The sequence below is a fragment of the Chlamydotis macqueenii genome, chromosome 2 (assembly GCF_036417535.1).
Source record: "Chlamydotis macqueenii isolate bChlMac1 chromosome 2, bChlMac1.mat, whole genome shotgun sequence".
In the NCBI taxonomy this organism is placed as follows: domain Eukaryota; kingdom Metazoa; phylum Chordata; class Aves; order Otidiformes; family Otididae; genus Chlamydotis; species Chlamydotis macqueenii.
Window position 1 is genome coordinate 22,507,878 of NC_141557.1, and position 129,377 is coordinate 22,637,254.

The following is a 129,377-nucleotide window of genomic DNA, read 5'->3' on the forward strand; positions in this document are numbered from 1 at the left end:
CAGCAGGAGGGCTATCAAACTGTTGAACTCAGGTGCTTCTTGCTTCCTTTTTTCCCCAGTCAGTGGCATATGCTTGGAAAGTGGTTTGGATTGCCAAGTTGATGTTGATATCTCTCTAACGACTTGTTCCAAAGGTAATGGGGCAAGAGGCACAAGAAATGTGTGAAAAACACTGCTAGATTACCTTCCTCCAGAAAGGTAAGTTCTGCTGGAAACTGTTGCATGGTCTCAACAAGAAGACAGAGTTTAAAAGGCCAGTTACTTCAGAATAACAACACATATAGATCTTCAAGTGTTTAGGGTGCTTATGGTCAAAGATGAGTGCTGACTATTCCAATGAGGAGGACCTGATCTAGTTGGGGATGTCCCTGCTCCTTGCAGGGGGGTTGGACTAGATGATCTTTCAAGGTCCCTTCCAACTCTAACCATTCTATGATTCTATGACTTGGAGCTCAGATATGCTGATATCTTATGATATCAAGGTGACTGAAAAACATCTCAGAACCTAACTGAAAAGGCACAGCTAGGACGTAAGATCTCTTATGCCCTGTAGAAAGACATGGTAGAATAATGGTCCCCAAAACAGAATTGTCCTAGGTCAGTCAACACTTCCTTTAGATCAAGCATTATAATGTAGAAGTGTATGAATAGAATATGGTGAAGAACACATTTTTGGAGGTGTCCCTGTCTGTCCTTTTTGCTTTGTGACTACAAATTACATGATGAGACATCTGGTGATAGCACAATAGTAGTAATATGATTTTTGTAGTCTTCTGAAAGGAAATTATGAAAGAAAATTATGAAAGGAAAGCAATTGTGAGCAGCAGGATGGTTATTTAAGCATTTACAGTGGATTTGGAAACAAAGATCCATTATCCTTAAAGGAAAGTGCTTGCTTTCCTTATAGCCCCTCTCAACAAAAAGTAAGATGTTTAGCAATTATTATGCAAACTTTTGCATAAATCTCAACAGAAGGGAACTATTTCTTTAGAAATGTGGACAAAAAGGATAGGAAAATAGATTGTTTTGGAAAGTTTCTACATTTGACATAAATTTCTGAAATAGATCTTAAACTATATGGCCAAAATTTTCAAAACTGATTTTCAGATGTCTGTGGTAAAACATTTACAGTGCTTGCCTGATTTTCTGAAAGAGCTAAATTTGTCTAGTAAATCAAGCATTTTTGAAAAGATACAAGTTGGGGAAACAACCCAACCATTACTAATTGAATCATTAGAAATTGTATAATAAAAAATTAAAAAGCCTAGTTTTAAAAATAAAATACTAAAATCCAGAATTTAGTGAAAACATCAACCTAAATATATTCTCACTTGAATCTTCAGACTATAATGTTAAAGAATATCAATTCCATTCTTGCAATTGCGCGTATAAATTATTTGTACTATGGGGCAGGTGAATAGCCTTACTAATGGACAAGAACCTTATTGTATCAAGTAATACATAAACAGGAAACAGACAAATTTGCTACTCAAACTTGTTTTCCATCTAAGACAGAAAGAGAAGAAAACCGGTAAGTGATTCGAGAGGAATACCATGAGATTGTATCAATCAATATTCTGGAGAGTGTTATTAGTACACTGATGAGCCTAACTGCTGTCAGTCAGGCTGTGTGTGTATAAATATCTACATGTATATATGACAGATCATATGTATAAACCTTAGGGAATCAGAAATTGCTATAATAGAAATGTGGAAGACTGATTAATCAGGCCAGTTTTAAACTTAAAAAAAAAAACAACTTTACTGCATATTCATTAACAATATACATTACTAATGGTTAGTTCCTAATAATTATTAATCACTATTACTGCATATTCAAAGCAGTTAGTCCTTAATAGTCATCCTAAATTAGCAACTAATAAAATACCACAGAGCTGATGCCACATAATTAGCACCAATGGTTACAGTCCTTGAGAGTCTGTCATGAGCGTGATCAAGTTAAGAGCTCTTCAATGAAGGAAGTTAACACTGAAAAGAGTGTGCTTCCTTCCCCCTCCTCCAAGCCCAAATTCAAGATTTTCACACTTAATTAAAAATTGCTGTCTTTATAGAGTTCTTAGCCCTTGACCTCTGACCTGTAGGAGTTTGGGAGACTACGTTCCCAGGCTGCAGCAAGTGCCTTGCCTTATCCGTGAGTTGTTGGTTTTTTCTTATCCGCTGCTTCTTTTCTCTGTTATACTTAAGGCAGTCTTTTCCCAGCTCTTAAGGTTGCATCTCTTCATGATCAGTAACTGACTGTCAGTGAGGTACTTATAGTTCTGGGACCCTTCTTTTCATCCTGTGCCATATTTTCAAGACCTTTGCTGTCATCCCAGGCTAAAACTCCACATCATAACCAGAGACATCTAGCATCAAGCTCCAGCTGACCTGCAAGTTCTCATAACAAGTTGATAACAAGCTTAATAGGCCAGGACTGACTGCGCCTTACACAGGCACAGTGAGGATAAGGCTTGAGGTTTGTTTCCAGCAATAGTAAAACTGTTTTTACTGAACATGAAAGTGTTTACAGATTGTTTACCAGACACGTATGATTAGTCTGATTTTGACAGAGTTCAAAGCAAGTTAATATTAATTACATTTGGCTTAGCATGCTTCTACTTTTATGAGTGCAACAGGCACCTGCTTTGGCCACAAAGTAGTTTGGATAACGAAAATGAGTAGTGAGAAACCGGTACATGTTTACTTAGTATTTCTCGGGTTTGTAGGACTTACAAAAGAAAGGAGGAAAAACAAAACATCAAGACTGACTATCGATATTGAAATAATTACAGTGACAAAAATAGCAATATAGAAATAATTACAGTCACAGTTCAGAGAGAAGTACTGCCTTTAATTTACATGTTGCTTGTCCCACTTTGAACATTGACCAAAGAATAGTAGATGCCTTTTTCAGCCAGAAGCTGCTGATGGGTCCCTTGCTCTACAACTGTGCCGTTCTGGATCACGGCAATCTTGTCAGCATTCTGAATGGTGGAGAGGCGGTGAGCTATCACAATGCAGGTGCGACCTTCTCTGGCTTTATCCAGCGCTTCCTGGACAATCTGCACAGCAAACAAACCAAAAGTTGAACTATTCTGGCAGCTGTCAAGACATATACCTCAGTTTCCATCTGTGAGGTAAACTGCAATATGACAGTGAAGGAAAGGGAATATCTGTGGCTTTAGCTTCCTGTTTTAGAATTAGCCTGTGTTGGCAAGTAGTCAAAACTGTTGTAGTGCATGATGCCATGATAACATGGAGCTAGGTCCATGACTGAGATTCATGCTAGGAGAATAAGAGAAAACAGTCATAAATTGTACCAGGGAAGGTTCTGACTGGACATAAGAAAAATGTTCACTGCAAGAATAATTAAGCATAGGAACAGGGACAAAAGAGAGCTTGTTGAATCTCCTTGGAGATTTTAAAAGACCCGACTGGATATGGCACTAAGCAACCTAGTTTGAATTCAATATTGGCCCTTGTTTGAAGAGGCGGTTTGATTAGAGACCTCCAGGGGTCCCTTCCACGACTGATTAATTCTCTATGGGAGTTAAGTCAGTAATGTTGGGTCAACTACTATCATACTAGTTCTCACGAGTCATGAGACTCCCTGAGAAATTATGTTTTTCTTAAAGCTAGCACTGGCAGAAAAATACTAACAGGAATCTGTGCTTTCTTTTCTTTATTCAGTGTGTTTATTAAAGAAAAATAAAATAAGAGATTAAATTTCTGTACCTAACTGGAACATAATTAAGAAAACGCAGAATCCTGGAGTTATTTAATGGCATCTTCCCTTCAAACCTTGTATTTTTATGCCTAGAATTGATCAAAACTTGGTCCATGAGGCTAGAGCTTTTCATTTGTTACAATATTTGCCTCATTACTAGTAAGTTCTTTTGTAGAAACTGAGTTGATTTTCAACAGCTAGATTGTACTTCTGTTATACCAAGATTGCAGCTTTGGGCTTAGAAAAGAAATAAGTAATTTTTTCACTGGAATTCTGGATATTAGCCATGACCTTATAGCAAGGACTGGAGAGCAATGGGAAAAACAAGACAAATTATAAAAGCAAGATTTGGCCATTTCTTGGGAAAAAAAAAAAGTTATCTGACAGCATCCTCAATCTTTTCAGCTTCTGAAGGTTGCGCCTCCTGATTCAATTTTGATAGCACTTTTCCAATTGAAGCCTGAAGAATTCCAGGCAAAGAAATGCCTTCTTCATTGCTACTTCAATCTGCCTACTGCCATACAGATGTAAAAAAATTATGGTTTTTTGGCAAGGAGGAGTAAGACTTTTATATTTGTCTGTTATTAGCATAAATATACAATTTGCATAAAACAACATATTTCCAGCTTTGTGGTCTAATCTGTGGGAGTGAAAACAACAATCATAATACAAACAAACACAGATTTAGATTCTAGACTCCTGGCTCACAATCAAGTTACCTTTTCACTTTCTGTATCCAAGGCAGATGTAGCTTCATCCAGTAGCAGAATTTTGGGCTGACGTACAAGAGCTCGGGCAATAGCAATACGTTGTTTCTGACCTCCAGAAAGCTGAGTTCCCTTGTCTCCTACGCTGGTATTGTATTTCTAGAAACAATACATTAATTTCAGATTATGAATGCAAATTGATTCTGAAGTATATTTAAGCACATTGACCCCGACACCACCCGTTCACAAACTGCATATTCCATAGCAACAGCTCTCTGAAAACAGAGGACCAGAATTGCTATCTGCCACAGATCTACAGATCTTTCACTAGAAGACTTCTTTGCAGCATCAAGCATTTAATAAATTCAAAGCAACAACCCCTCTAAGGTTGGAAGGCAACATTATTCTCAATCAGGAGATAGAATATCAAAGCTTAGTGAAAGTCTATGACAATATTGGGGATCAAACCCTGACCTTGAACGCTCCAAGCTGGCGTCCTAACCAATCTGTTATTCTAACTCACATTTATTCATCCTGAAGAAAAGAAATAGCAATGTATAAGATATATCCTTTTCAGGCCAGATGATATACTATATCTACATATAGACATAGATATTTATGCACTTTATCTACATCTACGCTACAGTTTTGGACAGTTATGCTTTCAATTTAGTTATGTCAGTTAAGGTGAGCCAGTCAGATTTCCAGGCAAACTCATGTCTAGGTCACAGTAGTCTGAGGAATTGTATATTTGGTTGCAAAAAGCACCAAAGTTTTATGAGACATCATTACACATCACAAGATTTCGCTACAAAGTTTTGGAAAGAGCAGTTCTTGTTAAGGCATTAGAAACTAAATATGATCTGCAAAAATCACAGGCTTTAGCCTTTGTATTTTTTCAAGAAATGCAAAAAGCAGCTTAACAGCCTGAAATTAAGCTGAATATATAAAATGTACAACTAAGCTTGGCAACCTCTTTGCTTCAGGAAGTTTTGGATACAAGTTAGGTTAGAAACTGATTTGTCAACCTGCAGAAAAAGAATCCATCCAGAATATTAAATAATAAAACATGATTTGTACCTTAGGAAGTTCCCAACTCACAAATTACGTAAGTTAGATAAGAATCCAGGGGAAATGTGATTAAATGTTTAGTCTTTTTGAATACTTATTTACAAGCAGTGTTGCTGGTCACTGCCTGGGACAAGGTTTTGTGCAAGGCAGACCTTTCATTGACCCAAGATGTTCATTCTTATATTATGATGTATTTGTCAGATATATGTATCTGACAGACTTTCTTAGTAATTTTTGAACTGTAGGAATACTAGAAATGTTCATTTCTGACTACATATAACTGGAAGAAATGCATAAGAAACTTGGGTGTCTAGCAGAGTTTTCTACATATGCTTGAGATAAATACGAGCTTAAAATCAAATGTTTAACTCACCAGTTTTTTTTAAAAAAAAACCCACCCCACACTTCCAGCTCTCAATTACACAGAGCTGTGTATTTTCTTCCCCGATTTTCTTCCCTCATATCTAAAATGTTCAGCTTTCCATCTGACTATGGAGCATCCCAGAGCAAAATAAGTATGGCAAACACAATTAAGAAAGGATAAGATTTAAAAATCAGTTTCAGATCTATTTGCATTCTCAGGGAATTATCGTACCCCAGGGAACCATAAATGGACACAATTTTTCCCTGCCACAGTAGGTCACCTCCAGTTCTGAGGATAGAAAAGGAATAACTTACGTCTGGCAAAGACTCAATGAAGGAATGAATGTTGGCTTCTTTTGCTGCACTAACTATTTCCTCATGTGACACTTGCCGACTGTTATCTCCATATGCGATGTTTTCAGCAATAGTGCAGTCAAACAGGATTGGTTCTTGTGAGACGATACCAATCTGAGCTCTCAGCCACTGGATATTTAGCGTCTTTGCATTTTTGCCATCAAAAAGCTGAGAAACCAAACATTGTAAATTTCAGTCGCATAGCTGTATGTGTATTTGAGACTTATTGTAAATTCATACACAAAAGTTGTAGAATGGCAGCTCTTTCCTTAGAGATACCATATTGGAAGCTCACATAATTCCTTCCCCTCCTTCTCTTCTATGTTCCAAAATTTTCTAAGGGCTATTAGATAAAAGTGAGGATAGACTTCTGCTGCCTCAGTGCTTTTCTTTGCTTCAAGACTTAACCAGGTTTTTGGAGACAGTGGAAGATAAGATATCCTGAGGTAACTTCAAAGAAATTTGGGTAATATTTCCTTTGTTCTTTGGTGGGAAAACCTTCCTCTGTTTTACATACACATTCCCACTGAAGGAACAGATTGGCAGTAGTATTCCATTAAAATAAAGGAAGAGTTGGGTTCATTCATTCGCACACTTCTAAGCCAAGCATCCAATCTTAAATTTAATAGTGATGTAATGCCTGACAATGAACAAATTTACTTCTAGGTTCCTTAAGACATCATTCACAACCATTTTTCTTTATTGGCAACTCTGTCACACTTCTGCTAAATTTGGTTACTGAATTGCTATAATTGTCTAGTAGATAAAAGATAACAGATTTTTTTTTTTTTTCTGGATAGATCTGATTCATAGTTATACAAGTCATATCAACTTGGACACAAATATACCAGGACATTAAGAGGGCTGTTGCATCTCCATGAGAATCACCCACTGCAGTGCTCAGGCTCTATATTGAGTGACATGACCAGCCGGGAATTGAAGAATTGCCCCCTTCGTAGCATGGCTGCTGCCCATGATTAATCTACTAATCCCATAGTTTGTGCTAGAACAGCCAATTTGCGGCCAATATAATTGTTTTTCAAAGGAAAGATATTGTAATGAACCTGATGCAAAATGCATGTAAAACAGTCGCAGCACTTCTACATCTGCAGATATAAAGGGGGAAAAAAAAAAAAAAAAAAGAAATTGCTTTTGACTACATAGGTATTTGCCATCTCTTTTCCTTAGAATTCTAATGGATTTGTAGGCTACTAAAGCTTGCTTCCTGTTCCTTATTTGATGTGAAAAATTACTGATGAAGCTAGAGAGCTCAGTTATTATGCATTTTGGATCCACAACACCAAATAGCACAGCTTTTAGGCATAGTTACTAGCATAGTGCTGTTGTGAATAGCTATTCTTTGGACAGTGCTTTTAAGCATACACTCCTTTCACTCAGTTCACAGTGTAACTGAGTGAGTATCCCTGCAGGGACAAGTTCTGAAATCCATCCTATTCTCACCTCATCCAACCCAAAGCGTGTGGGTTCTTTTTCAAACAAAATCTCTGAGCACATTTACATCAAAGAGAAAATGGCAATAAATACTACTGTTATGTAAAAAAAAAATAAAATAAAAAAAAAATTGTAAACTTGCAAAATAAGTGGGAAACCCTAGACGTCTTTTAAACCAAAATTACTGTGAGTATTTACAGTCTATCAGTTGGTAAGTGGGCATGCTCTGAAAGGTGTTTCTGACAAGTAAAAATTATGATAAAAATTATTTTTTTCAATGTTCACTATTTTAGGAAAGAGCATAGACGGCAAATTCTATTACTATATTATAAAGAAGTAGATACATATATTTAATAACTTTTAAAGTGTTCTTAACACAAGAACCTTAGGAAATTTGCTCTGAATTCAAAGCCACCATTAGGCTGTGGATCAGGCATATTTTCATTAATTCTTGTTTCATTAATTCATTATAATGTGGGAAACCCGGATTTTTTCTATTATATTATTCCATTGCATTTAAGCAAGGAACCCTGATGAGCCACTGCTTGTCTTGAACATTAAAAATATTTAAAAAATAAAACTAGAAATATCTATTTCACTTTATCACATAAAACCAAATAAGCACATCCTCACTTAACATGTTGATAGGTTCTCACAAAAATACTTACCATTACTCCACCAAGTGGATCATAAAATCTCTCAAGCAGCTGAACAACAGTGCTCTTTCCACAGCCACTGCTACCAACAAGAGCCAGAGTTTGTCCCTTTTCTACTTTTAGATTCAAACCTTGGAGGATTTTGACTTCTGGTCGGTTTGGGTAGTTAAATATCACATCTTTGACGGCTATGCTTCCCCCAAATGTTTCCTGAAATTGAAATAGTATCACTGTTACATCTTTAAGGCAATTTGACAGATGATTCAAATAGAATTGCAGAAGTCTGTTTTTCTTCCCCCTAACTGAAATCAATAGAGTTTTGCATTTGCTGGAATGCTGACTTTAACTCCATGGTGTGAATCTTTGTAAAGCTATAAAATCAGAATATAGCACTGAACTATTTTGAATAGTTCAGGTTTTTTTAAATAGTTTTGCTCATAATTCTGCTGGTTGAATTCCACACAAGTTGTACCTTAATCAGATCTTCAAAACAAATAATCTTAGACAGTGTTGGCAAAAGTTAGACTCACAATAGAGAACTTAGACCATGCTGTGTTTGGATAAAGTGTTGAGAATACATTGAGATAAGGAAGTAATCAGGAGAGGAAAAATCTGTTTGAAGGAAGTGACAAGAGTACTGTCGATATTGTCAATAAATAATATCACTCATTACACATGGCTTACTTACAGGCTTCTCTCCTTCCTCACTGTAATTATCTATTAAGGGTACTTTTTCAAACAGCAGAAACAAGTGGGCTGCTGATATCTTGGCTTTGGCATAGTCTGGAGCAAAAGAGCTGGTTTGTCCTAATGCCATTGCACCAAATACAACAGCTGAAAACACTCTATTAAAAAAAAATAAAAATCAATAAATAGACAATAAAGAAAAGGACAATGGAAATAGGGCTGCAGTCAACTTTTTCTTCTACTCAGAGAAATAAATTTATAAAGAATAAAGAAGTGACCAACTATTATTGCTTTAATTACTCATTTAGCTCCAGAAATTTGTTTTCATCCTCTTTTAATGAGGTGAGACAAACAAGGTTCCATTCCAAATTCAATGATTTTGTTACTTATTAGCACTAATTTCTTTAATTATTAATACTAGTTAACTATAATAAATCTCAACCGGGGCTAAGATGAAAGCGGTCAATGGATGATAAAATCCTTACTCTAATCCTGTTCTGCTATTGCAGGTTTCCTCTCTATGGTTCAATGACATCTGGAAGTTAGTGATTCATTTTTAAGACATCAGTGAAAATAAGAAACCAAGCCTGTAATAAAGTGACAATAAAGATTTAATCTGCTATCACAGCTCTGCTGGAAAAATTTCCAGAATTCACAACACCAAAACCAGGTTGAAAACTACACTATTACTGTTTTATGGTGAACGTAGATGTATCTTTACAGGCTACATTAGAATGGTTGAAGAACCTGCTGTCCTCAGCTGCCACACAACATAGAAGTACTCATCACTGAGAAATGGTAACTGACATATGAGATCTCTTAGCCTCTTTTAAGGCAAAGTAAGCTAAATTCATTTATATGAATATTTATCTTTTTTCTTCAGAGCTATATAAACTAATCTGCTTTATTCTGCATTTGAACAGCCTAGAAGGGCTCACATAGTTTTAGGTCAGAGAATCTCTTCCAAGTTTCACTGAGCCACTGGAAGTTCACTTGCCTACCTGGCTAGAGATGTTCAGCTAGCAGATGGGATGCAGACACTTCCCAACATCTTCCAATCAAAATTAGCTGTGTTAACTCTCTTTAATCAAGTTGCCAACAAAAAATTGGTATGATTTGCCTTTCTTAAGTATTGAGGTCACTGATATCCATACTGGTAGAATCTCATTCTTTTCATACTTGTTTCCATAGACCTGTATTAAGCTATTGCTGCTTAAATTAGAAATTATATTTATTCTGAGTTTATATATGGCCTAGAAGAATGGAGCTTTTGTTACGATAGGGGCTCTTATGTATTATGCTAAATAATTGGATAAGCAGTGATTATAAACCCAAAATATAAAGGTAAGAACATTCAAAAACATTCCTTTAATTTTCCTACAGTTTCTCCCCTTAAAAGTCTAAAAAGTGCCCTTAGAGACAAATAATTGTTCTATTCCTTGTATAATTTCAGATTGCAATGGATACACCTTCTAAGAATACTGCAAATTAGAATCATATTTCATTTGCAGTACCTGTCTAAATTAAAAATAAAATGGTCCACCTGACTATGGGTAGGTACAATATTCTACATACTGTTCTTACATTCATGGTCCATACTTTCATTTCCCAGACAAAACTGGTTCACTTAAGTGAAAAAGCTTCTTATCAGAATGTCATCTAAAATAATCTAGTTATCCTTCCCTTACAGTGAACAGCATCTACCTAATGGAAGCCTGTTCTCCAATTATTTAACATGTATTTTAGATAAAATTTCAAATTTCAATTAATAAACCTGACATACAAATAACAAAGATGATGCCGACCTATTCTTAAGATTTTTACAGTATTATTATGCTTCAATAAACAGGTACAAGTATGTTTTTTGTAGAATATACAGAGGACCTCACAGCTACACAAAAAAATAAGACTGGTGAGAATAAACAAAGTGATGTAAGAAGGATACTGTTTCTACCTCTGGAAAACATAGTAGTCCCAAATAAATACAGAAGAGGAAATAAAAAATTAGGCCTACTTGCACAGCTTACATACTGTAATCACCTAGAGTATCCACTTTGTAACATGCTTTCATTATTTTTAAGAACAGAAGAAGAATTTGCCTGCTTTTTCAGAGCTTACCCAATGGATTCATGATCTCTCTAGAAGTAAATAAAGACCTGTGTCTGGACTGACAGAAAAAAAAAGATTGCAAAAGAGATACTTACAAAAACACACTTTTATACTGCATGTGGCCATTTGCCACTAGATAGGCACCAAACCGGAAACAGCCAGCATAGGTAAAGAACATCATTGCTTGTGAAAGGGCAAAACAAAATCCAAATATATGTGCCTTCTTCACAGAATTTCTGTAAGAAAGGATCCGTGTTTTCATTAAAATGTGCGCTCATACTTACATCCTAGTACGCAAAAACCAATTAATTGACTTCAGATGATACCGAGTAAGAAGTGTACTCATGCTTAAACAACACAATGCCTTGTCTCCTATTGGACTGTGTCCAAGAGAAAGTTAGTTTTGTTTACAGAATTTTATTTACTTCCAAGAACAGCTTGGAATATAGGTGCAGAAAAAGATGACACCTTAGTTGCTCTGTATAATTATTGTCTTACCATCTCATAGTTTGAGTGTTAAAACACTCTAGAGTTCAGTCCACGATTACCACTTTGAGATGTAAATAACACATTTGAAATTGTACTACTGCATCACGTAGGATGGAAAAAAAAAATAAATAAAAGAGCAGAGCTGTTAGCTCACCTTCAGCCAAAGCCAAACTTTTTGGTCATTTTTTTTCTTTACTTTGCAATTTTACTTGCAGTAAGTTCTTATCTATACTAGAACAACAACATGAAAGTCTTGGAGCAACTCCATCAGTGTCCACCCTGAGAACAGTTAGGCACTGTCCTGCACTTTGTGAGATACAGATGCAAAACATAGCACCCTAGAAAAAAGCTAAAGTAATATCTTTTACATCCTGCACTGTGCTCTAACCACTTAATTACTATGGTGGATGTATTAGCAGCACTCCCACTTGTCTCCCATCATCTCTTTGTACATATGCTGCCATTTCCTTTACTTTTCTCATGGGGGTCTGAAAATGAAACATTTCCTTCTAGAACAAATAAAAATTTAATTGACAGTATCTTTTTAGTTTTTTACTTTAAGACTTTTAAATTTTGATTTAATGGAGGTAGATTTATATTCCTTTTATTTCAGTCACAAACCAACAAGTAAATATTCAAATGTTTTCAACCATATTCATGCTTTCAAAAATGGCTTAATGCAATATTCAATTTACATTTAAATGTTTTTAATTAAACATCTTAAACACTTCAAGAGGACAGATTAGACGACTTCTAAAGCTCACTTAAAATTAACATTTTTTCCAAACCAAGTGACTTTGCAATAAAGATACCCATATTATCACAGAAAATTAATTAAACTAAAGAACAAAAACGTTGTCTGGTGGTTGCATTTTTAAATAAAAAATATGCAAAATATTTACATGAATTCTGAGGTAACTAAAATATATATTAACTCATACACACTAACAAAACAAATCAGTGTTAGTCTGAGGAAATTTTTGTAATTTATTCTATAATTTAAATACAGAATTTTTTTTTAGCTTAGTGATTTTTATTATACCTGTATGGTACACGCAAATGTTCTCCATACATCAACTCAAATTTTCTTTCTCGGGTTAAACTAACAACAGTTCTAATATTTTCTATGGCTTCTGTGGCAATCTGCAATAGAAACACAAATGTTTTAATCAAAAGTTAAGATTATGTTGCAATTCCTTATTCTAAACTAATAAAAAGTCTGCTGAAATATAATTTTATATTTTTATAATTGTTATTAAAATCATGGACCTTTGATATCAAAATTAACCATTTTACATTTTTCTTTTTATGACAGTGAGGTTTTCTGATGACGTTCAGAATTTTCTGATAAGATCTCTTTAATGTCCTCCAAATAAGCAGTGAAAAACCACTAGACAGCAGTGACAATTATGGATAAAATCTTCTATAAGAAAAATGTTGATTTAGCATTCAACTTCCAGTCCACTGAGTCTGGGCTATACTGAGAATGTCCAGGTTACTTATGTGCCTAAAGCCTAGCTTTGGTCTCAGCAGTAAATATTTCATCTGATCAATACTACTTCTTTAAGCTTGCAGATTCTCTAGCCTTGAGTCATTTGCATACACAAAGGTACCTAGTAACATCCGAAGGCAGCAGATGCATGCCTACATGGGAGCAACCAATTCAAGGCTTTTATGTAGTCAGTGTAAGCGCCCATAACGTCTTCCTCAACACAGTGAGGCTAGGAGCTTTTATGGTTAATTCAGTCCATATGCATGTAGAAGAGGATGGTACTTAGAAATGGCCAACAGAAAACACCTGGAACAATCACATCTCTTCAGACACCAGAACCAGTGCTGGATCCTTCTGTTCACCTCTGGTTGAAACACTGAGCTTGAGTCCATGACCTACACATTGCCTGCAGTGCAATAGGTGGTATGTTGGGTATTCCAGCTGGCCTCAACTGCTGTTGCTCTGGGAGGACAGAGATTCCCACATGTACCGTATTACTCCTGACAATCTCATAGGGAGGGATGTTTTCAGTTTCCTAATGCACCTCAAACAGTATTAAACACCTATATCTAGGCTCTATTCAGTTGCGAATCAGTCTCACTTCTAAGGATGGGTCATTTAGCAGGAGAGGTCACTCACAAGCATAGATATTGTACAAATCCACAGTAATATGTCTGTTTACAACTCGGAGAACTGTATGTACAAGAAAGTATACATTAGCAGGAAATTAACAGACAATGCCAAGAGTAAGGTAGCTAGACTTCTGCAGACCTTGTCTAAGATATTTTGCTGACATATACATTTCATGCTTTAAGCTTTTAGTCTAAAAAAGACCATAAAAGTAAAGTCAAGAGAGAATATAACAAAAGGAAAGTATATCTAGAAAAAAGACTCAAGAATGAGTGAACTTTTCATCTTAATAACCAGAACTGGCCATGGGGTACAAGATCACAGGGGTGTCCCTGCTCCTTGCATGGGGGTTGGACTAGATGACCTTTGAAGGTCCCTTCCAACCCTAACCATTCTATCATTCTAAATAACTCAAAGGTATAAATCTGAAGCTAACCATTAGATGGCATCTGCCCAGAAAAAGGTCAGAAATTAGGTACATCTGCTTGCATATTTATATTCATGCAAATTTAGATTATAAAAGAAGGGCTTTACATAGCGATGGTGTTTTTTCAGCACCAAATTCCTATTAATGCTTGGGTTTCCCCAGAGGTGTGGGGAGTCCCCTGATTCTTTGCATCTAAACATTTGAAGCTAGGAAGAGTTTTTTCCCCCAAGAGACTGGTAATGTTTTTTAACATCCTAAAACTTCATTTTATATTTTAATTTTAGAAAGTATAGAATAGATATGCATTTCTTTTTCATACTATTGTTACTGCATTTGGTGTATTACATGGCTCATATTTTCCATAAAGCTCTTGTGAACTAGTGCTTTGGAACACTCTGGACCTAGTTCCTTGAATGCCCTCTGTTTCCAGCTCCTGCCTAGAAGTCAGCAAAGACCCTGTTTTGCATAAAGCTTTCTGAACTGAGCACTTACACAAAAAGCAGGAGAGAAGCTTCACAGAGAAGCATGAGCATTTTCAGTAAGTTATTGTACTACAACAGGCCTGTCAGTCTCACTTCAGTGCCTGGTAAAATTATGGAGAAAGTTACTCAAAAACACTTTAGAGACAATACAGTTATTGGTCATAGCCAGTACAGGTTCATGAGGGCAAAGTCTTGTTTAACTAACTTGACTCCCATCTATTTAACCAAGGGAAGCCAGTAGATGTGGGGTTTTTATTTTAGCAAAGCTTTTGGTACTCTCTCTCGCAATATCCTTCTGGATAAAATGTCCAACACACATTGAGTAAACAATCAGCTGATGAATCGGTCTCAGAGAGTTATAGCAAATGGGGTTACATCAGCCTGGTGGCCAGTCACTAGTGGGATTTTGCAGGACTCAATTTTAGGGCCAGTGCTCTTTAACATTGTTATAAATGATCTGGATACAGGGGTCAAATGTACAGTAAGTTTGTAAGTTTGGTGTAGATACTAAATTAGGAGAAGTTGTGGACTCCATTGAGGGTAGAGAGGCCTTACAGAAAGATCTGGATAGACTAGAGAGCTGGACAATTACAAACTATACAAAATTAAACAAGAGCATGTGCCAGATTCTGCACCTGGGACAGGGTAATCCTGTTTATACATACAAATTAGGGGGTGAGAGACTGGAGAGCAGTCCCACAGAAAGAGATCTGGAGGTTTGGGTTGATGGCAAGTTGAATATGAGTCGACAGTGTGCCCCAGCAGCCAAAAGGGCCAACCATGTCCTGGGGTGCATGAAGTACAGTATAGCTATGCGGTCAAGGGAGATGACTGTCCCTCTCTACGCTGCAATGGTGAGGCGCCACCTTGAGTACAAGCTCCTCAGGGAAGTGGTCATTGCACCAGGGCTGTCAGAGTTCAAGGAGTATCTGTCTGACACTCTTACTCATATGGTTTATTTTTAGGTAGTCCTGCAAGGAGCAGGGAGTTGAAATTCAATGATCCTCATGGATCCCTTCAAATGTGAGATAGTCTATGATTATGATTCTACAAACAGAATGAAATTCTATTCAGAAAAATGATCCTGTATGTCATGTCTTACAGGACACCAGAGTTATGGAAATTCACCATACGGTTCAAATACCTACAGTTTAAAAGAGAAAAACAAATAACCTCCATACCCTGCTACTTTAATCTAAGTTAAACCACAGACCTGAAAGCATTTTTATTCATGAACTGTTACCAAAGATTTTTAAACTGTGGTACTGTTATCTTTGTTCTAAAATATAGGAATATAATTATCTTATAGCCTCAGTAATGCTTGTGCCACTGTCTGAAAATTTGCACATAATTGACTCATTGATCTGAATGTAATACACAATGTTAATGATAACAAGGAAATGAAATAGACTTTATTCTTCTTAGTTGTATTGTCTCACCAATACTCAAAGGAGCAGTCTTTTTTTTTCCTCATTAGTAATGTAAGTTCAGCAACGCTTTGCAGAAAGCAAATTTTCCAGGTAGAACCCCATTTTCACTGAAGAAAACTGATTTTTAAAAAATTGGTAATTGAATAAAATGCCTGTAGTCTACTGCTTGCTTAGGTGATCTTGAGAGGGGAAACTCGCACATGGCTAAGAACAGAAAATATTTTCTCAAGCTTTGCAAAAACCCATACATTTTTGTAACACTTGTGCTAATTCTTCACAATCCACTGCATTAAGAAAGTCTCTAGTGCCTATACTAAGAATTGTCAACTTTTTTCTGTCTTAACTTGCAGCAAAGCAATATGAAGCAAATGTTCAGCCATTGGAAAGAAGAAGCAGAAGAAATGTAGTCAGTTGAAAGGAAAGGAAATGCATTTTTTGGCTTTTATGAAAAAGCCCATTGAAAGATCATTACGCAGAATTTCCTGTGGACTTGTAGGGACAAAAATGTTTTTCCAGCAACTTTATCTACAGACATGATGGAAAGAAAACCCATTTAGTAAATAGGAGTTACTGAGGGGGAGTTCAAATCCAGATTAAGACACCTGAATGTAAGTGTCTAAGCTACCAGTGCAGTCAATGGATACTTATTCAACAGAACTAGAAAGCAATTCAGCTGCCTAGGCGCTATGTGCCTACCTAGTCTCTTTCTCCAGGATGACTGACTGGAGTGGGAAGGACTCTAATTCAGTTGCCCACAGGCAGGTGGCTTGTGCCGTTGGAGATCCTCTAGGACACTCAAAACATTTGAGTAAGGCACAGTAGATACAACGTAGAACATAAAATAGATCCATTCCCTTCTGAAATGGCAGCTGGAGGCCACCCAGACACTATGACATTGCCAGTAACTGTAAGGTGACTTTAGACTGCTAGCACATATGCAGAAATATGCATTTAAACACCAAATATGAAGATTAATACCATTCCTTATGTGCATGGCCTTAGATAAATGATTTTATTCACAGTAAGTTTTAAAAACAGTAGGATATAGGAAGGGATTTTAGAGTTTTACCTTGAAGAAAGTAATACCTGGGACATGATGAAATAGTTGTTCTGTCCCAAAAGGATTTTTGGAATGAAGTGACATTAAATGCCTTCATCTAGTTTCTTAAACAAGAGTCTAACCTTCTCACTTTTCAGTTCTCATCTTTCTTTTCCACTCAAGAAATAAAGGAATAGCAGACTTGGAAACCAGTGGATATATACATATTATCTCTGCAAACATTAATAAGATTGAAGGAGGGAAAAAAGAGCAGTATAATACATGTAAGATAGATAACATGCCAAAAAGGGATTACAGAAAAGAAAAAAAGGAATGTCAAAATGAAGATGGTTGCAAAATAAGGAAAATAGAGATGATCAGAATAGGAAGGAGAAAAGAACGTGCCTGAATACTGTTTAGCACATTTTGGCATTTACCAATCACAAAAAAAAATCAGTTAATAACATAAGTCTTCAATTATTATTATTAAAGAGGTGTTATGGTCTGTAGGTCTTCTAGTGTAACTACATAGAGTCTAGCTGTCTCTGGAAATTAAATATTGTGATATGTACTGTATTTAGAAGTAATACATCTATCAACAAAGCTTTGATAAACATGACTTTATACATTACACAAAACCAGATAAACTTATCTAGACCTACCTTTCCTGCAGCTTCCAGCTGTTCTTTGTCTTTTTTAGCATGCCCAGCCAGCATCTTCATTTCAATCATTCCTGCCACTGCAATGATTGGCACAACAGCTAAAAGTAGCAGGGTCAGCTGCCAGCCATAAACTAATGATATAATGATTCCAGTCCCCAGGTTAGCTATGTTTTGGGCAATTAATGCCAGTCTGACACCAGTTGCCTGGAGGAAGAAAAAACACATTTGTTGCTAAAGTAACTGCATCTTAAATAAACAAAGCATTTTCACCTATTACATTCCTGATTCTCAAAACACTATTTAGAAAATCTTAACTCAGTTTTGCTATTTTTCAAAATGGGAGTTTCTTAAATGACTTTATAGAAAATCATCTAGACCACATTTAATTCTTTTCTCCCCGTATTCTGGTTACTTAAATTGCACTGCAATTTCTAAATTGTGATCTTGAAACTGAGCAGACTTTAAACATATTCCATATTTACATTTACAGCTAAACATTAAAATCTGTCACATTTTGTAGATCATGCAGCTAGCTTTATAAGTCGTCACACAGAGCCCGGTGAAGAAGAAAATTAAGTATTTAACTTATAAAGCCAAAGATACTACAGAATTCCTCATTTCCGAAAAAAAAACCCTACGTAACTTGATGCAGCAATAAAGATTTACTTAAGCGTACATGAATAATTACATTCAGTGCTGTTTAGCCTAATATTACAGACCCTTGAAATTCCACAAATGACTTCTACAGAATCTCCAAAAAGTTAACAAGGAAAAAGAAGTCTATTGCTACTATGTCCATTTTTTTTTTTCATATAAGGAATCTGTATGATCAAAAAAATAGTAGGAGCTCATAAACTGAGCAAATTGAGATGCATATCTTTAGGTAAATAAGATCTCTTTAAACAGATTTCTTATATAAAGAGATTATCAATAAACTTGTTTAATAACAAAGAGCACAATACAGCAAAGTAGTAAACTTTAAAAAAAGTTATGTTGGGTTTGTGTAGCAGTGGGGCTATGGTGGCAGCTTCTCCGAGAAGCTGCTAGAAGTTTCCCCTTAGTCTGGAGGACCCGGCTGGCTCCAGGGCAGATCTGCTGCTGGCCAGGGCCGAGACAACTGGTGACAGTGATAACACCTCTGTGATAACGTATTTAAGAAAGGTAAAACAAAGCAGAAGTGTAGGCAGAGAGGAGGAGGCACAAGACTTGTGGGCCTCACTGTCTGGACTCCTGCTGGGCAGCTGTCTGGGCCTGGCCTGGCCTGGCCAAGAGAAGAGAAAAGAGGATATGTGAGAAAACATGAGAGGCGTCTGCCTTCCTGTGGTGAAGAATTTCTTGTGAGAGGAATGGCTGCAGACGCCAAGGTCAGTGAAAGAGGGGGAGAAGTAAAGTTGCTCCTGGCCAAGATTCCCCTGCAGCCTGTGGTGCAGCCTGTGGTGAAGCAGGTTGTCCCCCTGCAGCCCATGGAGGTCCATGGAGGAGCAGAGATCCACCTGCAGCCCGTGGGGGACCCCACGCTGGGGCAGGTGGATGCCTGAAGGAGGCTGTGGCCTGTGGAGGGCCCACGCTGGGGCAGCCATTCTGGAGGGACTGCACCCCGTGGAAGAAATGACCCACGCAGAAGCAGTTTCACAAAGGACTGTAGCCCATGGGAGGGACCTCATGCTGGAGCACGGGAAGAATGTGAGGAGTTCTTCCTCTGAGAGGAAAGAGCAGCAGAAACAACCTGTGATGAACTGACCGCAACCCCCATTCCCTATTCCCCATCTGCCACTGGGAGCAGAGGAGAATGTGTTTTAATTGGGAATGAAATTAAGCTCAGGAAGAGGGGAGGGGTAGGGGGAAGGTATTCTTAAGATCTGGTTTTCTCTCTCATTGTCCTACTTTGGTTTTATTGTTAATGAATTGAATTAATTTTTCCTAAGTTGAGTCTGTTTTGCCGGTAATGGTAACTTGAATGATCTCTCCCTGTCCTTACTTCAAACCTCAAGCCTTTTGTTATATTATCTCTCCCCTATTTCCTCGGAGGGTGGAGGGAGTGAGTGAGAGACTGCGTAGGGCATAGTCCTGAGTGGAACTAAACTGCAACAGAGGTTTGCTTGGAAATAATTTTGTAAACATGTATTATCATCATTGTTTTAAAACACATCAGTACATTCTATACCAGCTATCATTTTATAGTAAATTTTCATTGTCAAAGTCAAGACTGTTACCCAACCAGTCAAATCCAGGCTGCAACTTTACTACATACTAAATCAAATATGAAAAATTCCAAAACAAAATTTTACTTACGCCTTTCACTTGTGAGGCATCATTAGCAAGTCTTGTAGTTAATGCTCCAGTGCTATTTTTAGAATTATCAAACCAGCTCATGTCCTACAATAAGAAACATTTTTCTTAGGACCAGTTTTTGGACATTTCAAATGATCCACAAAGTAAAACTGAGGTCTACTTAATATAACTGAGTTCAGTGTCAGAAAACTATGTATGTGGTGCATCAGTTCTGCATATTTAATGAAGTCTAATTCATTGCACAATGAATATTTTTGGAAAAAAGCGTATGCTTGTGGATGATCTGATGTGTACTCTGTCACTGCTGAGAAGGAAGGAGGGCAGCCTGGGGGATTCCCAAAACCAAAATCTACCCACCTCCCCTGCTGCTGCATCTACATCTCCTTGGAGGAGATGACTCTTCAGTCACACTCCTTCACAACTGCAAAGCTGTTAGGGGATGAATTAAGTGTAAAGCATTTTCAAGCTAAAAACTCACAATTCATTGCTTTGTTTCTCTCCAGACTGAAGAGGTTTATTTGGAAGTTATGAGACAAAAAACCCCAAACCAAACTGGTTTATCTGATGAAAGTTAATTGTTAGTCAGGTGTGAAGTTTATAATTTATTCACCATGTGGCCAGATATCTGATTTAAACTTTAATGTGTAAGATGCATTGAATGAAAACCTGGTGATGCAGTATAGGCATTTGTGACTTTAAGACTCAACTGTAAGATTGCTCTTTCATTAGATTTTCAGTGAGGCTGATCTATAAATCATAGTTTCTCTAACTACAACAGCTTTCTGTCTGCATTGTAAATAGTCACATTCACAGGACTCAAATTCTGTGTCTATATGTAGCTTTATGTGCGAGATATAAAACTCCAGAAATATATCGTATATTTGAAAATCTAAAATACTGGTTCTGAAATAATGCAAAATTAAGGCCAATTTAGATAACTGCATGAATTACTTAAAAACACTATGAAATATTTATATTTTAAGTCTCTGAAAGTGGCTTTAGATTTAACTATACAATCTCACTATTGTATTACTGAACAACAATTATAGATTTGGGAAATCTTTGAAAGATACCTTAAATAAATAAATAAAAACATATCTGTACCTATTGCAATTTCAATCAGACATTTGAAGTAAGAGTTACAATGTAAGCTGCATTGCATTGCGTTTCTTTAGGGGAGAAAGGGCACCAAGAAAGCAAAGTAGGCAAATGAACACGTAATGGGATACTGCCAGTGCACATCAACTTGCCAGGTGATAGTAACTTGGCTGTAAATCTAAGTCCTTGCAAGGAGTACATAAAAATCTCTTGTATTTGTATGGATTTAAGTCTCTCACTCTAAGAATATTTTGCTTAACCACACATAACTAACCAAATTGGTTTCTTGACTGACTTAAAGAATCTTCCTTGTAGACAAGTCATAATGTGATAGAATAATATAGAATACATTTATTTTATGATATCATAGAATCATAGAATGGTTAGGGTTGGAAGGGACCTTCAAAGGTCATCTAGTCCAACCCCCTGTGCAAGGAGCAGGGACATCTCCAACCAGATCAGGTTGCTCAGAGCTCCGTCCAACCTGGCCTTGAATGTTTCCAGGGATGGGGCATCCACCATTCCAATGTTTCACAAGCCCCATCTATACAATCTATATCTATATAATTAATTATTTTTAAGACCTTGGAAATAAAAATATTTATTATCTTTACCTGTCTAAGCATTGCTTTAAATGCCATGAATCGAAGCCTCATTGTAAGAATTTCTCCAGCTTTGCCAAATGTGAAACCCTATTTGAGAAAAGGTACAATGCTTAGCATACTATTACATTTTTTGTGTTTATTCAAAAAATATTTTAGATACATTGTCTCTGATTGCTCCAAGCAAATGTAAAAACAGGCTTACTAGTAATAAATTCTAGTAAGTTTGCAGTACAGACATTCAAATATTATTTCTCAAAAAAATAGAGAGAGCATAGCAGTATTTCCCAGCACTGCTTCACCAGCATGCTTCGAAGAAAAGACTACTAATCAACCCTTTGCCTTCATTTTTTTATGAGTTGACCTAAGTCAGATTTAAACAAGTGGCATCTAGGCCACTTGTTTTAGGTTAAAGACTTCATAAGGCAGTCTGGGTTGATTGAAGTCAAATGCAAATTTCCCATTGACTAAAATGGAATTAAGACTTCTTCCCGAGATCCTAACACAAACTGACATAGGTATCAGCAGTAATACATAAGTGATGTTTTATAATGAGCATATTTTTAGCCAGACATATGAATCAATTTAACAAGATACAAAAAGGAATATGCTGGTTAAATTTTGGGAAGATACATTCTTCCTACATTTTAGTACGACATCAGTGTTTATAATGAGCTTTGTTTAGCTCACTACCACCTTTATGTGACTACAAACATCAGTTGTTGAAATCAACATTTGTGAAATTGAATACTCTTAAAATACAAACCACAGATGCAACTATACTATGTGATACTAAGAAAAATTATGGCATATTCCAATCAGCAAATATTTCTCAGTTAAATTTGATCATTATCTTTGCTGTGCTCCTGTACCATCAGTAAATTTGCACAAGTATGTGACTTAGAAAAAAATCACAAAAGAACATCAGTGAATAGGTGCTACATAAAGAGATTGTAAGAATGTTTTTTTTTTTTTTTATTCTCACTAATTTAGGGGTGTTACATCTCAGTTAACTCTTCCCACTTATATTAAAAACTCTATCTGAACATTTATAAATTAAACAAACCTGTCATAGCCATCTACAACTCAGTCTTCTCTACTCAAGGCCTTCTTGCATGCATGTACAAAAAGACAATTCCATAAATAAACAAGGAGGTTTTTGCAAGAGATGCTGCTGTCCTAAGTGCACTTTATTATTTCACTGTGTAGGGTTATTTAATGGATAAAACTATACAAACATATTCAGAAATTATAAACAAGGCTATATATTAAAATATTGAAATGCCAAGGTTTGTATCTGTATGATTACTAGCTGTTTTTTTTTTTAATTTTTCACTGTTGCACTGTTGTAGCAGTTAGATACATATAATAATTACAGTAAAGTTAAAATGCTTTTCTTGAAAACGTTGAGATGGCTATAGAGATCAGTGAGAGCAGCAGATTGGTTATAACTGTTCAATTAGTATTTAAGCAGAAGGAGCTGAATATCAGCATGATGGGTGTTATTTGAGGAACTGGGCTTGGGAATCTTTGAAGGGGAGGTCACATAAGAATGAAATGGAGAGGGGATTTTGGGGAATAAGAAATTGGAAAGCTAAGGCAAGAGATGGGTAGATTTGCAATTACTAACAGATTTAAATAGGAAGGCTTGAGGGTGAGAAGGGAGTGGTATAGTGTAAAGGCTGGAAGGGTGGGCTGTTAGGTGGCAATGGAAAAAAGAGTGATAGAATCCAGAGTTTCATGCTGAGATGTGTTTGACTGCTGAATAAGAGAGGAAGTTCTGAAGTTAAGAGATCAGAATAGGTTGGAATGTCTCCAACACATGAGAAGCTCTAGGTCAACAAAGATTCAGTTCAGCACAGGGCACATCTAGAACCATAAACGTGGGTTCTGGTTTGAGCTGGAGACATCTATTAAGAAGATACAAATTTTTAGTATATTTCAGATCTGGTTTCTAAAACATGATGAACAATTATAATAAAGCTAAAATAATAAAACATACCTGAAAAAAGAAAGTAAAAAATGAAATGATCCCAAGTACTAGAAACAGCACTGAATATAAGTTGCTCTTTTCTCTTAAAACGGTCTTGTCAGTTTCTGCAAAAATCTATAAAATAATATTTAAAATAACATTTTTAAAAATCAGCTAATTATCTAAAATACTCCCATGTTTCCCAATAACTATGTTTGGTAGATATTTGCATTCATATAAAATTTGAGCATATGTTACATTTCATTATAGGTATAACAAGCAAATTTCAGGTTGTAGCAAGATTTTCCGGTTTTTGAAAATCTCGTAATTCTTCAGATTTTTGTAATAGTGCTTCATCCACCCCTTAGCTTCATTATGAAGTGATTGCTTAAGAGCTGGTTTTATTAGAAATAATTTTTGTGGACTTTGTAGGTTTTTTTGCATATTTTATTCAAACTTACCCCTATAATTTCTGAAAATATGACTGCAAATGCAGGTTGTAAAGCTCCATTGATAATTGCACATAAAGTTCCAGCTACAAAGTATGGCCATTCAGTTTTGTTCAACTTCATAATTTTTATAAATGAAGCTGGAGGTAACTCTTCATCCTAAAAAAAAGGGAATTCTGTTAGGATAAACATGTATGTATCCAATAATCTACTCAAGAGAAGTCAAAATGTAGACGTTTTAATAACATGAATAATTAACTGATTGTATATTTTCTGCTCCTTGCAGAGGAGTCGGACTAGATGACCTTTAAAGGTCCCTTTGAACCCAATCTATTCTATGATTCTAAGAAAGAGCTGTTAGAATATATCTACAGACCTTGTAATCATATTTTAGTTTATCTATATCATTTTCATTGATCAGTACTCTTGATATTGTTGACTGAACTATTCATTCTGGGCATATTGTTGAGTGTAACCCATGACTAAATTAATTCAAGTAATTGTTCATTATGCAATTTATAACAGCAAAGTATTTGCTGCAAATGTAAATGTAATAGTATTTGTTGTATGGGTTTTTTGTAAGGTTTGTAAGTTGTGTGTTGGGCCAAATGTTCTGTTTCTGATCCAAAAATGAATGTTTAACCCGTATAGACTATGTCAGTATGGTATGCAAATACATGTAAGTATATTTTTTAATAGCAAATTCATTTTCAATAATAAACTCATCCTTGTTATAGATTTTTTAAGTCCCATTTTATTCATGTAATCATTCATTATGAGAATAAGAAGACAACTTATGAATATTATCAGTCAAAGGCTATTTAGAATTAGAAAATTCTCATGGGTTTTTTTGCCCCTATCAAATGCCTCCTTCATCTTGTACTTTTCTAGAGCAGGAGAATTAATTTAATTTTAACATACTTTGTTGAAAGGAGTCAAAGTTCACTAACAGCTCTGCATAGATACTTACAGGTGAACTTGTTTTGTCATCAGCATCATCATTTTGTGCTCCTGGCTTTTTCATGCTTCTCCGAGTTGATCGTCTTCTCAATCCTTTTGTGAAAGATTCTTCAAATTCTGGTTCAGATTCACTTTTTTTGACACTAAGTGTGTTCTCATCTTCTTCTGATGATGTAACTTCAGCTTCTATTGCCTAAAAGAGGGGAAAAAACGATGCTAAGATTAATTATACATACATTACTTTGAACTTTCAAAATTATGAGGTAACCAAAGTAAAAGTAACTTTGATTGTTTCAGTGGAAGGAGATACGGGGAAAACAGTACATAATGCTATAAAGCAGATAGGAAAATCTGTTTTATATTTGAGTAGATCTCTATCTTCAGAGCTTGATTCATATATAAGAGTACCCTGCCTCTCAAGAAAGTACTTATACTAAGTGGAGGGCATGGGAGTGGAAGTAGCAGCTCTTTTTTTATGATTTAACTCCTAACAGAGTTTTAAATTGAGTGTAAACCATTTGTACTCATCTTGGGATCTTTTTGAATGATTTCTCAGTGGATACACTGTTTATTTATTAAGTGAGAAAAAATTACCCCTCTTTAGGGCACAATACTCTTTACAATTCCTGAGCTTAAATCTAATGAGGAAGTTCAGAACGAAACACGTCAAAAAATATTTTGACTGAAAAATCTGAAGAGTCTGGAAAAGAGCCCTTCTTTTGGTGGTAGTTTTGGCAGCCTTTTTGATAGAATAAATAAATGTCTATCCACCACTGAGGTATTTAATAGTAACTGGATTCAAAGTTGCCTTCAACTTGTATTTCTTTTTTTTCCAGTAAGTTTTTATTTCTTGCTGCTTTTTGTACTATTAATAAAAATAACCTTTTTTTGCTTTCTTTCATTTTTTTTTGTTATTTTCCATTATTTTTTATTTTCTTTCCATTTTATATTTCCTAATTTTTCTCATTATCATATTTGCTTGAACACAAAGGTACTTTGAATCTAAAGTGACCAAATGCATTCTCATAGTTATTTTATGAAGAAAAGTTTCAATTGGCCTAGTTTACTCTTATCAGTCTGACACACTGAGATAGAAGTTTCAGTTTTTTCAATGGGCATGGTGGTTATGCAGTAAAACACCAGTGACACAGAAGGGTAAAGTGAAGCTCAGCTATAACCTAACTATTGCATGGGACATTGGAATGTACTGAAGTATTTTGTTCTTCAGTTAATTCCAATCACTTTGTTTCTGGCTACACAACTTTAAAAGCGTACATATTTTTGCACTCAGCATAGCTGGATTATTTTTCTTTTTCTCCTACTCCTCCACTTTTTTTTTTTCTTTAGAAAGAAATTCAGTATGAGGGATTATAACTAAACAGCTTAAGATACGCATACTCTATTCCTCCAGTATCAGCTACTGTATTTTACCTTTTATCATAGGCTGAGAACAAGCAATGGCATAGCAAACTACTGTAGTCAGCTGCTCTACATTAACTGCATAAAAGGAAAACATAAAATGATCTTTTAAGTTTAAATCCCTAGCAGATTAAAAGTGTACTATCCTGGGTTTAAATAGGTCTGGTATAAAAAAAAAACTCTCTCAGATTACTGCTCTCCTTTCAAAGTATGTATTTTTTTTGCTGTTAACAAAATATGCTACAGAATTCCTCATACTTCCAATAGCATACAATTAACTACGGGCATGGAATATAAAAAAGAAAATGAGGCAACAGATAGTGAGAAAAAAGGTACCTGCATGTTAACAAGCTTGTAGTAGATTCCTTTTTTCTCAAGCAATTTAAAATGATTCCCTTGTTCTGTGATAACTCCGCCTTCGAAGACAGCTATAAGGTCCGCATTTCGAACTGTTGACAGTCGATGAGCTACTACAATCGTGGTGCGTCCTTCCCTTGCCTAGAAATAACAATATTTAATATGAGTATTTCTAAGTATATTCAAAAATTGTTCACCTTCATATTAGAGTTGAATAAGACCTAAAGGAAACATTAAAATGGTTCACAGGAAAATATAACTTTCAAAAAAACTTTAAAAACATATTTCAATGAGTACCTTAAAATAGAAATATAATATTTAGCTTGAAAATTAGTATTAGAGACAATCTTTCACTGTGGCACATAAAACCATCACATTTTGATCACAAATATCTAAGAAAAATTCTCAATATTTAAAATTCTAGAATGTTACAATGTTACAAACATTAAAATTTTTTAAATGCTAAAAATATTTTAAATGCTGAAAGTTTTTATATTTAAACCCATAGTTGTTAATTTAAACTTTGAAAGGTTTAAACTTATGAAGGATAGTTGATACTTAGAAGCATTTAAAAATATTTCACAGTGTCATTTTAAAAAAGTCATTGTTTTAAGCTCTAAGTCATTGCCAACTCAATTAGCTTCACTGAAAATAAAATTCTCTACAATTTCATGTGAAATACATTTAAGCTACCCAGCTTTGGATACTTATAAGCCTATCATACATAATGTATCAAATGTCACAGCTTGCCATTTTAATTACCAGGCTGTATTAAAATGATCAAGTAACTTTTAGTTTAAATAATAAAAGTAATGATCCCAAGCAGTGGAATTTTGTTGGAATCTGGATGGAGTTCATCTTCAGTGACGTCCCTCAAGGGACCATACTGGGATTCATACTATTTAATGTCTTAATCATTGGTATAGATAAATGGGATTGAGCGCACACTCAGCAAGTTTGCAGATGATACAAAGATGTGTGGTGCAGGGAAGGGATGGCATCTAGAGGGGCATTGACAGGCTTGAGGAGTGGGGGCCTGAGCAAACCTCATGGTGTTCCACAAGGCCAAGTGCAAGGCCCTGCACCTGAGTCAGGGCAATTCTCAATATCAATACAGGCTGGGGGATGAATGGATTGAGATCAGCCCTGCAGAGAAGCTGGTGGATCAAAAATTGGACATGAACCAAATATGTGCTCTTGCATTCCAGACAGCCAATTTTATCCTAGGCTGCATAAAAAGAAGTGTGGCTAGCAGGTCGAAGGAGGTGATCCTGCCCTTGTAAGACCCCATCTGCAGTACTGCATCCAGGTCTGGAATCGACAGTACAGGAAAGATACGGGCCTCTTAGACCGGATTCAAAGGAGCGCCACAAATATGATCAAAGGGCTGAAAGAGCTCTCCTATGAAGAAAGGCTGAAAGAGTTGGGGTTGTTCAGCCTGGAGAAGAGGAGGCTCCAGGGAGATCTTATAGTGGCTTTTCAACACAAGTTAATTAAGTAGGTGACTGACAACAATATGCATGTCAGTAAGACAGATAATTGCGGGTGATGGTATTTACAGCAAGAGAAGAATTGATTTAAGCTTAATAATGCAGAAAATATAATTCCATATTCTCACTTGAAACAAGATTCCTCTCCGTAATATCTGCAGGATCTCAAAAATTCTATGTACAGAGAATACTTGATGAATCCAAGTTTACCTTTCATGTTTTAAGGGTCTCTATTGCTTGCAGCACTTTCAACAAATGTCCAGGAAAAAAAAAGTAAATATTAGGCTCCTGCTTACCTGCTTCATTTTAGAACACTACTGACCTTGTCCAGGGCTGCCTGCACAACTGATTCACTCTCCGTATCCAAAGCTGACGTTGCCTCATCAAGCAGAAGAATTTTAGGATTGCGAACAAGAGCTCGGGCAATTGCTATTCTTTGCTTCTGGCCTCCACTCAGCTGTGCCCCTCTTTCTCCAACCACAGTTTCAAACTTCTACAAGACAACCACACACATTTCCAAAACACTCAGTGGCACAGTCCTTTCTCCAAGAAAAGGCACATCAGTGCTAGTGAATCCAGCAGCATCTTCTCCTTCCTCTAAAATACTACAGGATAAACACTCACTTGGCTATACCTGCCTAATCCTTTGTGTCCCTGGAATTCTAATAATTCTTCAAATGCCCACCAAGTCATGACTTAAAGATTTAAAATTAACATTATTCTCAAAAGGTGTGAGGAAGCTCTGCACAGTTCTGCTTATTCGCAGCTCCAGTGATAGCTTCCTCTGTTTACAAGAATCTCTTCTAAGGAACAATTTGGCATAAGAAGGTTTAGGAGAAATTATTTCAGCAGGACAGCTGGTTGCTTACATTGGGTAGCTTCATGATGAAGTCGTAAGCATTAGCCTCTTTGGTAGCTTTTTCAATCTCTTCCATGGTGACGTCCTCACGGCCATAACGAATATTTTCTGCAATAGTAGTAGCAAAGAGCACAGGCTCCTGATTCACCACACCAATAATCTCACGCAGATATCTTAAGTTTAAGGTCTTAATATCCTGCCCATCAATGGTAACCTAAACAAAAGGAAGCAGCAGATAAAAATTGTTTACTAGGTGTTTTGGTCAAGGAACCTCTCTCCCCAGGTTGGCATGTGGCTTTTTAGGGGAGACTTTGCCATGTCATTGGAACAAGTGCAGTGAGGCCAGAACTAGACTTCCAATAATTGTGACACACAACGCAGTCATCCCACTTGAGGTATCTTACCCTGCCTTCCTTCGGATCGTAAAATCTCTGAATGAGCTGAACAGTTGTACTTTTCCCACAGCCACTGCCACCAACCAGGGCCACTGTCTGGCCACAGGGAATCTTGAGATTCAAGCCCTTCAGTATCTGCGCATATAAGAAAGGTAACCAAAATCACAATAGTATGTAAAAATGTTACTATAAATTTGAAGAAACTGTAAAGAATACAATGAAATATCTTTCATATTGACAGCAGAATCTGGTACAAAATAAAATTTATAAACGTGTGAGTTTATATGATGCAATCTTTCTATATTATGTTGCCTCACCTCTTTCTTTAATGAACCATGCAAACTACAGGAAAACTATTGTACAGTATGTCATAGGTCATAGTTAAAAGTGACAGAATATACTCTACAGTATTTTTTTTGAGGGGAAGTAATTTTAGTAACCTTGAAGTATCATTAATTTTTCCTCTTTCAATTGGAATTGCTGGTGGGGCTTCTGTCCAATGGTGACATTTCATTGTACAATACGTAACATTTTTGTACAGGTCAGTATAAAATACAGCATTTCACAACCACGGAGGTATAAAGTTTTGTCTTCCTTGGACTCTTACAAAGGATAAATATAGCTCATTGGTGCCATGGAATTGCTGTTTAATTTTATTTTCAAGAATATAACCTGTATTTGGCTGTGTAGTGGGGCTGGAGAACAGACATGCAGTTAACATGTCCATGCCATGTATATTTGATTTTACCCACCTTTCTGCTTAACCTGCTCTCCTGAGTAGTGAGAAGATACAACAATAGGAATAAAGGAATAAAGTGGTTTCGTTTCTACTTTATGCAACAAAAGTCTGTACAGGAGTCTGTACAGCTTTCATTACTTTGTACAACTTCCGTGGTTGGAAATACGTATAAAATTGGAGAAAAGCATATGTTTTGCTGATTAGTCTTATAGAAGGACTAGGCTACAATGAACTATGCATACCTGAATGTCAGCATCTGGATCACGGCTAAGTGCATTTTTCCATTCTAAATGTACAGCCATGCATCGATACGTTCCAATACTCTCCCAATGTACTTCCCAGTGCTTCACAGCCCTGTGTCCTTGTCACCATCTCTTTCTTCCTAAATTTCTACCCTCAGCACTACCACTGCCTCTTCACCTTTAGTACCAATATCTGTGTGCTTTACAAGCGAAATATACGTCACTGTTTAGGAACAAGAGGCATAGACAAATCATAACTTTAAGTATGTCTTATTTTGCTGTAATGTTTTCAGACCAAACAAGAAGGCCAACATAACAGCTGAAAATTTATTAAGCAGTCTTATTTAATCTTCTGGTCATAATGCTATATATCATTTAGTCTATAGACATTGTATAGAACAACTCAAACAAATCTAATGTAAATAAAGTAGCAAATAGAAGTTGATCTAAAACCTGTGGAATACCACTGATTTCAGTGGACTGTTGATCAGAGCCTTTTTCCTATACCAAAATAAAATCCATAAATAAACTCATTTAGGCTGTTTGTAACAACTTAAATCAAACAAAGGAGAGAGAGTAAGGACAGCAAATAAATCAGTCTAGTGAGATAGGAAGTAACTTTCAGTCTTCATCGTGCCTGTCGGTTAGTTTGCTGCACTTAATCATGTTGAAAAGAAGAGTTAACTCAAAAGTCAGGTCGATTAAACTTAGGCAGAAATAAACTACCCTGAGTTATTTGACCTCCTCATTTTTCTCTTTATTAGAATTTATGAAATATCTACTAAGTGTTTGGTGTAGCCTTAACTTCCTATAATTATTATCTCTGAAACCATGGAGGAGAAATATCTATTTGTATTGCACCTGTATAAACTTATAAAATAATGCACTGAGATCATAGTTGTTTTTTTCATTTGTATCTCTATTTGAAGAAAAATCAAGCACATTCACTTTATTCACTTTCTTCATAGAAGAAAAAGCCAAAATATGTAACGTATTTATGAGTAAAAATGGCTTAAAAAGAAAGCTCTATGTCTTTCCTTTCTGCCTATCAAAAGTAAGAAAGACTCTTTTATCAAGATCAGTGATTTTTCTTCAAGGTAGGGAAGGAAATAGTTACATAGTGCAAAGACACTCTTCATGAAAATATTTTCAGAAATCATTCAAATGTCTTCCACCTCCACTGCATTAAGACTCTGGATTTATGACAGTGCTTTAAAAAGCAAACTTTTTCTCTGTCTAGACAGACAAATACAGATTCTGATCTCTATTCCATATATAACAAGCCCTTGATGGATCTGCTTTCTTTAACTGGTGAGATATAGTCTTAACAGAGCTGCATCACAGGTACTTTTGAAACCCACTATCTCATTATTATTACTATACACAAACACTTGGGTTAGATGCATAAATTTAGATCCTGACAGCAATAAATCTTTAAGTTTTACTGCATAGCCACATTGACTATAGCTTTAGACAGAAAATTATTCATAAAACTTAACATGTTTAGCTAATGTGTAAACAATTCTAGCTAAAAACACTGTGATGGCAAAGTAGTTTTATATACATGAGAGAATGAACTCGGAATTGTTATATTTTCAACAAAATTTTATTAATGTGACATTTTTTTCCTAACAAACGATCCATGTATTTAACTGTAAAATGGATAAAGTTTCATTTACAGTACCTCAACATCTGGTCTGGATGGATAATTGAAGTAAACATTTTGTAATTCCAAGTTCCCTTTAATGTGGTCTGGTTTGTAACCTGCCTCTGAATAACTGTCAATTTGAGGTTCCTGTGCAAAATAAAATACAAAATAAAGAAAAAAAAAAAAAAGAAAAAAACCCAACTTATTTCCTAATAATTTTTTTCATAAAAAGCCCTAGTGTGCACCATTATTCTGCAGAGATATTAAATGTAATTTTAAAGTAATCTAAGTGAGATTTCTGAAACATGCAAATTGCATGATGTTTTGCTGCCTTCTTACTAGATTGATGATCCGCTCGTGCAAGAAAACGTTTGTAATTTCTCCACTTAAGTTTTTGTGTGAATTTAGTACATTGTCTTCAAGACTGTACCCACAGCTAACTGCAATTTGAGATTCATTTCACTGCCTGAGGATTAACCTGAATAGATCATCTGCAATGAGCTGTTCATACTCTGTTCATTTATAGCTTTGCCCTTTCTGCTGAAACAATTTGTTACCATTAAGTAGAAATGGAGTTCTTAATTATCACTGGTTTTGCTTCTGTCCAGGGCCGGTCTAGAACTTGAAGCATGTCTTAACAATAATCCAAAACATGCAATTGCATTTCATAGAGCTCCATTAGCTAGTAAAATCACAGCGTCCCTGATTTCAGACTCTCTTGGCAATTGAAGTACATATCCAGGTTAGCAGGTTGTGTTTTACTGATTTGCCAACATTCACGCTACTGGTGGTGTCACTGATACCTTGAAACCTATGCTCATATACCTACATCAGCTGTAATCACGTATCTATGTTGCACCATAGATGTGCTCTTCCTGATAAAACATTAAAGGATACCTCCAACACCAAGTGATTCAGAGATCCCATACTTTTACCTCTGAAGCAAGAACTAATAACTCTAGAAGACAAAGAGGAACTGACTAATACTAATTATACATTATATCTGCTTTTATGTTTATATTTATGCTTATTTTACGCACTGTTGTTTACTCTCACTAACTTCATACCCATAAATAGTTCCTGCACTTTAAAAAGAAGGATCTCTCAGTTTTGAAATGAGAGTGAAGGCAAAGATACTCACATTGTCTATGATATTAAAGACTGTATAAGCAGCTCCTCTTGCACTAGCAAATGCCTCTATGCTTGGAGCAGTCTGTCCAATACTGAAAGCTCCGATCAATACAGAAAAAAAGACCTGAAAGAAATGTTTATGGTGACATATATAAATTCTTATTTAAGCAACAAATTACATTCATTTATTTACATTACATATCTTTGGGTCAGGAGACTCCATGTTGGTTAATGGAAGTTTAAGGAACCTAAAATTATAGGAAAAAAAATGAAAGGGTCCCTCTGAAACAGAGAAAAATATTAAGAAAAGGGCTTTTTAAGATTCAGCTGAGAACTGAGTTCCTGCACAATGTGAATGTTACAAACACATTGATAAGAAGTGAATCAATGCAAAATCTATGCCAAAAATGAATAATTACACTTAATGTCTCAGGACTTATTGTACTAATTCATTCTTTGGCAAAAGATGTTCCAAAGAACAGCAGGTATATTGCATATCTTCCAATGGAACAAAGACAAATATGCAAAGGACTGTCATTCAGCTTTCAAAGTGACAGTGAAATAGAAGTATGCAAATCTAACTTCCCCATCACAAAGTGATAAAGGGTCCCTCTGCGAGTGTGAGCAAACAAGGAAAAATAGAAAAAGAAAAAATGTATTATTTTCTCAGAGAAGAGTACTTTATTGCTTTCAGCAATATAATAATAAAAATACATTGCTCAGAGATCGTAATAACAGCTATAGTATGTCAGAGCAAAGGTTCATCACACCCATCATCTTCTCTCCAGCAGTGGTTATTCTCAGATGTGATACCCAATAAGGTAACATCCTCCAGTCCATGTTATAAAAACATGATTCCATTTAACTACAGCATAGACAACAGAAACTGAGAATAATTTGAACTGAAAAAATTACACACAAGGGTATGAACCTCACTGAGATGTTCTGTATGCCAGCCTGCCTGCCTTTAAAAATATAGGCAGGTTCAAAAGAGCAAATAGCACATATCAGAGCCATTTTTTTTGCAAAGTTCAGTGATTCATAAATTAAAAAAAAAAGCAGGTTGTTTAAAAAAGATATAAGTATATACATATGGTTGCCTGGCAGGATTTCATCATGGTTAACAAAGTTATTCTTCTGCCATGGTTTAACCCCAGCTAGCAACTAGCTACCACACAGCTGCTTGCTCACTCCTTCCCCCTCCACTGGAGTGAGAGAGGAGAACTGGAAATAAAAATGGTAAAACTTGTGGGTTGAGATAAAGACAGTTTAATAGGACAGCAAAGGAAGAAATAATAATAATAATAATAGAATATACAAAACAAGTGATGGACAAGGCAATTGCCCACCACCCAGTGGCTGATGCCCAGGACATCCCCAAGCAGCAATTCACGCCCTGCCTGGCCAACTCTCCAGTTTATATAATGAGCATGGTGTTATGTAGTATGAACTTCCCTTTGGCCAGCTGGGGTCAGCTGTCCTGGCTATATTCCTTCCCAGCTTCTCGTCCACCTCTCTGCTGGCAGAGCATGGGAACCTGAAAAGTCCTTGACTTGGTATAAACACTACTTAGCAGCAACTAAAAATTTCAGTGTGTTATCAATATTAATCTCCTACTAAATCCATAACATAGCACTATACCAGCTACTAAGAAGAAAAATTAACTCTAGCCCAGCCCAAATCAGGACATCTTCTTACCATATTTGTTTGATATCTCATCCCAAATTCAAATGGAAAGAGAAGAATTTAAGTTATAACTTATAGTTTTCTTCCTTTGGTTAGATAGTGATATATTTCCTAGGCACGAGTATGTGTTTCTCCCCCTCGATTTCTAAAAATACTGAGAAGTGATTCCAGGCTCTTATGGTGCAAAATATAAGAAAAGTATCAATAAAATGACAACAGCTAAAAAAAAAACTATTTGCTTCTGCACTCTGAATATATATTTAGTCATACAAACCTGAAAACAAATAGCAACTAGGAAGGGTACTGTACTTCAGATTTTCATTTAACTGTTTCTGTATCAGTCTGATCTTATGGAAGTGAGAAAAGATGTAGAAGAAGTTGAAAATAATCTATGTTTTATTTGACTTGATGTAGGTTTTGAGATACTATAGAACCAACATGTGGAGTTATGTGGTGAGAATCTTTTTGTGAAGAAGAAGGGATGCTATTTTGCCGATTTTGGCACATAATTGTTATTAAACTCAAATAAGTTCCAAATATATACTTTAATGTATTTTCTTTAGTATTTCTCATTATTATTTGGAATTTACTCATTAATACTTACTGTAAGAACCTTGCCAATGGTGTAATCATCACTTAAGACCAAGGTAGTTCCATACCAGAAGGCCAGTGCATATGATGCATATATCAGTAAGAAAGCAGCACCCATAGAAATATTTGCTGTAATTGCCTTTTTTATTCCAATCTTTTTAGCATCTTCTAAATTTTTATGGTATCTGGAAGAAAGATAGAAGTCCAAAATAGACTCAGACTTGTACCATGGCATACAGCACCAAAAACTCTGTGGATGAATTAGAAAAAAGAATGCTGACAAAGTACAACAAGATATGTATAAAAAATATAACCCTAAGACTGTATAAAGGTAAGCTTAGTAGTCAGGCACAGAGACTTTAAGGTAACTCCAAAAAAGGCCAACATCAGGTCAACCTGGTGCATAGAAAAAAAAAAAAGGGCATTGCAGTTCAGGGACTTGTGTTCAAGTTCCTTAAATAACCTGCAGGTCAGTGAACTTTGACCGTGAACTATTCATTATAAGTTCTGAGATTATAATTGTTAGCTTAAGATAAAAGGTTAAAATATATCACAAGAACGATGTTTTACAGTATAGTGGAAATAGAAACATTGTTTATTAGTACCTTCACAACAACTACTGAGTAATCAGATTGCCAAGGATACCATCATCTCTTCTCATGGCAGGGCCTTTTTTTTTGTCTAAAGCTCTCACTGTGATGTTTGAAGTAGTTTGTACACTTTCAAAAGTAGATACAGTTTATCAACTTCTTTTGTCATTTTCTAGAAAAAATAACTAATTGTCTTTCAACATGTAGTGGAACTCATAAGAGCCTGTAACAATTTCCCACTACCTAAAAAAGCAGGAATCACAAGACTTACTTGCTTTGACAGATTTTGAACAGCAAAGATACAAGAAAATTTCAAACCATCTGAAGTGAGTACTTTTAAAATCAGCTGATGAAAGCAAACATTGCTCTTACCTTTTAATTTCTTTTTCCTGTCCTCCAAAAGCTATTACAGTACGGACTGCTGCCAGAACTTCCTCTGCAACAGCACCTGCTTTTGCATATGCAGCTTGTTCTTTGTCAGTGAAAGCAGAGAGAACCTAATGCAGGATCAATTATTTTTACTTCAGAAAAACAGAATGAGCTCAAGCACCTCATAATGGCTTTTATCACAGTTACTTTCTTCCAGTATGAAGCCTTTTGTTTATATTATGTATATATTCAGTATCAAAATCCTTAAGTCCACTATGAATTCAACATTATCCATTCTCAGCAACTAAGGCATGAATTTTCCACTCTGCTTTCACTCAGTGCAGGAGATTAGATGACTACTCATACTGAGCTGGTGTGGCTCTCCTCAGGCAGATCTCCTCAGGTCATTCTCATCTCTGGCAATGTTAGCTAGAGGGCTCCATAGCTTACATTAATTGGCCACAGTCCATCAAGACTCTTAGCTAGCAGATATGTAGCACATGCTTCTCCACTCCTACCATTTCCACAATACACTCACTGAAGACAGAGAAGGCTTACATGATCTTTGAAATATAAGGGAAATAAAATACTATAAAATCTGAAGGCTTCCAAACTACAAATATAAGTCACTCCAATTTCATGGTAATTTAGTACTTCTCTTACCTAAGTCTGTCTAAAATTTCTTACCAAAGCTGTTAACAACTCTGAAAACAAACTCTGTGTCTGAGATCAAGGCTTGGTCTAATTTATTCACTTGTTTTTCAGGAGGTGCAATTATTCCTGTCAACTGAAAAAGTACTCATGTGGATGAAGTTTCAGAGTTACAGATGTAGATTCTACTCGTACATCTTGCTTCCTTCGCTATACAAAAATATTCTATATTGCCAGAAACAGCTTCAAATCAGACAATTCTGTCCAATCTACGGGAATTATAATAAACTACATGAGGGTACTTACATACAGTTCATCTAAGAGCTTATGTGCATAGACGTTGTCTAAAGCTAGAACTGTTCTAAGCAATACATTCTAAAAGTAAGAATTACAGATATGTAGATTTATTTCATTATGTCTCATTAATATAAAACCTGATACTGGATGTATGTTAACCTACCTTTGCCCAGAGGGCTGCTGAAAGTCCCAGGACAGGACTGACTGCTAGTATTACAAGGGTTAATTTCCATCCTCTTATGAGACCAACAATAAATCCTGTTGCAAATGTTGCTACTGCTTGCACAAGCAATCCAATTTTATCACCTATTCCTTCATTAATCTTGGAGACATCACTGAAAAACAAATTACATCCAGACAGAAAGGAAAACATAGAAAGCACAGGAAAGCTTTTCAGTTTTGTTACATGGGCAACTGTATAGAGGACAATCTTTATTATTCAATGACTTCCAAACACCAGTTTGCTTCAAGATAAAGCACTACATGGCGTAGTCGAGGAAAATGTCATATTTCTTGTGAAAATGTAAACCTGGTTTGTCTGAAAAGGCTGAAATTCTGACTACAGTGCAAAGTTACTCTCACTTTCTTAATTCCAAAGTTTTGATCTGTTTGGAAACTGTGGGATATCTGGAAAAAAAAAAAGATAGAGCCTTTCGTGTACGCAAAGAGAAAGGAATAGCCTGTTATGCAGTTAAAGCTGTTCACAATGCTGCAGTCAGTTAGCACTCTATTCAGTCCTCAGTGTGCCCAGAAATTAACTATGTATTCTCTTCATGGGGGTAATTTCATAGGCTGGGCTTTACTCATCCTCAGAGTTCAAGGGAACTTATCAAAATGCTTTTTGGATATCCTTATGACAGTCCAGTATCAGAAGTATTAGAAGTACAGTCTCTGAGACTCTCCATGAGAAAACTTGAGAACTTCATTTGACAATGAAATAATTAAATTTAATTTCACAGTGAAATTTAATTTAACAATTAAATAATTAAATTTAAAAACAAAAAATAAAAAAATTGTCTCTCATACATGCTTAATAAGATGAAATAACATTGGGAAAAGAACAGTATACTTACTCTAGAAGACGTGTGGTAAGTTCTCCTGCGTCATTTACATCAAACCATCCAATTTCCTGTCTCATAATTGCATGAAAAAATTTTTCTCTAATTTTTTTTATTTGCCGCCCTGCTGCTAGGGTCCAAAATGAAGTCTGGATATAAGCAGCAAGAAGAACACCAGCTGCTATTGCAGAATAGTAGTATGCATATCTGAAAGAAAAAAAACAAGCAAGATCCTCTGAAACTAGTTTTAATTACCTTGCTAGTCAGTATTTAGCTTGATGCTTACTTCTTCTGTTTCAGACCTGAATTAGAGTTTATATGTTTATACTAGAGTTGACACTTCTCTGTAAAACTTGCAAAGTTTTATATGAGTAGTATTTAATCTCAGTTTTCAGATATGTAATAAACAAAACAAAGCTATTGTTAGACAGGAATTACTTTTTGTTAATATAGAATCATAGAATCATAGAATGGTTAGGGTTGGAAGGGACCTTCAAAGGTCATCTAGTCCAACCCCCCTGCAAGGAGCAGGGACATCCCCAACTAGATCAGGTTATTCAGAGCCTCATCCAACCTGGCCTTGAACGTTTCCAGGGATGGGGCCTCCACCTTTCTGGGCAACCCGTTCCAGTGTTCTATAACTCGCATCGTAAAAAATTTTTTCCTAATTTCTAATCTAAATCTACCCCACTCTATTTTAAAACCATTACCTCTCGTCCTATCGCAACAGGCCCTACTAAGCAGCCTTTCCCCATCTTTCTTGTAGGCCCCCTTGAGGTACTGGAAGACCGCTATCAGGTCTCCCCGGAGCCTCCTCTTCTCCAGGCTGAACAGCCCCAACTCTCTCAGCCTGTCCTCATAAGAGAGGTGCTCCAGCCCTTTTATCATCTTCATGGCCCTCCTCTGGACCTTCTCCAACTGGTCCATGTCCTTCTTGTGTTGGGGGCTCCAGAACTGGACACAGTACTCCAGGTGGGGTCTCACCAGGGCAGAGTAGAGGGGGAGAATCACCTCCCTCGACCTGCTGGCCACACTTCTCTTGATGCAGCCCAGGATGCGGTTGGCCTTCTGGGCCGCAAGGGCGCATTGCCTGCTCATGTTAAGCTTCTCATCCACCAGCACACCCAAGTCCTTCTCCTCAGGGCTGCTCTCAATCCATTCCCCGCTAGCCTGTATTTGTGCCTGGGATTGCCATGACCCAGGTGCAGGACCTTGCACTTGGCCTGGTTGAACTTCATGAGGCTGGCACGGGCCCACCTCTCCAGCCAGTCAAGGTCCCTCTGGATAGCATCCCTCCCTTCCAGCGTGTCGATGGCACGACACAACTTGGTGTCGTCGGCGAACTTGCTGAGGGTGCACTCTATCCCACTGTCCATGTCGCCGACAAAGATGTTGAACAGGGCTGGGCCCAGCACGGACCCCTGAGGGACGCCACTCGTGACTGGTCTCCACATGGACATTGAGCCGTTGACCACCACTCTCTGAGTGGAGTGCGGCCATCCAGCCAACTCCTTATCCACTGAGTGGTCCGTCCATCAAACCCATGTCTCTCTAGTTTAGAGAGAAGGATGTCGTGCGGGACAGTGTCAAAAGCTTTGCACAAGTCCAGGTAGATGATGTCAGTTGCTCGTCCCTTGTCCACCGATGCCGTCACCCCGTCATAGAAGGCCACCAAATTGGTCAGTCACGATCTGCCCTTGGTGAAGCCATGTTGGCTGTCACCAACCACCTCCTTGCTCTCCATGTGCCTTAGCATGGTTTCCAGGAGAATCTGCTCCATGACCTTGCCAGGCACAGAGGTGAGGCTGACCGGCCTGTAGTAGTATATATTTTCTCATAAGATTGTTTTAGAACTATATTTTAGAGATAATATCCTTTTCACTTAAATGTATCATTTCCAAAAACTCTGTAACATTTTTGTTTTAACACATATAGACAGATCTAATGATATTTACCCATATTCACACACATATTTACATCATACAACATGCCTATCTATATAAGTATATATATGCCTTGATGCTTTAAATATTTCCCGGTTTGAGAATACTATATATAGTATTACTATATATACATTGACATCAGAATCAGTTACAGGTGAACTTAAACCAGAAAAATGTAACTGAACTGATGCCCTGTTTGTAAAACATGGCTAAATATTTGTGGTGCAGATTACATGTGATTGTAAGAGTGCATGTATATAAAAGGAAATAATTAGCCAAAGCAAAAAGCTTTAGAACTCTTAGGACACTCACTCACATGTAGTAAGTTAAGCATACTGATTCATTAGAACTGTAGCATGAAACTTGGCAGGAGCAAACTGCAGGAATCTGTGTGCAAATGCTCTGCTCAAAAAAGGAGAGAACGGCTTTAAAAATGAAACTTTTCAAATTTTAATGCAGTCTTTTTTTGTGGCTAGGATACCATATAGTTTAATCACGAACTTTGGAACTATAGTCATTATGAAATGAGCTTTATCTAAGCTGTTTAATAAAAATGGGTTAATGCCTAACTGAGTGCCGGTTAGTTGAATATTGACTTCAATCATACTCGGGTCCGTTAAGACTCTCCACACCAAACTAAAACCAAGAACACGGCTTCAAAATTCAGCAGTAATTACTTTAGGCAATTACTTTATGATGTTACATCACTTCAAAGAATTGGTTTATGCTTGGATTTTGTTTCATGACAAATTGTATCAAAAGGGATCGATATCTTTGACAGATTCCATGCTGATAAAACATATTCTGTAAATTCACTGCTGAAACTTAACAGAGAGTAAATGCTCACTGCATTGTAAAATAATGATTCTTTTTCTCTTGAGAAATAGTTAGGGTTTAGGCAAACTGTTGTTTCAGTAATAAACATAACCAAGTCCACGGGTATAGTTCAGTACTTGAACACATCTGTGTGAGAACTTTGCCCTTGTAAACAATTTTTGTTATTATTTGACCTGCTGGTAGGTGTTCTTAGAGAGACAAGGCGTGGGTACAAATAGCTGCTTCTTCAAACCAGTGAAAACACTAACTCAAGGCTCTATCTGGAAACTTTAGAAAAGATAACTTATTCCTGTGCTACTAATAAGTAATACATTCCTCATTCAACAGTTTGTTTCTAAAGAGAAACTCAGGCTGCTTTTTGTTCATACTTGTACTTTGAGTTAATGTCTAAACGACAAGGTGGCATGCATGATGTTAAACACAAGATCTCCCTCAAACATCTCTTAGGGTCATAAGAACAGGCAGTTCTGAACATTTAGATGTTGATGTAGATCTATATTCACATTTACATTTTCTTTGTGTCAGCATGTCTGTTTTCTTGTACTCTTTGTTCTTTCAGCAGTCGTGACTCGTAGACAACAGCCCACTGAGGACAGTGGGAGGATTCCTATTGTTTTTAGATAAGATTATGTGGTATCAGTCTAGAGATTAAAAGAATCCCAAACCATTAATCAAAAATAGTTCTGATTGATCGTTGGTCTAAAAGACTTATAAATGACACACTGATTTACACACTACTCCTGTGCTATAAGGGCCAGTAATACCCTGTGTAATTCTAGTACATCCTGCTCTGAAAAAACAGGTTAGATATGCTTGAGTAGAAAAAAAAAAAATAAAATATGTAGATTTTAAAGCTGTGTCATTACTTTCATTTAAAAATAGAAAACACTAACACAAATATCTTTAAAATTAAGATAAATTAATAAGAGCAAGTGATACAGTTTTAAAGGCAATCCAACCATAAGACCAGTTACCAGAATGAGATAATTAAATAGGTAGAAATATAGAGAATCATTAACTGCAACAGAGAAAATAAATCAGGTATTTTTTTTACATTTGCAAGAATAACAGAACACTCAATTAAATTCAAATTACCTAATTTTACATTTTAACAGGAATTGCTGTTTAAATTACACTTTATAAAACTACTGGAGTTGTCAAAATATATGCTGGAGTTTGAGATCTCAGTGAGTTTCAGAAAAGGAATTCTATAATTGCATATGTAGTAAGAACAACTATTTTTAAAGTTCCTTTAGAATAAACATAAGACAAACTTCTAAAATGTTGTGCAATGAGGCATCAGGTATTTACTAAACACAGGACAGTTACCGTAACTTTTTTTTGGTGTAAACAGATTTTTTCTTTTAAATTAGAAACTTAACTACTTAAGCTAAATGATCTATAAGTTTACAGTCCAGTATTACCAGAAATTACAATGCACTTCAATACAAAACAGCAAAAGTTACTAGAGTGAATGCCTTATCCCCTTCTCTTCAGAAAAGACAATTGCCTTGAAGGCCTCGTCAACATTCCTGAAATCTCAGAAGTTTTTCAATACCTAATGAAGAACAGACTTCAACCTGGAGAACAGAAGCTGAAGTGGTACAAGAAAATGCACATGATGATAGACATTCTGCATAAACCAAATCCATGAACAGTGGTTAATAAAACCCCTTACCAAAACATTATCCATTGGCAGCTGATGTTTCTGTTTATTTGCCCTTCTCTTTATGAAGCTTTGTAGCAGAAGCACCTACTGACAATTGTCTTCTGCTACTGCCAGCTCTAGAATGCTAGATTTCAGGTTGTGTATAACCTAACCCCCTATTTCTGTAGTCCAAGTAATTTAGTTGAACTTGATGCTTTGGTATCAAAGTAGATACTATCTAGCAATTTTGATTCTGCTTTTTATCAGTGAATCACCCAAGCTCAGGGTATTGATGGGTGATAATATAATTTTTTATCATAACAATCACTGTTCATAAATTCACAGGAAGGAAGAAGGAAGGAAATGCAGATGGCATTGGGACACAGAGCTCCCCTGAAAAGGGAGTGGGATGGCTGAGACCGAGAGATTACAGGGAAACTTGTGAATAGCTTGGCACGTTCAAGAATACTCCCAGTGCCTCAAAAAATCTCATATGCAAATCTTTAGTTACATACATTATTCAATCAACCATTGCTTTTATGTTGTTCAAAGTATGCAAAACATCTGTGGGAGAAGAATGGCTTGACTAGAAATGTGTGTCTACATTAAAAAAAAAGAAGAGGAAATATCAATTTGTAATTACCTTGTCATATCTTCTTCCAGCTTGCCAAGAATATTGAAAGAGGAATTCAATAAGGGAAGGTTTCCTTAGAAAGGAAGAAAACAGTGAATACTTTTAATAGAGGAAGTTTTAACAATTTTGTTTTCCTGCATGTTGTTCATAAAAGTTTGAGTTGCTACATCTCCTTTTGAATCAAGCTGATTTTAATAAAATTCAGGCTTCTATCTATTAAAAAACAATTATTATACTAATATAAAGTTAGTAATAAATCCACTGACTACAAAAATACATTGGTATAACTAGAGATTAAAAGATCTTCCTGAACATTCATTAAATGCTGTTTGGTTTTCTTCTTTCTGAAAACACAAGGCATTTGTCTGACACCAAAACCCATTAAAAATACAGGCCTAGACATTGGCATCAAATCAGTAACTGTAGATAACTTAAGGCATTATGAAAATACCGGCTATAATGTTGGTGTTGGCCCTAAAATTTTACTCCCTCACATGAGCACTTAGTGACAAATGTTTTGAAAAGACTGCAGTTGCTGTATTTTTGCATTTGCACCATAAAAATTGGATCCATTTATTGTACTTGAGAAGGAATAAAACAGAAATTGCTTGTTCTGATAAAAGCAGTATGCCCATGTTTCTGTCTTATAGCAGCATAATAAGAGCAAAAATGGATGGAGGACAGAAAATAGTCACATCCTTTATTTTTCCTGTATCACCATAGATATTTATTACAATGTTTAATAAAATTTTATTGGATAATATTTCAGGCAACAAACCTGCTCATAAGTTCAACACCTAATGTGTGGGTTCAGAGGAAAATGTAATCTGGTCTAACCATGAGTTGATATCAAAGTGACACTATCACCGCTTCCCCTTGTATCCAGCGGTGCATGCCTTCCCTCCTTTGTGTTTGATTTCTGTGAGGGGTTGACCCTGGCTGACACCAGGTCCCTACCAAAGCCGCTCTATCACTCCCCTCCTCAAATAAACGGGGGAGAGAAAATACAACAAAAGGCTCGTGGGTCAAAATAACGACAGGGAGACATTATTCACCAATTAACCATCATGGCAAAACAGACTCAACTTGGGGAAGTGAGTTTAATTTTTTACCAATCAAATCAGAGTAGGATAATGAGAAGTAAAATCAAATCTCAAAAATACCTTTACCACACCCCTCTCTTCTTCCTGGGCTTAACTTTATTTCTGAGTTCTCTGCCTCTTCCCCCTCAGCAGCACAGGGGGATAAGGAATGGGGGTTGCAGTCAGTTCATCACACGTTTCTGCTGCTCCTTCCTCTTCAGGGGGAGGACAAGAACGAGGAGAGGTATTATGCTGGACCTTGTTCTAACTAACAGGGAGGGGCTGGTGGGGAATGTGAAGCTCAAGGGCAGCCTTGGCTGCAGTGACCATGAAATGGTGGAATTGAAGATCCTTAGGGCAGCAAGGAGGGCGCGCAGCAAGCTAACTACCCTGCACTTCAGCAGAGCAGAATTTGGCCTCTTCAGGGATCTGCTTGGTAGAGTACCATGGGATAAAGCCCTGGAGGGAAGAGGGGCCCAAGAAAGCTGGCTAATATTCAAGGATCACCTTCTGCAAGCTCAGGAGTGATGCATCCCCACAAAGAGGAAGTCAGGCAAAAACATCAGGAGGCCTGCATGGATGAACAAGGAGCTACCAGACAAACTCAAATACAAAAAAAGAAGCCTACAGAGGGTGGAAGACATGGATTTGTCAGCTAGATCACTCAGTGGATAAAGAATTGGCTGGATATTCACACTCAAAGAGTTGCGGTCAATGGATTGATGTCCAAGTGGAGACCAGTGACAGGTGGCGTTCCTCAGGGATTGGTATTGAGATCGGTGCTGTTTAACATCTTTGTCGGTGACATGGACAGTGGGCTAGAGTGCACCTTCAGCAGGTTTGCTGACGACATCAAGCTGTGTAGTGCAGTTGACATGCTGGAGGGAAGAAATGCCATCCAGAAGGACCTTGACAGGCTGGAGAGGTGGGCCCATGCAAATCTCACAAAGTTCAACCAGGCCAAGTGCAAGGTCCTGTATGTGGGTTGGGGCAATCCCAAGCACAAATCCAGGCTGGGCAGAGAATGGACTGCAGGCAGCCCTGAAGAGAAGGACTTGGAGGTGCTAGTGGATGAGAAGCTCAACATGAGCTGGCAATGTGTGCTAGTGGCCCAGAAAGCTAACCGCATCCTCAGCTGCATCAAAAAAAGTGTGGCCAGCAGGTCAAGGGAGGTGATTCTGCCCGTCTACTCTGCTCTCATGGGACCCCACCTGGAGTACTGCATCCAGCTCTGGAGCCCCCAACATAAGAAGGACATAGATTTGTTGGAGTAAGTCCAGAGTTGTGCCACAAAGATGATCAGAGGGCTGGAGCACCTCTCCTATGAGGACAGGCTGAGAGAGTTGGGGCTGTTCAGCGTGGATAAAAGAAGGCTCTGGGAGTGGTCTTCCAGTACCTAAAGGGGGCTTATAGGAAAGATGGGGAGAGGGACTTTTGACAAGGACATGCAGTGATAAGACAAGGGGTAATGGCTTTAAACTGGAAGAGAGTATATTTAGATTAGATTTAAGGAAGAAATCCTTCACTGTGAGGGTGGTGAGGCACTGGAATAGGTTGCCCAGAGCAGTTGTGGATGCCCCATCCCTGGAAGTGTTCAAGGCCAGGTTGGATGGGGCTTTGAGTAACTTGGTCTAGTGGAAGGTGTCCCACCTTCTTGCAGGGGGGTTGGAACTCAATGACCTTTAAAAGTCCCTTCCAAGCCAAACCATTCTATGATTCTATGACTCCTCACACTCTTCCCCTGCTCCATCATGGGGTCTCTCCCACAGAAGACAGTCCTCCATTAACTTCTCCAACATGAGTCCTCCAACATGTGCTGCAGTTCTTCACAAACTGCTCCAGCCTTGGTCCCTTCCATGAGGTGTAGTCCTTCAAGAACAGACTTCTCCAATGTGGGTCCACTACAGGGTCACAAATCCTGCCAGCAAACCTGCTCCAGTGTGTGCTCTTCTCTCCACGGGTCCACAGGTCCTGTCAGAAATCCTGCTCCAGCATGGGCTCTCTACAGGGTCACAGCCTACTTCAGGGAAATCTACCTGCTCCAGTGGGGGGTCTTTCAGGGGCTGCAGGTGGATCTCTGCTCCTCCATGGGCCTCCATGGGCTGCAGAGGGACAGCCTGCCTCATCATGGTCTTCACCATGTGCTGCAGGGGAATCTCTGCTTTGGCGCCTGGAGCACCTCCTCTCCCTCCTTCTTCACTGACCTTGCTGTCTGTAGAGTTATTTCTCGCACATACTCTCACTCCTTTCTCTCGCTGCAGTTGCTGGGGTTTTTTTTCCTCCCTTCTTAACTATGTTATCCCAGATATGCTATCACTGTCGCTGATGGGCTCAGCTTTAGTCAGTGGTGGGTCAGTCTTGGAGCCGGCTGGCATTGGCTCTATCAGACATAGGGGAAGCTTCTAGCAACTTCTTACAGAAGCCACACCTGTAGCCCCTCTGCTACCAAAACCTTGCCATGCAAACACAATACAATTTTGTACTTCTGATTTAGCAAATAAGGCTATTAGACAAATTGATCCAAGGGAAAATTAGTGCTTTTTTACCGATCTGATTCACCTCATGGACTATAATTGTCAGACTTGATGCAAGGGAATCAACAGGAACTCATGTTCAGGAGATGGAAAACCGGCCTCTTTCTGTTTATCACAGACACAGCTAAGCATCATTTGTTGAATGTGCACTGTAGTGGATAATTTGAAAAATTTAAAAATAAAATCTACTAACACTGAAACTAAGAATTAGGAGCAAAAAAAATTTCCAGGGTGTATCTCTACTACAGCAAACACAAGAATTACTAATTTGTATCATAGTATAGTAGCAAGTTCGGGTTTCTGACATCACTATCTCCTGTCAAGCTGCTTGACTCTCCCTGGCTATTTTCCTAATATGAGTTATTGTTCCCTTCATAGCAGATCTATTCTTACCTGTAAAATTTGGATTTCCAGAAGCAACAAAGCTGTCAGTCATATCACCAAAAATTAACATCGCAATAGGGAGACTGCTTCCATGGGCTATTGCCAGGAGAGTGCCTAGTATCATCAGTAATTTATCTGACCAGTTGGAGTATCGAAACTGTGAGTGAGAAGAGAAATTAATTGCCACTGTGGCATTAGAAAGCTAACACAATATTACATCTATGAAGTCAAGAAAAAGCTATTAATTGTACACATAGTGTCACAAAACTACAACTTTATCTGATTACAAATTAAGTTTACAAAACAATTTAAATATACAGAAAACACTCAAAACTATTTTAATGTATCAATGTCTGCACCTAGGTAATAAAGGCCAAAGCATAAGAAATTTGCCTTTTTTAAGTTTGCCATTTAAAGTTCAAATTATAAGAAATTTTAATGGCATTGTGATAATTAAAGCAATAATTACTTTTACTGTAAATTTATTTTTATGCCATCAGAAAGACTGTTCCTAATGTACCATAGACATTATCAAAACTTATAGAAATCCTAAATACCTCTTGCCATTGAACTTAAAGTTTGAGGTCATCTGTTACAAAATCATTGGCTTTGTTCTGTACTGTAAAATATTAAGTTTACTATTGTAAATTATAGTGCTGTAATGTGACTGTACAAGTGCAAGCTGGTATAGCAAAGTAGAGAAATTAGGCACCGGCCAGCATCACGGGGTATTGTTTTATTTCTGTTATTTGCCATATCATTGCTGCATGCTCACTAAATCTACAAAATACAAAACATTTCAGTATTACTAAAAGAGGAGCTAGGATTTACTTTAATTAAATATTAACAGATTGCCTTTTAAAAAATATATAGAAAATGAAACATTTCTGGAATTTAAAGTACTTTTTAGTACACAATTTTTAATTGTAAGTTTCATCAGTGCCAGGGAGTTGCCCATTACTGCTGAATCAGGTGACTAAATCATGATTAATGGAGCTAATTACTGTGATTAGTACCTGACTTAGGTAATGTAGAGGACAAGACCACACACAATCTTAGGTATAAGGACGCTCTTTTCATTATGTTGTAAAAAATGACCAAAGATGGAAGTCTCTACCTTTCACAAACAACAATCTAGTACAGGTGTCTTCAGCATGATCACTTAGTAAGGGAAGCCTCCTAAGAATCCATATCAGTAAGAAGACAGCTTCTTTAATGAAACTATATCCACAAAAAAACCTGTTTGATTGCTATCCTATAGCAAATATTCTGTAGTATCAAAAGATTTGGTAGAGCCAAGACCATATATGCAGTACTCTAACACAATTTTAATAACTTTTTGCTTACACTTTAAAATGTGTGTGCATTTATATATATGTACACATACATAGAGAAAATAAATCTTACCAGTGCAAATGGGCTGACCACCTTAGCCTTTTCTACTTTCTTCTTCTTCTTTTTCTTGCTTAAAAGTTATGATAGTTTTAGTGCATTTAAAAAGCAACGTTTCACAGAAATACTAATGCCATATATTAGTGAAGTTGAAATAAAATATAATTATGAAATAATTTTACAGGAAACAATCGTGTGTAAAATGAATATGATTTATTGGGTATTCTTGAGATGTTTATATTTAAACCTCCAGGTATATAAATAGTGTCAGCTCCTGACTGCTATAAATTTAAGTGAAGCTCTTCCCAATTCACCCCTCTCAAGGGTGCAACAACGTCAACGAGGGCTGGTGGTTCCACGATCTGATCAGTGAAGTTGTACAGAAGCAGTATATAAGCTTTCAAAATGGGAAAGAGTAAGATAGCTTATAAAATAAAATTTTTGCACATGGGGATAGGGAATAAATAAAATGTTCAAGGTATGTAAAATATTGATTCCCTGCCATACTAAAAATTTTAACATAATTTTTAGTCGATGACATAATTGTATCCAAGATACAATTCTGTCATATTTTAGAATTGTTTTTCAATAAACTGTAGTCAATACTGTGGACACTTAGGCCTTAAAAGACAAAAGGTCCCTTTGCACCAAATGCATGTGTCAATCAATGCTACTTTCAAGTTGATACAAAGCTTTCTCTTATTAGGCTTTCCTGGTAAAATAAAATAAAAAATGAGATTAAATAAAATCTAAAATAAAATCTAAAATAAGATAATGTAATCTTACAAGCTTAAATACAGAAGATGTTTATAATGTTTAAGAATACTTACTCTTTGTCTTCAGATTCATGACCCTGGCGGGATGCAGTGATCTCATATCTATTTCCATCTGCAGGACGCTTCTGCTTCTTTTCGTCTTCAGAATGCATTTTAAATTTATTTAAGATAGTTCCCTGTAAACTAATATTTGACTGAGAAATACACAACCATTAAGCCAAGGACAGTAATCTCAATGACCATTTGTTTGAAAAAAAAATATATACTTATTAAAATCAATAAATTCATTCATGTCATACATTGCAAGTGAATCCTCATAATGGGCATGTATAAACATATTGAAAACAAGTCCAGACGTTTGGAGTTTGCTTACAAACATCTACATTTTGTATTTGTACCGATTTGGTAACTGTGAGCCCTTAATTTAATCTTATTTGAGTGATATAAGCACTATATTTTCTGCAATTCAGCACAGATATACAAAATAAATGAGAAAGCAGATGTTTATTTAAAAGAATATGCCATTATTTGGAATTTTCCCAATTTTAGTTAACAGTGAATTTTATAAAATCTATGATTTTTAAAAAAATATATTTACTTACTGTGAAGGTTGCTCTTTGCTTGCGTCCAGTTCTCTGAAAGATTATTCAAAAATCAGCAGAATTAATACAGTTAAGGACATGCAGTATGATTAGACTTTGCTCTTCTTATGCAAAACAGAGACGATGAACAGCTTTCTCTTGCTTTTTTTTTTTTTTCTTTCCCCACTCCCATTGCCTCACCTACTTTGGAGAGTAAAGTGTATGCACTTTGGACTCTGCCTCTCTTTTCCTAAAGGGAATAGTTAGCAAACAAAGTCCTTAAATAAACTCTTCTTTCATTGTCACCCGGGAAAACAAGCCTGAATAGTCTATTATTCCACCAGGAAAAGCTCCCCTTATCTAGTGTTGGCTCAATTCTGGCCCTTAAAACTCCCAGGAATTCCTCTTTACTGTACTGGAGATGGTGCTGAATGCTCCAAGTAACCGCTGCACTTAAGGATGAATCCATTCTTGAACACACGGTGAGAATGAAACCAAATAACACAAAAGGAGTGTTTTACCCTTTTGCTTCTTTTCCCTTCTTCTGAGTCAAATCCAGAAAAATATGACCCATCTACGCAGAAAGAAAACGGGATTTTTCTACAGTGCATATAATTTCTCATTCGAGTAACTGCAGAATAGCAGGATGAGTTTCAGACTCAGTTTAGAAATAGTTACGATCAGGAAAACTCTCCTCAGTTAGCATCCTTCTGATTTTTGATTGTATATTCAGATTCTAAACTGTTTGAAATGGACCATTTATTTTACTGTGAAATGTATTGTTTTTACCAGTCTCTGTAGGCATTACTTAAATGAAAACAATAACAAATATTTAAAACATTTAAAAGAAATTAATTGCACTTTTAAACTGTTATTTTAATAATAATGTGTATAGTAAACTAGGTATGTTCAATTCCTTATGGAAGTAACATTTATGAAAATTTAAATAAAAATCCTTGTCCCAGAAGACAGGTAGATTTATATGAATTTCTCTGTAAGTCTTCTATCACTTTACTCAGAGAAAACTGACTAAATCTGATAATTAACCAGAAGATATATTTTTTGTTCCTTTTAGTCATGCTTATCTGTAATACCAAAATTTTGATTAAACTGAGTACTTTTACAATATTTTGGAATACAGAGTCTTATCAGAGTGAGGATTACTTTAGAAAGCATAGTTTACCATTGTCAGTCAAGCCAAATACAAAGGATTAGTAAATATAAGTACTATCTGTTTACGAAAAGTCATCCTGAGATATTTGTATAGACTTCCATCCACAGCAGTTAATGGGAATACTTCTGGATTTTAACATGCGTGCCTAAGTGCTTCACTGGACTTGATCTTAATGAACTGCTCCAATTTCAGGTAAAGTCTGTTTGTCAGTGTATTTCAGTGGGAACCGAATAAAGTTGAATGAGAGACCCTAGAGAAATAGTATATGCAGGTCTTTCACAACGGTTAAACTTAAAGGGAAAATGGCCAAAACTACAAGATCTGTCACAATGTTCTGTTATGTTATTGTAATGCCTCAATGCTATTGCAGTTAAATTGCGATAAGAAAGTGAAAAAATAATAAATTAGAATAGCAATTTGTACCAGTTTCTATTGCCTGCATATAGTAATGCAAAGAAAGTGACTATTTTACAGACAGTCTTCTCGTACTAGGAGCTGAACCAACTAAACTTATATTTAAAAAATGGGAAAATTGGGACAGTACAGTATTTTACATCTACTTAGTAAGCTACAAAATTCTGTTATTTCTCTATAGGTTCTGTACTGCATTGCAATCTCTCCAGAATACTTCAAGAGACCTAATAGTCATGTTTCAAAAATGCAAGAAGTTCTTATGCTCAAAATTCTAAAAAAAAATGTGTGAATATAATCTAGGAGTGTAAAACTATGTCAGGAAACTGGCTACTACCTTAATAAAGAGAGGGTTGAGTAAACCTTATGAATATTTATGAGTATATTCACATAGAAAAGATATCTGACAATGAAGGTCCTCATAGAAGGACCTCATAGAGGTAATAATATGCAAGAAGTATTGTTTTGTCTTGAACTAAACAATTTCCATGAAGGGAAATAGATCATAGAAGAAGTAGCCAATAGGTGTAATGAACTTGTGAGCAATTGCAATTTTTTAAGTGAAACTACATGTTTTCCTTTAATTTAGACAAGATCAATTCTCCTGATCCTATAAGTCATTTTCCAAAATTTTCAACTGGCTTAAGTCTCTTAAAACATTTTCACATAATTCAACAGAGGTAGCTCTTCGAGCTGCAGTTGTCATTATCTTCATGGTGATGATCAGAGGGCTGGAGCACCTCTCCTATGAGGACAGGCTGAGAGAGTTGGGGCTGTTCAGCCTGGAGAAGAGGAGACTCTGGGGAGACCTTATAGCAGTCTTCCAGTACCTCAAGGGGGCCTACAGGAAAGACGGGGAGAGGCTGTTCAGTAGGGCCCGTTGTGACAGGACTAGGAGTAATAGTTTCAAAATAGAGGGAGATAGATTTAGATTAGATATTAGGGAAAAAAAATTTACAATGAGGGTTGTAGAACACTGGAACAGGTTGCCCAGAGAGGTGGTGGAGGCCCCATCCCTGGAAACATTCAAGGCCAGGTTGGACAAGGCTCTGAGCAACCTGATCTAGATGAAAATGTCCCTGCTCTTTGCAGGGGGATTGGACTAGATGACCTTTGAAGGTTCCTTCCAACCCTAACCATTCTATGATTCTATGATTCATACAGTTCCACTGATCCGCTGAAATGGACGTGTAGCAGAGTTTTGGACAATCCAAGTGCGTGAACCTTAGCAGCCATTTTTTACTTGCCTGTACAATCAAAGATTTGAATTGTCCACAGTTCCCATATCAGCAGATCCCTACTTCAGCTGACCATAAGATAACAAACTCGTTTGGGAATTAATTTTGAATAGTTTATGAGCCTTAAATAGCTCAAAGGTCATAGATTGGTCATCTCTGTTTAAATCTATCTTCTGTGGGAAATTTTGTGACTAGTAAGTACAAGCAGAAAAATAAAGGTTTTCCTTCTTCTTGGACTTTTGAGTTAATAGGACACACTGCTTTCAAGATGTTCAGAACATCTTTACTTTGCATTAAGTCAACGTCCATTTCATACAGATAGTGTCTATATGAGATTTCATGCTTCAGGGCTTCAGCCTACAGAATTAAAAGTAAATCCCCCTTGATGACATCAAGGATTGGTTAAAGCTGGGAGTAAGCTACTGATTTAACCAACTCATGTTGAGAGAATATCATGCCACAAACCACACACTGGTTCCATGTATTTTTTTTTATCTGAAACAGGCCAACAGAGGGGATGACCAATTGACACATGATATCAGAATAAATAACTGACACAGAAACTTTAACTTTGACATCAGAGTCAAAACATTGCAAAATTATGGCATGATACCTTCAAAATTTTTTTAACAACATCAATAAAAACTAACAATTTTTCTAGCTTATCAATAAAAATAGCAAACAAGACAAGAAACCAAAGCAAATACTTAAAAGCTTCAGATTATTATAACCAGAGAAAAGGACACAAACTATTTTTTAATTTTCTTTCCTTTAAAGATGGAGAGTTGGATTTTCCAATACGCTTCAGGTAGGCGAAATGGTGGAAAGGGTCCCAGGAATCTTGTAGCAATTCTTCAATGACTTTCAGCCCTAGCATAGGTTAGAACAACTGTGAACAAGCTCCGATTTATGATACTCGGAGAACTCCTGTTCCATTTTAGCAGCCTGTTTCCTGTTAATCAGTGCTCGAAAAGAATATTACTTTGTACAGGAATTTTGCCAACTTGGCCACCATTCTATCAATGAGAATTGTTCTATATAAAAAGAATTATCATACAATTAGAAAATTACAATTTTGTGTTCCTTGAACTATGCTGTATGCTCAGCCTCAAGATACCACCTATAGGAACAGCTAGACGTCTTATGTGTCCTGGACTAAGCATGAGACCGAATTAAAGTTATTGTAAACATCCAGCTTCTATTGTGTTTAAAAAGAAAATCTACTCAAAGAGAATGTCTTCATGATATTACAAAGCTCCACTTTTATTGTCTGGTGATTTTATTTGGAGTTAACTGGTTATTCTAGTAAGGGGGACTGCCACAAACTAAAGTAAGCTCACTAGCTGCCTATTAGTAATGTGTCAGTTTTCAGCTTTACAAACTCAGGCTTGTTTCTGAAAGCTTCAATTTTTTTTTATTATTATTATTATACTTAACCAATAACAGAAAATCCAGACAAATCCACAGCTCACTTCCTATATATGAAAAACAACTTTATTGGTGTTTATTCATCACTGAAGTTATTAAATATTACTTGATGATGCACAGTAAGGAGGTAATATTTTTCATAATCATTGCTTGCAGTATAGCTGTATTTAAAATGAGATTCTTACTACAGTTATAACAGAAAAATTTGTTTAATTGGTGTGGTATTTACATTTGTCTTAGATATAGTAAGATCTCAAACTATTTAAAGCAGGATTTAAAAGTTCCATCTTTCCAGAGCATGAGCAGATGTTTTCACTCTCAGCAGATCTAGAAAAACAGATGCCCTTTGAATGTGGAAAAACAAGATATATTCATTCATTGGGATTTTCACTCACGTATTCATTCATTAGGGATTTAAAAGTGCTCAGAACTTTATTTCACACTTTACTGTATTTAATACGCTACATTAAAAACTATGGAAAAACAATAATAAAAGTGACTTTTTCTGCAGGTGGAAAATATTTTTCCATATTAAAGTTGAAAAAAGTATGTATTATTACAGATACATCTTTTTTTTTTTTTCCTGATAATTTTTCCTCGCCAATGGTATTCTTGGTAACATTTTAACAGTACAAGTAACCAAGGAACTTGAATGAACTTTTATCCTTCCCCCACTGAAGCACTTCGACTGGATACCTCTTGCCATGCACAAAGAGCCTTTGTAAGCTTCATATACACAACTTGAAAGTATTCAGCAGTTACTGATTAGTTACTGTACATGAACAATAATTTGAATTAATGAAATACTAAACTGAGTGTTAGTATGCTCAGTGCCCTAGATAAGAAACAGAAAAAGTCTTTGCTGGCCAGGAAGTTCTCAGGGAGGTGGGGCAGGGCTGGTTTCTACTGCCCTTGGAATGGATCCTCAGCATTATTGAATTGCTATCTTCCAAATCCCTGCTTTTCCCTTAGGATTTTATTCCTTTTCCTGATGTTTTTTTTTTTCCTCCTGAATCCTTGAATTGCTGCCTAGCTCCACCTCAAGAGTCTCACCTCTGCAATTTTACTTCTCTTAACTTGCAGAAGTCCACTCTGTTGACTTTTTTGGCAGTCCTTGCTCAGAATTTAGCAATTTCCTCACAAGTCTGACAGAGGGTTACACAACTATTCCTTGGATCACAGACAGCTGAACTCCTGGGGAGGAGGAGTTTACAAACTCAAGTAATTACAGCCCAATATAACAGTATTAATATTATATACTATACAGAAATCAAAGCTATTCACATTGACTTATTCCCTTCTACAGTACTATTTTAAATTGTAGTTTATAAATACTTGCATTCTATTCCATACAATTTGTGAAACCTCTAGATTATCCAGGAAATAATAGGAATAAAAATCTGTTGTTCACCTTCCACCTATTAATACTGAATTTCAAAGTATCATTTATTTCTCTATTCTACAGTTACACTTACAAACCACAAAAATTAGGAGTGGAAGAGACCTCAGACTGACATCTCATCCATCCTCCTTCCTCCAGATCAGATCAGCTATTCCATCTGTCATTCTTGACAGATCTCTGAGTTCCATCACTCCATTGGTAGTTCCCAAAAACAAAGATGGAGACTTTCAGACTATCTGAACTATTAGAAGATTTTCTGATATGTAACCTGAATTGCTCTTGAGATACGTTAGACCTGTTACCCCTTTCCTATCCACAGCAAACAGGAAGAACAACTTCTTCCATTCCACTTTGCATTACTTTTTAAATTTTGATACTGCTTTCGCAAGTGTTGTCTGTCCTCTCTAAACAAAAAAAACCCCTCAGTTCCTATAACCTTTCTGGATAGAGTTTGTGCTACTGATATTTGACATTGCTATACTCTGGACTCAAACTGTTTCACCACTTATTTTTGAGAAAAGTAGCCCCAAAGTGGAGTTTATTTAAAAAAAAAAAAAGCAAATATTTTTAATTTCTATAACTAATTTGACATCCTTGTGCTGTAGCAGTATGGAAGTGTACTTACGTATGTTACTTAATCTTGATTTTGTTACTGTAGTGAAATGAGTAAAAATAATAACTTAATTCAATTCATCTCATAAGAGACTGATTATGGCACCATGACAATGTTCTGCATGTTAGTCTTTGACCAGAGTCAAATTGCTTTGTTTATTTTTTGTTTACTGTAAAACAAATTATTGTGTACTGTAAGGTAAATGTGGTTCTGCAGGCAATTGTATTCAGTGCAGATACACACTTGTTCACAAGCTCCAAATCTTTTAAATAATCATACCCATAGACAATCATACCCAACCACTTCTGCTTCCAGACACATACTGCCACATGCCACAGCTCCGTCTGCTTCACATGCCACAATGCCAGCACGTCCCTGATAACAATCCAGGTAGATCCATCAGGAAGATTCCAGTTAGGTTATCAAGATGTGCCTGCATGTGATCACTTTCCAAGACATAGTTCTAAAGAGGCCAGGCTGGATGAGGCTCAGAGCAACCTGATCTAGTCGAAGATGTCCCTGCTCCTTACAGGGGGGTTGGACTAGATGACTTTTGAAGGTCCCTTCCAACCTTAACCATTCTATGATTCTATTACTGGAGGAATCAACTCTCTCAGCATGCAGGACTTCAGTGATTAGAACATCAGATTTCTGGATGTTGTGAGCAACGACGTTATGGCTACAGTTCCTGAAGAGGCAATTACCTGTAGTCGTTCTATTGACCCAGAGTAATTCTCTACTGTCTCGTTAACTGTATCTTCTCTTAACTTCCAATTTCCCTCATTCCATATGGGTTCATTACTCTTAATTTCCACAAATTCATTTCCTAAAGTCCTGTGCAATGGCTAATTAGAGCTCTTTATTTTTACCAACACTTCTAGGTACAAGCTCCTGGTTTGCTTGCAGTTCTGAGCCATCTTTAGTCCAGGGGCTGTCAACAGCTGAAGCTGGCAGCAGAAAGGATGGAAAAAGAGATCAGGAGAAGCAAGTGCATTTATATTGATCCCAAGCAAGATATGTCTAAGCTTACTCACTACAACTGTTATTCTCCCTGTGGACTGGTTGTTTACCAGGTATCATTTCCATTTTATGCTTCCAGTTCCTGGGTACAAGATATGTTTTTACAAAGTGTTCATCAGCCACTGATAAATATACAATAGCTAATGTTTCTTAAGAACAAAGGAATTTTCCGTCTGATAGAATACTTTGTTTGATTTCTTTTAGAAAAAAAAATATGGAGTGTGGCTTATATTTGATATAGAAAAAAAAAAATTATTCAGAGGACCCAGAAATGCCCAAGACTCATAATTTATTCTGGTTTCTACTCTGCAAGAAAAACGATAAATCTATTCTCACACTACCAAACATATAAACTCTTTTACAAGCCACAGGCTCCAAGTCAGTAGTGGGCACAATTAAAGTTGCCTCATCACTGGCCAAACATCACTCAGAGAGGGACAGCTGCATAGCATTCAGATGTCAGTTTTTGATAGCTGATCTGCTTTATCCTATACGTTTCACGCTTTTTAAAGAATAGAAAAGTTGTCTTCCCAAGGCAGTACAACATTCTATCTCATTGACAACTCTGCTATGTAAAAATGCAAGTGAGTGTCAGTCCTAGAAAAACTCCCAGAACCCATTTAACTGTCTTATCTTCACAGCAACTACTTAATATATTTATTATGCAGACACTGTAGGGTACAGTGTTATAGTGTTTGATATAATTTTGTTAATATTTATAGTAAAATAATATTGTTATTTTACTTAAATTTATACAAATATTCTAAACTAAAACTAATTTCTCACCTATTCAAAATATCATTTTTCTTTGTTCTTTCTTTTCAGTCGAAACTCACTCCAGTTCTGACAAGCTGGCACATCACAAGATCATTGAAATGTATTCTGATTCCAACAAGGTTTGTTGCTCATCTCCCAAGCATTATCCATATCAAGGGCAAAACAACCTTTTCCCATACATTTCCCACTGAAACTTGAATTTATTAGACTTCTGCCTTGCAAATCCAAATTTCACCTTTTTTCTTATTTATTTCTTATTCATTTCTAAGCATAAGCTTTGTGTAAAAGTGACATACCATATTAAACAGCAACATGATCAATGAAATTTAAGAAGTGCTAAGAATGGTGAAACTCAGAGTAATATTAGTAAAACTTTGCCCATTAAACAGCAGAAAGAACCAATACAAAGTATTTAACTAATCAGCAGGCCTCAGGCATCTTACTCAATGCTTTTTCTCCTTCCCTGCGTGGACTGTGAAATCACAACATGATTTCTTGTCTACTTCCCAGACAGAATGGGAGATGAAGGTTATAGGCCAGTCAGAAGGACTTGGGGGTCGCTTCACAAAAAAACTGATGCTCATGGGGACCCTTGAACCATGAGACTTAGGACAGTGTTCCAGCACCATCAGAGATAATTGAAGGAACACAGTGATCTCTGTTTATATTCAAATTTCCTCACCCTTTGCACTCTAGATTTCCTCCTTTCTGACTCAGTCCTGAGTCACTACCTCCACCTAGTTTACACTCTGCTTGCGCACAATAACATGACCCTGTGCGAGGGTCACGACACTAAACGTAGCTCTGCGATTTCTTTTTATATTCAGCAATAAATAATGAAACAGCTCATCCTGACTGAATAAAGTGTTCAGAGCAGCCCTGTTTTCCATGTCACCATTCACTGAGAGCAAGTGATTTTGTCAGTATAGAACAACACTCAAGGAAGCAACTCTGGTAAGCTCATTTGAGCACTTAGTCAAACTGAGATAACTGCTATTATAAAAAAAAGGTCTATATCCCTTGTATTCAGTGTCTGCACCTGGCACACTAGGAATGCTGTTCCAGCAGAAATTAAAGATCCTAAGGCCCACATCCTAAGGATTCAGAGATTCACTCTATAGGCAATGTATGCTTATTAAATATTAGAGGGATTCCTCGACAGGACCATCCTCTGGCATCCTCTGGGGTTTCTTGTATAGTCAATACCATGAAGCAGAACTGAATTTAGAAAATGGATCTGTTTAAACTACCTCTGGTGAGTATCCTGGGACTTGTGGCATGCAAACAAAGCCTTTTAGCTAATGACTAGAGGAAATTATCTGGTAGTGATTTCATGTTATGAGCCATTTGCAGAAGACATTATAGCATCTTCCATGGTGTCTGGGGACAGATATATTCCTAGGTTATCCCACATCCTAAAGAAGACAGATGATTTCTCCAGTGATCACTCTTGGCTGGCAATCAGTTCATGAAGACGTCCACTGAGTTGGCAGTTACAAGCAGGTATGACCAGAAAAAGGACAAGTTCTATAACCAGAACTGATTCCATGGTATGATGTGCATGAGAGAGAAGAACATATTTGCCTAGGTTATTTATGGAACATCTTGGCACTACATTAGCAAAGAAAGATGCCTATTACTGTATGTGACAGGACCAGAAAGAATTTCTCACACACCAACTGGAGAGTCCAAATCTAATGTGTATATGAAACTGTATGTTTACAAGAAAAAAAAAAAAAATGAAATGTGGGACTTCATCTTGTTCCAAATATATCTATGACAAATACTCTTTTTGAATACTGGTGTGATGGGCCACTTCACAGGACAGATTTACAACCTACTTTCCCAATGGATTTCCACCTACATTCATATTTCAAGTAGACGGAACTATTTAAGAGTGGTAGGTCTTTCAGGGAAAGTATATGTACTTGTTTCTGTAAGGCCTAAAAATGAAGATAAGTCTATAGCATCATGACTGTATGTATGGTCTTTTCATACACTGGGGGTTAGACTGAGCGATCACACTTAATTTGTTACAGAGTTCACCTTGTTCCAGTGATTTCTGACAATTTCCTCCAGTTCACAAGAGGGTGAAGACAGGCAGAATAATGCTTACTCCGAGATTTCACAGTAAGATGTTCCCCATAAACATTTTAACCCCAAGAATGGGTAGAAATTATTATTATCTGCTTCTTTTTATGTGCCACCACTACAGCAGTGACCAAAACTTCCTTTGTGCTAGCACAATGTCAATAGTAGTGGCTTATTCTGATAATGGTAAACTGAGTAAACTGATCTCCTCCCAACAGGTCACATGGATATAGATAAGGACGCGATGGTCATGCCATATCAGATGAGTCACACATTAGTGTTAAACCGTGAAAGGAAACAGAGGAAAGCAATAATGACATTGCTTATATATAAAAATCCCCTTTCTTCTTCATGTGTATTTATATGACTATATATGGAAAAAGAAAAGAGGTGAACAACAGAAATAAAGAAATATGTATATATATCTTCTATGTTAGCAAAATACGAGTAAAAATAATGGCAAATGTTAACAAAACTCTCTGCTGTGCATCAACTTTGATCTAGATGATGATAAAAAGTCAGACTTCTGTCTTTCTCTTGATCTGGGTATATAATACTAGTCTAATGGTGCTTAAGAGTAGGTCCTCAGTTTCTGATTGCTAGGTTTACCTTACAGTTTTTGCAGTGAACCATTTACTAACTTGAAGACATATTCTGAAAGCTATTATGTATGGATGGATTTCTGCACACTTAGAGAGCCCTTTTACTTCAATAGCAGTCACCTAGGACACAACCGTCAACCCTACATAATGAATTTGATAACATTTCTCTATCCAGAATAAAACAGGGATACATGGGAAACTCAGTCCTCCACTATCTCGAAAATTCATGTTAATGTGAGAGCAAAAGAGGCTTCTATGATCCAGTTACACAGTTACAACCAAAACAATGTTAAAATTGGAACTCATGGCTCTGGTTACTCCTGCTTAGTTGCGTTGCTTCTAAAACTTGGAAGATTATAACAAAAGCAACTGACCTGACTGCAGAGCAAGCAACTAATTGCTTAAACCTTGGGGCCACTGAATTCAGAAACTTGTAAAATGGGGCTTGTAGGCCTTGAGGATTAGCTTTCCTTAACTGGTAAAGATTGCACAGCCCTTAAAAACACAGCCTCTGATTGGAGTATGATTATCAGCTACATTGCTGGAAGAACCTCCCATAAGAAATTTAGTAGGTAGATGTCTCAGAAGAGTTATCTAAGCACTGAAAGGAGATTGGGCTAGCAGGTTATTCCACCTAGAAGAATGCTATGAGAATGTAAAACCATATGAATCCTGGGAAAATTGTTGGGATTGGCATCTGAGGAAGTATCTGTTTGAGTTAACAGAATCACAGTGACTTTAAAGTCACAGTGGTACAAGGGTTAAGTCAGCAAGAGTAATTCTGGGAGCTGTGAATCAAGCCGAAATACAGTGCGAGGAGCTGCAAATCCAGCTTCAACAAATGGGCAAGGTAATGAAGATAAGAAGGAATGCAAGGAAATCTCAGTCCTGTGGGTCTGACAGAAGGTATGCACATACGGTAATTTTCAGAAATATGGTCATAAAGGCCCACAGTCTCCATTTAAAAATAAAGATTGAAAGGAACAGAAAAAGGAAAACAGTCCCCAGAGTGGGTTTAGCCCATTATGTAAACAGAGGTGGTAACAGTAACTGCAAAAGATCCTTGGAGAACACGATAAAAACTTCCTTTAGGGAACACCAATGGGACTGCAGGAAAGTAACATGCTAAAATTTGAGAAAAAGAGACAAAGATATGGAAAAATGGGACAGAATCCATAAATTTCCTACTGGCTTCTTTTGCCAAGTTAATGAAAGAAGATGACGAGCAACAAAAACTACAGAACGTAACAGGTCCGTCTCAGTCAAGCCCTTGGGCATCATCTCTCCCTCTCAGTAACAAAGACTAGGGACACTGCTGTCTACCCGCACCTGGTCTAGTGGTGAAATTACAATATAGCCAATGCAAGTGGCCAACAACAATATTAGCGCTGGGTGGTCAGAGAAAGAACATTACCACTAGTGCCATGATGTTAATTGATATTGTAATGTCAATAAACACCTTTCAATGAATATTTGTTGCAGTTTGAACTCAAGAAAGTGGAAAAATTATAAAACTTGTATTATATGCATCAAAGGATGTTCAAGCACCTCTATTAAGATCTCTGCCTGTGGTTAAATAGCTGCCAAGTTCAGGAGTTCCTTCTGAGTGCAGGAATGGGAGGATCCCTCTTACAAACAGTAGGGACTTACTGGCACAGCCTAGCTGAAACAAAATGGATTAGCTGCAGATTTTGCTACAGATATTTGTGGAATTGGGGCTGAGCAGTAGGAGGTGAGGGTGGAGTGATTCCTGCAAGTCACTGATGCTTTGTTATTAAGAATCCGGAGGAAGTAAAAACAGTGGATATTTGGGTAACAGAATTTCCTCAAGTTTTGTGTGTCTGTAAGTTAAAATGTGGAAAAATACAAGTTGTGTATTAATTGCAGGTCCAGATCCTCCTTCCCCAAAGCCAGTATCAACACCCGCAAGAAGGAGAGGAAGGACTCCAACCCATTATCAACAAGTTTACCGGAAAGCAAGGTCCTAGTACAGAGACTTGTAATTTTAACATCCCATTTTGCCCAGGGCTAAAAGCAGAGGAAAAAGCCTAAAAGTGGATTTTTACACTTAAATAAGGCAACCACCTCTCAGGTTGTTTGTGGTGGAAAGATGCCTGAAATTCTTGTAGCACTAACAGACTATCTCACTGATTTTTTGTTACTGACTACGAGAGTCCATGCCCCCACAGTAATAATTGTATTAGATTCACTTTTGGAATTGCTTACATTTTTGTTGTAATATCTCTAGATTTGCAGAAATCAGTAAACCATTAATCAAATTAGTGAAGAAATCTCACAAAAAAAAAAAAAAAAAAAAAGAAGGGAAAGAACAGAAAGAAGCAAAACTGTACTAGTTCAAACCCTGTTTGATGTTCAGCTGGCCACTACTGATCTAGACCTTGGGACTGTGCTATTTCAAGAACCTAGAAATAAGATGCAAGTTATAGTCTTTGCTTTGAGAGTCGTAAGATCAGTGGGAAAGAACTGTATTCCATTTTAAAAACCAGGTTTAGCATTGGCTTAGGCAACGAGCTTTGGCAATACATCACTAGAGGCTGTTTTGCAGTATTACATATCACACGTACTCCACTGAAGTACACAATCCGTGGAAAAGTACAAACCAGATATGTCTCAAACTCGAGGTTAGCTGGATGGACATTTGTTTTTATAAACTAAGAGCTTTCTTTAGAATACAAGATTTTGCCATCAGCCCGATATGGTTTTTAATCACTGGAACAGAATGTAAGTGCCCTTTACCTGTTTATGTGTCTCTCACCAGATAAAAGCTCCGTCGCTGACTTCGTGCCACAGGATATTCAGCGTGGTTCACAGGTGGGTCCAGTTTTTATCAAAAGGATGGAAAATCCTCTATTAGATATGCTGCAAGCGTTGTGAAAAATAATAAAAAAAAAGAGTTGCCTGCCTTTGCTCCGCACAGACAGCAGAGCTACAAGCTCTGCTAACAATGTTAAAAGAGGAACCTGAAGGAAATGATCTGGTTTTGTACATAGTTTCAGACCGGATATATCAAGCTTTAACTATTTGGGTGCCAACACAGAATAAAGATGACCTACAAACACAGAATGGAAATTTGGCAGCCGATCAATCATGGAAAGGAAATTCTGAACATATTTTTTAAAAAGGTAGAGAAGAAAAAAATATGCAGGTCATGTAAAATCATACCAAAAGGAAAATTACAGAAACAGCAGTATCAGAAGAGTCAAGAAAGGTTGTGGTGGTCCCAGTAGACTTAACATTTGAAGAAACACTCATTTTGAAAACAAACCAAAGAACATCATTGTACAAAGCAAGGCATCAAAGACATAGCCACTTTACAACATGGAAATGAGGAAATTGAGGGGCCATTACTATAGAAGCTAGCAGATAGGTGAAGCATAGAGAGCGTAATGCAGCCAGATAACAAACACTTGTAGATGAAGAGCACTGTATATCCTCCAAGTAGATTTGTTTCAATAGGTACATGAACAAGATCATGCAGGGGTTGCTTGAATGCAAAGGGAGTGAGTGAGGGATTTCAGTGATGGTCTGTGTAGGGCTACTGTGGGAAACTACAAGCTGCACACAGCTGTGAGAACGTGACCTTGGAGAGGGGAGCTAGGAGGGTTGTTATCTCGGAGAGGGGAGCTAGGAGGGTTGTTATTGAGCAGGATGTTGCTGCTATCTGGGAACCGCTGTTAGCCAGCAGGGCACGTACTTGGCAGGCCTTGCTGCATGCGCTGGCCACGCGTGCATCAACGCCTGGTCAGTACTCTGCCACTGAATCTGCTGAGGGTATAAACAGAGGCGGCTCGGAGCGGAGGGGGAGAGAAAGAACCCAGAGCACACTCTACGAACAACAGGGGACACCCTGAAGGTGCTGCACCAACATTCCTTCTCTGCTCTGACCCCGCTGACCATCATCCTCCTGCTTGGCGGTGTCTCCAGCTTAGTCAGGGTGGTAGGACTCTCGCAAAGGGAAAACAATACCTGGTAACTGCTTATGCTAGGAACTGTAACTGCTTATGCTGGTAACTGCTTATGCAAGGTTATAATAGAGCAATAAATACTGTTGTGCTTTCAAATATCCTATGCTGGGTGAACTTTGTGCATAGGAATCCTACAAACCAGCAACAGGGAGTATCAGAAGATAGTTTGTTGTCTGAACATGAAGACAGATGGGTACATAATTGCTTAACTTGTGCTGTGGTGAATACCCCCACTAAGAGAAATATAACGTTAAAACATTAGAGAATTCATGAACCATAGGCTAGGATGCAAATAGACTACATTAGACTACCTGTAGTCCCACCTTAATCCCACCTACCATGCAAAGTGGGATTAAGTATTGTTTGCTAATACTAGATCCACTGACAAAATGGGTTGAAGTAGTTCCAGTAGAGAAAGCTACAGCCAAATCTACCAGAATGCAGGCATTTAATGTTGTATTTTTCCAGATGGGATTTAAACCAATAAATTGATTTGGAACAAGGAACATATTTTCCAGGGCAAATCATCAAGGAATTATGCAGAGACTTGGGAAGAAAAGAAAGGTTCCACATTTCTGGGAACTCCCAGTTCAAGGTAAATTGGGTGACCCAATGGACCTCTGGGCTGCATCAAGAGGAGCGTGGCCAGCAGGTCAAGGGAGGTGATTATCCCCCTCTATTCTGCCCTGGTGAGACCCCACCTGGAGTACTGTGTCCAGTTCTGGAGCCCCCAACATAAGAAGGACACGGACCAGTTGGAGAAGGTGCAGAGGAGGGCCACAAAGACGATAAAAGAGCCGGAGCACCTTTCCTATGAGGACAGGCTGAGAGAGTTGGGGCTGTTCAGCCTGGAGAAGAGGAGGCTCTGGGGAGACCTGATAGCAGTCTTCCAGTACCTCAAGGGGGCCTACAAGAAAGATGGGGAGAGGCTGTTCAGTAGGGCCTGTTGTGATAGGACAAGGGGTAATGGTTTTAAAATAGAGGGAGGTAGACTTAGACTAGATATTAGGAAATTTTTTTTTTACAGTGAGGGTTGTAAAACACTGGAACAGGTTGCCCAGAGAGGTGGTGGATGCTCCATCCCTGGAAACATTCAAGGCCAGGCTGGATGAGGCTCTGAGCAACCTGATCTAGTTGGGGATGTCCCTGCTCCTTGCAGGGGGGTTGGACTAGATGACCTTTAAAGGCCCCTTCCAACCCTAACCATTCTATGATTCTGTGATTCTAAAACTAGCAGTAGGCAAAATGGCAAAAAATTACAGAAAAGTTTGGGATATCGCATCATCTTGTAATTTTAATGACTTGTGAGCCACAACAGCTTCTCACAAGTTCACATGATTTAGAGTTATGCCTGGGAGATAAAAGATTGCCTAATGTTTTAACTGAAGAATGGATACAGATCTTATCTAAACACTGGAAAGAGATTAATGTTGTTATAGCAACTCAACTAAGAAGGAATGCTCAATGCATAGATAAACAAACAAGAACAAACCACTACTCCACAGAACGGCAAGGAGGATGGGAAGTAATGTTCCATGTTTTCCACACAAGTATACAGTCTAAACTGTAAATGGGATAGACTAGCTCTTTATTTATTATAAATAAAGCAGGACCTTATGCATATCAGGTAAAACTCCAGAATGGAAAAATGCCTAAGTAGTTCCAGTTTCAGTTTTAATGATGGGAAGGTAACTAAGTCAACCAAAAGCAAGAATGTCCTGTTATACATGTTGCTATTAACATTTAACAGTAAGGCATATGGGAAGTCTCACCAGAATCACCACCAGCAGAAAGGCTACTAAAAGAAGAAGCATAAATTAATTGGTAGGCTTTGTCTGAGTTAAATTTGCATGTTTTTATTTTTATTAGTAATTGTATATTAATAATTACATCAGGTTCAAAATTGTGAATATTTGTTTGTGTTACAAGGGACTAGCAAGGTCCTTGCTTTTTTTTAGTAATAGACCCTACCTCTAGTGGCAATGGAAAATTCTTTTGTACCAAAGATCATGAAAACATTGGATATATGTCCCCACTACTTTAAAATGATGGTAGACAAGTGTGAAGGCTAAACAATAACATCTATGTTCCACGATGCCAGAAATAACCTTATGATTTTAACAAATGTCTCTGAACTTAAGGGAATGTATTACATGGGCTAGAAGCAGCATACAAACTTAAGTTAGATATTTTATTTCTACTTACTTGGCTAAAAATCAACATAACCTACAGCAATTGTGATGGAACCTGAACAACCACACCAACTGAAATAAGAGTGGAAAACACCAGAGATGGTTAAACCAACAGTGAAAGCCAGAAGCAAAGTAGAAACTGAAACAAAAAAATAAAAGGTCAAACATGTTTAGTTCACAGAGTTTTGTTGTTGCTTTTGTTGTTTAATTTCTTAAACCAAAGATTCCCGTTGAGAGACAATTCACAATTTTGGAAATACAAGATATTGCTCAGTGGCAGCAAATAGGGTGCATATTACTGTGAACAAAGTATTTACTTTGACTTTTCCAAGGCAGAACTCCTTTTACTAAAAAGACATTTGTAGTATTAACCAAGAGATGGATTCCATATGATTGAGTGCAACATACCAAGAGGATTTAGGGATACCATTTTAGAGGGAGCACAAGTTGCAACAGGAATTTTGAACATAATTAATGTAGAAACTTTGAACAGGAAGTTATCAAAATTGGGACATACTACGTGCAATGTTCAAAATTGATGAAGTAAGTATATATATAAATACATCTTTGAATGTTATTTACCTAAGATTTGACAATGTCATATGGGAATCAAAATGTAGATAGAAGTAGTAAAAATACTAGTTTATAGAAAGAAAAGTACTGGAACTGGAACGTGTATTAACATTGTTAAACTACTAGTAGCATAGTAGATTCTGTGAGCAATAATCAGCAACATACAAGTTATGGGACAGTCAGTGTATAGGATGGCCTTAGTTTCAACCATTGAAATGGGACAGAATGGTGATTTTAGGAGAAATGAAGGCCAAGGTACCATACAGGAGGCACAGAGATGATTGTAAAACAGCACATGCACAACCTGCTATTGCCTGAAGAGATCTTTCAGTCACTGCACAGAAGCTAAGTGGCACGACTGATGATGCATTAACAGATTTGGAAAGGCACTGTAAGAAATGGGGTTATAGCCACTGGGGCTTGTCCTACTGGAATGGAGTCTGAAGAAGCCTCCACAATGGAAACAGAATATTGCTCCCACGATAGCAGTAACTATTTGTATGTAGGCCAGTTCAACCAGGCAAAGTGCAAGGTCCTGCACCTGGGTCATGGCAATCCCAGGCACAAATACAGGCTGGGCAGAGAATGGATTGAGAGCAGCCCTGAGGAGAAGGACTTGGGAGTGTTGGTGGACGAGAAGCTCAACATGAGCAGGCAATGCGCCCTTGCGGCCCAGAAGGCCAACCGCATCCTGGGCTGCATCAAGAGGAGCGTGGCCAGCAAGTCGAGGGAGGTGATTATCCCCCTCTATTCTGCCCTGGTGAGACCCCACCTGGAGTACTGTGTCCAGTTCTGGAGCCCCCAACACAAGAAGGACATGGACCAGCTGGAGAAGGTGCAGAGGAGGGCCACAAAGATGATAAAAGGGCTGGAGCACCTTTCCTATGAGGACAGGCTGAGAGAGTTGGGGCTGTTCAGCCTGGAGAAGAGGAGGCTCCGGGGAGACCTGATAGCGGTCTTCCAGTACCTCAAGGGGGCCTACAAGAAAGATGGGGAAAGGCTGTTCAGTAGGGCCTGTTGCAATAGGACAAGGAGTAATAGTTTTAAAAATAGAGGGGGGTAGATTTAGATTAGATATTAGGAAATTTTTTTTTACAGTGAGGGTTGTAAAACACTGGAACAGGTTGCCCAGAGAGGTGGTGGATGCTCCATCCCTGGAAACATTCAAGGCCAGGCTGGATGAGGCTCTGAGCAACCTGATCTAGTTGGGGATGTCCCTGCTCCTTGCAGGGGGGTTGGACTAGATGACCTTTGAAGGTCCCTTCCAACCCTAACCATTCTATGATTCTATGATTCTATGATTCTATGATATAGTTTCACACAAGGGATACAGAAAACCATCTGCAAATAATAAAATCTGCAAAATAAGAACTAAGGATGCAGAACAAGCAAGAATCAGAACAAATTCTAGTCCGAAAAAAAAGTTCAACTATCTTGGTAGCAGATGAGATTCTCTGCTCATTTTGATTGGGAAGGGGCAAGGAACATTAAAATATCAAGGATGAGCAAAGAAGAAGGGGGAGAAAAGTCATCCACTTCAGTTCTATTGTTACTGAAGAGCTCTCAGGTCTGATCACCTCAACATCAGTGATTCAGGTCCTCAAGAACCACAGCAATCAACACAGCATATACATATTCAGTTGTAAAAAGGGATATACTGTTCCTGAACACATAGGAAGATGATATGTCAAGGTCTGAATTGCAAACCTGTGAAGAAAAAGGATCTTAACTTTTATTTTTATCATCTATTACATGATCAAATGAGGCCACCAAGTGGCAATGTAAATACTTGAAGTCACAAAGGAAACGTGTAATAGCTTTTAATAACATAACAACTTTAGAATAGGCAAAAAGAATATTCAAGAGAAATGAATACGGATTAAACTTTATTTTATATGCACTGACCTTAAGCAGTAATCCCTATGGTTTGCAAGCACAGCTTTCAAAAGCTGTCTTCCAGTGTTTAAGTCATGATACCTTCAAATATTGCTTTCCTACTCATTTCCAGCAAGCAACTTCACACGGAGTGCAACAAGTTTTAAAATTAATAGATTGATATTTACATCCTTCCTGTCCTAAATCACAAACATGCTTCATATTTCAGGGTCTACTTTTTCTTGGCCAGTTTTACTATGATAATGTCATTTTGTAGAATTCTGGTCTTGTTCTTACTCTCCTTCTTTTCATGACTGTCACCCAAGTATGCTCTAAAAAGGTATATGGTACTCTGCTTTCCTCAATTCCTTTCACTCCTTCTACAGAATCAAGTATCAGCAGGATGTCAAAAAAAGAAGGTGACTAGAATTCCATCTTTTAAAGCATCCTTAAACCTTTCTTTTAAAGGATCTTGTATGAACACTTGTAAGACATAAGGATAAACTATAATGCTGAAGTGCAAGATCTATAAATAATCTGACAAATTTACTGATTCTGAGAATTCATGTAGGAAAAAGTGATTTGGAATAGTGCAACTAGAACTCCAAATGGTGCCTAGCAGGTTTCAGTATGAAGTAATATTGGTAAATCAAAGTAATATTGGTAAATAAAACATGCACAGATATGAAGAGGATGCTGGAAAAAAAAAAGAAATAAAAGAAAAAAAGCACAACAAAACAAAAAAGCCAAAAATCCTTCAAAACAAACTTGTAAAACCTTCAAAACTTAAATATATACTTACATGTATGCCTCCTACATATACACAAAGCTAAGCAACTGACTGAAATCCACGATACGTGCTCCAAACCATTAGTACACTCAAAACTATCCAAAAGTGCAATAGTAAAATATATCCCATCTCATACCAAATGCACCATAACCAGTTTGGTTTTTGCTCCTAACTGAGGGAGTCTTACATCATATCTTGCTATCAAGTTCATTTTCTCGTACTGCAAATCACAGTACAGTGTCAACTTGTGGGTTAACCCCTGCCAGCAGCTAAGCCCCACACAGCCACTAAGCCTCACTCACTGCTACCAACTGCACAGGAGAGAGAATTGGAACGGCAAAAGTGAGAAAAATTGTGGGTTGACTTAAATACAGTTTAATAAGTGAAGCAAAGCAGTGCATGCAAGCAAAGCAAAATAAGGAGCGCACTCACTACTTCGCACTGACAGGCAGATGTTTAGCCGTTTCCAAGAAAGCAGAGCTGCATCATTTGTAACAGTTACTTGGGAAGACAAACACCGTAACCTCAAATGTCCCCACTTCCTGCTTCTCTCCTTCAGCTTTTACCGCTGAGCACGACGTCATATGGCATGGAATATCCCTTTGGTCAGTTGGAGCCAGCTGTGTCACTTCCGAACTTCTTGCCCGACCCCAGCCTACTTGCTGGTAGGGCAGTGTGAGAAACAGATAAAACCCTGACGCTGTATAAACACCGTTCAGCAATAGTTAAAATACTGGTGTGTTACCAGCACTGTTTTGGTAAGAAATCCATCTCTGCCAGATTCAGTACACAACTTGTATACAAAGTTTGTTCAAGGGAAACTAAATCTTGTAAATATTTAAATTGTTCAGAAGTGAAGTTTTAAAGTTGCAAACTGTGCTGAGGCACAAAGTCACTGAGAATAGAATAAAAAGTCTGACTTTTAGATTTTACTTTCCAATGTGCTTATGCCTTCAGAAAATAATTCAAGTGAATGAATTCTGTCAAATTTGAAGATGGAGCACATCACAGCTTTTTTATTTAAGAATATCCTTAATTGAGTTTTTGCCACTTCAGTTATGCAAACAATCTTTTTAAAAGGCATCTTCTTATTGACTGAAAGCCAGAAAATCTGGAGAAACAGTTTCGAGTTTTTTTTTTTCTTTGAGATGTAGTGATTTTCACAAAGGCATTGCTATCCATAAATCCAAATGGATTTTAACCAATTAATGCTCCTCATTGCTGCTATACCAGTCATAGCTACTGTATTTACTCATATAGTGACACTTCAAATTCCTACTTCAGTAATATTGTTTTTGAATATTTTAAGTAATGGGTTCTAGCTTCACATGGTTGAAATCAAACGGGAGTGAGTTCCCAGTGAGTTTGGTTTGGTTTTGGTTGAGTTATTTTGTATCTTTTTTAGAATCACTTGTTACTCATGACCATGCTTTACAGAGACTGACTTCTAAGTGAAGCCGTATACTCTGACACACACAGCTATTGGTATTTTATTAATGTTTTAAAGCTAACAACACTGTTAGGGGGAACCAGTTGAAGCCTGTGCATCAATTCATACAGACATAGTGTTGTCATTAATACGCTGCATCCATATTACACATTCTGTATTCAGAAATTTTAGAGCTGAAAGTACTTTTTCTTATTAAATTGATTATAGAAATAATTCTATGATACAACTGTCAGATGTGAATCAAAACAGTTTGGGCTGGAAGTGACCAATAGAAGTCATTTTTCTACCTGCTCAAAGTAGGGCCAACTTTGAAGATAGATCAAGGCATTTTGATTCTTCATCCAGTTAAGATTTTAGTATCTCTGGGACAAACATTCTACAGCTGCTCTGAGCAATCCGATCCAGTGTTGGAACATCTTTGCTGTCAATAATTTTCTCCTAATATCTATCCCTTGTTGCACTTTATGATAATTGCTCCTTGTCCCTTTGCTATGCACTCCTCAGAAGAGTCTGACTCTTCCCTCTATACTTCCATTAGGTAGTTGATGACAATAAGATTTTCCTTCAGAGAAAGGAAAATATTTTCTTACAGAGAGGCATTAAAAATGCAAGAGTTGTAACAGTAAATTTCCCGATAAATTTATTGAGCTTTAAGTCTAAGGCAGCTGACGATATTAAATTATTTTTTTTTAAATTCTTTTGAAGTCTTCTGGAATCTTTTAACAGTTCCTGCTTTGATTAGACAGTAGTGGAAGATAAACTGTATTTGAAAGAAAGCAATGATCTTTGAGGAAATTCATTTACTTGAGGACTAAAAACTATAAATATTGAGCCTAAAGCTCGGTCCAACAGATAAGCATGATTTTATCCTAAATATCTTTCTAGTATAAAAATAAAAAGTTGAAGTTTCTGGAAACAGGGCAGAGGAGAAGAACAGAGGAGATACTTGTGCTTTTGATATATGTAGAAAAGTTCTCCTGTGGTTTGGTTTTCTGTTTGTTTTTTTTTTTTGTAAAATATTGGTAATTATCCAGTATGTTTATCATAAGTTCAAGAACAGACCTTGCAGGTGAAATCGCTTATCTGCAGAGATTAAATCTACTTCAGCCTCAGCTTTAACTTAATCAAAAGATTACTCAAGCTGCACAACTCTCTTAATAGAAGCCACAGACACAATGGGCCTCAACAAAGATTCTGAAAAGCAGAAACAAACCTGAAAGCACACTCTTCATTTCTGAGAGTCAACAAGTAACACATCCAACATTTTCCTTTGATTGCCTGAAAGAATGAGTAAAGAACAACAGCTTGTTTTAATCTTGTTCTAGTAGAGCCATTTCATTAAAAAAAAAAAAAATTTACTCTTGCTTTCAGACTAGAAAGTACACCCTCCTTCAAGTTTACCTAGGCCCCTGCTTCTTTTACACCGTTTCTGGAGAGGGGAGGAAGAGAGGCAAGAAATGGAATTATGAACTACCTTACAGTGAATCTGAATTATAATGTTTGGGAAAGCATCCACCCAAGCAAAGTTTAAGCTTTACCTAGGAAAGGCAGAACAGTTTACTTACCATTTGATATGAAGTTGAATGAAGACAAAGATTAGTTAAAATTTATTCAGCTACATGCTGAGTGGGGTGAGAATACAGCATATCAAGTAATATATGAAGATCACGGAAGTTTTGGTAAGTGGTAACAACACTTGAAACAATTTATGAAATATCTTCTTATTAAAAAAAAAAAAAGAAGAGACACTTGTATGCTACTACATATGAAAACATGGTCATCTATATGGAAAATTACTTTTTAAAGTTCCTACGTCAACACAATTCTTCTTCAGGTAACATAATTGGCAGACAATAACTGGACATAGTTCTCTGTTTGACAGCATCTCTAAGAAATAGCTTCATATCTACAAGCGATATTCTCTGAGGAAACCATAGTCCAGTGGGGATTTGAATGTCAGTAAGTAGAAATTGTTATTTTTCATGAATAGGAATGGATAGCTTGGACTTTAACAGACACATTTAGGAATATCATATGCACAACTCAGTAAAATAGAGTTGCACCACAATTTATGTCACCATTCATCCTTGTTGCACATTAATAAAGTTATTTTATTAAGCAGAAAGGGAACTTCCTCCCAGAAAGGAAAGAAAACAAATTAATCCATATAGCTTCACATGTCCCCAACTATCCAGACAAATTCGCTCCTTCACACCCCACAAAACACAATTAATTTACTGATAGGTTTTCTTCAGTGTTGAATCCTCCCATCTCCCAGTGACTTGAACTTCATTTCATCCCGTGCCTCTTCTACAACTTGACGCCAAGGCCTATACCCAGAGCTCTTCCAAGCAGGCTCAGAAATCACACCTTTGTTTGGAGCGAGGACAAAGGGCTGTACTCGGGTTGTGGAGTGGATTACCATTTCATTCACGTATTGCCACAAGCACAGCCTCTAAAGGTTACGCACGCCATAAAGCCACGTCTAACGGTTCAGAGCAGGTTTAACTCTATGCCTAACACCAGGTGAGTTCTCACATCCAAGATGGCAACTTGCTACGAAGGGAGAGAACTCATAACAATTAAAAGCAGCTCACAATTTCACAGGCGCCTAGAGGGTTTCAGGGACTCACCCGGAGGTCCTGAACCCCACAGACACCTACTGACTGAAGGGACAGGAAGACGAACGAGGGGAAAGGGACGCTGAGTAGAATGGGAGCACCAGACAGAGCAGCGACCCCACCGCTCTCCCACCCCCCTCAGGCCCCGCCACCACCGCCCCACCCGCTGCCATTAGCGGCGCGCGCGCTCCTTTGAAGCGCCGGCCGTTGGCGGCGCGGCGCCGCGGCCCTCCCGCGCGCCGATTGGCTGGCGGCGCCGGCGCTCTGCGGCGCTGTGGCTCCGAGGCGCGGTGGCTGCCCAGCTGTCGGGAGCGGGGGGCGCCGAGCCGCCCCCGCCGCGGGGACCCCGGCGTCTCCTCGCCCGCGGGGCGCTGGTCCCGGGCGGACCGGGCGGCGGGAGGCGGAGCGGGGAAAACACGGGGGCCTCCTCCTCTTCCTCCGCGTGCGGCGGCGGGCGCAGCATCCTCGAGAGTGGGAGGCCGGGAACAAAGGCTCGGCGCCAGTCCCGGCGGCTCCACCTGCCCCCCGTGGAGATGGCGTCCCTCGGCTTAGGGGGGCTCAACGTCTCCGCCCGCAGGAAGACCGTCCCGTCTCGCAACGCCGCGGTGGAAAGGCGGAACTTGATCACAGTCTGCAGGTGAGCGCCCCGGGGCCGGGCCTCCCCTGCCCCTGGGCCCGGCCCTGCCTGCGGGGGCCGCTCCTCTGCCGGGGCGGGGAGGCCGGGGGGTGCCGGCCCCCGGGGGCGGGTAGCGGCGAGGGAGGGCAGCCGCCTCCATCCTGACTCAGCGCCTTGGGCGGCGTTTCCGTGAGCGGCGCTCGCCCGGCGGCAGGGGCGCACCTGGCGTCCGGCGAGGTTTTTTGGGGGGAGGGGGGAGGTTTGGTTTTGGCACCCTGATTGCGCTCCTGGGCGTAAGGCGTGTGCCAGGGCAGGGCAGGGCAGGCTGGCCTCTCAGCGGTGTTGAACTGAGATGTTCGCCTTCGTGCAGGCGGAATTGGCGTAGCGTCGGTTTCTCTGTAAAATGCAGGCGTAGTCTGCGGGGCGCGCGAAGTGCAGCGAGCGCTGCTCTGCCGAGCCGCTGGAGAAGCGGCGGGACCGTCCGTTCCCGCCGGTGCCGCCTGAGCGGTCCCGGGGAGGCTGCGCTAAGGGGATATTCTTATCTTCAAAATCTAGATCAGGAGATCTGCAGTACAGGCTAGACCTAGTGTATGCAAAATTCTTTTCTGCCAGCATCTTAGTGCTGAGCTTATACGAGCTGGATAATAGTTCCTATGGCTTTCCCTGTACGTGTTTCCACTGCTGTCGTTGTTGAATTCATGCAGCGTTTCCAGGCGAGCAGTGCTGACCCATTACATCATGGCAAACTTTTAAATACATGAATATGCTGGTAGCAATGGCTCTGTTAGTTCGTCTGTTTCAATTGCTGTATTTTGAAGTTTCCAAACTAGTTTGACTATTATCTGGAGAAGATCTTCAGCAGATTCGTATCTGAGCTATGATATAATTTTAATGCTCACAAATTTCAATAATGTACCAGGGCAGCTGTTAGATCATTTTGTGCCTCCACCACTCAATGCTCCAGCAGTATTTCTAAAAACAGTTTAGGACCCCATATTCTTTTTTTTTTTTTTTTTTTGCTTTTACTGTACATTGTTAACGGATTTTACAAAGCATAGCTGTATCATGCAACTACTGAAAGGAATTTGCTTCAATATTCCTTCAAGTCCTAGTATCTGGATTTCAGAGCAGCATCGATGCTGTTCTGTCTTTCCCTGGCTTTCATGCTTACCTCTAATCTTACCTGTGACAAAGATACACACCAAAAACATAGAAAAAGGAGGTTTTTATCAAACTAGTTGAGCAGGCTAAATAAAAGAAACAGAAGTTTTCGGTTTCACTGTCGTGACAGAGATACAGACTTGGGAAAACACTAGTTTTATCAAGTAATAACATAATTTTACAGGTTATAAACTTTTTTTTTTTAAGGAGTATGTTGTATTCTGCAGAGCTTGCTATTTTTTTTCTGCCTCCTCGTTTGAGAGGAACTCTTCTGTAGTCAGCACCATTACATTTTATTTTTCAGTTTATTTCATGTTCTTGTCCTGCAGTTGAAATGGTGTTGTAACATATTTAAAGATGCTTAGAAATCTGAGAGAATTCAGTCAAACACATATGACACAAAGAGCTACTGCAGAAACTACTTGAAATTGGACTACTTCAGTTATTTTCAGAAAAACGATTTAATTTTGTTTCATCTTCACAAAACGTAAAGATCTTAGTTTGTGAATACACCTTAAAATTTGGACAGGATGATGAGGAAAAAAATATTGGCATTACTATGATGTGCATACACTTATTTATATTTTTGTTCTTCTGCCAGTGGAACAGTAAATGTTTGAAATATTTCTGTGCTTTACTGTGGTTATTGCACATTTTCTATTAGTGAAAAGAGTTATTAATTAGAAATAGCCAACTTAGTATCAAACCAGTAAGATAATAGTAATTTCCAATCAAAAGCCTGTGAGAATGTGAAATATTTCTGGTAAAAGTAGCTCCAGTGAATTGATTCCATTAATTTGGATTATATGGTTTGCTACCCAATGAAGGTGAGACATCACAAGGAAAATATTCTTCTGAATTGCCATCTGTTAACAGTCTCTGATAGTTTAGTTACTGTTTTGGTCAAAGCTTCAATTGAGCGGATTTTTATTTAATAGTCTTTTCTTACAGTGATGACATCTAACTCCTCCTGCAGATGTGGATAGTTCTTAAATTTACAGCTCTGGAAGGAACAGTTTGTTTACACAAAAATATGGAGTGGCACTGTAGCCATGGGAAGTGACATAGTTACTTAAGTTCCATAAACCAGTTGCATGTGAAAATACATGGCTATGTTTGTGTAACTGCACAGGTGTAATTTAAATTGCAATAATTTTTAGGATTTTTTTTCTGTTTGAGTAAGTAATAGATGTTCTGACCTCTGTCTCTCTCTTTACCTTTTTTTCCCCTAAAGTTTGATGCCTTCCATTTTCCAAGAAGTCGTGCTGGGATTTTGAGATTGGTCTAAGTTGTTCACCTGGTTTTAATCTAGTCTTCCTTAAGATTCATAGATCAAAGATGTGTATAGATACAGAACTACCAAAAACGTAGAGATGGGCCTTGGAAGTGAAGGTCATAGCTTAAATACAGAATATTAACACAGAATTGAACAACTGTTAGCAAAATCACTATCATGAAAATACATTTCCTAACATGCATGAGAGCTGTTGCAGTGGTATTGAGCCTTAGCTAAACTGTGTGGTTTCATGTCCAAGCCATATATTAGTTTATAATCTTGCAGATTATTCTATATTAATAGTTTACATTCTTTAAAATGACGTTTTAATGGCATTTCCTGAATTGCAAGCTAAATAAATTTGACAGAATCCTTCCATTCATTTGAAAACTGAGAGGAGCAGAATCTGACACTGAAAAGTGACAAATTCATATAGCAATCAAATTTTTTACCTGTTTGTTTTTTTATTAGAGGCTTGTCACTATTTTGGAAATAAGCCTGTAGACCTGGGATATAACCTCCAAACCTGGCTTTGATTTGGAGTTATTAAAGAAATCTGGGAGACCTTCTTGTGCATCTTGCAGAACAGTGGAAGAAGCTACCCTGGAGAATGCTACTGTTTCTGCGGTTTTTTTGGCTCAAGGAAGATTCGTGACAGAGAAGAATATGCAAGAGTCTGAAAACATCGAAGTTCATGAAGGTTGTTTAGAAACACTGATACTGGAATCTCTCCAATGGCGGTTACCATATGAAAATAAAAAAGAACCTTTAACAAAACAACCCTATTGTTGCAGTGACACAATGGGCAAATGATTGGATAAAAGAGACTTTTTTTTAAAGAGTCTTGAAGCAACAGATACTGGAGCTATATTATTCTTCTGCTCCTACAGTCCACCAAAAAGTTAATCTTCGAAAATTTTGTTTTCAAGCCACTTTATTTTCTCATGCCCTTTTGTTACAATTTCTCTGTTAACCTCTTGAAGTGTAGGTAGACTGTTGTTCTAGAGTGCAATGCTTCTGTAGCAGCCCAGTGGAGAGATGATGAAGTTGGAAGCAACAAAGGCAAACAAGAAAGCTGCTCTGACTCTACCTACTTGGACTTTTTTTTTCTTCATAGCTCTTGTGTACTTTAGACCTAATTTTCGTTCTTGAGTTTCAGTCCCCAGGTGGTTCCACATAGCTGTGCAAGAGCATGGGCTTTCTTTTCTAGGGGGCTGTATGCTGGAAAACAAAATATGAGGCATCTTTCATGACTAAGTAAAGCTACTTACCCAATGCTTACAGTGTAACCTTTTTTCAAAGGCATCACTTCTACATACCTTAAATCCTTTTTCCAGTCTGTGTAGTAAGCATGGTGAAATGTGAATATTTAACATGCAAAATATGTTTGTGACTTTCAACTTACGCTTAGAGTTATGTTTGCCTCTGTAGAACTGGAGAAAAAAGGGAAAAAAAACCACACAGAGAAATATTTGCCTGAGACTTTTTAATTTCACCAAAAAAAATATTTCCAGACAATAAAATTTTGCCTGGTAGCACTGTTATCCTCCTGGTCTATGGAAATAGGGTGTACATACTCATGCTCCCTGTCAGTTCCCCTAAAAGCCAATTTCGGAGAAACATGACATAGATGTAAAAGTTGTTTAGATTTTTGGTGTAAGTGTAGAGAGATGGAAATTAATATTTCTGTGGAGAGCATGGTGGCAGTAATATGAGAACTTAAAAAGACTACCATTAATGATGATGAGCTGTTAGACCGTCTTTTCTAGTCAGATCCCAGGTATTTAAAAAATTGTTGTATCCTTAAAAACTAGACATAATGTTTTTCTTCAGTTGAATTGCAGAATACTTTAAAATTTTAAGAAAAGTACTTACCTGTGGTTTTTAGAGGTGTATATGAATTCAGTGATTTTTCTTAAAGGTATCTCCATTTCTGAATATGTATCCTATGCAATATTAACCAGTGAACTTTTTAAGTAGGACATTGAGTAGAGGAAAAATAGGCATAGCTACATATTATACACTACTTTATTTTGCAGTTTATGGATTATTGTGTCATGATCTTGTCTCGGAGTTTTAAGACGATATTCCTATATATAGTCCATTATATATTACACTGCTAACTCACTGTCGTTTTCGTGTATGTACCTTGAGTGCGTGACAGGCTGCACCCTCTCTTTTTCAGACCTGCGCAGTGTGGGAGGAGTCTTCTTGTTACAGTTACTACTGACTTAGTAATGCCATTGCTATATGTATTTGTTTTAAAAAATAAGAAGTTTTTTTTTTTTTTTTTTTTACAGATAATTTAACAGCTCTGGTATAGCTTTGAGGAAACAATCATTAGAGTAGTCAGTAGCAATGATACTGACTAGGTAGAAATTTACTGGTGGGCATATGTGTCTCACTCAAAATTGGTTAAAAATGTGGAGGAGTTCAAATCTGAGTCATAACTTGGCACTGCAGAAGAAGCTTCCTCCCCAACCCTATTCACTCCTAATTCCTATTCTGCCAAACCCACTACAACAATAGAAGCCTGCAGGAAAGGTAGGATGGAGAGTCTTCAGAAGTTTACTTAGTATAAAATAATTGAGTTGAAACTCTTGAAATATCTACGTCAATTCAGTTTGAGCATAATTAGTTTCATTTAGTAAAAGAGCACCAGGAGACTGTTCTGATTCCACTAAGGATGCAGTTAAGTTGCTTTTACAGTACAGAGCATTTGAAAATAGTACTGCTAGTTTAAGGAGTCTCATTCCTGCCCATGCCTATATAGTCTGCTGCTTCTGCAGCTATGCTGTAGAACTGTGTTGAGATGCTGTGAAGCATATTTGTTATGAATGTATCCATATTTAAGAGTCACTCCACCCCTCCTCTCAAGTACTGAATATCTAGGTCAGTTCATAGTGAGCTCCCCCAAAAGCAGAACAGGCACAACTGAGGGAGCAATGTGCGGTGTCTGGGATGAGCAAGCAGAGAACTTCCTAAGCTGATACTCTTGAAGTTTGGATGTTGTGAAATCTGAGGCTCTAGTATGGCTCCGTTAATACAAATAAGGCTTATTGCAAAGAAAAAAGCACAATAAATGCCTCAAAATAAATGTTACTTTCAAATTTGAGGACACATGGAACTTGCCTTGAAACTGAAAACTGAAGAACAAGGAGCAGAAATGAAAATTGATATGGATTATGATTAAAATGGCAAAGGAAGAGAAAAATAAATTTTTTCTTGTTTATTGACATTTAAACTGTCTTCCGAATAAGAATGAAACTGTGTAACTGTGGGTGTAACTAAACACAGCGAACTGGCTAATTGACTGGTTACATCTTGTCTGCTTGATTCAGCTTTTCCAATTTCAATTGTTAAATCATTTAAATTGATCGCTTTTCTGGCATAATAATGAAGTAATACGGTGCTAAATAGGATTTACCCTCACTCACAGGGAAATCAGCTTGTCCAAGTTAGTGCACAGAGTTAACAGTGCATAAAAATTCATTGTTTTATAATATGTTTGGATTATTCTTGTATTAGGATGAAATTACAGTGTTCTCATAATAGGATAAAGTTTATACTTCTGATTCTTGGCAATGAGTTTTGATAACAAAAGGAGCATTGATGGGACGTCAAGCAAAAATCATGTTTAGGATTACAAAGACAAATTTATGTTGCATGCTTTTGAGTACTTGTTTTTCTACAGCTTTATTAAAATAGTTCAGAGAATAGGAAAATAATTAGAAAATAATTAGCTCACTTCCATGTAGAAAGTGTGGGGATTTTTGTTTTCTTTTTGTTTTTAAGTCTTTATACCTAAGACCAGCAATTACAATTGTATTTCCAGACTGTTTCTCAATATGGTACGTGTTTGTGTCGCTCTAACTGAACTTGAAATCATCAAGGTGGTTTTTCTGGTTCTTTGCTCATTTGATTTAGACAAACCACTGTCCTGCTATAGAGGACCAATAGCTATCCATATAATTTATGATTGTCCTGTACTTTTGCTCTAGGTTTTCAGTCAAGACTCTGATTGACCGTTCCTGTTTTGAGACTATAGATGATACTTCCCCTGAATTTAATAATTTTGCAGCCATTCTGGAACAGATTTTAAGTCATCGACTGAAAGGTATGTTAATTAACTTCCTTACTGGTGAGGCTTTTGCCATGAGAATTTGATTATATGAAAGCAGTGTACATCTGTAGAAACTCCTTGATGCTGAATTAAAGTATTGGCTTTCTTTGGATGTCTGTCCCTTTGCTGTTGCCTTCCTGATGGTCTGCATTACTGTGGAAAAGTCAAGGAAACAGTTTTTGTGAAACATGTTTCCAGTGTTCTTGTTGGAAGCCTTCTCGGCTGATAATTAAGCAAGTGGGTGTTGCCATGGTGCTGAGCTCTGTCTGCTTTTCTGCTTTATGATAAGACTGTGTCCTAAGAGTCTTAGTCTGAGACAATTGTAGTTTTTTTCTGCTTTAACAGAAGCTGTAGAGAGCACATCTGTGGTGCTGCTCCCTTTTCTTTCTCCCTTCCCTGCTTTTGTTGCCTTCTTTTCCAGATACTCTGTTTAGGTCTTTTCATTCCTGTACCCCCCACCCCTGTAATGAGGCTGGTTTTTAATACTGGAATGTAATGCATCTGAATTAAATTGGCTTTAAGAAAGGTCAGTTTTTTTATTTTCCTCTTGTACCAGAGTCAGATGTTGTTCTAATTCAAGAAAATGTCTGCATTTACTGATTGTTCTAGAGGGAGCTGCTTTGCTAAAAGAACAGAGCATGCCTTAGCAGTAACAGTCGCTAGGAAAGGACTTTGGAAGTTTCTATTTTTTCAGTTCTGTATACAGTTTCTGAAATTATTTGAGGATTATGAAGGACATCATAATCATCTAAATATAGGTGTGTAATATTACAATCTACTCCTTTTTGTACTTCTGCTTTTTAATATTCATAACTAAGTTTTGTGAACAATGTTGTGTGTAGGCTGACATTTGAGAAGCACAATTACTACCTGCTGTCATTCTGTCAGAGAAGGAGGAAAAAAAATCGCACAGTCGGGTAGGAACATAGTGTTTGTCACATTGTGACAAAGATTATTGTAGGATTATGGGTACTTAGCAACTTGACACTGCAGGGAAATTGCTCTGTTTTCTCCTTCTCCCCCAGCTTCAGTGATGTTTGAGCAAAAATCTTTATGAATTTTATTTCTTTTTCCCCAACATTCTTTTGCTTCACAGTCAGTACTGGCAGTACAGAGAAGAAGCCTTGAAAGGTTGGCAAGTGGGATACAGGCAAATGTAATTTGCAAGTAAAAAATTATTTTGAATAAGAAGTAGAGAAAATAAAAAGCTAAAAAGTTGTTGTTTCAGTCTTCCCCTTGGATGATTTTTTTTAAGTTTGCAGAGTTAAATACAAATACAGAAAAAGGCAGCAACTTGTGCACCATATTGCAAACAGGGAATATTTTGGTGGTAAGTTAGATCACTGCGAGTAATTGTTTTATTCTTTAAAAAATTGAAAGGGAAATTGAGATAATAAATGTACCATGACAATTCAAATTTTAAGAGAGTATGTATTATACAACACAGGTCTTGAAAGAAATTGCATTTTATTGATGGAAATTATTAATATGTTCTGAATACATACTTTGTGTCAGTAGAAGCACACTAAAAGCAGACTGATGATTGCAGTGGGTTGTATAAAATCTTTTAAAGCAGGCAGAACATACACGATCTGTTTGTCTACAGTAGGATAAACGGTGTCATTGTATTGAAGCTGTCAGGATAATCCCATGGCAGTGTAGTTCAACAGATGATGCAGATTTGAGAGTTTGAGTATATAGACCTTTACTTTCATAAGGCCAAGGTAAATAACAATTCTTAATCTCTAACTTCTTTTGGAAGTACTGGGTGAGGAAGGAAGAATTTAAAAAAAAATTACATTGTAAAGGACGAAGTTTACTTTTATTAGAATACTTTCACTGGCAACTGTCTCTTCTGACATTAAATATAATATGTTTTTAAGGAGCAAAGCATAGTCCTGATGGAACATAGTGACTGTTGCTGCTTATTGGTTTCATGTTCAGATAGGATCCAGACAAAGCAAAATGGGAGGAAGAAGGATGGCCATTTTTAGGGGAAAAAATGTTCAACTACAGGGATTGAAATTTTATGCTTTTCCTGAAACTACTGCAATTAAGACTTTTAAAATATTAGTTCTCCAATCCTCATCCTCTGGGCTCTTCTACAAAATGAGAGTTATAGCAATATAAGCACCATTTTAAAATCGATTTTTAATATGTAACTGACCTGATGTTGCCAGCTTCAAATAGCAAAAGGGTCATGAAACAACATTCGTAGTGGTTTGGGTAGTTTTATTGGTTTGTTTTTACTTTTCAGAATCGTTGAAGAATTTGGTTCGTAAAGTACCTTAGAAAGTCATCCAGTCGAACCTCTTGCTCAAAGCAAAGCTGTCTCAGATTATTCACGGCTTTTCCAGTTGAGGATTGAAAGTCTCCATGACGTTTCTTAAACTCAGTGCAGTTTGCTTCAGAATTATTTTATTTTTTTTCCCTCCACTCTCACTTTGTGCTTACCTTTCTCTGATACTGGCCACGATCCTCACCGGATCCTGTGGTGAGCCAGGCCAGGAAGTCAAACAGGCCCGAAAGTAATTACTTTTCCCCATGGATACACTTCTTTAACCCAGTTGCTCATTTTTTAAGAGTAGTTTAGATGCATAAATATGTCAATTCACACAACAGAGATCTGTGAATACTGCTTGAATGCAGATATCTTGTTCATGTGATACAGAAAACTTAGCATATATGGCACCAAAATAGTAAGGTAACATAATACGCCATGGCCAAAAGGCCATATTCATACTACCTTACAGTTACATGTACACCAATACCAATAAGTAGCAGTCAGGAAGTAGGCTGATGGTGTTAGAAAAAGCAGTTGGCAAGTTGTCACAGCCTATTTTTGAATTGCACTAAGGAAGAGATAGAGAGAGTTTGAGTGAGCTTTATTAACTGTCTTTTCAGGGGTTGGAAGCTGTTGACTGCCTTTGCTCAAGAAAGTGGAGAGATACTTATCCCTGTGCTGTGTAATAATGTACGTGTAGTATAGTTGGTACTCCTTAGAAGTGCTGGATTTATTGTGAATGCAGAGGAGAACAAATATTGTAATGAAGAGGATATAAAGCATGTGTTCTTCCTGTCATTAAAATAAGCTGTATGGCATGACTGCTGGCAAGATATGATATTACTGGACGGGACAATTGAAGATCTTGAAAAGGTAGGAGAGAAGAAGTAACAGAAAAAAGTTAAGTGACTAATTACTCCTTATTCCTTTTCAGGAATAAGAATTTGCATGGTTCTATGATACAGCAGAGAGTAAGTGGTATTCTGAGTGGATAGAGAGACAATGTGTTTGAAGGTCTCTGGACTAAATAAGACCTATAGTCCTGAAAGGGATTTTACAGATTTGTATACAAATATATGTGTGTTTGATAATCTTTAAAGCAAGCCACGCAATTTCAGGAGCCATATTTTCCCCAGATAGTTACTTGGAATTTGTTCCTTTCTTAACCATTCTGTACTGTGGAGATTAAACTGTATCTTGTAGTTGTCCTGGTGATTTCTTCTTTTCACTGCTGGCCATAGATTTTTCAGGTATATTTCCTGTAAGTGTCCTTTTTATCAGATCAGATAAGTAAATATAGTTAGTGCAGAAATGGTAGGGGCGTCAAAAAGTGTTCACCAGCAGTACTTGAGATTTGATCACAGGTATATCCCAGCTGATTTAAAACCTGGAGTCAATTCAAAGTGATGGATATGTATGGTGTCTTTACTGTGTCACAATGTTGTATACTTTTCTGCCTTTTTTCTATCATTTTAAATGGGTTTTAACTGAGTTAGTACTGAAGAACATTAACATTGTAGATTTTTATGGCCATCATCTCAACCATATTTCTGAAACCTGCTGTCATGCGTATGCATTTGCTGACTTACTATTCTTTCATTGTAATATTTTTTACAGCAAAACGTGTTTATATCCAAACTAGCCAGTATGCATGCTTAGAAATAGTTTTGGTGTATAAATTAAGTTCTGTACTGACAACGTATATAGTGCATCCTGCTTTTGACTTCTGTAGTTTTTGCATGTCATGGTTACTGTGAGCATACTTGTCATCTATACACTTATTTGCATTTACCACGATAGTGACACAAAACAGTATGCTGTACTATGCTATTTTGACACTTTCACAACTTCATGCTTTTTTCCCCAGTCTATGCACTTAAAAGGTATTATAAATGCATCAAAAGCTTCTGCTAGAGTTGCCTATGGAAGCTGCTTGTCTCTATTTGATCGATGTTATTCTTAATTTTTGGTGACTCTGGAGTTTGCTTGCTTTTCTTTTTTCTTTTGGAAAACTCACTATGAGTAGTAAACTTCTAGGGTGATCAGTGCTGCTTGAGTGGAAAGATAAGTATGATAATTCTCTTCCTTTCCTCATTGTATAAAATGTTCTAGTTTCATGCATCATCAACAGTCTGATGATAGTAATGGTAAATGGCTGTACTAGTGATGTCACTGGTAAATATTCAGTTTTTATACTTCTTCGTAATAAGGCGAATCATTAAATAATTCGTTTCTGAAGCAGTGAAAGACTCTTCTTATATCTGCAGTGCACAATTTATCCCTTCCCATATGGTTTTTATTTTATTTATTTTTAGGAGGGGGAAAAAAAAGCACTTACTACTCCCTACTATTTCATGGAGTCTCTTTTAATAAATGAATATTAATATAATTTTATTAATTAAAATTATCTGAGTTCTAGTAATTCAAGCATAAGAATAGACAGTGGTTAGGAAGGAAAAGGGTATAAATTATGTCTACAGAAGACAATTTGCACTTCTAGGTCTAGATCACAGGTGAGGAAGCAGGGTTCTTTGAGTAGTAAGATGCAGCTTGTCATGCTGCTCACCCTGAAAGAAACGAGACTGCTGGATAAGGTAGTTAAAGTAATGGAGATATAATGGGGATAAAAAGGGTAAGTTAAGGAAGGCACTATGTCTTGAAAAAGCCAAAGTCTAAGCATATAGTTGTGGTGGCCCTTTATTTGATGCAATAATGCAAAAGTATAATAGATTTTGTTACTAGATTTAATATTTATGCACACATAGTGACCCTATTACTGGTTTTGGCTAAAAAGAAATAGTAGGACTCTTGTGTAATTCGTGGTTTAGCTCATTCTCCTTTCTCCTGTATGGAGAAAAGTCTTAAATGAATTTTAATTGTCTTGGAGGACTGGGTTTATGAACTACTGTAGTATTTAATTTTTAATTACCCATTCTGTAGGCCCAAAATAAAAGAGCAGGTATCGCAGAAATTCCTCAAAGGACTAACGTCAATTTATTACAAACAAGTTGTATTAAAACTTATTTTTTGTGTGACAGAAAAATTTGCTGGAAACTAAATAATACAGGGAAGTCTGGAGAAAACCTGCCTGTACCTTAAAGCATCCTAGTCATTACTACTTTGCAACTGTGGAATGTTTTAGATATGAAATTGGACTGTGATTGAGTAGGAATCAAACTGTTTGTCTTATTTGTGAATAATTTCTTGGGTATGAAAAAAGATCTGCAACAACTCATGCTGTAGGTGTTGGTGTCTAGTTGTCAGAATGATGCAGAAATGAATTGATACAAATAGGTGTGTAGCAGCATTCAAAAATGTGGTGAAATTTAAAAAAAAAAGGACAATATTGTTTGTATTTGCTTTGCAGTTCTGTAGACAAGAAGTGAATTAATTTGAACAATGTTTAATATTAAACACACAGCTTCCATGCTTACCTAACAATTTGTTTTGGCTGACAGAAACAATAACATAATTCCTGTTGGAATAGCTGTCAGCTTCTGTGTCTTCTGATGACATATCAACTTCATGGCAAAAATCACATACTCTTTGTCCTTTGGGCCTCCCAGGAAGCTTACATTCTGCCAAAGTACTTCTTAAGGAAAGAGTAAGTTATATACTAAAATTAGCTTTGAAGTTTATTAGCACCCTTTTAAATTTATATATGGTTTTAGAATCATAGAACAGCTTAGGCTGGAAGGGACCTCAAAAGATTATCTGGTCCAACCATTTGTGGGAAAGGGAGTCTAAATTATAATATCTATCACCCTGCCTAATTGCATCTTGAAAACATCCAGTGATGGGGACTCTACCACGTTCCTGGGGAGATTGCTCCAGTGAATGATTGATCTTGCTGTAAAAAAATTTCTGTCTTATGTTGAGATGAAACCTCTCCCAGTGCAACTTGTACGTGTTGAACTTTGTGTTCTCCATGTGGCTCCTTGTAAAGAAAGAGCCTGCATCCTCTTTGTAGCCACCCTTTAAGTACTGGAATACTGTGATGAGTTCTCCTCTGAGCTTTCTCTTCCTTAGGGAGAAGAGACCTAACACCTTCAGTCTTTCCTCATGAGGCAAATTCTCCAGCCCTTTGAATGTCTTTGTGGCCCTCCTTTGGACCCTCTTCAATCTGTCTGTGTCCTTCATGATTTGTGGGGACCAGAACTGGACACAGTACTCCAGGTGCAGCCTGACAAGTGTTGAGTAGTGGGAGCTATTTTGTTCCTCGTTCTTGAGAGTTCTTATGGCTGTGTGCATTGAGAGCGTTGAGAATGCAATTTCATATGCTGAAAGCTTTTAAAATTGTAGGGAGTTGTGCCACAGAGGGGTTGGAAGTAGGTCATCTTTAAGGTCCCTTCCAGCCCAAACCATTCTATGATTCTATAATTCTGTGAAAAATAGTAAGTTCATAGGAGTGCTTACCTCATGGAAATTCTTTTATTTTAGTCCTTAGAGATGAGAAGATCTGAATCTACAATAACTGAAGCACCTTGTGATTTTGTTCTTCTGCTGGCATATTGAGTAGTATATATTAATTATTCCTCCTTTCTTTTTTTTTTTTTTTTTTTTTAAAGATCTGTTATCAAGCTTTGAATTTAATAAATAAATCCATGTGGCAAAGTAAGCAGATGGACCTCAAAGTCAAGTTACATGCACCCTCTAGGGAAAAAAACCCACCACTTGAATTTCTTAAGATCATAGGGGACAGATCTTTGACACTACTCTAGCTATGCTTGGAGCTAAGATAAGTCATGCTAGATAAAAATAGCCTTGTCATCATATTTTGGCATTTTATTTTCAATATACATGATTTGCAGTATCAGTCTAATATATTTTTTTTCTTGAAATCTGAGCTTTTGAACAGCAAATGAACTAAAGTCTTTCTGATAAACTGGTAAAGCTTCAGAAGTACAACTCAAAGACTTGAAGTAAAATAAAATTAGCTTAAAAATAAGATCTCATTTTATATGGAGGAAAATATTTGCATATATGTAATAATGGCAGTCACCAGAGGGTATTGTTCATCTTTTTATATACCTGTTTTCAGTTGTATGCTGTTGAGTCTGGAAAATGGGGCTGAACTGTTGCATCTGTGATGAAATTTATTTTGTGTGGAGCAGTTGCAAAGGAGTATGTAATTTTGCCTTTCATTTTCTAACTGCAATACATCACAAGCTGGAAGGAAAAAAAAAAAAAAAAAAGAAGGATTTTGATTAAAACTCCAGGAGAGATACTGATTTGCTCAATTCGTTTTGGTCAGCTTCCCAAGAAATGTTCTATATACACTCAAAACAAATCGTGACTGCAAAACTCTTTTTGATTATGCATCAATTTCTTCTTCAGTGAAAGCACATTTTGAAAAATCCCAATCTGGTTCTGAAATAAAGATAACACTACCACAGCAAACAGTGGTCCTTTATATTTTTACATACATATATATATATAAAAATATTTTTTGTGTAAAGAACAAAGCTCTTTACTTGACTGTATTAGTGAAACGTGGTGCTACCTAAAACAAACAGAAATACTTCTTGCATCATATTTTTAAGTCACAACAGTGTGTATGCTATTGTGATTCAAGACTCGCATGAAGAGCTCTTGAGTATTATACCATGCTAACAAGGAAAAATGCCACAAAGTACACACATGTGCACAAAAGTCACAAACTTCTCTTTGTGCATTGGTTTCAAACTAGGGTGAGCTTCATAATGCAAGGGTTTTTTTACACCTGTGAGACAGTTTTCAGTAGGAATTTATGGACTTGCTAGTATAAAATCCTGTCAATGCAGGCAACCTATAGGGAATTATTTTAATTATGTTTATCTCCAATAAACAGAGAGGGAGGTTCATAAATCTTTGCTTATCTTGTATTTTGATTTAAGGTCAGATCACCTGGTTCGGCTATGAAAGTCCTCGTAGTTTCTGGGACTACATTCGAGTAGCTTGCCGTAAAGTCTCTCACAATTGCATCTGCAGTATTGAGAACATGGAGAATGTCGGTTCTTCTAGAGCTAAGGTAGGGAAGAGAAAGGTCAAATTCGCTTTTTTATTACATTGTTTTGTGTAAAATATAGCTGACATTTCTGTACCCAGAAGAAAAACATATTACTAAGCTTGCCCCACTAAATTTTTCATTGTTTGAAATAATTATTTTTGTATGTACCTAGTAAATGTTTATTTTTTTTTAAACTCACTTTTAAATTTGAATGTATTTCCTTTTAAATTTATGTTATTTGGTAGAATAAGTCTCAAATTCTCTATTCAGTGAGCACGTGGGATTATAAAATGGTTGCCTTCACATTTTTTAATGTACATAATTTTTTGAAAATGTAGTATATTGAGGAAAACTAAGTTCATGAAGGCATGCCGAACAAATACTATTTTAAAATTGTAGAAATGTGTTCCCCCCCCGCCCCCACATAAGTATTGCTTTATTTTGTGTCTAATTTATGCACTAATATAAAAGGTGTGATCAGCTCTGGAGTTTGTTGGTGTCATTGTGCAGGAAGCCTTAACAGATTTATTTGCTAATAAAGATCCATCATTTTAAGTGATCTGTATAGAAATGACATCACAATTTCTGATTGTATGGTGGAAACTCTAAGGAAGTAAGAATTTAATGTGTTTATATGCATATGGACTGAATAAGAATAAGCTTTAAACTGACCTATCATTAAATCTTAATAGCATGCAACAGTCCAGACTGTTGGACCGAAATCACAAGTTCTTTTTACTAGACTGGAAGGCTTTTCAGTAGCTTGTATTTCTGCGTAACGCAGCCTTGATTGATCACTGAGAACTTTCTGACTTGAAAATATAAGTAGCCTAAAAGGATGCACTAATTAATGTTCTTAATTATTTTTCATCCTAAATGAACTGAATCAGTTGTTTGAACAAGTACCTAAACTATATTCTGTAGCAATTTTAAAAATCCTGTAGTTCCAGATTTTTATTATAAAAATTGGATTGTTCACAGGTGGTGTTATTAGAGAGGTGGAAATATTTAACTTTTTATCTACAAAAACTTTGTAGTTTTTTTTTTTTTCATGGGCATGACTGTGGTTAGTACAATTAAAGATACAGGTATTTACACAACCACAGTTTTCTATAATAAAAGATTATGCTTAGATCAAGCAGCACCATGAATCTAGTAGGTCTTTGAGCAGCCATTCCAATGATCCATATTATTGCAGAACAGCTTATTTGTTGAGTGTATTGTTGCTCCTTTTTTGTTTTGTGTAGTCTCAATTTTAAATTTTATGTAGTAAACATATCTGTGTGTGAAAGCTTTGAAACACTCAAGATTCTGTGGCAGAAAGCTATTGGACTGGTTCCTGTCCAGGATATTACACACTCTTCCTAGCACTTGATGTGCTGGAGTAGTAGACTGGTAACTTAAGTCATGCAGCTTTTCTTCTTACTTATGTTGAGATCTGGAAATTCAGATTATTGGAGGACTTATTTCCAAATACTTTTTGGAGAGACTTATGTTCTAGAATCTGATGATTGTATTGCTTATAGTCGAGATTTATTTTAAAGGTATTTCTGAATTCCAATATTTTAATAGATACAAATATTTCAAGTCGGTAGATAATAAGAGATGCAAAGCTATTTTCTGAAATATTCTTAGAAATAAATTAAGATTTTCTTTTGCTCTGTGGAAAACTCCGTGCTGAATCGTGAACAAAGAATCTAATTTGTGCAGCGGGTACAGAGAGTGGTATTGAATTTTTCAAGGTGCATGTGGAAGTATTTTGGTTGTCTTTATCTGAAAGGGTTGGAGGCATGTCAACACAAATACCAGTGGTATGCCTCAGTTTTACTGGTGGTCCAAAGGGGTGTCTACTTCAGCCTGAAAGCTATTAGTAATGATTTGTCAGTGCTAGTTAGCCCTGCTTTCACTGGAGATGCATAGGCTTTAGTCATTAGCTAAACAGAATCATCGGGGTTTGGCTGTTTCACTCATGTTCTAAATAACTGTAACATAAAGGCAGGTATCCACGTAAACATCCTTTTAATTTTAGTGCACTCTGTGTTCAAGTTTTTTCTGTGTTGTTGGTATTTATGAAAGCAAGGTGGTTTGTTTGTTGTTTTTTTCTTCATTTGGCATCTGTGTATGTAACCCATATAAACTTATAAATAGTTATATAAGTAGTAAGACATCTTTCTACGTAATATATTTGGTGCTTATTGACATCTTGTTGAATATCATCGCAGACAGTCGTAACTATGGCAGCCATTTCAAATGTCTCTTTCTTGTAAACTACAATCCTGTGCACTAGATGTGTAAGCATAGTGCAACATACATTCATAAAGGTTATTTTTGAAGCTATTGCTGTTGTTTATAGAACTGTTTGAATGAAGTTTTGCTTTTGGACTACAAATTTTAGGCCTCTTGGATTTTGTTTCATTACTGTATATTATGTGCATCTTCTATAATTATGTCCTTACTGAGGGTGAAAAAAAAAACATTGTGCAAATTACATAATAAAATACATCACTGACTTACAATTTTGTTTTATTGATCCAACAAATGTTGGAATGAACACAGAGAATTTGTTCTTACTTAAATAATCTTGAGGGTAGATTTTAGAGCTGCTTTACAGTGGAACCGTTTGGATGCTTCCAATACCATTGTCTTTAAAATGAAAGCTTTCTGCCCTGATCTGCTACCACTTATACACATGAGATTTTCAAAAGGCTAAATAAATAATTAAAAGCAGAATCCTTCTTCCCCCTAGCCCCCCTTCAAATTTTGGAGAACTTTATTTCAGAATAAAGTTTATTTGTAAGAATGCACTTTCTATTGTCATTGTTACTATAATGACCTATGTTAGCATCAATTAATGTTTAGTGGTAATTTTGTTAATCAGTTCATTTCACCTGAGTAAATCAACTGTACTCTTTTTCAGATGTAAAATTAAGTGTTTCATTCTATAATACTTAAATATTTGATACCTCTTTCTTCTTGCAGGGTCGAGCCTGGATCAGAGTAGCACTTATGGAAAAGCATTTGTCTGAATATATTTCCACAGCTCTGAGAGACTACAAAACAACCAGGTCTCTAAGACTTTTTTTTTTTTTTTTTTTTTTTTTTTTTTTTTTTTGCAATATTTTAGCAAAAGTTACTTAAGTGAGACACTTAGGTTTGGAAGTGAATGTTCCACTTGATTTCTGTAGGAAAGGATGTAACTAGCAAAAGAGCTGTAACTTAATTAGATATCTGGAGTTGGAAGCTACTGATTAGATTTTAGCATGAATAAAACTGAAAAATTGAAAATCCTTTTGTGATTTAAAAAATATAGAAGTAAGTTTGGAATTCTTGAATGGTCAAAAGAGAAAAAAACCTCTCTAAAGAAGGAACTAATTCTGAAATTGTAGCATGACAAGGATAGAAGATGTAATGTTCCTTTCAAAATTAGGTATGGTTGACAGAAAGCCCTATAAACACAGTAAAAAAAAAAAAATTTCTAGGAACTTTTATTGAAGATGAAAGGAAGACATTTCCAGGAACCTTTTGAGAAGATTCCTATAGAAGAACAGAATTAGTGATGAGGCATAGCTAGAATTCTTGATGTAATATGAAAAATGTGTAACAGATGTTTCTTGTAGCTTCTAATGATAAAAGCTGTTACGGACAAGAATATGCTTTATGATAAAAAATACTCTGGCAGTTTTGTACTGGTTGTAGATAATGTTTTTATTATATGATGATTTATCCTGTAACAAGTGTATCTTGTAGATTTATGATTAAGTCATCTAAATATGAGTAAGTCTTACATGAAGTGAGTCACCTTATGTTGAAGTCTAAAAGTTTTAGACATACTGAAAGGACTATTTAAACAGTAAGAATTTCTCTGTAAGGATTTCTGTTAATTTAGAATATTATTTCTGTTTGTAATACTATTTGTCCACACATCTCCATGTATTTTGCCAATATTAAGGTGACTTTGAAACACAACTAGGTAAACGTCCCATTTTATTGAAGTTTCCAGACCTGTCTTCATTTTACCGAGATTTGCTTGCATTTACATTATACAAGAAGTTCATAAACCAAAGATTTCTGCAATAGATTTACTCATGTTGCCTCAAACTGAGAAGTCGCTTGGGTTTTTAAGGGGGAGATGAGGAGGAAGAGGAGAGTCACAAACTGTGTCATTAAGTAGTACATTCTTTGTCTCTGTTTAGTAGTGCAGTTTGTTTGCTAGTGGATAGTAGTGGTATTATTGTATTAGCAGTTTCAAATTCATTTATTTGAACATGTTAGTATTTCATATATTTGAATGTTCTTTCAGTGGTGTGGCTTTTGGAAACAAATTCTTTTACATTCCAAAAAGAGTAAGTGAGAAGTTTGTTTTGAAGTAGTATTTTAAATAAATATAGTGGAAATAAAAGTTACAGTTCAGATCTTGGTAGTGTGGATTTCAAATCCACTAGCAATAATGGACACACTTTCTTTTTCCATATGAGATTTTGGATACTTAATAAGTGGCCTCATATTTTGGTGATGCTTTGCACCATTTATTTAGAATTTTAAATTGTGTATTGTGCTATATATGTATTTAATAATTATTTATATAAACTATAAATATCGTATGTTACACATGTGTATGTAGAGTATGAGATTCATCTGTCGTACTGCTAGTGCTTTTTAAACCTCGCTGTTGTGTTTAGGTGTCTAATCATAGGGCCAGTCTATTAACGAAGCAGTACATTGCTAGTGCTGGATCTGCGTATTGCACTTGGAAGGGGGTTGAATTAAGCATGAACGCACAATTATTTTTCTACCAAGCGCAGACTTTTAATTTAAAGTAGACTCTTCTGTTGTGAGATGTCAATTGCATAGCAGTGAAAGAAAATTTGTGAGTTTTCCAAGGGGGCTGTTGTTTTGGCTGTATTACTATAGCTGGGTTAAGAAGCATTGCCACTGTCAGGCTAATATCTGCATCTCACCATTTCAAGTGTTCCCTGTCTTTTTTGTGTGATTACTTCCTAGTCACCATTTTACAAGATAAACTGAACACAGTACAGATTGGTACCTGGCAGTGATTTTACAAATGACACAAGTGGTTTGTAATCATCTTGTATTGGGAGCATTGTTCTTAGCTCACAAATTAGAGTAACTGTACTGAATCAGTCTGTAAAGCCTATCTAGCTCAGTATTTTGTCTCAAACAGGGGCCAGTTTAGCCTCCTGATGCCCTTCCTGAAGACGATGTAGAGAACCGAGTCTGTACGTCATAGCCTCAGTGTCAGGATTATAATCTTAGTCTTCCCAGAGGAAGTCTTCCAGATTTCTTGCTTCCGCTGAGAACATCCAATGTCTTGGACAGCTTGTTTTTTTACAGCAAATGGATGTCTGTTATGAAATTGCAAAAGCGGGACTTGTGACAGTGTGCATTAGAACACAGATCAGTCTTTGGAGCTGTGCCCCAAAATGTGTCTGTTCTGGATGTTCGCCATGCAGCCAACTCGAGCTCTCACTGAGCCATCCAAGTGCTTCCATGCAGTTCTTAAAACAGATGGACATTTTGGTAGGGCAGTGTTGCTAGTATTTGACAGATAGATTGCATTCAATAAAGTGGCACCTTCTTGCAGTCATACATTGCTAGAAGGTATAGGTGCATCTCTGTTTCTAGTGAGTGACATTTCAGCCTTGCCTTTGGTACTGAACAGCTTTTGGTTTCCCTCTTTCCACATGTAGCACTCAGGTGAATTCTGGTGACCTTTCTGCCTCAGCTGCTGTCAAGATTCCTTTAATACAGAAATTAAAATTGTGTGCTACTTTGCTAAACAGACCAAATGCCTTTTTTACAAGGCCATGCATGGCAATGGTGGATCTTCCTTCTGTCTGGAAGTAGCTTCTGTGGTAGCTGGTGGGAGAAAATTAGAATAAATGGGAGAGAATGGGGAAGAGGTGAGGGAATACAGATTCAAACATTGTTGCTTTATTGGTCACTGTTCTCAAGCAGCCTTTTATGCTTCTTGAAGAGGTGTGGAATTTTAAAATAGAGGTTTTACAATTTAAAATGGTGTTAAGAAAACAATACACCTTGAAATAATGAAAATTTTAAATCTCGGAATAACTGGATGCAGCATGCAGTATTTTAAGAAAAAGTATGCTACCTGGTAAATAGTTGATTTGTGAAAATATTTTTTAAAAAATATTCAGCTACTAAGAATGAAGAGTGGATGTTGAACTTTAAAAGAGCCTGCAAGTACAATTGTGAGAAAGAACTTTTTGCTTTCATATGATGGAATAATTTTTTTTTTTTAGTACATAATACAATATTTTCCTTTCAGCAATGAAGTATAAGATATCTTAATAATTTTCTTTTCATTTTGTCCATCCTGTTCTACTGTTTCTTAGGGCTGATATTGTAAATTCTTTTTGCTTCTGTCTAAATTTTTATGTGCTATAAGATTGTGGTGCTTTGTGCTGTGCAGTCTGTTGGTTTGCTTTATTGGAAAAGAAATATGAATGCCCCTGGGGTTCACATGAGTTGTTTTTATTTAAACTGAATTTCTTCAGTTTTCTGTTAACTATGAAAAACATTATTATCTGAGAAAAAATTGTATTAACTGAACTAATTTCTTTTTTATTGAAGGAGATTTTATGAGGATGGAGCAATTGTTCTTGGTGAAGAAGCAAATATGCTTGCTGGTATGCTGTTGGGACTCAATGCAATTGATTTCAGGTATTATATTTGCATGCTTCGTAACAAAATGCTCAGGGAAAGTACTTATAAATTGATGCATTATGGAAAACATTGTTAGATTCCCTTGATAGTTTGAGACACAAAACTTAGATGGAGGGGAAGGAGGGGGAGGGAGAGAGAAAGATCTTGAATGTCTTTTCTAGATAAGAACAAAGTTAGGCCATAGATTGTATAGCTGCATGATTACATGGTCTTTCTCTCTGGTGTCAAAATTCTGAAAGCAATCAGAAGTATAATTGTAGAAGATATATCAAACCTATTAAGTGAAGCTTACAGACAATTGAATCTTTTAAAGTTATTTTTAAACTGTAAGGAAAACTGTGTGATTAAGTACATGGTTATGCCCTGGTACTCAATGGCAGCATTGTAACTGCGTATGTAGAAAGTGTAGGTATCCTTAACTTTAGCACTTTTAGATTTTAAAAGCTTAACCTACAAATGACTATTTAATATTAATTTGTATTATAATTAACTGCAGCCAAACTACAAAGTATCATCAGATTACATGAATTTATCTTTGCAGTCTTTAGGTAGACTTTTGTATGCTTTGTTATATGATTAATTCTGTGTTTTGGGGTAATGAAAGTGCAAGCACGTTAGATAATATAAAAACCATCTATGCATATATAAAAAAACATCAGCAAGATATAAAGACTAGAGTGCCTATGAAGATCAAATCTGACTGGTGCAAGGCCCTGTTCGTATGCCTGATTGGATCCACTTAGCCTCTTACAGAGCCAGGGGGGAAGGATTTCATAATACAGCATAGGGAAAAGGAGAATGATAATGCTTTTCTCCAGTCTCCTGGCAGTACACTTCTACTATTTACCCTGCAGCAGCATTAATGCTTGCCAGAAACCAGTTCAGGAGATAAACTGGCAGAAAAGAGCACATAGTCTCGCTGGATGCACTGGGTGATTAACTGTTGCCAAAAGGCCTTTGGAGATTTACTCCTCCTTAGGTACCCTTATACCAGTTTTAAGGCTTGTTAGACCCTTCTGTGAGCCAGAGTAAAGAGTAAAAAAAAGTATGTTAAGTAAGTAAATGTATGTTAAGTAAGTAAAAATAATATATGTAAAGACTAGAATAATACAATGCTACAGAGTAAAAAAAAAATATACTCAAGAACTATTCTGTCTTCTTATTTTGCTGTTAGCTGGTTAGGTTCACAGAAGTGGCAGAGATGATGGGACCATAAGGCTTGAAGAAGAAAAGGAATAAAAAGGATTAAGTAATGTCTTCATTTCTGGTGGCAGTGAACATTTAGTTCAGCTGCCTCTGGAACTGCAACTGGATACTAAAGGGGAAAAAAAACCTAAAAATTCAGGTCTTGATGGCTGAACTAGCTCATCATGGCATCAGATAAGTGCCCATACTATTGTAAGGAGAGGAAAGGGAATGTCTGGTTGGAGTTAAAAAAAAAAAAAAAAAGAGAAAAAATGAGGAGGGAGAGGTTGAAAACACAGTATCACTTCTTTGCCAGCATTTAGTCATTAGATTGGCTTAACTGCATCCTCAACATATGTTCTAGGTGAATAGAAGTGTGCTTCGGGATTATAAGACAGCTACCCTTGTGTACAGCAAATTCAAATCTTAGCAGATTTTATTAGTTTAAGCTTTACACTATGTGAAATTAAATTGCTTCTGTATTAGCACTATACTTAGAAGGACTATCGCTATACATCAATTAGAAGCATAGGAAGAGTAGGTCTGCGGTATGTAAATCCTTCCATAAATAATCATCAGTTGTCTGTTTGTCCTGCATAAGCCTCAGTGCTTACGTACTGCCAGTATGAGAGCTTAGTTGTACGAGTGCGCTTGTTATTCCTTTGTTTTCTAATTTCTAATATTAACATACTTACATCATCTGTTAGTAGTATTCAAAGTAAAGATTTGATTCTCGTTGAAGACATTTAAGTTTTTGTCAGTGCAGCTTTTGAGAGCCTAGAAATGTTCTCGGCAAAATAGCAACATAGTGCTACAGGAGCATTTTTTTGGGTGCCACATGTAATTGTGGTTTGAATGGCTGAGAAGCTGTAGCCCTTCTTTGCATGTTATATTTAAGATTTTTTTTCAGTTTCTTATAAATGCTGACTGGCTGAACTATGTAAATAAGACTTTGGAGTGGACGTGGGGGAACCCAGGTGAGAGCAGAATCTAAATTTCCCCCTCCACCCCCCTCACAGAAATGTGGAATTATGTATCTACTTAAAATAATTGTGGATTTGCAGAGGTGTTTTTTGTTGTTTTCTTTGCTTTTATTTTCTTAGGGCGGAAAAAAAACCTTCAGATGTGCTTTCCAAATACCACTGAAGTGACTGCATTGTCAAAAATGGCACCTTGCAATTAAGTTAGCAAAAGCTGTGTCTTACTAGAATCTGTTTTTTGATGATGGAGATAGGAGGAGTGAGCAATATGAGCCTTGCAGAAGCATGATTAATTTTGTCACTTCAGTGATAATTAAACATGATTCAAATGCAATCTTTCATATCTAGTACAAAAAAAAGAATACAGTGTAGGTGAGAGCTTTATAAACGTACAGCCATTTAAGAACATTTTCTGAAAGTTAGTTTCATTAGTGTTCCTCATCTTCCTGCAGCACAACACCAGAAAGTATCTGAAAGGAGAAAGACTCTGAAATATTTTTGAGAACTGATTTTTAACTTAAAGTTTGTAGGATGGTTACCTAAGCACTCTGCAAACACTTTAAATGAGCTTAAATACTGAAGATTCCAAGCTTATCCATAGCTCTTCTGTTTCTCTTTCTTCAACTAACTTTCCTTTTCCTGATATTCCTTTGCAATCCATCTGTATTTTCAGAATAAAAGTGAATATTTAAAAATTAGAGTTTATACCACTTGCCCGTATCTGTTCCCCAATTATGTGGAATTTCTGTTTGTTGGGGTTTTTATTATCTTATAATAATAATATCAGTGATTTTCATTTAATGTTGAACAATCTAGCTTTGCTGAGTAGAATTTCAGTGTTAAATATGCTCGGCCTTTCTTATTACCAAAAAATTAAGAAAAATCAAATTTCACATTGTTGAGATTCAACTGTCACTGTCATTTAATTTTCTTGTTATAATCTTGTCATTGTTTCTCTGTTTTATCAGTTTTTGTCTGAAGGGTGAGGGATTGGATGGCAGTTTTCCAGCTGTCATAGATTATACACCGTACTTGAAGTTCACGCAAAGGTACTTTTTATCTTTACACTGCTTTTTTAAAATGTTATTTCATTAGCAAAATTTTATTTCATACTGAGCCTCTTGCTTTTCATTTCACATTCAAAATAATATCCATATCTAAGTACAAACCTGTACACTCAGCTACCTTGCTCTTTCAGATTGATGGAATTATTACATGACTCATCAGAGTGAGTCATGCTAACCTTGTTTACTTGGATTAGAATCACAGTTCAACAGGAAATGTTTTTTTGTCTTTCCTTTGAAGATCACCAGACAAAAGTTGTCTTTGGGGCCATTTCTGTGTAGCTGTAAACTTAAAAGTAGGTTTTTTGTAGATAAAAATTCTGTATGCCCTAGTAAATGGTAAGATATGACACTTGCACAGTATGCAGTATTAGTAGTTAGCACATGATAGAAAATCATGACCAGTTGCATATATGATCTGACCTTCCAGCTACATTTTGCTCCTCTGATCAGCCATATGATTAATAAAAAAAAGAATGATAATTGTCTAACAGACCAGGTAGCAATTTGGCATCTCCAAAAAGCATGGAAATTAAAGGGACATGTTCTACTGTTAGGTTTGCCAAAATGAAGAAAGCAGTTGAGAGTTAGAAGTAGTCTTGATGATGTATAACCAAACATGAAACATCCTAGTTACTCTCTTTAAGTTCTTATTAGCTTACATGTTAATGACCAATTGCACGGTGCAGTTAAAGCAGAATTTATTTCATGGCAGGATCATGGGGTTGCAGGAATCACTACTTAAAACCTAGTAATGTAGGTTCTTTTACTACTTAAAACGTAGTAGCTTTTCATGTAGTAGAAAGCGTAGTTGTAAGGGAAGATTTCAAATGGATATTGGGATAAATTAAAATTCTTGTCTTTAAGACAGATGTCTGAATTCTCTGGCATACATTGGTTCTGAATGATATGGAGATATTTTAACAATGAATCTGCATACTGTGTAGGGACATACGTATGTTCTGTGAAATAACAGGCACATCGTCTTCCCTATAACCATAACTATACATTCTCATTTAAATTTATCATAATTTAGCATAATGAAAATCATGTTTTTATTTTTCTACATTTTTAGAAACAAATGCAATTTATTTTCAGATACTATTCTTTGCCTTGAATTTGTGAAGGAAAGCTTAAATCACATTTCCTTAGATAGGATATTATAATGTACTGGCCCTTCGAATTCAAGGAGAGTATCCCATATACAGTTGTCTGACTTGCCTAAGACAACTTGACTAAGATCACAAACAAATCTTTGCCCATTCTTTAGGTGGCTATACAAAAGGTTGAAATATAAGTTGTATTTGGTGATCTATCCTATCCAAAACCTACAATTATTTTTGCTTTACAGAGCTTTAGATATCTTTAAGAACTGTGGTACATTAATTTCAAGGAGAATTTGCATTTTAATGAACATAGCTTTCACTTGGCTAATAAATATGATCATTCAGTTCTGACAGCATCAGCAGTGATGAAGAAGAGCTAAGAACACTGGGCAGCAGTGGCAGTGAAGGCAGCACTCCAGAGAACATTGGTCCTCCTTTCATCACAGATGAAAACAGTTGGTACAACAAATGCAAAAGGGTAGAACAGAAGTACCGGCTTGCATTGGAACAGAAGGTAAAAGATGGGTTTTGTGTGGGGGTGATGGAGCCAAAGCTCGTCACCAGCCAACTGGTGACGTATCCACTTAAGTAAAGGCAGAAAAATATACTAAATATTATTTAGCTTCATGTAAATGGTCTTAAATTTTATGATCCTCAGAGTATCTAAGTATCTTTGCAAATTGATTTGAGAGAAAAGAGTTTTGGGGAAGAGAATAATAAAAAAATAATAATAATAATTTGGAGATCAGATTTCACAATCTCGTGCAGAAGCTTTGGCTACTTTTTCCAATCTCAGAGTTACAGGCAGTGTATCACAGAAGCTGTTGGGTTGAAAGCTTGAAGTGAACACAACTGTCCACATGATTTTAATCTTCCTTAGAGACCATAGAATTTTGTTGATGTAGGTAGACTGCTAGTTGAAGGCTTTTATAATGGTGGTGATATTAAACTTTAACATTTAGTCTTGCAGTAATCAAAAATGGTCAGTAAAGTAATCCTTCTAGGAATGCAAAGCAAAACTATCTTCTCAGTGATATGGAGATCGGTTTTTAGAAAAACACGTAGTTTTAAGACCTACTTCCAGCTAGAATGGGAAAGAAAGAAAGTGTATTTGTCTTTGATTTCAGTAATTTAGTTGGCATAGAGAATGTTGTTATAGAAACCAAAGGTAGATTCTCTCTCTACCACTCAAAATACTGTAACTTAATGGTGAAGTGTATGTCCAAAGTTTTCTAGTATTTTGAAAAGCAAAATGCTTGTCAGTTTTTCATAACAGCATATTACAACTACAGAGACAACAATGCGTATTAAGTAGTGGAGGAGAAGAGGGAAGGCTGTTTGTAGACACTGAAGAAATAGCGCATAGAAAAAGAAAGGAGAGGTTGGGGAAAAAAAAAGAAGAATGAAAGACAAATTGTTCATGTTTTTAAAGAATTTTATTAGTATTTTTAGTATTCTTTTTTTTTCCTAATGTCAGAATTTGATTTTGACGAAACTCTGAACACAGAAAACCATATGAAAGGCTGGAACTACGTAAGGGTGTTTGGAGATATAATTATTTCCCTTAGTTTAGAGCATTAAAATCACAAGATTATCTCTCTGCCTTTCTAGTTTTTACTGTACTGAGAAGAAAAAATTTTCTGAAAAAAGAAAGAGGCAGATGGGATCTAGAATGGATCTTCTGCCAGCTGGGACTCAGTACATTAACTGTGGCCCAGGTCTTGCTGCCAGCTCCGTCACATACATATTTAAATTCTAAGAATGATTGATGGCATGGTTTTGGCCTGGGACAACTAACACTCTCCCAGATTATTTCAAGTCACAGTTTGTGAATTAGTGTTTGTCAGTGATCATTCCAAATAACCAGCATGACTTCAGACATGATCCTTTTGAGCTTGAATTTTAGTATAGATGCAGCCAGACTCAGAAAATGTACCTGAGGAGGAGTTCTGGTTATGTTCAGTTCATTAGGGTCAATGTAGCCATGGATTGCTAAATGCCAGCCTTAATATGGAATGGGTAGAATCAAAGTTGTTTTACTTCAGTGCATGTGAGAAAACCTAGTTAAAGGTTTTCTAAGGAACAGTGGGATGATAGATGTGTGAGGTATTTTTTTTTAAATACGCATACAATTATTTCTTTTCTATTTTTGGTCCCTTAGACTTCTCATTTTTTTAAATATGACCTTAAATGTTGACATCCAGGTTGCTGGTATGATCTTCTCAGCCAGTGTGGTATCACTTTCCATATGGAAAGAACTTGTGTTCCCTGGGGCTCTCTCTGGTACAGAGGACATTTGTCCTGCTTTTGAAACCAAAATGTACCATTCAAAAGAAACTCTTCAAATACATAAAATGAAAACCTTTCCCTCCCCACCCCGTGGTCCTTGAAGCACAGGAACACATTCAAGACAGCATTTCATCCTTCCATCCAGACAAAAACATAGGATCGGTTTGAACTCCGCTCTTCCCCAGCCCCAAAGATTGTAAAATATTTTGGAGTTTGATGAGAAAAGTATCATCAGCTCTGAAGGAACATTGAAGAGAACAAAACAGGTGGATGTTTATTTTTCTTGTTACATCCAGGATGGTTCGTTTTGGAGGATACCCCATCAAAGTTGTGAAAGACATCGGCAGAAACAATATTGAAATGTAGTGTCCAGATTCACTAGCCAGAATCCCTAGGAAGCTTTACATCTACAAAAGCACAAAGATCTTCAGTGGCTGTAGCAGTAAATGGAGGTTTTGTTTTATTCATGAGTCTAAGATCCAGAAACATTTCTATTCCATAGGAAGTTGTTCACTGATCTGATACTGAGCATTTTAAAATTTTGACCATTGCTGTTTTAGTGAGTCACACCATTCCTTGTAGTATTCTTTTAATGAACTGCCAGCTTCTATACTTAACTAATATAGGGGTGATTTCAAGTCAGTTTTATAACTCTGAAAACTTCAGTGCATTTAATACAATTTTCAAAATGATAGCTACTCTATCATTGACACTTCCCTAATTGTCCTCCTTTAGAATGTCTGCTTGACAATTGCAGCAGCAAAATAACTTTTTTTTATTCCCACATACAAAAAAATTTCCATTGTCTAATTTTCATTTGGGATGTGCCTGCCAAAGTTTTATTTAATTCACTTCAGCTATACTACATCTGTTCTATTATAACTTGAACAAATTACCGTTAAGAGGTTAGATGGACTGTGGAATAGAGCTCCTTTCCTATGTGTTGCTCTCATTCCTTTTTTGGGACCTTTTTCATGGCAATAAGTTGCAGCAACAATGCACACAGTGCAGTAGGTACCAGTTAATCAGAGACAGAGTGTTTCTTTTCAAACAAAGGGGTTTTTTGACATTCTGCATGTTGGAAAACTGGATGTTTGTGACAAGAAGACCAAGTTGAAAATAGTGTATTTTTAGTAACTGGCATAGCGAGTCTGATAGATCCTTCTTTTGCTCTGTTGTCATTTACTATGTGCAAGCAATGATAAATTCCTTTTGTGCCTCTGAAATAAGTATGTGTATTGCAGTCATTAATAGCACGGGTGAGTGATATTTACCAGGGTCACAATATGACAAGCGATTGGATTTCTGCTAAGATAAAGGTATCTATATCTTCTGAGTTGTTTGAATGGTAGGATAGGGTCAGGTATTTTAGCAAGGTAAATCCTAACATTGCTTTATTAGATCAACAATGGTATGCTGGTTTAGACCAAGAATCTTTGGTTACCCTACTATCCTATCTTGGATACTTGCCCAAATTAGGTGTGGAGGAAAGAATAAAAACAAAGCAAATGTATGTGCACTGTTTTTCCTCTAATACTTTCTTGGCCAGCACAAATCAGCTCAAGGACTTCCTGAAGCTGATAAGATTTGTCTGTTTAGTAACCCGTGATGGATCTCTCTTCCAAATACTTGTCAAATATCCCCTTGACCTCATGTTAATTTTTAGCATCTAAACCATTTCTTTGGCAAAGCAGTCTGCCTGTCTACCATCTGTTGTGTGAAAAGCCACCTCATTTTCTGTCTTTTGAGTGTGGCTCCTACTAGCTCCGTTTCATGGTGCTTAGCTCTTGTATTTTAAAAAATTATGAACAGTCACTTCCTTCCTGCCCTCTCCAGGCCACTCTGAAAAAATGAGTTTGTCTTTTCCAAGTTGTCTCTTGTCCAGATTAATGAGTCATAGTTTACACATTTGTTACATGGAAGTTATCCCTTCTCTATTTTGGAATGGTGTAAACTGTTGACTTTTGTGTAGTAAACTCCTAAATTATTTATATACTGTTTATACTGGAGTTCTATGTGCTTTCACTGATGGAATGGTGCATCTCCATGTCATTATGGATGGAGATGTTTACTGTTCATAGTATTCTGTTTCTGATACTGATGCTTCATATCTAAAATGTTTTTGTAAAATTTTGTTTCACGTTTCTGCAAGGCAGGAAATTTGTGTATATCCTAATACATCATTTTGTACTTCCGAAGCACTACTTAGAGCTACAAGGAGTACCTTAACAGTCAAGGCAACAATAACATTTGATGAGACAGAACTAGACATACTGAAAAGCTCTCAAGATTCTTTGGAACTGTTACTGACACTAAAATAAATTAATATCAAATATAAACATATCCAGTGGATAGAACTGTATGTAATCATAGAATAGTTGTGGTCAGATGACACCTCTGGAGACTCTAGTCCAACTCTCCTGCTCAAAAAAGGTATACTAGAGCAGCTTGCTCAGGGCCTTGTCCAGTCAGGCTGTGAATATCTCAAGGATGTGAACTCCCCAGCCTGTCTGGAAAACCCATTACAACGTTCATCTAAAAATTTTTTTTTAAAATAAGGGGTTTTTTTTCTACATGTAAGTAGTTTCCTGTATTTCAATTTTTGCCCATTGCCTCTTTTAACTGGAAACCACTGGGGAGAGTCTCACGCCGTCCTCTTCACATGCTCTCGTTAAATATTGGTATGCATTGATATGATTCTGTTCCTCCCCCTCTTCCCCTTTTCCCCCCAACCCTGGACTGACCAATCGCAGCTCTTTCTGCCTCCTCTCATATGAGAGATGCTCCAAACCCTTAATTGTCTTTGTGGTCATGAAGTATACTAGTAGCATTTTACTGATCAGCTAATGTTAAACCCGTTTTCTTACGTAACACAACTACACCTGTTCTGTGTCTATGAGAACAACTTTTTAAATTTTTTTTTTTAATGTGTGCACTTATGAAGGAGTCACACTTTTTTTTCCACAGGCTTCAAGGAATATGCAAAATTTTATGCAGTATAGGCTTACTGTATCCAGCTTTAACTAATAATTGGTAAGAAGTTACTAGCATTTGCTTGAAGAAGAAAAAGAAATAGCTGCTTAGTATTGTAACCAGATGTGTAATTTGTGAACGTACTTTGTGACCAGCCTGACATCACAGCTGCTGTTAAATACATTGTGGATTTTTGTAAATGACTAAGTAGTTGAAGTGTGATTAGGACTGCCCTTTATCTTTTATAGTATTAGCTGGAAAAACGATGAGATCAATGGGCATGCACATTCCAGCTGTGTATGTCCAATGTTACTAAAAGAAGTGACCTTCACCATTTCTCCTATTTTATGCGTTACTGTAGATGAATATTTATTTCAAAAACTTTCTTCTTAGTCATTTTCATGTGTGATGTGATAGTGTAGTTTTCAAAGAAACTTTAAAATAATGTTACATGTTTTTAGTAATAGTTCTGAATCCCTTTCATTAACTATACAGATCCATATAGATACATTCTACTCTTGTCCTTCTTACGCAATATCTAACATCCTGCATCTGTTAAGTCATAGAGTTCCGATCTTTTTCTTGTACTAGTGACTGTTCTATGCTGGTTTTGAAAAATACATTAGTGTTTCATGCTGGCAGCATTCCTGTCTCGTTGTTTCATCTATTGTTCTATTGCTCTGTAAGAATATAAATGATTATACATTTTCTTGGTACTTCATAGGAAATATCGTACTCATCTTTTAAGTCAATTTACTAGTCTGTTTAAAAATAAAAAAAAAGGCAAGAAAACCAAAGTAGAACTGTATGCATCTTAAACCAGAAAAATGTGAACATACATACTGAAAAGGTTTTTTGATAGTATGTTCTTTAAGGCTTTCTATTATATTTCCAGGGTTACCTTGAAGAATTGGTACGACTGAGAGAAAACCAGCTATCTGAATCTGTCTCACAGAACAAACTGCTTTTACAAACAATTGAAGATATGGATCTAGCCCATAAAATGGAGAAGGAACAGTTGGAATATATCATTGTGGAACTGCAAGACCAGTTGTAAGTTAGTGTAATGGAGAAACGTTAGTGCAGTATTACTTAATTTATTTAACTTATTTAACTCCTGTGGAAAGGAGTGAAATTTCCTTTAAAAAATAGCCTTTTTTTTTTTTTTTTACCTGACAATTCTTATATTCAGAAATGGCTCCGCTCAAAACTGCAGTAGTGCAAGACAGAATAATTAAGGTTGTGGTTTTTTGTGTTTTGTTTTTTTTTTTTTTTCCCAGATCGGAAATAGCTTACAGTAAACCTGCTTGAATTTTTAGTGTATTTTTATAAGGTGGTCTTTATATTTTAGTACTTCCAACTTTAAGGCTACCCTTTAAAGAAATATTGGAAGCAGCTTTCTTTTGAACATTGTTTTTAAAATGTTAGGCATGAGAGGATAAAGAAATATTTATTTTCTTTATATAGATTCTATTTTATTTATGTGGGGTTCAGACACAGTAGAAGCTCATCTGGTGGTCCTAAAAATACTGAAACTGATGAAACAGTTTGCTAGTCACCCTTTCTTCAATGCAAGGCGAAATACTAAAACAACAGGAAAAGGCTTAATTTTTTTGATAGCATATGTGACTTCTAATGTGATACATATTTGAATATGTTATGATCCTTACATAGTTTATGCTCCCAGCTTTGTCTGCTGGGTAGGGAGGTCCTGTCCTTTTGCAGAGACACTGACTGGTAGTGTTAAAGACCCAGATAGATGGAAGACTTGCTGTGTGGTGATAAATTGCTGAGAGACTGCTGTAGTACAATCACTGCAGATGTATATATTCCATTCTGTTAATAACAAATACAAGATAAATTATTTCATCTTATAACTGGAATAATTTGTATATATCTGGGCCCTGAAGTAAAATCAAAGTCATCTGTGGCCTTTGAAATAATCTAGAATGAAGAGCATATACAGATGGCTTTGGGGTACTTTAGTTCCCTGTGCTTAATGTCTCACAGAGACACCACCCAGAAGGATCTTTCTATGCAGTAAGCCAGTAAAAAGTACTTCTAGCTTGTAAACAAAGCTTTTATTTCTTTTTTTTTTTTCTTTTCTCTCTCTTCCCCTCTCTGTCTTCTGGTAGATCATTTTATTGCCAGTGCTTGAAATGGATTTTATTAACGCCCTCAGGAATACAGCATTTGCATTTTATTTATGCCTGTTGAGGAAGAATAAAAGGTGGTTTTTTGAGTCTTTTTCTTTTTTCTTTCTTTCTTTCTGATAGCCTGTAAGCTTCTGAGAGATATCTGCTCTTGAATTCTTTTCTGAACTTACTGATGCAGCTAATGATTCATGTTATACTACTTTGGCCTCCCTGATTATTTGTGGGGTCTGGGGGGGAGGTGTGAGCTCATTTAAACCTGCTCTGATACTTGGAAATTTTCAACATTCAGACCTGGTGTTAATTTTTAGCTGAGCTATATGCAGTCAGGGTGTTCTAAAGATCTCAGTCTTAGGGGGTTGATTTTTGTTTGCTGCCTTTCTTATGTAAAGGCTCAAATTGTGGAGCAGTTGCTGTTGTATCTTGACAGTGTGTTCTTGTATAGCTGTTTATGAGACCCTGCAGTCAGGATTTTGCATTGTTACTGCTGTGAGGGTAGCGTGCCTGTCAGATGAACTCTTCTTAGAGGTACTCATAGTTCCTTATTGGAGAGAGGCAAGGGAAGAAATGTTCCTAGCAGGTTTCTGATGGTGAACACTAGTCATAATTAACATACTTTAATCATTTTTTTCATACTTGTTTTTTCCTTTTTTTTTCTTTTATTCTGACCAAGAGTGTCCTGACAGCAGAATATGTTGTATCACTAATGTGTCTGTAATGAGGCATGAGTTTTGGCCAATTGCTTTTTATGGTCCAGCTGTTTTAAAATGGTGTTAATGTAGTTCCAAATCTTAGTGTTTTGCTCCCCTGTCATTAGTAGCATTTTAAAGTAGTGAATGTAGACTGAAATCTTGTAGAATTCTTTACCAGCAGCTAAGAGCAAGTTTGGAATTGTAATTCTGCCCTATGCATATTACATTACTGTTTGTAAAACACTTTGAGGTCTGATTTAGGATCATTTACTGTGTAATGGAAACAATTGTAAATAAACATTCTATATTTTCTTTTTAATTATGCTTTCTCTTCTGCTGACTGTTGTTGTTGAGGTAGCAAGTTCTACTGCTTCAGATTTCTGTTGAGTAAGTATTTGTTGATATTTCACAGACATGCAAGTCAAAACGTTTTACATATATTCTCAATGGATTTGAGCAGAATCTGAGTCTGTCTAGGTCTGGCACCAAAAAAAAAAAAAAGTAGAACTTTCTTGGCAGTATTTACTGTTGCTGACTTGGAAACCAGATAATACTAGTGGTCAACAAGGCCTTCAGGTTATAAATTAGAATACCCATAGAGAAACTTCTCTCCCATATTCACATTTAATAAGGCAATTTGCTGTAAAACATGAAATAAATATGAAGATAGGAGACTGGAGGAACTTGGAGGTAGTTTTTATTTTACAGCTACTATGCAAAACAATGTTCTACAATTTTTCAGTATTCTTAATTTTGTCTCACACACTTGAGTACCCAAACTACAGCGAACAAAAAGCCATTTCATGGATCGCATGAATACCAATATCTGGAAAATAGTGAAGCCAAAAATTTGTCAAGTTAGTTGTTCACAAAAGAGTAACTTTTTTTTTTTGTCTCTCAACTTAATTGGATTTCTCAGGAATATGCCCACTCATCTGGGGATTGGATGTCTCACTTTGCTGACAGGTGTCTGATGGCAAACCAAGTTAGAAAAGTGAAACCGCAGAGACCACCTGATCGTCAGTCAGGCACCTTTAAACTAATACACAGCTGATCAAGAGCAAGATACAGACTAGATATTAGGAAACACCTCTGTACTGAGAGGGTGGTCATACACTGGAATAGGCTTTCTAGAGACGTGATCGATGTCCCATACCTGTCAGTCTTTAAGAGGCATTTGGACAATGCCTTTAGCAACATGTTTTAACTTTTGGTCAGCCCTGAAGTGGCCAGGCAGTTGGACGAGATGATCATTTGAAGTCCCTTCCAACTGGAACTATTCTGTTCTATTCTAAGAACAGCTTGTTCTTTTACCACGTTTTCAGCACCTCCAGATGAAGTGATTGCTTAGTGATATGTGTCAATTGTAATCATGATAAGGCATATTCTGACTTTTACTTGCTTTCTTCAGAAGTGTTTGCTGTCACTGAGATGTTTTGCATGGGACTTTTTGTAGTTGAACATTAGAGAACAGTGCTTTTGGCTGCAGTCTTCTATAGAATTATAATATTTTTAAAGTATGGATAGGGGAGTTCTTAAGGCCTTAAAGTGCTTAAAATTAACAGCTCTTCAGTGCTTTAGAAATAACAGCTCACAGAAGGACAGCCAAGAGAAGCCTGTGATCCATGGCATATCTAACTGAAGAAAACAATTTGAATTCCATAACATTCAAAATGTGATGGGAGAGGGTTCCCAAATCATCAAGGAATTGCATCCTGGAGTATTCAAAACTCAGAGGCACCCTTTTCTTCCTTCTCTAAGATCCTGCAAAGAAATGTTGAATTCTCTTGGAGCAGAGAAATATTTGATTGCGCACCCCATCAGCAGAAAAATTCTGAGCACCTCCTGCAATATAGATATATTTATTTATTTATAAACTATATACATGTACTACTGTACTGATATATTATGTACATTATAAAACATACACAAAAATGGAAATTAGAAAGGATGACATAAAGATGAAATAAACACTATTTTTAATTCTTTTTCATTTATTAACAGTACAAAAAGCGTTTTCTTTTTGTACCCCGAAGAATTGTCTTACGCACCACACTCTGGAGACCACTGCCTGGAAGGACTAGTTAGCTCAGTCAAAGAAGTGACTGGGCAAAATCTGGAACTGTTTGCCCACAACATCATTGCATTTAAAATTCTTTCTCAGCTTAAGTAGACTTTTTTTCCCCCTTAGGGTGATTATTAGTCTGTCTTTTGGCTTACACACTACCTGTTTCTAAGGCAAACTGTGCTGCTCTTTGTTACTGTAAAGTTCAGATTCTGCATCTGAAATTTTTATATATTAAATATTGATGTATGATTACAAGAGAGATTCCGTCAATTTCCTGAACAGTGACTCATCTCCTGCATAGTGATTCACTGATGTTACAAAAGCTAATCACTTTAACAAAAAAAAAATTTGTAAATAAAGCGATAAGGAAAAGCAAAGCATGGTATACAAAGGTAAAAACCCCTCAACTTAAAATGCTTTAAAGCTTTTTTTCTTCTGCTGTGATTTTTGTTGAAATGACAATAGTGATTTGCATAATGTTTACCGACATGGGTTTCCTCCCAAGTTATTTTCAGGTTTTCAGGCTGGTGTGTCTGGTGTAAGATGCTGCAGTCTCTTTGTCAGAACTAGTGCAACATTTTAATTTTTTTTTTCTTTTTCTTTTTTTTTTTTTTTTCACTTATCACATGTATTGAAAATATGTTTCTTAGGTTCAGTGGGTATGCTGTATTTTATACTGCTCTGTTTTTTTGTTTGTTTTTTTTTTTTAATCTCCCTCTGCTGCTTTTTCCTATATCCCTGTCTTGTTTTGTTATTTTGTGGAGGGAAGGCAAGTCAAGAATACTTGTTTGGAATTCTTTCTTTGGTTGTGGCACAAATAAGACTCAATTTAAATTGAGAAGCATTCACGTCTTACATTGTATTAGGATTGTCTGTATAATTAATAATTTTTCATGTTTTAGCGAATCTTAAAATGAGATTTATTTACTTTGTTTGGCTTTACTTCAGAATTGATCAGTCTTTTCAAGGCCCAAACGGTGTCTGTACTCCATTTGTATTGTTTTAATATAGCTGTCTGGTAGATCCAGCAATACTGCAGTTCCTATCTGGATAATACAAATGTCTTTGTAGAGACAGGAAATTACAGGTTAGTTGGAACCCTGAGACACCCTTTTTTTCAGTGACACTCTTTAATTACAGTAAATGTTCTGTGTACGTTTCCACTCCTGAGTTGTACACAGCCTGTCACTTATGCTTCCCTATTTTTCAGGCATTGACTGTTGGGAGTACTCTGTCCACATACCTGTTTTTTCCCTGTGTTAGCACTGCATTGAGCTCAAGCTGACATCCTATCTTTCAGAGAATTCCATCAGCTCATTCTCAGCTGGACCTGAACATAGCCGCTGAACATAGTGTGAGAGCAGCATGCTGGAGTAAATTCATACGTGTTTAAGTCCAGGCGAAATGAGCTTCTCTGTTTCAAATACACCATGTCCTATCAGATCTATTAAAGAGTACTTAAAGGAAGATTTACTATATTCTTTGTAGCAAAGATGATTCCTTTCCAAAGATTGATCATGCCTCATTTGGTTAAAAAACTTGCTTATGAAAATAGTATCTATGCTTTTCTTCACTTTGTCAAGATTCTGTTGGTAAATGCTCTAGAGCCTTCAGAATGCTGCTGTCCTGCCCAAGAGCAGGCAGGGCAGGGTCACAGATGAAGGCACAAAGTTATCAAGGATGTAGGCTATAACTGTGCTGTCAGGCACAAAGCAGAGAAAAGCTTATCCAAGGAAACAGAAGCAGAAAGGTCTAAGCAAAGGCTTTCAAAGTTAGCCTGTGTTTTGTGTCTCCTTATGAGTAAAACTTTAAATGTGGGTTGCCTGGCCTTGTAATCCTCGCTCAAAAATTAAATCATCTGGAGAAATAGGAAAGCTGGATCACTTTTTTAGCACTCACCTTCCTTTTCAGATAGTCCTCTTGTAAGACTGTTGGGGTTTTGGGCTTTTTATTTATTTATTTAATTTTTTTTTAAAGAAACTAAATTCCTTAACCGTGTAAGTACAGTAAATTCAATTTGTTGTAGCTGCTTTATTTTCGCACTGAAAGGAACTGGGAGATTAAAATTTAATGTTTGATCTTCTTGGTGAATTTCTTTCCTAGAATGTCAAAACTGAGAATGCTAATCCTTCTTTCCTTTTAGAGCTTTCATGGATCCTTGCTATCAAACCATAATTCCCATTAGCCACGCTTTTATTTGCAGTGCTTCCTGTATGTCCTCTGACTGCCTCAAGTTTGCAGCAGCAGTTTTAAATCCTTAGCATTGCAGTCTAGTTTGTTTTCAGCACCTTCTTTTCTGAACTTCTCTGTATTTTTTGGTTTTTTGGGGGGGGGGGGGGGGGTTAGTTGTTTTGGTTTTTTGTTTGTTTTTTTTTTTTAAACAGCATAGACAAAATTTTTCGTATTTTGACAAATGTTAAGACTGTTCTATTTATGCAGTGTTTTGGATTTTATTTTTGTGGAATTATTTCTTCAGAAGTTTGCTGCAATATTGTATGTCTATTCTGTTTTACAAAGGTGTGGGTAGACAGCAAGAAGGCAAGTTCTGTTTCCAGTGAGATGAAAACCTGTGAAGGCGAAAGAGTTTCCTTTTTGGCTAAAAGTATAAGTAGGAAAAGTTCAACTGGGTGTAGTATTAGTATGTGGACAAACTCCTGCAATTCAGAGTGGAGCACACAGAGTGAGGCACAGCAAAGAAATATGCAGAATTAACAAAATTGCAGCCAAGGCTGTGATGGGATGGAGGACATACTATTAGAATCCAGAGGGATAGCGTGGGTTTATTGAACAGCAGGAAGCCAAAGTTTCTGGATTCATAGCAGCCTGAAGAAAAGAACTTGCTCTGCAAGATGCAGTAGATAGAAAGGGATTTATTTTTAAACCTTCATATTTTAATTTCTCATTCTGAACTTTTTAAAAGGAGGTTTAAAAAATTTATATTAAAATAAACCTTAAATTCTAAAAATAGTGAAAAGCTTTTGAAGTTACTAGTATCTTCAGGGACAAGATGTGTTGGTATATTTACAGCAAAATGCTGGCTGATTCCAAAGTGAAAAATACTCGTTTTTATAAGGAGTCTCTTTTTCTTTTTTCTTCTCTTTCTTTTTTTTTTTTTTTTTCCCTTAATGGGTTAGAGAATCATAGGGACTTTCCTTGACTGTTTTGCATACTTAATGACATTAGCATGGCAATATTCTCTCTAATGTGTAATAGTAAAATCTCTTTTTATAGTGGCATCCTTTCTCTTTTGTCCCATAGCTACGCTTCAGTGGATAGAAGCATTGCATAAAAGTAGCAAGCAAGAAGGCTTTAAGTTACTTAGATATTAGCACTTCATGCATTCCAAATTCCTGAATTTTTATCCAATGTAGAATTATAAAGTTGGGAGCAGGGGGAAATAAGGAAGGAAGGAATAATGAGAAGCCCTGAACCTTTGAGGACCTCAGTGCAATGCAGTTGCAAATGTTGTGCGTTCCCAGTAGGAGAGCATATTGTATGGATCATGGAATTTCTTCCTCTGTTAATAGTACCTGAACTTACCTGAGCTGTGGCAGAAAAAGAATACTTGCTTTGGCATAGTAATGATAAAGGACCTGTACAACAAATATCAATATTTTCCTCTTTTAATTCCACAAAGATAATTATTTGATGTCTAGAACAGATAAACGTGGGGTTTTGATTTTGTAAAAGGGTTTGGATAACTTGATACTCACTGCAAATGGAAGGGCTAGGGAACATCAGCTAAAAATTAGGGTAAGTCAGTCGTGGTACATAATCATTAACTACTGGAGTACAATAATAGAGACTGAATTTGATATCTTTGTTTTTTACCCTTTTAGATAAATAAACTTGCATTACCGTTTGCTTCTGAGAGTCCTAATTTTTCTTGCTTCGTTTTTAAGCCTCAAAAGCTAGTATTTGATAGTGTTTATACATAAATAAGAAGAGTTGAACAAGAGTTATTTTTACATTCTTCTAAGATATTTAATGCAAGTTCAATACCAAACTAAATGGACTTTAAATGACAAATAATAAAAATATAACCAATTTTTGTGAGGGTAGAAGAATAGTGTCTGAACGGTGAGGAGAGGCTAGTTCTGTGTTTTCAGAGATACTGCTTTATCATTGATATACTGTATTGATCTGTCTAAGATTCTTTAGGCAAAAAAATTTATATTTAAATTATCCTAATTTTCAGTTTTATTTGGTGATTTTTTTTTTTTTGTTTAAATACATGGTGATCAAGAAGTAAATTTCATCCAGTAAAAAGGAATAGAAAAATCCGTTTTATATTTTCAAAGCAAAATTAAAAGCCTTTTTAAAATACCAATAGTTTGACCAAAAGAAAGATGAGTTGCGGGTCACACTGTATATGCACCCACAGTCACAGAAATGTTTGGTTTGTTGGGTTTTTTTAATTATGGTTTATATTTGTAAGTTTAGAATACGAGTTGTTTTTCTCTCTTCAAAATCCACAAACTTTGGGTCTTGGGTTTTCTCAGTGTTTTGTTAAAATAAAACACAGCTTACATTATTTCTCATTTAAAATATAAAAAGTTAAATGCCTGAAGAAAAGAGTGTAGTGTGTTACCTGATTTCTTGAGGAAGAAGCTTTTATTAGCTGCCTTTCTATTTGGATAGGAAGTGGTTGAGATTTTGATGCTTTTTCTGTTTGCCATTGATATTCTATTATTGAGCCACTTAACATAATAATATTTTCAGTATTTTGTTATCCAAATTATAACTGAAATTGCACTTGGCAAAGATTTTTATTTGCCACTTATTTTCTCTCCCCTTGAATAATATTTTTGTCCTGCATTTTTTTTTCATTCTGCAATTGCCTTAGACTTCAAAGCTCTGCCTTACTGTTTGCATAGTTTGTTAGTTATAGTAATTCCCATCCTCCAGCTACCAGGAAGAACTGAACATTACTCATAGCTTGCTGCTTCCCCCTCACCACCTTTGGCTTTTTGGGGTTTGGTTTTTTTTTTTTGTTTGGTTTGGTTTGTTTTTTTTTTTTACCCAACGTGGTCTTTTATCCTTCAAAGCAGATCAACATTCCCATACTCATTTTCTTGTAGAGATGTGGCATACTGAAGGAGCTTACGTGCTACTTTTGGCAAATACCTGTCTATATAGAAGATCCATCTTACAGTTACAATGCTGGAAATCCCTGCCAAAACTCACTAGCTTAATGTGCGAGTGGAAGTTTAATAAAATGGTTGTTCTGTCAACCCAAAGTTTACCCAACCATTTTGCAGCTGATACTGCTGTTTTTACTGAATCTAAGGGAAGCATGTTACAATGGCAAAAGATTTTTGAGGAGACCAGTGGTTTTGGTGAAGTTTTCCTGATCTGTTCTGAATCTTGCTTTCAGTCTCTCCCCACCCCTACCCCCTGTGCCCTGTCCCCATAGAAATATTATTTTAAAATGAGTTCAGCTATAGGCAGATAATTTGTATTTGTCTGACTGATATGGAAAAAAAAATCCTTGAATGACAAGCTCTGAGAGGATATTTACTAAAGCCAAATTTGATAACCTGTCAAAAAAAAGCTATTTGCTAAGAGTCCTCCATTTTCCAACAGAAAAGATCTGATACTTGAACAGAATTTAAAACTGCTCTTTACTTTATTAAAAGTTTCGTTGCTAGTCAAGTTCAGTATTTTTCTTATTTTCAGTCAAGACCTACTATCTAGGGAAACTATCTGGTTATTTTTCCAAGGACACAAAGAGTGTCAGGTACGTGCTGCAGTTGCGTTTTAATGACCATGCACGAAGCTAACACATTATGGTGTGTTTTGATCCATTCTGGGTGTCTATATTCTGAAATAAATTCTCCACCATGGTTAGACCAGAACTCAGGAGCCAAGCTGCAGGTATTTCTGCCAATATAAGCTTCACCAAGTTACTCCAAAGGTTAAGGAGATCAAAGGCTGTATAAAATTGATGAAGTAATTTTATTATTGAAGGATATATTTCAAGATCTCTAGAAGATAATAAAGGAGGACTAAAAAGATTGCTGAAGAAGCTTCAAGGGCATCTGTCCTTTGGCACAACTAGTACTGTTGCTGTTACACACGAAGATCTGTCGGCCAGTCAGAAAGAGTAAGAAAATATGGTGTGGTAGGACACGCCTGCTTATTGTCACTGCAGTGGCTGCCATTAGAAAGTCTGCTGGGGTCTAACTGCTCTGGCATCTAATTGGGGGAATATTGTGTCTGTGCACAGGGCACAAACCTGAGAGAGGTGATAATATATTGCAGCATCAAATCTACTGGTAAGTAACTCATTTTCATACCTGCTGATCTAATTTCTCGAAGTCCAATGACATACCAGTCCAGAGAGCTCGCTGGCTTGCTACAGTACTGACAGTTTGAGAGTTTCTTTTTATTTTAGGGTTGCTATTACAGATTTTAGTTATATTCATGTATGCTATCAATTTCAGTTTGCATTCCATATTTCCTGTCCTAAATAAAGATTTATAAAGCTTGTTCTTTCTTATTCAAATGTTGTTTTTTTTTTTTAAGCTTTTATTTTCACTTTTACTTTTCACTACTCAGGTAGTTCTTGAACTGGAGCACTCATCTGGTATAATTCCCTTTCTTAGGGAATTAGTCTGTTTGGTTTATTTCCTGTCTTCATCTGCTGGTAGGAGGGCAAATTGCCAACTGGACTGGCATTTTCTGGATTTGGAGAAATTAAACTTGCAGGTAAGAAACTACTGGTTTTTCATAGATATAATTGGAAAAAGAATTGACTTTTTGTTTATTAAACAAAAAAATCTATGTAAATGGGCTTTTCAGAATAGGCTTCCAATGGCATGAATCTGGATTTGATCCAGGGGAAAATGGAAATCCAGTCTAGCTGAAATGAGACCTGAAACTTTGTGGATACCAAGATAAAGCTTTTCTATAGTAGTTTGGACTAAACTTGAGATGAATTTTTATTTGCGTATTTATTTTTAAATTCTCAGAGGTGGTATAGCTAAAGTATAGTAAATGACTGCGATGGTTTAGCCCGAATTACCACACAGTTTCTCGCTCCCCCTCCCCCTCCCCAGTGGGATGGGGGAGAGAATTGGGAAGGAAGGAAAACTCGTGGGTTGAGATTAAGACAATTTACTAAAATAACAAGGGAAAACTACAATAATAACAGAATATAAGGATATTAAAATATACAAAGTGAACAATGTATGTTTTCTCACCACCCCATGTCCCAATGACCGATACAGCCCATCCTGAGCAGTGACCACGGAAACAAAACTGAGTGAAAAGCAAAGGAGCAAAAGGGAGCCAGCAAGCTAGAGGGAACGATGCCAGCAAAACGAGTGAGAAATATGGATGCCAGGAAGGCAGATACCCACCCCGGCCAGTCCCCACTTATATACTGAGCATGATGTTTATGGCATGGAATACTCTTTTTGGCCAGTTTGGATCAATTACTCTGTCCGTCTTTCTCCCAGCTTCCTGCGTCTGCAAATTAGCGAGACTTGGAAAGCAGGACGGTGTCCTTGGTCTCATTCACAACAACTCATATCATCAGGGTGTTTATCAACATTCTTCACACAGGAAATCCAAAACACACCAGCTACTGAGAGGAAAAATTAACTCCATCCCTGCCAAAACCAGGACAATGACCAAAGATAATCACCTTTTTATATAATTTCTGGTTTGCATGTGGGAACCTCACGGACAGGCTGTCTTCTGTCTCCATCTCCCACTATGAATGAGCAAATGAAGTCAGGCCACAGTTTCAAGATGCAGAAGTGTTAGATGTTTTAATTCAAAGGAGTAATTTCTTACCCTTTTACGAGGTAGCTGAGCTGCCAAAAGCAATGCTAGTGCAAACAGAACTGTTTGTGGGGTTACCTTATGAATATATTTTTTTAAAAAGGCTTCTTTTAAAAATATATAGATATTTACCATTTTCAGTGATCCATTTTCAGAGTGACTCCTACATGATTGTACCAGAACAATTGAAAGGGCAGCATACTGTGGAGCAGGGATGGAAATGAGCAGTAATTTGTCAATTACGCTTTATTATTATATATACCATACATAATTATATCCTGCTGGTGCTTAATCAATAATTTTTAAATAATAATTCATGAAATAAACATCTCAAAATAATAAAAGTTGAGGAAATCAGCAAGTAAATATTCTGGAGACTACGTGACAAAGACAGGACCAGTGAACACTAGTGGAGAAGGATGTTTGTTGGAAGACTGCACTAATCTCACTTTTCCCTACATCTTAAATAAATGATTAAAGAATTATTTTCTTTCTACAGATCACGAAAGAGAGCTTCTGCTACGTTTTGCCAACGTGATTATAAAAGGATGGAAGTGATTATAGGTAGAGAAGATAACACTGGATGGAGGGAAAAAATTCACAGGCTTTCAGCCAACTAATAATTTTTTCATGCCTAGGTTAGGTGAGGTACCGTAAATCAGTTTAATGCTCCTGTACTTATAATAAATTCTTACATATTCTCCCTACTCTGCACAAAACTTTCTTCACTTTGCAGTCTCACCATGCTAGCCCAGGATACCCTATTCAGCCATATCTCATACATTGCCTTTCTTTCATTAAAAAAAAAAAAAAAAAAAAAATTAAAAAATTACTCCGCCTCTTATTAAGATCTGCTATATTCTCCATGTACCAACTACCTTCCTGAGTTTATTACATTTAAAAGCCATTGTTCTTACCTTCTTTTTGGCTTTCAAATTTTCTATTTCCAGTCTGAAGAAAAGGTCTTAACAGTTTGTTGTAGATGCTTGTTTGCTTGTTTTCCCTCAGACTTGATTGTATTTCATTCTTTTTTTTTTAATCTCAATAGTAAACCCTTCTGTCTCTCCTGCTTTTCCTCTTAGCTTTTTTACATATCCTTGCTTTTACTCCTATATTAAATGGCTTAGCATATTGTCTACAAACCTTATCTTGCATCATCCTTAAATCATCACAGCTACAAGCCAATAGAACAATATTTTGTTCAACTTTATTTAAAACCAGAGCTGCATACTCGTGATCTTCAGTATTATTCCTACAATGTATTATGGATTTTGTTCCATATAAGTTATGCTTGTAAGTTATGTCGTAATATAAAATCATAAAATCTAGGCTTTGAGTCTTGGTCTACAGGCATTCAAGTCATTATAGTTTTCAGTTGGTGTTTCTCACCAGCAGTTAATTTTAGGGAACAGAAGCAATAGAATAAAATCTGTTTGTACATAGGCTGTTCCTGTTTAGTGTGTTTTACTACAGAACAGCGTTTTATATAGAAGTTTATACATTGCATTATTATTTTTATGTGAACTTTGAAGTATTTCCCAGTCAAGGCCCAAAGAGTTCAGTAGTTTGGTTTTTTTTTTTAATAGAATCATAGAATGGTTTGGGTTGGAAGGGACCCTCAAGGGTCATCTAGTCCAACCTACCTGCAAGGAGCAGGGACATCTCCAGCCAGATCGGGAGATTCTCATCCAACCTGGCCTTGAATGTTTCCAGGGATAGGGCATAAACTGCTTCTCTGGGCAACCTGTTGTGTCTGTATGAATAACAGACAATACTAATTTTACATTTTATTCTTGAATATTCTGTGAAACTTGTAAATTTCACCAATATCCCGATTTGCCATCCAGTTCTTCACTTCTTATTTTTATTCTGTGATAACTTCACTCTAATTTTTCTTCTGAAAGCTTTTATATGCCAGACTTATTTTGCCATGTTAGCAGATAAATAAGTTTTAATAGTAATACTTTTCTTTTGGTTAAACAGCCTGATAGTCAATATATTGAGGAAAGCTCGTAATCTTCACTGCACTCATTGTGGTATCATTAAGAGAAGTCTTACTTCAAACGCCGCAGTATCACAGCCTAGAGTAGGCCAGCACTAGTTAACAATGTTTGCATTTGGAGGACAGGTGTGCTAGTGTAGAATTCTGTCTGCCTTGGGTAAAATAAATCATTGTGTTTTGAGAGCTTTTAACTTCTAGAAAGAGCTCCTCTTGTCTAACCAAGAGTAGGACAGCACTTGGTAATCTTGTGCAGCATTTTTCACCATTGAGTGTTTTTGAATTTGTGTGCTTTTTCCATTAAAACTTGATCATATTTCCCTAACTCCCTTGTACAGTAAATGCTTTTGTCTCAACTTTTTTTCCTCTTCCCATTTTTTAGTATTTGTAGCAGAAGCATTTTTGCTTCACGGTGGTTAAAGAGTTTGAGGATAATGTACGGTGTGTAGACATAATGCCTAGGGACGTGGTTAGTGGTGGACTTGGCAGTGTTAGGTTTACAGTTGGACTCAATGATCTTAAATGTCTTTTCCAGTCAAAATGATTCCATGATTCTCTGCAGTTTAATACTTTGACTTTTAAAATAAATCTAGTTAATATGCATAAATTGATACTGCCTTTGTTTATCTTGAGAGAATTGCTCTTTCCAGGCAGTACTTTAGTGAGTCTTTACTGCAGTGGAATCTCATGATACTTTAAAAACAGCTGCAAGAGAGCAAACAGTTAAATAATCTACAAGGCTGAAAGCACCTGCTGTGAATATTTTGTCTAATTTCTTAGTGTCTGTACTACTGTTTTATATATACTGAATACTGTGTTTGGGCTAATTTTGTATATTCTGAGTTATTTTTACATATTTTTAAAGATTGAAAATAAAAGCATAGAAGTTTTATAGAGGGAAATAGTTACTTCTGTATCCTACCTGATGCCTGATTTTCTTCTTGAGCATGGTGGAGTGGTTTAAGGTAGTGATTTGCTGGAACTGTCTGTAAATATTGTTATACTAAAATCCCTGGAGCACTCTGGCTAGTATTTGTTTCAGAAAGGGGGATATTTCAGGTTACTATAGCATAAAGACTTCTGGAAAAAGCCTCAATATAGAAACCTACTTAAAATGCCAAAATTCCATTATTAGCAACTTGTCTGTAGATCTGTGGTTTTGTTGTCTTTGCTTAGCATATTTATTTAATAATAAGTTAACACTGCTGCTGAGTTGTGTGGTGATAACATCCAGGAGTTGTCTATCCTCAGAGCAACAAGACTCTAACAGACCTGTCTAATGCTCAGTGCACCCCATGGGATTAGAGGAATTACGTGGGGAAGTGAATACCATATGAGACAATTGAAATTACTGAGAGCTTTGGGTTATCAAAGTGGCTGTGCCCGTATACCCCTTAGAGAGAAGGGTGAGGAGGGAGATCCTAGGGTAGAAAAGGTGCTTGTCTACTTGCATGAACGCTGGAGGAATTTGTCATCTTTAGAAAACAGTTTTGTTCACTGTGGTCCTTCACCACCTTCTCTTGCAAAATTGCTGTGCATCTGTCTGCTTTCTCAAATTCAGCTACTAAAAATTCCTTACTGAACTCGCTATTTTCTTACCTTGGTTTGTGGGAAATTCTGTCTCTCTTGGTGGCATTATGTGCTCTTACTGCAGTTTAGATACCACCGGAATAAAAACTGCACAGTAAAAATAGAGCTGTTGCCAATGTTATTTGTGAATTCACATAAATGTATGTGTACCGTGAATAGTTACTTAGTTTGCTGTGCAGTTTGGCATTTCAGATAACACCATGGCATTTGGCTTTGAACTCCTGAGTACATTCGGTATGAAGATACGTAACTTCAGCTATTTGCTTCACGCCACAGATAGTCAAACTTGTTGTAAAGCAACACTTTACTGCTGCCTAGTATTTCAGGATTGGAGGATTTATGGGTTAACAAGCAATATTATGTTTGTTTCTAGAGTTATTCTAGAGCAGGATAAGAGTAGGTTGGAGGTTGCCTTGCACCATGGGAAAAAGGCTGATCTTGACTTGGAGCCAGAAGAACCATGTACTTTCCTTATTTCTGTATGACTTTGGGCAGATGATTTCCAATAGTGCCATATTAGCTTCCTCATTTCCAGACTTTGAAAACTGTTCTGCTTCATGGGAATATGAGATAAAACTAATTTGAACATGTAAGGTACTCAGTTAACACGTTTTCTGTAATTTAAAATTAAATCACTAGAAACTGTAAGGTGGTAGAAAACAGAATAACTATATATTATATTTTACCTGGAAGCATATAATGGAATTAACATGTGTGATTTTTAGTTTGTTCTGCAAAAGTATTGGGGGTCGGAGGGGGACGGGTGTCTGTTCAAACTGGAAAAAAAAAAATTGGGGGGAGAAAAGTATGCCATGTTCCCATAGCTGGTTTGCAAAATAGTTGGACTGTTAATTGCCATCATGCTGTCAGAAAGAATCTTTAGAATGCAGTTGCTTTTTTTATTGCTTTTGCACAAAGATTCTAATTTCAACTTTTTTTTCTGTTCCTAAATACTTCTTAGTAAGATTTTTAAGTTGCTTCCCTTAGGAAAAAAAAAGAACAGTTTAAGATGCTTTATGAAAATTACAATCTGTTGGTCACTTGGACAAGAACATCAACTTGGTCAGGACTATTTGTCCTGTTTTCTTTCTTTACCTTAAGGAATTGCGTTTAATAGACTTAAAATTTACTGCTTTTTGTATTCACAGAACTGTGCTAAAGAATAATGACTTGAGATCAAGACAAGAATTAACTACTCACCTCACCAATCAGTGGCCTTCCCCAGGAGCTCTGGATGTCAATGCTGTTGCCTTGGACACTCTACTCTATAGAAAGCACAATCAACAATGGGATGAGTAAGTTGAATATTTATTTTGATTCACCTTTAGAGGAACAAGGAGACACAAAATTACACATTTAAATGTATGATAATGGCATTACCTGTTACAATGTACAAGCATAATCTGGCAGAAAAAAAAAGTTTCTCTCGTTTACTATAAAAATTCCCTTCCTTTGGATTAAGTTAAAAACAAAACAAAACAAAGAAATCCATTGCTGTGGGAAAAATATGTGGTTTGGGAAACAAACAGAAAAATAGAATGTTTAAGAGAAGAAAGATTAACTGTCTAGGTGGGGGTTTTTCTGTTGTATGGCTTTTTGGTTTTGGTTTTGTTTGTTTGGTTTTTTTAGAAAACTTTTAAACGAGAATTGAAGATACCTATTTGGGTCTTTAAATGTGTTACTATTAAATATTATTTGCTTTGCAGGAAAAGTTTTCAAAGTCTGGACCAGCTTTCAGCAGAAGTTAGTCTTTCTCAGTCCTCTCTGGATCCAGGTCACTCACAGGATGGGAAGCAGGATGGAATGAACTTGTTAAATAAAGGTACAGAGCCAGCCTAGTGGCTTCATTTCATTTTGTTCTTCATAGCTCTGATCGTCAGCCCATGTGAGATTACTTTTCATTGTGAACAAAATATGCATTGAACAGTATATTTTTTTCTTTGTTATGCAGATTGTTTCTATTTCCCTAAGGACTATACTTCAAATAAGTTTGGATTTATGAAGATGACCCCCCCCCCCCCAATACTTGCAAGACTTTGTGCTAAGCTTCAAATATGTTGCATACGTTCCTTCTCCATCACAGAACCAGAGACCGCTCAGCTGCAGGGAGGATCTTCTATCATCTTGCTGCTATAACTAACTCAAATCTTTTGAAATCTTTATGTTTCCTATTTTGTTTCTTAAAAGAAAGATTAAAGGCACTGGATTTGCAACTGCCACTGTCATTCTTACATCTTACATTCAACATTTATCTGTGGAGATGCAGACTGACAGTGTTTCCCTTAAAACAGAGAGAGGAACATGATATAAACCATGCTAGTATATAAATGTAATATACGCACACACATACCCCCTTTCAAAATCTGTACACTTATCAAAGTTTAGCTGCTCCATCTTGTGGGCAATTGTGAAAAGCAGAAAAATGCTGGAAGACTTCTGAAATAGTAGTATTTTGGGTACAGAATATAAATTGCTAAAAAAATGGTTTTTTATGTCATCAGTTGTTAACTTTAAATAGACTTGACAATAAAGAGCCTTAGTAGTTTATAACTGTAAAGTTTCTTGGTTTTAGAACATCAAGGATGTAAAATTTAGAACTTTCTAAAACTGTAAAGTAGTCTTAAAATCTAAATTATTTCAAGTTAACTTAGAGAAAGTGGAATACAATCAGTATGACTTATTAGGAGAGTTCTTGTGCAGATCTACTTTCAACTGGTTTTTTTTTTCAATATTAATCCTTTGAAGCTATGCTTTGCTTTATCTTCTGTAAATTAAGATGTGGCAAACCCACTGATAATAGTTCAGGTTTGATTTCAGGACTCTGTCTTTAAAGGCAGTGTAACATCTCACTTCTAAGTTAATGAGGTTCATCAGTACCTAAGATTTAATGTGATTTTTTAAACACAGCACATGATCCTGCTGTTAGAATACCTCCGGTCTAACTCTCAGGATGGCAGTTTTAATTAAAGGTTAGAAGTAGTAAACCTTCACTTTACTATTAAGCCCTACTCATGCAGTCAGATTTTTAGCTTCACATTTGTTGAAATCAAGGGCTGTGCCCAAACAGTGTTACACTGCACTTTGTGTATTTTATGTCCTCAAATTGAATGTAGTCTTTAAAGAGTAGTTTTTGTGGGAATAAAGATTTTTTTCTAGAAGTGAAGACTCTTTTAAAGAGCTAATCTAGTTCATTCTTTAGGGAAAGCTATTAAATCACTTGAAAAAAGCTCAGTAGAGGTGGGACCTAAAAATCTACTGGAAACTGCTAATAAGAACCATAATTGCTGCAAAAAAACCCTACATATCACATTTTTTTCGTAATTGTTGGTCAAGGCACAATTTGGGTTGTTTGATTTTTTTTTTTTTTTTTTTTTTTTTTTTACTTACATCCTTCTCATGAGAGTAAAACTTTTCTGTCAAGAGCAGGAGACACAATTTAATAAATGCTATTTTATAGATGTGATTTTAAAAAATTCTAGTAGATTGGCTTATCAACAAAATCTTGTGCCTGTGACCTTTTAAAGTTGATTTTAATCTCTAGTTTAAGGCAATCTTTTCTATTCTGCAGGTGAGCCAGGAGGATGAAATAGGCAGATGCTGGTAGATCAAATTCTTTGTAGTGTAATTTATTAGCAGAGTTGGCAAAAATAACTTGAACAGATGTTCTGAGAAGAGAAGATGTAAAATAAACAGAAAAATTGTCCAGTGCAATCGTATACCTATAGGTATGTTTCGTGTTAACTGTAAAGTGTATTTGGATGACAGGGCAGATACTTGCACTGCCACTCCTGCACTGTAGGGCTTTTTCCAGTGGTCAGAGCCTAATGCACTTCAAATTACCAAGCATAAAAAAAATGTTTATTTTAAAAGACATATATCCTGATTCTAGTTAGTTCTACTCCTTTCTGAGGGATTTAAAATTAGATCTCTGGTACTGACATTGTATTAGTAACATCACTTCCATTTATAGATAATGTACGTAACTAAAACCAGTGCTTGAATTAGTAACTCCCGTTCACCGTGTAGTCAGTGGAGCCTCTGAACCTCCCTCTGTAGGAGACTGACTGCAGCCCAGCCTGTCATGCACAGGTAGGGATCTCTTTACCACCTGGACAGGGAAACTATGGCATAAATTATGAGTCTTCCTAATTGCATTTATGAAATATGCATGTGCTGAAGCTGTAATATGTAATTCATAATAGTGTAGATGAAACAGTTTTTTCTATTCCTTCTTTTTTTGTGTGTATGGTCAGGTCATCTTGTGCTGTAAAAATTATTAGTTTAATTCTTCTTTTTCTTGACAGGGAAGGAAGACACTCCATCATTGCTTGGTCTTTGTGGCTCTCTTACTTCAGTAGCAAGCTACAAATCTCTGACAAGTCTGAAATCAAGTGAATATCTTGCAAGTCCCACAACAGAGATGACGAGTCCAGGCTTAACACCATCTTGAGATACACACAAGAAGGAAGAGCTTTGTGTCGTATGCATTTGGTTTATGTTCCATAAAATGACTTCCAATGAAGACTGCTAGTTCTAAGTTAAAAAATAAGCTGCTTGATTTTTTCTTTTCATGGTTGCCTGTTTAATTCACAAATTCTGTCAGTTTTCATTCAAACTTTTTTCCCCCTCGAGGATTCTTCAGATTTTCTATTTTAGTCTTGAATTATTTAAAGCTCTTGGTCAGGTAGAGGACATCTAATCTGATGGTTATGATTGATTTTCAAAATGAAACAGTTGGAAATCAGTCTCTTACTTAACTGCCATGACCTTTGTTTCTCCTTGCAATGGCCTGGCCTTACTCTAGCCACGGTGCTTCTCTGCAGTGCTTTAAACATCTTTCAACTCTGGCAGAACAGACAGGGAATCCTTAATGCCAGTCTTTGTAGGCAAATAAATATTTTTACCTAAAAATCCAGCTTTTCATCTGTGTACGTTGCGTAGGACCTCAAATAGATATTTAACCTATCAACAGCTCTTCTCAAGTTGACTCAATGTTAGATTTTTGCATTCCTGTTAGTATCGTGGCACCTAGGAGCTGTCTGAATCTCACCGAAGAATCACACTGAAACACTTACTAATTCTTGAAGTTGCATGTGAATAACAAATACAAGTTGATCATCTAAATCAAGCATACTTAGCAGTTTGTAAGTGTTGAGGAAACTCACAAAATGCTTTTGAGTGACCTGGGCAATGCTTTTGAGTGACCTGATAATCAATCATTATATGAGAAATTTCGTGGTTTATTTGCCTTGCTGGGAAGATGAAGACTAGCGATGGTGGGGTTAGCACCTTGGGAAGCTTGGATTGTGTGTTAATTGGCAAGATCCCAAGGAGAAGGAAAAAAAAAAGGGGAAACAAAGACAATGTGATGACAGTATTCTCATGTTAAAGATTTTTCTCATTCCTGTAGTAGTGCAATAGGTATTTTTCTTGATTAGGTAATACAGCAGAACTTAAATTTAAGTCAGTTTTCTCAAATTACTTGCCATTGATTTAAATTACTGATTAAAAAAAAAAAAAGGGAGACATTTTTAAAATGAAGCTAACTTTCCAGATTACCCTACAGTTTCAAAGTTTGCAAATTAATTTTTGAATTGCAAACTAATTCTTAATTCTTTGTAAGATACAATAGATCCTTTATCTATGAATTTTGCTAATCAAGGTAATGCTTAATTGGTATGATTAGTAACTTTTTAAACTAAACTTAAATGCATGTAAGTATGTTGTATTTATAAGTGCTAGGGAAAATGCTTTTTTGTGCCAAAGAAATTTCATAAATTGTTTACATGAGTAGCTGCAATACAAGACAGATTTTTAATTATTGCTTACTCTTAGAATTTTACAGTATGTCACTACACTCTGTACGGTTTTAGTTGATTTGCCTCTTGTAACGGTACCTTGGCACTACTACTATGATCTGGTCATCTTAGGGTGGGCTTGAAAGAAAGAGGATTCATTCTTACCTTTGCTAAAAACTGCAGGAAATGTTTAGCCTTAGTTAAGTGTGAGGCTATGCATCTCTGGAACTCAACGCACTGTTGGATTTAGCTGGAGGAGGTTCAGGATAATCTCAACTCACTAGTCCACAGTGCTGGAGGTTACTGCATCCGTGGCAGGGTAAACAACTACTGATGCCATTTTAATGCAGATTTTTAAAGCAGCTTAGCAAAATCCACAAGACATTGTCTTTCAAGCCCTCATGTACCCACTCAGTTAATTTATCTGTAATAAACTCTGACCATTAAATCCTTTCATACACTGTCGGCATGTCCATTACTTCATGTAACTGGTTTTTTGATCACATTAAGCACCTGTTCTCTCATGGCAGTTGAGTAACATTATTAAATACTAATTTGTAAACTAGAGATGCATTTTTACTACAAATACAATGAAAGAATCCAGATTCCACAAGTGAATGTTCCACATCAAGGTACAGTGATTTAATTGGTCTTGTTTGCTGTCGAACACTTCTGCATCCCACTGCATCAGTATTTTGGAGGCGGCTATAATCATGATCTTCAGTCATGTTTGCTGATGGCTCTTTTCTCGGAGCTACTACTGTGAAATTCATGTGTCATTTAACTGAAGTCTTTTATGTAGTCTGACA

General features: G+C 36.7%; 2 protein-coding genes across 4 annotated transcripts; one reads left to right on the plus strand and one right to left on the minus strand.

Annotated features, from left to right (window-relative positions):
- Positions 1-2,830: 2,830 nt before the first annotated feature.
- On the minus strand, positions 2,831-64,167 carry ABCB1 (ATP binding cassette subfamily B member 1). Of its 3 annotated transcripts, none has more exons than XM_086742238.1 (29): positions 63,997-64,167; positions 50,505-50,537; positions 49,957-50,078; positions 49,142-49,199; positions 47,744-47,891; positions 43,744-43,807; positions 38,688-38,879; positions 37,778-37,949; positions 36,670-36,794; positions 35,721-35,892; positions 33,441-33,554; positions 32,336-32,446; positions 29,680-29,805; positions 29,286-29,489; positions 28,739-28,909; positions 26,906-27,067; positions 25,161-25,343; positions 24,203-24,349; positions 23,772-23,876; positions 21,782-21,859; positions 20,070-20,153; positions 17,778-17,981; positions 12,658-12,758; positions 11,222-11,362; positions 9,019-9,175; positions 8,343-8,540; positions 6,184-6,390; positions 4,447-4,593; positions 2,831-3,062 (listed from the first exon to the last, which is right to left on the minus strand). In XM_086742238.1, exons 3-29 carry the CDS (start codon positions 50,052-50,054, stop codon positions 2,856-2,858), a joined length of 3,876 nt encoding a protein of 1,291 aa, XP_086598364.1. In that variant the 5' UTR covers positions 50,055-50,078; positions 50,505-50,537; positions 63,997-64,167; the 3' UTR covers positions 2,831-2,855. The 3 variants fall into 3 exon arrangements, with proteins under 3 accessions (XP_086598364.1, XP_086598365.1, XP_086598366.1); XM_086742239.1 differs by having other exon boundaries at positions 49,957-50,096; XM_086742240.1 differs by lacking the exon at positions 50,505-50,537.
- A 10,865-nt stretch (positions 64,168-75,032) lies between these two features.
- Positions 75,033-129,024, plus strand: RUNDC3B (RUN domain containing 3B). Its single transcript, XM_086741542.1, has 11 exons — positions 75,033-75,363; positions 81,781-81,896; positions 90,063-90,196; positions 93,155-93,240; positions 96,788-96,877; positions 100,014-100,094; positions 101,561-101,729; positions 107,373-107,530; positions 123,919-124,065; positions 124,477-124,592; positions 127,075-129,024. Exons 1-11 carry the CDS (start codon positions 75,260-75,262, stop codon positions 127,218-127,220), a joined length of 1,347 nt encoding a protein of 448 aa, XP_086597668.1. The 5' UTR covers positions 75,033-75,259; the 3' UTR covers positions 127,221-129,024.
- Positions 129,025-129,377: the final 353 nt, after the last annotated feature.

What these genes read in the sequence shown, in the direction of transcription:
- ABCB1 (XM_086742240.1), bottom strand. Translation starts at nt 50,054, where the DNA reads ATGCATTCTGAAGACGAAAAGAAGCAGAAGCGTCCTGCAGATGGAAAT. An exon ending in CATCCAGACCAGATGTTGAG is followed by an intron (nt 29,806 to 32,335) that starts GTACTGTAAATG and finishes TTATATGCGCAG; the next exon opens with ATACTGAAGGGCTTGAATCT. An exon ending in TCATTGAGTCTTTGCCAGAC is followed by an intron (nt 4,594 to 6,183) that starts GTAAGTTATTCC and finishes TATTGTTTCTAG; the next exon opens with AAATACAATACCAGCGTAGG.
- RUNDC3B (XM_086741542.1), top strand. Translation starts at nt 75,260, where the DNA reads ATGGCGTCCCTCGGCTTAGGGGGGCTCAACGTCTCCGCCCGCAGGAAG. An exon ending in TTTAAGTCATCGACTGAAAG is followed by an intron (nt 81,897 to 90,062) that starts GTATGTTAATTA and finishes TTTTGATTTAAG; the next exon opens with GTCAGATCACCTGGTTCGGC. An exon ending in TACTTGAAGTTCACGCAAAG is followed by an intron (nt 100,095 to 101,560) that starts GTACTTTTTATC and finishes ATGATCATTCAG; the next exon opens with TTCTGACAGCATCAGCAGTG.